The 144179-nt window shown below is 36.5% G+C and overlaps 1 protein-coding gene and 1 non-coding gene across 2 annotated transcripts; both read right to left on the reverse strand.

Moving 5' to 3' along the window:
• Window positions 1–8224: 8224 nt before the first annotated feature.
• LOC144369823 (putative Polycomb group protein ASXL3) lies at window positions 8225–61223 on the reverse strand. The gene is made up of 3 exons (XM_078030206.1): window positions 60991–61223; window positions 28294–28376; window positions 8225–11242 (listed from the first exon to the last, which is right to left on the reverse strand). Exons 1-3 carry the CDS (start codon window positions 61042–61044, stop codon window positions 11122–11124), a joined length of 258 nt encoding a protein of 85 aa, XP_077886332.1. The 5' UTR covers window positions 61045–61223; the 3' UTR covers window positions 8225–11121.
• A 49838-nt stretch (window positions 61224–111061) lies between these two features.
• On the reverse strand, window positions 111062–111168 carry LOC144370219 (U6 spliceosomal RNA). Its single transcript, XR_013430117.1, has one exon. It is a non-coding gene; the product is annotated as a U6 spliceosomal RNA (small nuclear RNA).
• Window positions 111169–144179: the final 33011 nt, after the last annotated feature.

Consider the following 144179-nt stretch of genomic DNA (forward strand, 5'->3'; position numbering starts at 1 on the left):
ACTTTCCACTGTCCTATATTCTGTCTCCACAAAACTGCCTGCTCCACTTCATCCATCTTGACTACAAAAGGAAGAATATTTAGCACTTGAAGGAAACACACCAAGAAAAGCCAGATGTTGCTGAATAGTAAGGTGGTTGGCTCCATCTTAAGTCAACACTGCATATGGCTTTGAATTCCACAGCACAGATTTTAAATATTATAAATATAGACCTAGGCTATAGAAGATTTTGTCAGTTTTCTTACTTGGGTAACGCTATCCCTGGAAACTAAGGAAGAACAAACTTTGAGAAAATATGAGAGAGAATTCAGACCTATAATTGAGATGCCTTTGTAGAATTGGATCATTAAAGAAAAACAATCCATTCATTGAACAAACATTTATTCAAACACTATATATGTCAAGATAATCTTGAAATAAATTTGCACTCTGACAGTGCTTCGCACATAATAGAAGTGTAGGCTGAACTGAACTGAATTTTCTGAATACATATGAAAGGACTGGGATTCGGGAAAAAGGCTGCCATGGGGCACATTACAAATGTGAGGTGAACCATTTAGAATTGAAATGTTGCCCTTAGTTTATTCCAAGGAGGTGACTGGAGGTGTGATCATGTGTAGATTTCTCATGTCATCAATTTCAAATGCAACGGTCAATCCATGTCCACTGATGACTCTCTGGGACTATATACTTTTTCCCCAGTCATGCAAGCCCAAAGAGAATACTGCCAGATCAAAATGAAAATTTGTACATTCTACTAGGACCTACGCATCCTTTTCCATCTTGTCAGCAACAGTTAACACCACAACTCCCTTCCCAAAATCTGTTCTCTGGGATATTAGTTCCAAGTGATGCTCCAAAAAAAAAAAAAAAAACCCTGACAAATGTGTTTGGAAAACACAGCATGCTGTAGTTGACTCTGGCAAATTTACCAAATATATTAGCAATGTATATTAAAAATCTCTGAAAAATTCTGGTTAACTCCTTGTTTCTTAACCGCATATAATAAAAGAATTCTCCACAGCATAATATTTAGCAATGTCTCCAATTATATGCCAAAAAAATATACATGGTAAAAAAAATGCTATACTATGTTTATATGGTTAGGATCATTTGGAGGAGAGTACTAGTAGTCATCATTCCCAATGTGTTTAATTCTATTAGCGAGAACTTAAAAAGATTATTTTAAAAGGATACAATATATCTATTTTTTATGAAAACATAATGCAAGGTGAGTTTTTTTTCCTTGTACATTTATAAAATTGAAAAATAGTGACAAGAATTTTGAGTAGTATTGAGATATTATAAGCAGTAACCATATATAATTGAGAATACTGTGAATTTTCAAAACTATCTTACCCAGCTCATCCTGCCCAATTTCCAGTTGCTTAGTGAGGGGCACCATCCTCCTCTTCATCATCATCATCACTTGGGACAAACATTTCTCAGACTATTCCAACTATTTTGCCTCCACAAAGCCTCCTCAAAGTTCACCTTAACTTTACTATATTATTATTATTATTATTATTATTATTATTATTATTTTACTTTCTCACATCCTAATTCAGTCCTTGCCTCACTCACAAGAGGATAATTCTATGGCCCCTAAATGTTTTCTCTGCCTTCAATATCTCCCTGCTGTATAATAATTCATCCAACACACTGGTGCCAAATAGTTTTCCTACTTTAAAACAAAAAACACTGTTCAGACTGCTTCTTAGGCTATACCATTCACTGGCTTTGTTTTTTCATTTGTAGGGGTTTTTTGCCCACCAAAGGAAGTACAATCTCACCCCGCCGGCAGTGTAGTCCTATACAACATGCTCGGCTCTCATCTCATTTCTTCGGCTCCAACCCTCAGACATTCTCCCAGTCCAGTCCAACTCAGTAAATCACAATACGCCTCTGCCGTTTTCCACCTCTCTGCTTTAGAGCTCAGGTTAGGACCTGTGCCTGGAACCATCGCCCCGCTCCTACTGGGTTTCATTTTGCCACTCTAATACAATTTTTAAAGGAGATGTTAACCACCACCTATACAGTGAAGCCCTTTGAACTCAAGTATATCCCCCTTCCTCTGGAAAATCTTAACACTGAGGTTCTCTTGCACAGTTTCTTGTCTTCAAAAACTGTTTATACCTCTAACTTTGCTATTCTTCCTACTTCCAAAATGTTTGGAAACTCCCCTGGAGATAGACATATATTTATCTCTGTATCAGCTGACAAAACATTCCAATATACTCAAAAGGTATTCACTGCAGTAAGTTTGATTACTGCTATAAAACTGTTGCAACCATGGATGCATAGACATAAAACGCCTGTGGTGAATATCATAATGGCTCCCTTCATGTCTGAAAACACTCCACACACCCGTCTGCAGAGGTCATCTTACAACTGGCATGCCCTGCAGTCTTTCTTGCAGAAACTCTCCTTCCTTATTAATGTGATTCCAGTGCAGAAATCAATGAAATGGTCCAATTTTCCCACCAAGAACACTGGCCAGATTAGGCTGGGGATACAGCTCAGTTGGTAGAGTGCTTGCCTCACATGCTCAAGGCCCTGGGTTCAATCCTCAGCACCAAACAAAAACAAAAAAAGAACCCAAGAAGACTGGCCAGATTAAACTATGTTCCTGATCATAGTGATTAGTCCTCGATGGGAAATGAGTATTTTGGCGGGTGGGGGGTGAGTGGGTAGAATTTTTAAATAAATAAAGAGAAGGAATATAAGTAATTTTCAATAGGAACATCAGCTGTAAAAACATAAAAAATATTACCTGGTGCATATCTCTGCCTCTACAAGGATAGAGCCTACTGAGAATAAGGCTACCAAGAGGAAAGCAGAGCAAAACACAGAAAGAAGAGGGAGAAAAATTACCCCACCCGATCTACTGCATTATGTAGTCATGTTGAAGATCAACCCATTCATTAGATGTTGAAGTCAAATAAGCCAATAAATCTGGCTAATTTTATTTTCGATACCTGGCTAATAGAAAGCCTAAATGACTTATATAAGCTGACCTTATTTTTATGTGCTTCAATTTCCTCATCTGTAAAATGATGAGTTTAAAACAGGTATGTTTTAAGGCTCTATTAATCTCTTTCTGGCTAAAGTTTTAAGGGCAGCTAGTGGTTGACTATTAGCTTTCTAAAGCTCATTCCACTTGGGCTGCCTGGCTACATGCTTCCCTCATCCTCAATGCCCTTTGCTCCTATAAACTGCTAATTACCTCTCCAGCCTCTAAGGATCCTCTCTGCACCTCCGCAGGCAGTGCAGTCTGTGCTGCTATCCTAGCACTTAGCTCTGGCCAGTCTAACACTGCAATGCTTGTGGCAATAGCTGCCGGAGGACTCCGGCTTTATTAATGATTCTTCCTGTTCCCCTCATTGGACCCCACTGGCCTTGAACACTCAGAAAAATTCAGGGCTTGTTAAGAAGCTAACATTTCACAATTTACAGAGAGGAACAAAATTTAAACCTTGAGGATTCCAAGTATTGGCTGAGGATGTCCAGACATGGGAATTATGAAATACTCTAGTGAGAACATAAACTGATATAACCAATTTGGGAAGACATTTGGCAATATCTAGTGAAAATAAGCATACATGCTCTACAGACCAGTAATTCCACTTTTTGGTATAACTCTAGAGAAACTCACACTTTTACAAAGAGATGTTACTCACTATGGGGGTGGGGGGAACTATAAATACTCTGAACGTTCAGTAGGGTACAACTATAGGCAAACTTTTCACCCAGATAATCAAAGCAAAATGTAAAGTTCCAAACTTCAGTAATACATAACAAATCTATAACAGTGGCTGCCTCTGAGCAGAAAGAGAAGGAAATTGAAGGAATTTCAGCTTTTTCTGATACTTTATTAAAAAACAAAAAAACAAAAACAAAACCTGAAAAACTATGGCAATATGTCCAGAACTGTTAATTCCAACTGGTTTCTGCTGGTATATGGGCACTCTGTGGTATTTTCAAAACAGAATTATATATATGATTGATCATTGTTATTGTTCTTTTACCCACGATTCAGCTTCTCTCTAATACTATCGGATTTCCTGCTTGATTCAATTTTTGTTAATGACTAATTTTTATGCAAGCAAATTAATATTTATGTACATAGAAAGTGTAAAAATAAACATTATACTTGGTTAAAAGTAAAAGTGCCTCTCAACTCTCCTCAATCCTACCCAACATTTTCAGAAGCAATAACTACTGAAAAATGTACAATGTTTTCTTTTAGCTCTTTTTGTATTTACATCTACTTATGCACATATTCAAATGGTTTAAAGGCTTTATTTTCAAAACAAACAAGAGCATCATAGTAGGTACGCCTTTGTACTTAACATGATTGGGAGATTTCCCCACAGAATAATTTTTGTTCTTTTTGTTTGTTTGGTTTTGGTGATGCTGGGGATTGAAGCCAGGGTCTTATGCATGCTAGACAAGCAGTCTACCAACTGAGCTATATCCCCAGCCCCATGTTTTATTCTTAATAGTCTACAGAATCTGAATGATTTTAATATTCATTTAAAGCTTTTAAGAGTCTATAGAATCCATATACTGTATCATGACTTAAGTATTTCCCTATTATAAAAGTAATCAATTTGCATATAATTTTGTCCTTTTGAATAGGGCAGCAATAAAGAGACTTGTTTATACTTTCTAGAATATATACATATATATATGTATATATTCTAGATTTTATATAAATCTTTTTTAATATTTATTTTTTAGCTTTTTTTTTTTTTAGGTGGATACAATATCTTCTATTTTTATATGGTGCCGAGAATCGAACCCAGTGCCTCAGGCATGCTAGGTAAGCGCGCTACCACTTGAGCCACATCCCCAGCCCTAGATTTTATATATCTTGAACCAATTCCAAAAGTTGAGTTTTTAATTTGAAGAGTGCTTTAAAAATGTTGACACGTACCTTCCAATGAGAGTGCCTAGTTAATGAAGGATCTTAAATCTTTGAATTTTTGATAAGCCGATCAAAGGTGGGTGTGACAAGATCATTCCAAGCAGAGGGAGCAGCACAAATGAGGCATAAATGGAAAGGACAGAATGCCCAGTGCAACAACATAATTAGCTGGCATTTCCAGGGCCGACAGTAGGAGAGAGTCTAGGGTAGGGATCAGATTCCTGAGGGAAGGCATGCACTCCATCATAGTGCATGACGTTTACTAACACAGCAAGCAGCTTACACTTCATGCAGGAGGTGATGGTGAGGCCCAGAGGATTAACAGGGAAAGTGCTCTTGTCCCTCAGCCAGCAGCAGAACAGATTTAAACTGAGACACTCCTAGATACAGATCAATTAGGAACCTGTAAGACTGGCCTGCAGGGAAGATGGGAAGAGCTCCACCAGACAATGATGTTAGTATAAAAATGTGTTAGGACAAAAGATGTGGATAAAAGTCAAGAAACACATGGGGAGAAGTAGGGCAGACAATGACAGGATTGCTTCAGGAACTAAATGTGAATAATGCTTTGATTAATTAAGATGGACAATAAGGCTTGGCACCTTGGTGGATCAGGAAGCTGAGGTAGGAGGATAGTGAGTTCAAAGCCAGCCTCAGCAAAAGCAAGACACTTGGCAACTCAGTGAGACACTGTCTCTAAATAAAATACAAAATAGGGCTGGGATGTGGCTCAGTGTTCAAGCATCCCAGAGTACAATTCCTACTACCAAAAAAAAAAAAGATGGGCAATAAGAAGAGTGGTCAGAAGACAATATGGTGAAATTAGTTCTGGACTTTCTAATTTAAGGTGTGCATCCAAATTCAGATAGACACAGACATCAGAGAGTCAATACTGGGGTTAGAGATAAATACTGGGAACCATCATTTCCTAGATACCATTTAGAATACTGACAAACGATAGGCACACTTGTAGAGAAACAAAAGAAAACTTATTCATTTGAGTTTATTATACTCCAACTTCTGAAAACTATACGAGAAAATGTTCCTGAGACCAAAGAATGGAAAAATTCTATGAAGACTTTGTTTTAATATTGTAAGATCTATTCTAACATCAGCATTTGATTATTTTATAAGCCAGAATAAAAAAAATCTGATTTCACAAGGAGAAACAACTTAAAAATAGGATTTATCTAGAGAATCTTGCCAGCAGAAACCCTTCCTTTAACAGTCTTCTTTTTCAAATTAACAAGAATATTACAAAACATCTGCCAATTGAAAAAAAAAAAAAGATGAGAAAAATTGCTCAACTTCATAACCCCTTAAAATACTTTCAGCATTTTGTGAATTTTCTTTTAGATTATTTTTATTATTCCCCTATTTTAAAGTTATAATTTACCTAAATATTACAACTCATGATAACACTTTTCCATACTACCACAAAACCACCATTAACATCATATCACATATGGTTGAACACATTGTTCCAAGTCAGTGGTCTTCAACCTGGCTGCATTTTAGAATCTTAAGTGAACTCTTCAAAACTGTGAATTTCAGGACCCATTCCCTATCTATTAAATAAAAATCTTTGGGTGTGCCCAAACATTAGCATTTTCTTAAATCTTTCCAAATGATTCCAATGTACAACCAAATTTGAGAAACACTGATATCACCAGTGAACATTTACATTATGTTCTTTATTGACAATTGAAATAGCATCGATATGAATCTCTCAGTGCATATAATATCTTTTCCTGGGAATCAAGAATACTTTCTTAAGATGGTTTGCAGAAGTGGCATTATTAATTCATGAGATGGAGGTTATTTAATGACCTTTGGTGAGTAATATCAACTGACTTTTCATATAAGCAAGAAGCACCATTTGGAGTCAGGACAAAAGCATGGACTTATTAATGTATTCGGTACGCCCAAAAACAATCTCAAAGGGTTGCTTTAACTTGCACTTTGATGATTATTAGTAAGAACAGATATTTATCCACCTATTTGTTTATTATTCATTAATCTTATCCACTGGAGGTCCTCTGTTCACATCCTTCCACCATGATGCTTGACAGTTATTATCTTTTCTTATTGTTATAATAATTTCTTTATATAACCCTTCTAACATGTGCACTAAAATATTTTCCTCAATGGTTTATTGTCATTTTTACATGCAGGCATATTACAAGCCAATTACATCCACCTTTTCCCTCATGCTTTGTTTTATAGCTTCTGTAAAAAGCTATTTCTCTATCAGAGATGAATTTAAATGTTAGATTTGATTTTTTTCTAATTTTTTCCCAATGGTATGAATGTTTCATATTTGAATTTTCTATCAGGCTTGTATCTTCTTCAACATAAAACACAACTACCACATTACAGGTTCAATAAAAATTTATCATTTGTAATGGCTTTCTATGGCTCAGAAAGAAAAGGTATATAGTTCCCTTGTCCATTACTTCAGTTCAAATGCATCCTCCCACTCCTTCTCTGCAAAAGACTCTGGCACTACTACTCTGAAATTCCTTGATCAGCAGAATGTCAAAAGAATTCAGCTCAGAATTTTGCTGGCTATGGGAAAAATTTTACCTTTAAATGTTTGATAAAGGAAATGCCTAAAAATAACTACACGGACCACTACTGCTAAGATTGGCATTCACACCACAAGACAAATGCCAATTTGATTTAGTTTTCTTCTCTCCTCTCTCCCTTCTCTTTCTTTGTCCACACATATTCTTACTTTGTTCATAATGCCTTCTACTTGATTAGAAGTGTTAACATAAAAATAACCTTTTAGGAAAAAGGTAACTTTCTGCTATAAAATGTGTTTTGTAAAAATTCAAACACTATAGTTATTTATAATGATAAATTTTTGATAGAATTATAATGTAAAAACAAACTTTATTTTACCAAAGGCCTAATTTCAAGATAATACTTCTTATGGAAATAATGTGCTTTGGAAAGAAGTATAAATACAAAAACCAATGATTTGAAGAAGCATCCTTCCTTTTCCCAAACTTAGCATGCAACACTTAAAAATATATCTTAAGAATCAGCAGGAGGTCTAAAAGAAAGGCAATACACCTAGTTCTTGCTTTAATTTCACCCTAAGGGAAATATGATTCATGAGAGATATAAATAGGAAGCAGGGGATTGCCGAAATGCTTATGTTTACTGTAACCCACAGTAATACTCTTTCATACAGTAAAAGAAAAAAAAATAACATAAAGTTCAAGATGGATACAATCAATGTAAATGTTTAAAGCAAACAAATATTAATGTTTCAGGCTACCAGTTTTGAAAATTATAAAATCACATATACATACACATTAATAAACTACAAAAGTAATGCTACTAATAGGTTATGTATATATTACTTCTGTTTTACAGTAATAAATATCTTCCTCCGGAAAATTGTGCATTTTGATTACCCATGAGGAGAAATACATGTTTAGATAAAACAAGATTTCTTGTACATTATTTGACAGCAATATCAATGTTCCAAACAGGCATACACAGATTCCCCAGAGAACAACCACAATAAGAAAGAGGGAGAACAATAGATAAACAAAATTGGGGTGGCAAGAAAAAGAACTGGTGAGCTAAGGTAACATTCAAGAAAAACTACTTCAAACTCGTGGTCTTACTCAACCAACTAACCGGTTGTTAAAATTACAGAAAACCATCTATGTTTACCTAACTACAGGAGAAACATTTTTTTCTGTCTTCATGTCTTAATTGTTTTAAAAACACAACATGAGCTATCATGGTTTCTAGCAATTTGTCAAACATCTTATTTAAATAAGCATAACTCCAATCCATTCAGTTAACTGAAATCAATATTCCTGAATTTTTATACTGCCACTTGCATAAAGCTTTCAGGAAATATTTCCTTGATGCACCTGCCACCCAATTCCATGAAATCAATATTTCATTGGAGCCAAGCTGGGAAATCCCAAGGCACTGAACTCAAATATGAACACTGCTTTATGAATTGCTAAGATAGCAATGAAATTGAACACCACTACCATCAAAGAGTTTTACCTCTCTTTATTGCAAGGGGTTTGTTTTCTAAGGTACCAATGAAGTAATTAATAACAACATTGTGCTAGGATAACAGTAACAACTTTAATATATTATATAGCACCTTCCTATTTCCAGATGCCAGTCTGTAAGCCCAGAAACAACACTCTTTGGGGCTATTCCTAAAATAAATGTATTGTGGTGGTAAGAGATAGCTACCCATCAATATAAAAAGGAAGACTAACAATACGAATCCCAACTTTGAATCCAATTCAAAGATAAAGACAACCATTTACTAAAATACATACAAATTACTCTTTAGGCAGAACCCCCAAAATTCAGCACACTATCGGCCACATCTATCATGTTCACATGTGAGAACACGTAAGCAGAGGTTCCACACAGAAAAATTCTGCACATTTTTTAAAAGCTTTTATTCACAGTAAACACCTGGTATTTGCCTTCAAACGTTGTTTTTTCTCAAATAATTACTACCTAAGTACTTCATGCATTGATCTTTAAAAGTAGTTTCCTAGGATCCAATACAGGGTATCATTACTTCATTTTCAGCACCAATAGCGAACAAATGTCAGAACAAAGATATAAAAAAATCCAAACTCTAAACCTATTCATCTCTTAAATGGTAAACATTTGCTGACCCTAAAATTATTCCTTTTGTCACTTGGCTTGTCAAACTGGGTTGTAAGAAAAACTCTGAAAGTTTTCAAAATAAACATTCAGCTAGTACATTCCTATGTCTCCCATTTCCTCCTTGGTTTTTTTCATGGCTCCTAAAAGGCCATGTTTTTCTTTTTTTTCTTTTTCGTTTTTTTGTTCTTTTCTCTGGAGACCCCACTTAAAGTTTAACATTTGCTTATAGCCCACTGTGACGAAAAGATTGAATTTAGAACCAGCCAACCTAGGCTCAAATACCAGATCTTCCACTTCTAACTGTGAAGTTAGGCAATATCCCCAACTTCTCTCAGCATCAATTTCCTCATGTGTAAAATGAAGAAACAGCACCCACTTCTCAATGTTACTGTGAGGATTAAATTAGCTAAAAAATAGAAAATGCTTGGCTCAGTGCCTGACACTGATCACTTACTGCATAAATGTTAGTTTCCTGCCCTTTTGCCAAAATGACATTCAACAGACAATTCTAATGATATTTACAGACACATACATCTGTGTTTCTTCTTTTCAGTTCTTTACCTGTATTCTACCCACAGGCCTAATAAGATTCCTCTATGTGCAGTGCTCAAAATGATTTTCATTCTTCCGAAGGAAAATAACTGAAACTGCATTGCATAAATAAATAACAACCAAAAGAGGCACCAAATTTCTAAGAAAACATGTCCAAAATTGAAGAAAATCTACCATATTGCTTGTAAAAAACTTAAAATGCCTGAGCAGCTTAAGGAAAATTATGGTGCAGAATTCCTTAAAAGTACAGCCCAATTTGATTCTCAGTAAAACAGAGTCAGAATAATGAAGTGCTTTCAATGAAGAAAAAAAACAAAATCACTGGGAAAAAATCAGCCATCAGCCTCCAGCATATCAATTAATGTCATTAGGCTACTTTGCTTCAAAGAGCCCCAAGCAAAAATGTGAACAAGTAGACTACAACTTCAGCAAGAAAGAGTATGGAGATGCAGTCAGTGTTCACAGGGAAGAAGGTTCTGGATACACGCCAGAAAGAAAAATAAAACATTACTCAAATTGCAATAGGGTTTTTATGATGAGATAAATTTGTGCTTAAAAATATGGCCACAGTGTACAGGAACTGTAATTCTAACAGAGAAATTAGAAAGCACACCAGAGCGCCCCACATATTTTCACTTTCCTACATGTTACCCTTTCTCAATTTCCATTCCAGACGGCACTGCCACACTGACAGACGGAAAGTATGTGAGCGACATCATTCTGGGAATCACTCTCATAACCTTCTACCCAGTCATTCAGATCGCACTGCCTGGTCTTTAAGTTGTCCTCTCATGTCCACTAAACATGAACTGGAAATGAGTGACCACTACGGGGTTCCATATGGGAAGACCCTCAATGTCCATTTCACCCACATCACTAGCTGGTACCTACCCGGAAGGAATGAACGGAACCACTCCAATGCAATCCCAGCCACTCCTGCTAGTTCAAGCATTCGGTTCAGCATCACCTCATGACCAACACGAAAGCAGCTGAGGCTCTAATATAATCATCATGGAAAGTTGTCCCAAATCCTTCATTCGAGGAAGATCCTTCATACACACCAACGCTGTCTCCAAGCCATGCCGGGGTCTGAAACCAGACTGGAAAATATTATATATGTGTATATATAGTAAAACTCCCACAAACCACTCTTCTACTTTGTCATATTTATTTACAACTGCTAATCCCATCCTCTATGCATCGCCTTTGCAAGGTGAAAATATGACCATTCAAGGAAAGATCCTTTCCATAGTAGAAGGTAAACTTAAAGCATATGAAGACCTGGTGCTGCCTGGTAAGGTGGTTGAGGCGATCCCAAATGGAACATACTTTGTCCTGAAGGGAAGAGAGAAAACACAATATTGGTTTCCAAGGCTAATTTTCTAAACTTGGTGGACAGGATCAAACTATTCTGATTGTTTTAAAAGCCTTGGCATTCTCAGGGGATAGAATAATAGTGCCAGATTAATTCTTAAAGCTCAATTTGTTATTACCAATTGTGCCTCAACTCCTGAATCCCACTGGGTAGATACTGCTTTCATAATCCTAACTACCACCACCTTAATCACATTATCAGACTCTGTGCTCATCAAAGAGCTCTACTGCGCTTACTCATCGCGGAGACAGGGAGGGCTAGGAACCTTAGAGTGAACCACAACTTCAACTGGGAGGAAAAACAGAAAAGTGATCAATCGAGCCCCAAGATCTATTATACCTTAAAAAAAATAAAATAAAATAAAATTCAAGACAACTTTAAAAAAAATTTCCTTCTCTCTCCTTAATGAATAGACTTTTTAGAAAGAAGGTGATAGAGTATACAAAGTTTAACCAAAGAGTCACCATTTTTATTATCTTGAGCCCTTTATTAAAAGATTGAAGACTATTCCTTTCAGCTTGCCCATTTTACCTAAAAGAAAATACAGACAACTACAACTTTCAATCCCACCACAAAATTTTACCAAGTTTCTATTTCCAGAATATGTTTTAAATGAGTTATATCACTGCAACATTATTTTCTATGTACTTACCCTAAATTATTTTGTATCAAGCAAACAGCTACCTATGAAAGTGCTTGTCACATGTAATTCCATTTAAAAGTTAGTAGAATTCTGTCTTATCTCCATTTCACTTGCTCTCCTGGCCAGACTCACTCCATCCATCTCTGTTACATTCAGTTTATATTAAAAGAGCTTGGAAATGTCCATCTGCTAGCCTGCCTACATACATTCACTCCCAACTCCGTTAAGTTCTGTGGACATTAAATATCCAGAAATCTTTCAGACAGATTTGGACCTGTAATACTTATTATTATGTTTTTCTGCACAGTCCCCACTACCCCACTACATCTCCTAAAACTGACATGTCCCTCATTAAGGATCATTCACGTAGGTAAGACTCAGAAAACATTATTTAAAAATTTATAGGGATATAAAAATTGAAGGGAAAGTATACTTGGTTGTTTAGTTCAAGCTCACAGATTGCTTGGTGCTTGCAAAATAGTGGCTTTCCTCTTAAATGTTAAGTTCTCAAATTGAACCCTGCAGCATTATCTGGTTTCTGACCATAGTACAATACGTTTATCAGTTTTCAAACCATCCCTTATGCAGATAAGGCTAAAGGTTATCTGTAAGTAATAAAGGTTTGGTCAATAAACATTTGCTCTGATGCTTACTATGAACTAGGAAATGTACAGGATGTGCAAATATAAGGTATGTCACTCACCATTGAGGAATTCATAATTCAGTTGAAAGAGAGAGGTATAAACAAAACAATTATAATAATGATACAGTAAAAAAAAATTCCCATGGAATACAAAAGAAAATTTATTCTGCTTGGATGCTATGGGGAAAGTTTCATCAGGAAAGTGACAATCTGTATCTTAAATGATAACAGGCATTCGAATGACAGTGACAGTAATAACCCACAGAAGCTAAGCCATTAGATCTATGCAATTTACAAGAATCTTGGAAATCAGTTCAATACTTGCAACTAAAATATACACTATGCTATATTTAGTTTCACAGGCAGCAAACTATTTCATTATAACAGAAAACTCCTCACATATTATAAACATTCAAATATATAAAAGCTGTGAGAATCTCAGTGACTGAAGTACACAAATAATGACACAGATTTTCCAAGAAATTAATTATTTACAACATATATAAATTTAGAGCTCCTAAGAAAAAGCAAAGTGGGATTGTTCATTAAAGTCTATTCTCCAAAATTTTATTTTGTGTATTTAAAATTTCATAATTGAATTTCAAACAAAATTTAGGTGATATGTAAATACGCAGGACATTATGACGCATCTTCCTTCCTCCAAAAATAAAAAATAAAACCATGCCAATTAGATAATTAGGAGTACTTTCAGGATACTATATGTTAACGCATATGAATTTAGAAGGTGAGGGAGCAGAAGAAATTCTACATCAAGATTGTAGATTCAGAAGGCTCGGGTGGCTGAACAATGGGAGTTACCTAAAGAAATACACTCTATAGATTGCAAAAAAGACCTAGGAAAGCATATTATTTCACAAAAAAATAATTTAATTCCTGGTATTCTATATCTCAGGAAAATCCCTAATCCCACACTCCCAACGTTCATCCCTGGCATATTTCATTACTAATAACAACTGGCTTTGCTCCACCAACTCACAGTAATTTAAAATCTTGTCATGGAGTCTGAATTAAGAAACTAACTAGAATCCCTTTTCTAATCTTGGATGAAATTTTAGATAGAACTTAACTGGTCAATGATATTATACATTTCTTATTGAAATGTGAAACATTTGGCACCAGTGTGCCAAAATACTACTGTAAATAGCTTAGGAATAATATAAATTGGACTTCATCCCATCTTGATTAACTGCTTCCAAATTGCTAACAAAATGGCCAACATGAAATCTCATAAACCAAGTATCTTACAATTGGCAGCACATTTTCAAATTTTTCCACATTATTTTTATCTTTATTACAGCCTTATAATTCAAATAAAGTTAAGTTTCTTCTATTTTACTGGAAAGATGAGAAAGAAATGACAGACAGACTGACGACTGACTGACTTATCCAGGGTAACACATTATGTTAGAAGCAGAAATAAATCTGGAATTCAAATTTCCATTCACTCAATCAGAAAACATCATGAGCCTATTATCTGAAGGGCACCATAGGGAAGAAAGGGATCAATGAGACATGAACTTTACCATTAAGGAAATTGTAGTCCTATTACAACAAGAGAAAATTTGAGAGAGTTTATTAGATACTACAGCAAAGGAACACACACATTATGTTATAATGGAAAAGCAAGGATAAGATGATGAACTGAAGCTGAAGGAATTAAAAGAATTCTACACTGAGAAAGTGGACTTCACATCTGAGCCTTGAAGATGGGGATGGAAAGCAAGAAACAGTGAGGGTCCTTACAGGCTGGCAGTGACAGACCTAAAAAATACATGAAATGTTTACATAAAGTATACAATTTTTTTCAATATAAAAATACATATTTAACACGAATCAAGCCCAAGCATGAGATTAAATGAAAAAAATAGGAATGGGAGAGGTTGTTATTTCATCCTCAATAAGGACTTCCCTGCACTTAAGTCCTGCCCACTGTTTAACTGGGAACATGCCTCTTTTGCAATAACCATAGTACACCCACCCCCTGCCCACCCCCAACCACCACCACCCCCAACCACCACCACCCCCCTCCTCAGCTTCTCTTTGAGCTTAGTACAAGTATAGGTAAGGCCAATAGGACATAAGGAAAGAACTGATGCCCTTAACATCCAGAACAAATCTACAAAGGGATTACATGTGCTCCTTCTTCCAACTGCAAGCTCTCTCAGATCAATGAGATAAGAAGAAAATCACAGAGATGGGAACGCAACAAGCTGCAAGGATTGGGTTCCCAGGACATCTTGGTAGAGCAAAGCTAATCCCATCACTCCTGGGACTACCCTTCAAACACCTATTTGATTAAGCCACTTATGTGGGAAATCCATCATACCTAAGCAAACTTATACATAAGCTTGTATAATAGGTTACTGTATAAAGTAAATAGCAATCAAAAGTAATTCTCAAAAATCTAAGAAAAACAATCTGAAAATATGTAAATTATTTGCAAGGGCTAAAATAAAATGAGCAACATGCAGTTGTAAGAATTTTTAAGTGTATTTTTTAATTTTAATCTATAGAACAGCCATAAACATTAGAAAGTTCAGGGGTCAATATTATTTTATATGTGAGGAATAATAAAACATTAATTATAATTACAAAAGATATTTGATAGCCACAAATTGTAATGAATTTAACCTCATTTAACCCATTAAAAAATCATTACACATATTCCATGCTACGTTGATACCTAAAGACCCATTCATTAGGTCAAATAAATTATTAATATCAGAAAATAGGAATCAATGATTGAAAACTTGATTTTTGCTGTAGGTTCACATTGGTCTATGTTTTCATTTACCCAATGGACTTTTCAGACACCTCAATTTCATTGATTATATTTATATATTTAATTATTTTTATATTTGTGCATTTAACTGCTATCTACCTGTGTTTATATAGACAACAGAAGGAAAAATATAATAAGTAAGCATAAAATAGAATAACATTTAAGAATATTAATACATAAAAGCACAATGGGCTGCAAGTCCACTTGGAAAAACTGAAATCAAGAGAAAAAATGGATGCTGGATGAACCTTTTTATTCAAACTATCTGCAGGCAAATCTATTGGCCCTTGTTTTACTCGTCTTATTCTCATGTACATTAGAAAGAACAACTAGACTAGGAATAGTCAATAAAATTATCTGTTCCATTTTCATTGGTTCACTGAGCCTGGCTCTCGCTGGATCTCTTCAATCAGCCCCCAGCAAGGGAAGTCTATCATCCTTTAGATCACTATTGTAATCTACAGTACAATCTTTCTTTTACCCTTATGCCAAGAGTGCTACTGGAGGCAAATGGGTCATCAGGTAATAAAGATGATAATAAAATCAGGTAAGAGAAGATGACTGGATCACAGTCATCTTTAACTCAACACTTTAGTAAAAACAACTGAAAGGCATGATCCTTCTAATAGTACCTTAGAACACACCTGTTTTCTTTATAAAGTCTAGTCTTCACTCACTAGTAAGCTTTTGTATATTCTACTCAAACTCCAAAACAATCACCCTCTTCTAAGTTGAAAGATGACTCAAATATTCACTAACTCTACTATTGTGGACAAGTGACTTACATTTTCAAAGTCTTAGTGTACTATCTGTAAAATAAGAATCTAAAACTATATGATTTGTGAAGACCTCCCCAGAAACACAATGGTATAATTCCAAATTAAACTTCATCACATCTTAGCTTGCATCGTAAGTCGGAGCTGTCTGAAGGATCTGCTTCTAGAAGGGAGTTTGTGCTTCACAACAATTCTCACAAGTATAGTTTAAGGTTGACAAATGACAACAGTAAAACTGGTCTTGACCTTCTCTTTACCAAAGCACTTAACCCCTCCTGATACTGAGGGCTCTCACTACCCTTCCACTTTGTTTTCACAGAGCCACACTGTTTAAATAAAGACTAGAAGTTTTGGGAAACTAGGTAGTTGAAGTTGAGTAAAAGGAAGACGGGATTTTAAATTTTAGATAATTATCCTAATTTCCCAAAATGCCTTTGAGTTTATTTCATAAGTACCCATCCCTTTCTTCGAAGAAGACTGTAGGTTCACATTAGTCTACCACTGTGCCTGATTATACAAAGTAATTTATGAAAGTATAAAAACTAAAATTTGTAACTTTTCTTTTTTGGTAACATGACAGACGAATGATTTGTAAAAATAAGCATTAAGTGATCATCTTAAAATTCCCAATATTGAAATTGGAATTTTTAAGAGGGTGAGGGGCTGGAGATATGGCTCAGTGTTCTAACATTTGCCTAGCATGCATGAGGCCCTTGGTTTTGATCCCCAGGAGAGAGAGAGAGAGAGAGAGAGAGAGAGAGAGAGAGAGAGAGAGAGAGAGAAAGAAAGGAAGAAAGGAAGAAAAGGAAGGAAGGAAGGAAGGAAGGAAGGAAGGAAGGAAGGAAGGAAGGAAGGAAGGAAGGAAGGAAGGAAGGGAGATAGATTAAAATTTTTAATTTTAGAAACTGGTTTGGTAATGACTAATAGAATCTCTGTTCCTAGATGTGCACTTCCCTTCTTGGAGTGAACATGTGGGGGATTCCTAAGTGAACTTTGCCAGCAACCCCAACACTTAGCAACTTAAGATTGGAGGCATTCTTTCAACTATCCCACTAACAAAGGCCTATTCCTAGATCTGCAGCAATGCCATTTTCTAGCAATGAGCAGGTCTTCTTCAAAGAACACAAAATAAACAACAAGTTGAATAATTTGTTATATAAATCATTGTACTTCATGAAGACATGTTAGGAAAGAATTAAGTCATGGATTGAGGAGAACCATGGCCTGGCAATTTTGCATGTCTATTGTAAAAGTAAAAATTAAAAGGAAAGAGAAATGATCTTGTGACTCCCAGCAGGAGTACAGGAAGGCTGATGGATAAGTGGACATGATACAAATTACAAATAACAGTAAATTGTCTCTGGTCATTTTCTGCTTAACAAAATTTCCTAAAGGAAGCACTGATGGTGCTTCTGAAACTATATTCACTTATGCCTCTCAGCCTTCTAGTGTCTTTTCCTACTTGCCTCTCTTAAAAGAAAAATGGGATTAATAACCCAGTGTTCCAGTACCTCCACCCAACCACGGTTTAAACAATACCATCTATTTTCATTCAGTTGTTTCCACAAATGGACAGACTGCTAATCTCTAAAATTGTCTTTTGGATTATCTACATTTTGTTAGTAATCATGCTTTGATTAATCAAGTTAGCCAGAAAGAAGAATTTTAATTTCTAAGATCAACAATAAAACAGTAATATTCCTATAAAGTCTTTGGTTCTCCCTTTATTCACAGTACAAGTCACATTCTCACAGTGTTATCTTGTTAAAAAAAAAAAAAAAAGTAAAAAAGTTGCATTTGAACGATGTCTCGCTGCTGCCCGTAACCTTGATTCTTTACTCAAAATCACCTCCTCATATTAGACAAGCATAGTCATCAATGTCTGTCAAAAGCGTGGCATCCCACAAATCTCAGGGTTTATGAGAAGGCTTTTTTTGTTTTTTATCCATCCATCCTAATTACAAATAGACTATAAACTGAAAGCACTTCAACACATTTACCTACAAGTTAGATTTTAATCTTGGTGAGTAATATATATAAGATATCAACAATGAACCAGAAAAACCACTAAAGAAGATGGGGGGAGTATTTATTAATAGAATCTTATAGCTTTTAACTTTGTAAAGTTGAAATCCTGTTTTATCACTAGCCACTGGAAGAATTATCTCAAGGTACTTAACCTCACCTGCCTCCATTTCTTCTCTGATATAGCAGAATATCTACTCACCGCAGTGCTTATTTTACAAAGATAATTCACACAAAGTCCTTAGCCTAATATAAAGGATCAATAAACATCAGTATTCTTTTTATCATCAAGTCCCTACTCATTAATTTGCCTGACATGCTACATAAAACACAATGTCTTGGCACTCTGCTAAGAAAATTAATGGATAAAGGTATCAGTTTCTTATTTTAATGATTTTAGATTTGTGCTAGAAAGACAATCTTTACTGTCATGTTGGAATACCAGATATTTGTTTGTTTGTTTGTTTGTTTTTATTGGTTGTTCAAAACATCACAGAGCTCAAGACATATCATCTTTCATACATTCGACTCAATTGGGTTTTGAACTCCCCAAATACATAATACAGACTCACTTCTGTTACATACTCACATTTTTACATAATGGCATATTAGTGACTGTTGTATTCTGCTACCTTTCCTATCCCCTACTATCCCCCCTCCCCTCCCCTCCCCTCCCAACATCCCTCTCTACCTCCTCTGCTGTTGTTCAATTCTCTCCCCTTTTTTCCCCCCACCCCCTTGCCCCTCATAACCTCTTATTATTTTGTAATACCAGATATTTGTAAAAAAAAAAAAAAAAAAAAAAAAAATCAAGAGTTTAGACATTCCCAAGTATAAAAGTTAAACATTATGCACTAGGTTTAAGACATGCTTCACAGAGATTAGAAGATTGAATTAAATAACACAAAGACTGATCTGGAACCACACTGTTAAACCCCAAAGCAGAGACCACATTTTGTTTTTCTATTAACCTCATCATGGGCTTAGAAATGCTAACAGAATAAATATTTGCCTCATAACTTCCACAAAGCCCCTAGGATCTTGTAAGTGAACACTGAGTAGGCCCTTAACTGGCCAACTTTGTGCAACGATAATCTCTCTCTACAACTTATATTCCTTGATGCCCTTTAATTTCTCTTATGTCCCTCTAATGTGACTCCTATGCATCCTGGGCCTACACACTTGCATACTGAAAAAAGCCCAAAAGATGATAACCAACAGACTGAAGAGATCAAATACAAAAAAAAAAATCTTTACATTACACCTAGCACAGGTCTTGACTTAAAAAAAAAAAAAAAAAAAAAAAAAAAAAGGTTAACAAAATAATCACCTGAATTTCAGGCAGAGCTCCAGCCAACAATTAGCAATTTAATTTTGCTTGGGTATGTGAGGAGGCATTAGCTAAATAGTCTTTTTCCCCCCTAAGAGAAGTACAACTTGTTCTTAGGAATTATGCACTATAGCTTTTAGAAAACCTGGCTCAACAAAATACCATAATTTTTATTCCTTCTGAAAACAAATCAACTATAAAAAGAAGTCCCCATGTCAGCATATCAACTATTTTGCATTTGAATTATGTTGTCAAGTTCAAAACAATGAAGCAAAACTAAAATCATTTAGGCGTGTGGCAATTAAGAGCACAAGGAATGAAAGAAAAGATGAAGAGAAAAGCACCACTTAGGAAAGAATGAAACAAAATCACGCCGCTTACAAGCCTGCTCCTCCCCAAAGATTTTCACCTGCACAGGATACTTAGAAAGACTCATGCACAGTGTAATTTTATATCCATTTCTGGTTCTATTTCTGCACTGAAATATTTATAGAGTGCTCAGTGTTTCTGGAGTAAATTATACCTAGATCTTGGTAAAGCTAAAATCACTTAAATTACCTTTTTTGCTCAATTATTTGGAAGAATGGAGAAAGAAAGCTTGACAGAATAAAAAGATGTATTAAGCAATGGCCATTTCATAGCTATAATTGCATAGCTTAGTGGATATTGATGCCTTGAGGGCTATATGCAGTCACCACAGCTATTTTTACCAAAGGCTTCAAATAAAATCCAAATCAATTTATGTTATGTGAGCATACACATTATACTTGAACATGAAAGTTCTTAAGCCAAGTATTCCATCGGTTTGTATGTTAGGAATAACATAGAAAAACACATATTAGCAGTACACAAAATGGACGTATGGTACTATGTTAAGCACACAAGTATAAATACCTTCCAAAATAACCACTCAATTCTAGAAATATTCTTATGATACGCCATGAAATTCAGAAAATGTTCCAAATTTGGAAATCACTGTTATGGACTGAATGCCATTCACCTTCCCCAAGATTCACATGTTGAACCCTGAGCCCTCAATGTGATTATATTTAGTCCTGTAAGGAAATAACTAACCTTAAATGAGAAAGGGGTCCTGATCTGATAGGATTAGTGTTCTTATAAGAAGTGACAGACAGCTCTCTCTTTCTCTGCAAACTGTACTGAGGAAAGGCCCTATGAGGACATAAGCAAGAAGGTCAGCTACAAGTAAGGAAGAGACCTCTAATCAAAAATTGACCCTGCCAGACTGATCTGGGACTTCTGGTCTCCAGAATTGTGAGCAAATAGATTTCTATTACTTCAGCCACCCAGTCTATGACATTTTGATATGGTGGCATATACAAACTAAGACAATCACTATTAATATGACTTTGATGTGGAGAATCCTGTTTTAAACTTACTATATCACTGTGAAGCACTGCATGTGAAAAGTACATTAGACCCACTCACTCAGCAATCCAATCTTATATCAAAAATGTGATAACTATCAAAAGTATATGGGAGTGTACACACACACACACACACACACACACACACACACACACACACAACTCAATTCATAAATGCCTTGTGGGCTCTACTTCTATTTTTCAAACCATTAAAGAAATAATGGGGGAAATTTCACAATGAAAGACAAGTCATCAACTGTGGCTGCAATGTTCAGACATTTGACTTTGAAGGCTCTACAGCTGCCCAAGTCCAAGTTGATTAGGGTTGTACTAAAGATCTGGAACCTGATCTTGTAGGATAATGTTTCACATAATTACTTTTAACTTAGGAACTGCTTCCACAGTAAAATATAACGGTACTCCCCTCAAGAATTATTTCAATTATTTTTGTCACTATATAAAAAAGTAATTTTAAGTTTAACAAAAACTTAATTTATGAGATTACAAAATTATTTTTAAACAATTAGTAATATTCATATATGACTATGTATTTAATCAACACTATACCATTTAAGTTGAAAATTATTTACAGAAAACATACAATGCCAACAAATATTTTTAAAGATTTATTTTGGGAAAATTCAAATGTATATTAAAATGACCAGATTAGAAATTCAAAATTTCACCTACATGTAAAGTATAACAACATGCATTCATCATTCATATCATATATTGTCAGAAATATCATAATTTATACAGAGACCAAAAAATAGGAAAAATACCGTGCCTAATTTCATCTGATTAACCACAAACATACAATGTATAGTAGTTTTTGATTCATAATTCACCAAGTATGATACTGGTTCTAGAATATTATGGATCATTAGTAAGAAATGCTACAATAAATGTTGTTGTTTGTTTGAGAGTGAGAAAATAGATTTGAAAAGGGAAACCTAGGAGTATGGTCAACAGATAAGAAGACAGTGCAATAATACAGGTAATAAATAATAAGTGCTTGAAGAATGGCAAAAAGCAGGATACAGAGAAAGAAATGTGTACCTGAGTAGTAGAACTGACACTATCCATGAACCAACTGGCCGTAAGGGCTGGGAGAAGACTGTTAAGAATGACTCTAATGGAGATTTCTAATCTCACAGTGATGACAAGTAAAATTTTGCTATCAACCTCTAGAGGCTTGCTTAGACACATGGACACACACATAAATATATGCAAATTACCCTATGTTTCTGCTTAATAACGCCATTGTCTCATGCATCCCTCTCTCAGTAGCTGACTGTGCACACCATTTACACAATGAGAGAATTAGATGTTAACAAATGGTAGGGATGACACTGTGTGCTAACACTATAATTCTAAAATGCCCCAACACAAACAAACTAGACCACCATTTCAGTATGAAAGGAGGACTGCCAACATGGAGACTGGAGATAAGAATTGATTTTGCAATAGAAATTATTTGTGTCTCTCTCTTATCTCTAGACAAAACATTTCAGCAGCAAAAAAAGGAATCATCTCCTATAGCACTAATTAGCAACATAAATCTCACCAGGAGCAATGCCAAAAGATTGCATTGTTTTTCACTATACATAGAAATAGAATTTCTGATGTTTTATTCGCCTAAAAAAATGCAACATCTTTAATAAACCATAGTACAAAATGGAGATCCCAATTACAGCACATCATCACAGAAAGAGCAAAACAGAAAACATAAAAATCCTTAAATTGGCAGGTAAAAACAAATTTATTATAAGAATTATCAGCAGGAATTTAAAAAAAAACCCTTCATACTAGAATAATTACAAAATCTTGAGTTGTCAAGTGGATATTCTCCACATTGCAAAATCTAAAATAGTGTTACCTAGAATATAGACATATGTCCAATAAAGTTTGTGTATATATAAGTCTTTCAATGTCCCTATTGTGATATGTGATTACAGGTTACTGCTCTGTAACCAGATGATGAACTCTAATAGATGTTTATGTAGGTAGAGCATCTGTAATATTGCAAAAATGTACCTCATAAATATTGCCTATCTTGAACCTTACAGATTTTTTTTATTGCTTTCTATAGTTTGTGTATTTTCCTCCTTTGTTTTATAATCCTCTTCTCATTAGAAACTATGTATCTATTATCACTTAACATCACAGTTCACGCCACATTAGTAACAGGTATTTAAGTATGCCCAGTACATAAAATCTAGCTCATACTGATTTTTTGCTCACACTAGGTAAATGAGGCAAGCCTTACTCCACAACCTGCAACCCCTAGATATGTGACAATAACCAAACACACATTTCTTTGGAAGCATCTCTGTTCTTGTCAGGTCTTTTGGTCACAGCACTGAAAAAAAAACTGACTAAAACAGGGGAGGAAAAGTTTACTTGGGGGCTCACAATTTCAGAGGTCTCAGTCCAAAGACAGCTGGTTCCATTCCTTGAGGATCTAAGTGGAGATCATGCTTCAAGAGTGTGGTGGAGGAAAGCAGCTGGCTGGCAACATGGCCCAGGGAAACAGAGAAAGAGTCTGCCCCACCAGGACAAAATAAACCCCAAAGGCAGGCCTTCAGGTATCCACCTCCTCCAGCCACACCCTACCTGCCTACAGTTACCACCCAGTTAATCCCTATCAGGAGATTATTCACTGATTGGGTTAAGATTCTTATATCCCAATAATTTCTCTTCTAAACTTCCTTGCATTGTCTCACACATGAATTTTTGGGGGACTCCTCACATCCAAACCATAACAATCTCTTTAAATATTACATGAGACAGAGCAGAGAAAAACATCCCCAGGCATCAAAAATGCCTCAGTTCCTCTTCATAAATAAATGACAACTTCTGAATAAGTAAATCAAATACAGAAAAGCAGCACTGAGATAACCCTCCGTCCCCATCCCCCAAAGCATGCTAACTGAAGTTACTCTTCTTTTTCCACATAAATATTGTTCCTGACTGCAGACAAGAATATATTCTGCAACAGCAGCCTAACTCCCTGAGGAAGTAGGAATGTTTAGCTAAGGGGTCCACAAGAATATCAAATATCCATCGGCAAAAGCAGCAGACTGCAATGTGCACATAATCTCTCTCCAAGCAGCACAGCTACTTGATGGATTATAAGATTCTGATCATCTGAAAAGCATTCCAAACGACTGTGACTGATCAATTGCTGACAACAGATACACATAAAGGAACAGAAGCCTGAAAACCTCATAACCAGTAAAGCAAAAGCAAAGGTGGATCAGATGTTTTATAATATAAAACTATACTGATAAATTCCTCTATCCCTTTATGTAAAGGTGAAGTAAACTTTACCAAATATATTTTCACTAAAAAGAGAACTGGGTCTAGAAAAATCATGCTATGACCATGCCATTAAAACCGCATCTAACAATTTATTATATTCAGGTGTCTTTTCAAACCCACATGAAAAATATTTATTCCATTCTGGCTTTTCCGAGTAGAATTTAATCATACATTACACATTTCATCAATAACATGAAAATGATACACAGAATATGATATAAAAGACTGTCCTCTTTTTATCATATCTAAATTTTTTAAATGTGATTTAAAGTGTCACTTGAAAAGTTTGCATAAAATGTCAAGAATTTCATCTCAAAGTAACAAGATCATATATACTGAACATATTCATCATCTATATGCACTAGCTTTGCCAAAATTACTAGCGTAGTTTTCTTTTTTTAAAAAAATTCTAAGTTACAAATTTAAACCAGTGGCTCTTACAGTGTTTGAAAATAAGCAACAGAATAAGGACTTTACTTGTTCACAGATAATCTACTAGAGACTATCAGCATGCATACATTAAAAGGGATTCCCCAAAAGTTCAGTTTCCTTTTGATTTGAAGCTTTTAACTCTGAAAGCAGGCCAAAGTCATCACTAAATGCCAGCAAATTAACATCATGAGAAAGATAACTTGCTCATCAGCTATTTATTGAGTATCTGCAGAGTGCTAAGAGTGCTAGGGTAGCCTGCTCTAAAGGACATCAAGAAAGACACACAAGGACAAAATTACAGCCTAGAAGGTCAAAGCAAGAGAGACCTGTCTATCGCAGAGAATGAAGACCCTCTGTAGCATCTGACACCAGCGGCCTTACAGGTTGGAATGATGATAGATAAACACCCAGTCTTCTCTTTCCTAGAAATACCCAATACAGTGGTGGACGATTTGGGTGAAGACTATCACCATTATCTGTCATCCCCAGAGACCAGAAGGGCTATGGTCACATCAGTAACTTCACAATCAATTCTCCATATTTAATCGGGCATATAACCAATCTGCATTTCTTGAAAAAGTACATCATTAAATAAATACCTAGCATTAATCAGCCATGTTTGACCTTCTGATGATGGAATTTCTAAACTTTATTTAAGAAAAATACATAGAGTTACACTTCATTTACTCAGCTACCTTAAATATTTGGAAAACATTTAAGAACGTAAAAAGTAGCAAAACAGTACATTAAGTAGGCAAAATAAATGTCAGCATCTGCTTCCTACAACTACATAGGGACAGTCCCAAATGCACTCAAAATATGTTTATTTTAGAGGTAAGCTTAATAAGCAAATTGTAACTAGAAAGCCAGGGAAAAGTGAGCAGAGACACATGAGCCACTTATAACAGGTCACAAATGACAGGAGGGAGGAGTTAAGGAAAGTGACAAGAAATGAGAACACAAAATGCATAGTCTGAGGCTACTTGATGCAAACTGATTTTAAGGTGAGAACTTAAAAGAAAAGTGGTCTCTTACTTTGTTTTTTGGTTTTTTTTTTCTTTTCCTATTGAACTTGGGAACTGCTTGTAGGTACTACTTTAAATAACACAATACTGGTCCATCAATATTAGAAATAAGGGACATTTTCCCCCTTATAGGACACAATAATAATACACAGAGTGGGTGGGAAGTACATTTAGAGGAGCATGAGTTTATGTTTCCCACTTTAATGTTCTTTAATCTTTAAAGAAATTGTTTTGCCAGGTGTGGTCGTGCACGCCTATAATCCCAGCAATGTGGCTGAGGCAGGAGCACCTTAAGTTTGAGTCAGCCTGGGCAACCTAGTGAGACTTTGTCTTGAAATAAAAAATAAATAGAGCTGGGAATGTAGTTCAGTAGTCGAGAACCCCTGGGTTTGACCCATACACAGTACCACAAAAAATTAAAAAGAAAGAAAGTAAAAAGAAAAATAGAAGAAAAAAAAGGAGTTGTTTTGTTTGGTGTTTGCTTGTTTCTACTAACTATGTATACTTAAAACCCTTTCAAATGCCATTCAGGGAGGAACAGCATTTTGAAAAACATGAAATAGTGCTGTTATGATAATAAGTGTAATTAAAATGCTGCCGAGAGCCAGTACAGGAATTTTAGATCTCACAGTCCGCAACAATAAATAGCAGCAGAGTCACTCCTGTGGAGAAGACTATCTTAATGAACAAATTTCAAACATCTGCTTGTAAGAGATGCAGCCCGTGTCTGTGCTGGCAAATTCCTCTGGCACAGAGCTCACATTCGACAGGAATGCATCTCCTTAGACATTCACTCCCTCTTTTCTTTTGGCTGTGGCACATACATTTTCAGTGCTAAATGTCATAAATATTTTCAGGGTATTGACAGGTGGCCAGGAGAAAATTAACTTCCAGTTTTCCACATTTTGTTCCTTACCTCTTCACACCGACCCCAGGTTGAGAACAACACCTACTTCGACAGAGCTATTGGGCTCCTATAGCAACTAACTGTATCACTGCCACCACTGCCTGGGGGAGCTACTACTGCAAGCATGGGTGTGGTTACATCATCTCAGCCTGTTTCTTCAGAACAGGCATAAAAGTCTCCAAAACAGAGATGAAAATTTGTACATCAGTGTCCTATACCTGATTGGTCTAACTTGCAAAAGATATGTTTTAAACAGCTAGAGATTGATGCTACCCACACTTTAAAGTTACAAGAGTTATAGGTGCTCAGGAAGATATTCATTTCTCTTAGCAGTTCTATTTCCATATTGATCAAAACATTTCACCAAATTACAACCACTGCCACTATGATGTTGCTAGTCAGCAACAGACAACTCATGCAAAATAACGTACTTGATAAATGTGGTCAATGGCCTACACTTGATATTATTATAGTCATTCCCTTCTATAATGAATCTCCTTTTGTGTGTTTGTAAGCAATATATACACAGCCCTACCCTGCTGGTTAAGACCCAAACTGTGAAATTAACACACAAATAAAAACAAAGGACCATTAGAAGTAAACAAATTGTGGTATATCCATACAATGTAATATTATTTGGTAACAAAAAAGAATGATGTTATGATTTTGCTAAAACATAGATCAATGCTGAAAACACGTTAAGCGTCAAATTTTGAAAAGCTACATTTATATGAATTCTATTTAGATAAAATGTCCAGAATAGCAAATCCATACAGACACTAAAGATTAGAGGTTACCAGAAGCAAGGGAAATGGGGAATGGGAAGTAGCTTCTAACAGGTATAGAGTTTCATTTTAGGGTGATGTTCTAAAGTTAGACAGCAGTAATATTGCAAAACTCTGTGAATATAATATGAACCACTGAAATGTACATTTTATAAGGGCATATTTTGTAGTCTGTGAATTCAATCTCAATAAAGCTGTTATTTTTTTAAAGGCTCAACAGATGATAAAAGACACTACAAGTAGAGTTCTTCAATATAGGAAGACTAAATTCCCATCCACACTTATTGGCACTTGAATTTTATCAGTGTCAGCTCATCTTTATATCCTGGATCTATCTACTAAGCCTGTAAAAGTTTCACTTTCACTGCTTAATTTTAGAAACACAATCTCCACTTAACAAAAAAGAGAAACAGGACTAACTGCAATCAGGGGCTAAATCCCACAGTGCTTCTCTTTGTTAACAAAGTACATTCTATATGAACCCATCTAATGTAATTTATTAACAGGCAGTTCCAAGGAAATCTTAGGTCATCCAAATATTCTGCAATCACAGAAAAAAAAATTGCAGGTAGTACTTAATGCACCATCAGCTACAATGTCAAAATCTAGGTATGCCTATTTTGCACAACTAGTGACAATTATTAGTCAATGAAAAAGGAAAATGTTTTAAATGTGAATACTCACCTTGTTTCTTTTAACCCTTCCTTCTGAATGACTTCCAATATCTGCTTTGCTGTCATTGGTGAGTTGGGATGTTTTTCTAGTGCCTAAAAAATAAAAATAAACATAAAATTTCTAGATTATTATATGGAAATATAAAAACTGAAAATATATGTAAATCATGCAGTTTTTATTTAAAGTTTTAAGGGGGAAGGGGCTTTTATGTGAACGTTATGTTCCCATCACACAACTCAGGTGTCCAAATTTTTTTTTTATGAACTTTTAAAATAGCAATTTCTGCAACATATAGGGGGGCTGTTCTTGAAAAAATGTCACAAAGGCATACACACCAAAAAAGAAAAAAAAAATGAAACCTAACGAAACAAGTCAATAAATGTATGTAATTTCCTTTATGTGAAAAATTGCTAATATTTCATGGTTAAAGTCATGTCTCCAGGCTGTTAAAATGTTTCCTAAGCTCCCAGGACCTTGGAAACATGGAGCCTGAATGCTACCAGTAGCAGAGAACAGAATGCTGGTCACAAACATCATCATGGGATTCATATTTTGATCAATCTCATTTATATTTTTTTAAAAATGAGAAAGAAGACAAAACCTTCATGGCTAAAATGTTGAAATAAGCATATAGGAGCCAAAGTCACTCAGTGCTATGTGTTTTCCAGTTCAGCTCAGTTTCCTTTCTTTTGCCTTTTCCAATTAATTTCAAGTAAATCCTTTCCTCTTTCCATTCAGCCCATCTCAGTTTCATGACCTCAGTCCCATTTTCTTTCCTCTTCTGCCCTACTTATTCTTTGGGGCAGGGGTTTACCTCAAACAAAGAGCACAGAAATACATGAAACATAGCTCATTATTTTCCAAGGCATTAGACCATCAGCCCTAATCAGGTTCCCTTACTGATCCAGGGACTCAACTCCATGCAGTGGAAGTGGTAAGTAGCAGAGCCCATGTTGCTCACCCATGTGGACCCCAGGGACCATACCTGGGCACAAGAACCAACTCTACACAAATCTTCACAATGACCTCCTTCAAGGGTAGATGACACCGAACTATGTTACACTGGAGCATCATGCACAAATCGTGGCCCCATGCAACTTAAAGATACTAGCGTTCTCATTTATCATTATTTACTAGAAGGATCACAGTTATTAAGAATTAACAGGGTCACCCTAAAAGGCTTCCCAGTCCATTCAAAACAGCTCTGTGATCTCGTTGACTGTCATTGGCCAAATTTCAACTAGTTTACTAGCAAAGGCTCTGTCCAGCGAGGTCCCCAAACTCCAAAGAGTCACACACAGCCTGCCCCGCTTCGTGTTCAGGTTGCTTCCCTTGTCCTCCCTTGTTCCCAGGCAACCCCCCCCCTTGCCCAATCTCACTCATTCCTTGACTCATTGCTGGTAAGTGCTTTACAGGATACAGACATATGAGCCACACTAGAAGGAGAGCGTGGCAACTGGTATGTCCACAGGAAAGAAGGAAAATAGTCCTCCCCGAGGGGGACACCGAGAGGAGGTGCACTGAAAACTGGGAAAGGAGATAAAAGAAACAGGCATCAGGAAGAGGACTGAAGGATAAAAATCTTGGAAAAAAGGCAATAAGGAAACTGCATAATAAGGCTGAAAGGGGGGAAAGATTTTATCACATAGAAAGGGAGAAATAAATAGACATGGAAACAAAAAAAAAAGCTGACAGAATTTTCAAAAAAAAGAGGAATTGTAAGAACGGTGTATAATTATGATTCACTGAAAGGAGATGCTGTGGTCACAGGTACTACATATAGGGTGGGCATCACCCCAGTGAGAGGCAATGCTGGCAACACGGATGGTCTCTCATAAAAGATATGGGTAGAAGGTCAGTAGACACAGACACAGACACACACCAAGCAAGGATGAGGGGGACCGAGGGGAGAGGAACAGGATGGTGGAAAGAAGGGGAAGAAGGGAGAAGGGTAAGGAGGAGGAAAATTGAGCTGAACTGGGAATGTCTAAAGGCAAAATGATTCCGTCTAGAAAGGGCCAAAGAAGAAACTCCAGTGTACTGGACAATATTTTAACAGAAATTTGGGTGCACTTGAAAGTGGGGTTACTCACTGTGGAGGATTCCCTGTTTCTCTTCCTGAGTACAGGCCCCTCAGCACACCTGGGCAGCTCCTCCCAGCAATTGAGAGAATTTGGATAGCCCTGTCCCCTTCTCTATGACATCACATCCTACTCTATAAAGGAAGTAAAAGTGCCAAGAATTACATCATGAAGTGGAAGAGAGGCAGGAAGGAAATGATGAAGCCACACAGACACCAGAAGCCACCCTCAGTTCCTGCAAGACAGAGAAAGAAGACAGAGGAGGGCGTGTTCCTGGGTGTGAGCAAGCTGTACTGAGCTCTAGTTGTGTACACATGAGGGGAACAAAAGAAATTACCTTCACAGAACAAAACATTGATACCATCAAAATAATGTGACACACAGCAAAGACATGAACAGACTCACAAGCAGTCATACTCTAAAACACTCAAGTGAGGAAAAGCCCCAGTCAAGTCTAAGAGCATCCTAAGCTCTCAGGTGCAAATACTAGATTGAGTACCACCCACTGTACCAGTAAACCTGTAGCTATGGGGTACACCTTGGCCTTCTTTTTCACCTGTTTTAGATATTTTATCTATATGTGCAAAGTTTTCTATATTTATGTAAGCAAGTCCATTGGTCTTTTCCGCTGGCTTCTACTGTTTAAATGCATAGAAATTTCTTTTACCCAGTGAGCATGCAAATATCTGCAAATGTTTCTCTCAAACATTTTTTTAAATATTTATTTTTTAGGTGGAGATGGACACAACACAATGCCTTTATTTTTATGTGGTGCTGAGGATCGAACCTGAGTCCCACCCATGCTAGGCGAGCGCTCTACCACTGAGCCACAATCCCAGCCCCATCAAACATTTTTACATACTTTTTAATTCTTCTGAAATTTACATTTTATGCAAAGGTGAATACGAAGATAAACCCCCATTTCCTATTAAAAGCCACATTTCCCCAATGGTATGTGTTCCACTGGCAAGTGAAGCATCCTCTGCCCTATATAAATACCAGGATGATGAAAAGCTTTCAAAATATGAAATCTATATATAATGTGGGGACCCAATACGTAGAACATACAAACAGAGCTGTTCTTGCTGAACTGGATATGAAGAAGGTACAAGTCCCCATACTTATGGCCAAAGGTGCATCTAAGAATCCTGAGGGTCTCAAAACTGCAAACCACTGTCCTTGTGGCTTATGCAAGGATCCCTCTGGGTCTCTCTGATCTTTCAGATAATCACTGTCAGGACTCTTGACTAAACTGTTGTAACTGATATCACACTAGAGTGCGCTGCGCTCTGAACAGGATGATGCTCTTATTATTCCTTCTTTTTTTTTTTTTTAATGTATACTGTTTTAGTTGTAGATGGACATGATACCTTTATTTTATTATTTTTTTCTTTAAAAAAATTATTTTTAATCCATTGGGATTTTTTTTCTTAGTTGTAGTTGGACATAGTACCTTTATATCACTTATTTATTTTTTTAATTTAATTTTTTTATTTATATATGACAGCAAATGCATTACAATTCTTATTACACATACAGAACACAATTTTTCATATCTCTGGTTGTATACACAGTATATTCATACCAATTCGTGTCTTCATACATGTACTTTGGATAATAATGATCATCACATTCCACTATCATTGCTAATCCCATGCCCCCTCCCTTCCCCTCCCACCCCTCTGCCCTATCTAGAGTTTGTCTTTGCCTCTCATGCTCCCACTCCCTATCCCACTATAAATCAGCCTCCTTATATCAAAGAAAACATTCAGTATTTGTTTGGGGGGGGATTAGCTAAACGTCACTTAGCATTATCTTCTCTAACTCCATCCATTTACCTGCAAATGCCATGATTTTATTCTCTTTTATTGCTGAGTAATATTTATTAGAAACTTCCAACACAGTATTTCATTTAAATTTAATTTTAAAATCCATAATAACCACCTTATTGTTTTGTATTTTCAGTTGCAACCATGAATAAACTTTTTAATATAATATTTTCACATTTTACTGCAAATGCATACAAAAGCCATAGAACTGATAATTATTATCTATATGAAACAGTTAATTGAATTCTTAATAGTTCTAATTGTACCAAAGAATTGGAATTTTTTAACAAATGATATAAATTGTATCTTCTTTCTACTATCTGTTTTGTTTCTCTTTCCTACATACTTTGGCTGAAAATTTATCTTTTGTAACTCATTTCAAAAAACTTGCTAAAAATTTGAGCTAACTTAACATTTGCTTCCTCAAAAACAGGCCCCTAAAACTGCAGCATTTTGCTAAGGATAAGCTGTAGCCAGAATTATTAGAATAAGCACTGCCAAGAGAAGAGTGTAATTAGAAAACACTGGTCAGACATATCACTGTCTCTTCACAAATTAGTCTGTACCAGTGATCAATCTTTACATGAAATGCCCTTTCTTTCTTTGTACAGTGACTGCTCTCCTGTGGGAGAGCCATATCTGTGATTCTTGTTCATTCTCACTCTCCAGGAGTTACCTTGCAACTCTCAAATCCTTTCAGTTCTTACCTACTTTCTTTCTACAGCATTGCTCCTGTAGGAAAAGTTTCAAATTCAACACTGGTCTCCAAAAATGGGAACTCCCCTGTGGCCAGGGACACAAAGGATACATATCATCAGCTACCTTCCTAGAGACAGGTCTTTTATTTTTTTCCCAGGAAGTGAACAAATAAATGTGCAGATACACCACTGGATTTCAGGTTTCTGACTTACTGTATCAGAGCCCATGTCAAAAACATCTAAATTCATGCAACTGAAGCAAGACAGACTCGTCCCAGATATTTCCTTCCCCCATTATCCACAATCTTAGCTACAGGAAGGGCAGGGCTGGTATGCCAAATCATTTAGGGCACAGGCCATGTGAAGAATGTGTCTTTCTATGCATTAGGTTCATTCTCTTAAGTACTTTTCTGATTCAGGAACATTGGCTCAGACATTTTAAGGCTTACTCAAAAATTCCTTAGTGCCTTTCAAACAGAAAACTCACTTTAAGTGTCTATAAGATAAACACACTAGAACAGTGTTCACATAAAGGTTAAAATTTTGGCCTTCTGGGTCCTAAATTAAAGTTTCAGAGAGTTTACTTATGTGATTGCAAAAAAAGAAAAAAACTCTGTTCAATTTAAAAATTATTTCAGTGTTTACAACTGTAAAATGCTAAATGGATATCAATGACCAGGCTGTCATCCTTTTTCTAACTTACTGTGTTCTTCCCCTAATCCATAGTGGCAGTTCATTAAAGTGTTTAGATGTTTAAGGCCTGTGTCCTGGGTAAATGATTATGGGGTTATAACAACAATAAGCCATTATATAGCTCTCCACAATTGCAGAGTGCTTTCAAACAACATATAGTATTTCATTTGCTTTCCCAAAACATATTATTTTATTTGATCCTCACAATGCCATGAGATGCATAAAAAACAGTATCATTAACACTCTGTGTGATGAACAGAGTTGAACAAGGCCATAAAGCTAGTAAGTGGGTGAAGAGGACCTATCCACATGATGTTATTGATGATGGGAATGTTTAAATGTAATAAGAGCAGCTAATATTTTATTAGACAACTTTTATGTGAGAGGTCCTCATTAGGAGCTTCTCATTATTATAATAGACTCCAGAATTCCCACAGGTAACATTTCCTATTTCTATTACTCTTGAAAAATCTCAAAGGTCCATGTCATTTTGATGAAACATGAATTTGGATCACTGGTAGTCTTCAGATAAAAAAATAAATCACATAAAAAGTTACAGCACCTTGCCAGCTGCCTGGTATTTACAGTTCATTTAGGTTTTCCTCCACTGACAGTGTATGTGGTTACTAATTAAGGAGTTAAAGATGATACTTCCAATTTTCCATTTGAGTTTAATGCATTTTATGAAAAAAATGTACGCTATAAAAGTATTCATGTTTATGTGACTTGGCAGGGAAAACAGCATTATAATAGCCCAGAGAATCAGCCCTACTACACCCAAAAATTGAACCCTCTGAGAAGGTAATACGCCGAAAGATGGTACAGCTAGTAAGTGAGAGAACTAGCCCGTTCTGCTCTTTTTAACAAGTTAAACTGCTCCTCATCATGAGCACAGGGCTTTTACAGAAATGGAGATCCTCTAATCAAGATATTTTACAGAGGATCTATTTCAAAACCCCACTACAACAATCTCACTCTTAAGAACAATCAGACATTTTCTTGAATTCTCAGATAATGGTTTAAACTATATATTCCCTCGATAGCACCTGTCAAAACTGTCATTAATTAGTATAACCTGTTTAATGATGTTCTTCCTGCTACACTGCAAACCTCATGAGACCAAGGGTCTTAGTTCTCATTCACATCTATATCCCCAGATTATAGCACTGCTAAATAGGCTCTAAGATCAAGGTAATTTGGTGGGATATACTGATTCATCCAATATTTGGAATGTTATAGAATACTGAAGGCACAATCAGGTGAACCAGGAGCCCCTACTCATTAACTGACTGATGTTAGATGTTTAACCTCCTTGGGTCTCAGTTTTTTCATTCTGTCATTCACAAAAAACATTGTGAAGGACTAAATGAGATAATGAATGTCAAGTACTTATTATTCCAATGAGTCAAATGACTACCTACACTAGTTAGAGTTAATAAACATTAGCTAGCACTATCGTAAAAAATAAATGAAGACCCTTTACTTAGTCTAGAAACAGATCTTGTCAAAACCCATAATAGAGCTATAAGAAAATGAAGGACATTAGAAGTGGTCTCTGAGGTCTTCTGAGTAAACTACACCAGTTTGTACAAATCAGGTCACACATTCCCATTCCTCATCTCCTGGCCAAGGCCAAACATATTCCACCATAGATTCACAGGAAAATCTGCACCACACTGTGCCCAATTTCATGGCACAGTTGACACAGAAAAATGGAAAGCAAGAGACACCCAGAGCTCACCCAATGTTCTAAAAAAGTAAAATAACAATTGTTACAATTATTAAGTCTTTTACATGCATCAAATAAAAATTCTACTTCCCTTTTATTTCTACCGAGTAATCCTAATTTTTGCCTTTGGATATAACAACGATTATTTAATATTAAATTATTAGCACTGTCCTTACATATAAGTTTAAAAGGCAACTGTTAAAAAAAAAGTTTGTTACTGATGACATATTGCCACATGTTTTTAACACTAGTAGGAGCCAAGTCTCCCTATTTTTCCAGGTGAATGGAGCTTCAGTTTCTTTCATCAATCCTCAAGCAAAAGGGTTTGCAACAATGCTATCAATATCACCCTCCTTTGAATATTCTTCAGTTTCCCAATTCACTTTTAAAACACAGCTTTGTCTTTGAGAATTATACTCATTACAATAAATTAGCCAAATACCAATGATAAATACTTTACAGTTTAATCAAAATACAATATTGTGTAACCCTTAAATCCCTTTTTCTATCTCCTATAAGTACATTAATGTAACCTAATGTAACGCTTTCTCTTTTTAGCAACCATCTCACACTGTCAGTCAATGAAAACTTTTGAATCTTTCAACATTTGCTTCTGAAATCACATCCACAATTCTGTGGTGCATTTTCCGAGCTTGCCAAACAGATTTTTGTTTGCACTTGTGTTTGTTTCAATCCATTTGTGCAGCCTCTAAAATCTTATTAGTCACAAGTATTTGATTATCCAAGGTCAATTCATCCAAGAAATCTCCCCCAGATTTCTACATGCCCAGAAAAAAGGCCTATTAAAAAAAAAAAAAAGGACACTGTTAACTTGAGTAAATTTTATCTTTAAGCTGCAGGCTATTTGTTTAAGCTTATAAAATACTCTGTTGGCCAGTTGCTCACGTTCTGTTTTAATCAACTGGTTTTTTGTGGGTTTTTTTTTTTTTTTCCTGCTAGGACTAGAGGATCTGACTAGAACAATTTTAGGAGGAAAATTCTATTTGGAGGCTCACAGTTTCAGAGGTCTCAATCCTCAAGGCTCAAGGTAAGGCAGAGCCTGTGGTAGAGGGAAGCAGCTCACAAGCTCACATGATGATCAGAAAATAGAGAGAGACTTCCTGCTCCAGATACAAACTATATACCCCATAGCCATGTCCCCAATGAACCACTGCCTCCAGCCACACCCCATCTGCATCAGTTATCACTCAGTTAATCCCATCAGCACTTAATTCAAGATTAGGGGGGCTGGGGTTGAGGTTCAGTGGTAAACCACTTGCCTAGCATGTGTGAGGCACTGGGTTCAATTCTCAGCACCACATATAAATAAAGGCCCATGGATGACTAATAAAATATTTTTTTTTAAAAAAAGAATAGATTAAGGCTATAACCCAATCATTTCTCCTCCAAACCTTCTTGCATTGTCTCATACGTGAGTTTTAGGGGGACACCTCACATCCAAACCCTAACAAGTTCCTTTTTTATTCTGTAATACCCACACCCTTGACTGGCAGGATTTTGATGTATGACTTCAAGTGATCCATGGCAGAGTCACACAAGGCAGTGGAAAACAAACTTGTGGCTACTAGAATCTTCCTGTAGACTGATACTGATTACTCAATCAATATTTTTTGCCTATAGGTGTTCAATCTGCTACAAATCCATTTACTAATGCTATCATTCATATCATTATTGTCCATCACTTCTAAAAGAGTTTCAAGTAGACTAATGTCAAATAACTAGCTGAAGCATAGCTCTAATAGGCACATTTTACTGATGTATAAGTCTGATAATTCTATTAAACATAGATTAATTTAGTTTGGCATAAATTAACTGAGAGAATCCATAATGCCTTTCATGGATCTTTAATTTCTAAATGTTCATAGTCATATGTTAAATAATATACTCCAGAATTTTTACTGAGAGTTGAGATAAAGCTATGGTTTTGAAAACTTTGTCCTTCCTTTTTAAAAACATTTTTAATTTATATATGACAGCAGAATGCATTAAAATTCTTATTACATATATAGAGCACAATTTTTCATATCTCTGGTAATATTTACATAACAGTTATTCTGAAGCAGGCCTTATTCTGTGATGCATATAATCTCATTCAATGCTAATAACAACTCTATGATGTTGGGCCTGTTATCAGCCTCATTTAAAAAACCACAGAGGAACAACTAAGGCACAGCAGTGTTAACTTAATTTTCTCAGAGTTCTATAGCTAGAAAGAGACAGCACAAGATTTGAATCTAGTTCATCTGGACAACTGTTCTCCTGTTCTCTTGGTCCTTCCCATGGTTATCAGCAGCGCTCTCAGGTCCCATCTGTACTATTTCCGTGTCCTGTCATTAGGCAGATATTTGATCATTACTTATCCCAGCTGTAATCAATATAACTTTCTTATGACACCTTCTTAAAAGAAACATGATAATTTAAAAAGAGACAAATATAATGAAATGTTTCAAAACTAAATGGTGATAAAGTTGCTGTGTCTGATCATGGCAGTTCAAAAGTAGAATTTGTTAATTCACATTAGTTGAGTGAAAGAAACAAAAGTTTGTCAAAGCAGATAAATGCTTTTTCTATTTCTAAACTAAAGGAATTGTCTGTTATTAAATTCATAGTCCTTGATAGTAAAGGACAATCACCTCACTGAGGTTTTTGCAAAAGCAAACAGAGAAGATATATATTGTGCTGTAGAAACTCCCATTTATATATATCATTTATATATATATACATATCATTAAAAAATAATTGAGAATATTAGGTGAAATAATCCAGGTAAATCATTTTCCCACAGGCTAATATGATTAAATCAAGATCATATGTTCTACCAACTTAGAATTTGGGTGTTTGTTTGTTTGTTTGTTACCCGGGATTAAACTCAGAGGAACTCATCCACTGAACCACATCCCAAGCCCTAGTTTGTATTTTATTTAGAGTCAAGGTCATTGCTTAGCCCCTCACCATTGCTGAGGCTGGCTTTGAACTGATGATCCTCTTGTCTCAGCCTCCAGAGCCGCTGAGATTACAGGCGTGCACCAACATGCCTGGCAAAACTAGAATTTATTTATATTTTGTTAGTAACTATGGATAAATAGGTAACTCTGAAAAACAGATTTGCCAATGGTGGGACTAATGCACTATCATCAAATTATGGTGCTTCGTGTGTATTTGTGCTCACATATGGAGAGAAAACCGATGTCCATGTGAAAATAGACAACAGAATATTGATGGTCAAAACCAACATCATTCTGCAGGATGATTTTTTTTTTTTTTTGTACTAGAAATTAAGTTGAGCCCAGGGATACTTTACCATCCCAGGCCCTTTTTTTTTTTTTTTTTTTTTTGAGACAAGGTCTCATTAAGTTGCTTAGGACATTGCTAATTTGCTGAGCCTGGCCTTGAACTTATGATTTTCCTGCCTCAGCCTCCCAAATCACTGGAATTACAGGCGTGCACCACCATGCCTGCTTGCAGGGTGACAATCTGAAGCAGCAATCACTAGAAACCTTGGGAAGCCTTACAAGGTTCTGGTGTTAATAATAGCAACTAATAGTTACATAATGCTAGAAAGCACTTTGTAATAGAAGCACTTTGTGATAGAAATAGGCCAGGCACTTTTCTAAGAATTGACTTATGTTAACACATTTAATTCCATAATCACCCATTAAGTTAGGTATTACTGCTTTCTGTACATCATAGAACCAAGATACCAATCTATTCCCAAGTCAGAAGCAGAGCTGGGATTCAAACCCATGCTTCCCACACCAAGTGTTTCGCCATCACAATATACTCTCTTGGATCAAATGGTGCAAATTTACTTGGAGGGTAATTTAGCAGTACTATTAAAATATAAAAGATAGGCAGTACCATTTATGGAACCTAGTGCACTTTTAGGTATTTTTCTTACAGGAATCTACAACCCATGCCACATCTTTAATAAAGCACTATATGAAATTATAACAAAAGATCCAATTCTAAAAGAAATAGTTAAATGAAGATACACAAATGTCATAAAATAATATATAGCCATTAGAAAAAATAGGGTAAGAAATATGTACTGACATGGAAGGATGTAAGTAAAAAAAAAATGAGTAAAAATATTTGCCAACACATACATTCTCCAAAATATGTATGAGAAAAGTATACAGTTGAGTGTATGTGGTATTCACATACACACACCCACAAATCCCCATCCATATAAATGCAAATCATATAAAAACATTCAGTCAACAACTGTTACCCTTTAGAAGAAAAAAGTCAAAGAAGGTAATTTCATACTCTGTTATGCTTTTGTATGTAAAATCACTAATGACTTTCATAATCTTTAAATTGTACACTTATGCAATCTCTATATTATATAAATTATACTAATTATGCATGTTATGAAAATGGTTATTAACTAATTGAAAAATCTGCTCCAAAAAGAACCAAAAATGAACACTCACACAACAAAACAGTTTATATGACTTATACTGTAAAGCACAGTGGAGAAAATATAATATAGGTAGACCAATTTTTTTTCTAAAGCAAATATTAATCATCGTTCAATCTGAGTCAGGAAAAATCTTCAGTCTTATTCCCACAAACTGGACTGAAATGACACAGCATCCAGATGTATCTGCCAGAAGGAATTAGTTGCTAAATATATTTTTAGATAACTGTATAAAATTACATTGCTATATGGAATTATTCCATTCTGCCCACTTAAATGTTGAAGAATGACAAAGATAATGATGCTCATTTTGTCACAGTTAATAGTAAACCTTTTATCCTGACTATAGTTGGGCAACAGCATCACCTCCTCAATAATTCATTGATTTAACAAATATTTGCCAAGCACACACATTCTCCAAAATGAAATACAATAAAACGAGCCATCACTATTCTCCAGAGACACGTATTCTCTGGCTTACTCTAGTGGGGGAGGGGAGGGAAGCAAGAATCTAATTTACTTAGAAACAGATTTAAAATGAAAGGACACTAAACCATGTCTTCTTTCATCTTCATTCAAAATGCTAATCTAGTCTACATAGAAATAACCTCTGCCTTTCCTGTTTCTAGCAGTAATATTATAATTCTGACTGCGTGCAAGTGTGATTATCATGGTATCTGTGTTTGTGTGTTTGCACAGCATATGGTAGGTACTTAATAAAAACTTGCCTGATGAATAAAAACATGATGAACAAATGACAAAGAGTTACTGAAGCACTCAATTTACTAGATTTTATGCACAACTCCCTACTCTCTTCTTTGCCATTTTTTAGTTTCAATGGGAGGTGTCATATTGCCATAGATGCTAAAAACCTGACAACCAACAATGGGATAGGAGGATGTTTGGGGTTGGTACACAAGAGAGGCAGTCACTGATCATCTGGCAAAAACAAATCTCACCAGCTTTCTGGTAATGACACCATGGGATGTGGCCCTGATTTGCTAGAAACCACGTTCCTAGCTGTGTAGAAGAAGCCAAACTCAGAAAATAAATCACTGTGCAGAAAGTAATAGAGTTGAGAGCTTTCTTGACATGTTCTTTTCATTAAATTGGTTAGATAAGAAATGCTACCACATGTCTGTTACACTAATTATTAAGCTCATAGTTGGTTCCTTTCACAGGATATCAAATAAAGGCCTGGAGTTTGATCTCAAGCACCACAAACAATAATAATAATAAAATTTAAAAGTACAAAACATAATAAATGCTTGTAAGTCAGATTCTAATTTTTCTGATGGCTTGAAGAGAAACCACTATTAAAACCTCATCATCGCTGGCAACTCAAACTCATAATAAACTAAAATGTTGGAAAGGCAGAGTGTATCCCTTTGTTAAATATGCACTTTGATTCATCCAAAGATGATATCTTAAAAATTAAACAATTTTATACTATTAGGACCTTACCGGGCAAAGCTATAAATAATTCCAATAGTAAAAGTTCTTCATCTCAAACTTAAATTTGATGAGTAACAGTGAAAGAATTCCTGATCACAGACAGGCTTCAGACAGAGTACTAGCATTTTTAAAATATGAGCAGGTAGCCTAAGATTTTAGAAATTGCATAAGCCTACTTGTCTCTCTCCAGACAAGTAGGCTTATGCAATATTGCATCCCTATTTCTAATAAGAGTCATGCAAAAAAAAAAACTACCATCCTAGTTTATATAAAAATGAACTCAAAGATCTCTCACCCTGGTTTACTATACTCAAGTAATTATGATACACTGAAATATCTACATTAAGATATACGCAGAATAAATTCTTGGATTAACTATTTTCATATGCTAGTTGATATACTATACCATCTTAATAACCAAGTTTTCCAACCCTATTCCCCTCCTACCTCTCTCTCTGGTCCTGCCTTTTAAGCCATGTATTATAAGATTGAAGGCCACATTCATTAGGATGCACAGCAAGCAGAACTGGTTTCAATCAGTCAGTATTTGTTGATTTGAAATACAGGCTAGGTCTTAAAGAGTTAAGGAGGCAATGAAATATTAAAACTTACTTTTGCCAACCAAAGATTCTTTATGAAATCAGAGAGTCCCTATTGCTTCCTCGCCTTCCACAGTTCTGATTTTAGAAGTTGAGTTCTACTTTCCACCAGGCTAAGAGCTCACTACTCTATGATACCACATTTTGATATCAGAATAAAGAAAAATGATCAACTCTGATGTGATCAAAATTTCTATCTTTTGCAAAGAACACCAAGAAAGAGTTACCTATTACCCAACCCTAAATTAGCACTCACATAAACTCTTACTTTGATTGTTCCCGGAGGTTACCATTCAGCATTATTAAATTATGCCTGAAGATAAATTAGACCAGATGTTGTTCTCTTACATTCACTCAACCACAGAGAGTAGGCCTTAAGCTCACAAGGACTCAGTCCTCCCAATGCAAGCAAGCTACAGGAAATCTGGAGAGTACTGCTAACCACCGTAGCATTCAGGTTTTAGGTATGAAAACACCTGCCATCAGGTTCGGAGAACACATTAGATGATGAACATGTGGATAATCTGTATATATTCTAGTACAGGAAGTAAAGATAAAATATATCAGCACTGTATGGGGGGATATTAAAGTGAGAAGATGAAATTCTGTTTTATGACCCAACCAATTTATAGGTGGCCTTACCTATAATAATTAAACGGCTATATCCCCAAGTAAAGGTCAAAATTTTCATAGATAAGGAATTCACTGTGAAAATCCATGCCTTCTGCAGATAAATCATGCCAGAGTTTAAAAAAAAAAAAAGAACTACAATTTAACAAGTCAGGTATGGTGATTGTTTACAGCAGCTCAATTCATAATAGCTAAACTATAGAACCAACCTAGATGCCCTTCAACAGATGAAAGGATAAAGAAAATGTGATTCAGATACACAAGGGAATATTATTCAGCCTTAAAGAAGAATGAAATTATGGCATATGAATAGAACTAGAGAATATCATGCTAAGTGAAATAAGCCAATTCCAAAAAACCAAAAGCTGGGAATGTTTTCTCAGATAAGTGGATGCTGATCCATAGAGAGGCAGGGGGATGAGGAGAATGAAGGAAATTTCATTTGTATAAAGGGGAGAGAGGGGATGGGTGGGGGCTGTTGGGATGGGAAGGACACTAGAATCAGACAGATATTATTACCATATATACGTGTATAATTACAGTACTGGTGTGACTCTGCACCATGTACAGCCAGAATGAGAAGTTGTGCTCCATTTGTCAGTATGTCAAAATGCATTCCACTGTCAGGTATAACTAATTAGAATAAATTTTTAAAATGGTTAAAAAAATAGAGTAATGCTAACAAAGAAAAGAAAAAGTCAGAGATTGTGTATTTACAACTCCATCATCATTTGAGGACAGGATTGGCAGAAAATTCCAGGAAAAAAAAGGAAAGTGAACATGATCAATGAAGATGTATACATGCATAGTAATGTCACAGTGATATATGTTAATTTGTATTACTAATAGATGTTAATACAAAAGAAAAAGGAGAGGGCTGGGGTTGTGGCTCAGCAGTGGAGTGCTCACCTAGCACGTGCAAGGCCCTGGGTTCGATCCTCAGCACCACATAAAAATAAATAAATAAAGGTACTGTGCCCAACGACAACTAAAAAAATAAATATTAAAAAGAAAAAGGAGAAAATTTCAGGAAACTTTCTGGTTTTGAGTTTGGGGTTTGCTACACAGAACAGAAATGGCTGGCTATTGGGACTGAAGAGCTGGACAAACATGGTTCATCTGGTTTAGGATGCATGTGATCAACACATTCCTCATGGAATGAAAGTCTGCAGGCTTTCAAGCCTGGATTTCTTCATTTTTTTTTTTTCCTGTTCCTACATGAAGGGGTAAGGCTCAATGGGGAGTCTGTGGGCTGTCAGGAGTTGCTGTATACTATATCTAGGGAAGAGTGGGGATTGGTGGGAAACAGCCCCAGGGTAGCTGAGCCCTCTGTGAGTTGGAAACATAGCCAGGGCTTTCTGAGACAGAATGGCAGGGAAATGGAATCTGTTCTTTGGGGTGCTTCTGGATTAGTACTCCCCTCTGCCAAAGAGAGAGCCGGTGGGAGTGTGAGAAAGGAAAGAAAGGAAGAAAGCAGTACTGAGACAGGGTCTGCTGTCCTGTTCCCACCCCTTTTCAGTGAAACACAATTTGTCTGGACTTGGAAACCTGAACACATTTAAAATATTCAGGTGCCCTTTTTCTATCTCTTCAACTATCGTAGAATTTAATACCTGTTAACAGTAATTGTTCCATTCCTTCTGGTCAGAAAATGTTCCTCCCTCCAGAGGCAGATGGGAGGTAAAGCAATTATTTCATAAGGCAAAAATATAAATAAGTATCTAAAATAAAATATAAAAAGAACTTTCTTGCTAATAAAAATTCTTTATTGTTTACTGGTGTAACAACATACCAGAGCACAAATAGTGGAGAGGAAAATTTTATAAATCAATTTAATGTAATACAGATGGGGAAAAAGGGGAGCTTAACCTTATTTGTCTAATCTACCTCTGAGCATGTAATTATACATTTAGCATCTCATAAAGGAAAAAAAAAAAAGTTGCCTGGAATAAAATACCAGGTTTGCTGTAAGTACTGTATCTGTTGGGAAAGGCAGAGAGATGCAAGATCAAACCCAAATCACAGTGCAGTACAACAGATACTTCTCACTCACAGCTGTATGTCTAACCACGAAACAGATTAACCTGGTCCCAAGTTTCCACTGGCTTCTGTGATCAATGAAGCTAAGAAAGAAATAAGGAAATTCAAACATTGTCCTGAAAAGCTTCAAGACAAAGGTAACAAAATGATCCATATGCTCCTGGCCTAACTTCAAGGCAGCAAAGGAGTACAATCCTACTACATGTCCCTGGGGAGAAAATGTGAAAGAATTGTGCACAACCTACTGACTGTAAGAAAATATCTCATTGCCTATGTATGAAAGAAAGAGATTTTTAAGAACTTAATAGAAGACAATCTTTCTTCTTCATAGATGTTCTTCATCAGCATAAAGATATATGCACAAGCACACATGGAAAGCATTAAAACAAAACAGTCACTTTTATTAAGTACTACTGTTTGTTTCTCCATCATTCATATTTTTTAGATCATATCTTTCATGTGCTTACAAGTTGCTTTTTGCACTAAAACTGCCTCCCACTAGCACATAACACTGAGAGAACAGAGATAAAAATTTCATAAAAAGATGAAGTAGGTGGAGTCAGCTAAGAAAAAGCTTCAATCTCCAAGAAGCTTTTAACAAATAAAAAATGTGTTTAACTTTCAGGAATGCATTTTGTGCTATGAAGTCGAGCTCAGTGAATAATGAATTCTGAAAAAAAAAAAGTGGAGTCATTAGAAGATTAAAAGGAAATGCAATATCGGTATTTACCATTGATTTTTCTTTTTCTTTCTGACAATCCAACTCTCCCTGTTTAGTTCCTGTAATTTAGTGAAGAAGGCTACATTAGTAAAAGTGACGAGACACACACACAAAAATTGGAAAAGGACTGAGAATAAGGAGATAACATTTTTGTTTATGTTGAATAGTGTCTTGTGTTCATTTTTCTCCTGAAAGATTCTGGACTAATTGTGTTTTACTTTTTTTTTTTTTTTTTTTGGTGGTAGGAGCAGGGGTTCAGGCAGTGAACCCAGGAGTGCTTAACCACTTAGTCACATCCCCAGCCCTTTTTTTTTTTTTTTTTTTTGTATTTTATTTACAGGATCTCACCGAGTTGCTTAGAGCCTGGCTAAGTGATTGAGGCTGGCTTTGAACTCGAAATCCTCCTGCCTCAGCCTCCAAAGCCTCTGGGATTACAGGCACATTTGACTCTCTGTGCATAGTGGGCACCTCTACCTGGAGCTGAGTATGAATAAATATAAACCCTCAGCATATCCACCTCCTTCCAAGCTGAAAAATATGAGAAAATTTTCACAAAGCTGAGCAGGGCGGGAATTAAGAAGAGAGAAGAGGAGTTTTCTGATGCGCTGTGTCTGCTTCTCCTGGGATCTAGAAGAAGAGTGCCATTAAATATCAGGATGTGGCAGTAATGACACCATGGAGTCCACAGCCTTCTATGTGAAACAAGGAGTCATCATCCAATTTAGCCAACCTCAGCACTCAGACAAGGAGGAGTGGGGATTCACTCCAGACAGAAGGAAAGCGTGTTCTCTTTGACAAAGTTAACATCCTCTAAGGGTAATGATCTACTCAGAAACTTGGCATTTTAGTCAGTGAATAAAAATATTTACTTACATCCAGAAACTATCTGGAAGCTTCATGCAGACATATGCATTTCGGTGTGCTAAGACCTAAACAGACCAGATTCTGAATTGTATTAAACCAAGTCATAAGTATTACCTAAGGCTATTGATATATATCTCTAAGAAAGTAGTGTGTATGGGGAAACTAGAACTAGAAACTAGAAACTAGTTACCATCATCCATGGTAACTTCTAGCCTCTAAATTAGGAAAGTCTGTTTAAGTGGAAACAGACCAAAGAAATATTTAGGATTGTTCTAATGACTGCCTTGGCTTCAACATGTTTTTTAGTGTAAAATAATTATCATTAAAAATAACACCAGAAGAGCTGGAATTGTGACTCAGTGGCAGAGCACTTGCATAGCATGTGTGAGGCACTGGGTTCAATCCTCAGCACTGCACATAAATAAATAAAGGCCTGTTGACAACTTTAAAAATACTAAAAAAATTAAAATAAATAAAACACCAGAAATAATGAGAAAGCACCTATATGAGAATATAGGTCCAGAGCGCTGAAGTCATTCAGATGTAGGTTTTTGTCATTCCTCTCCCACTTACCAGCTGAGCAAGTTAACTCACCCTTTCTGTAGCAAAGGCAATGGCATTTCTAATTTATTTTTCAAGCATATTTCCATCTGCCTTTTACTAGTGCTTCTGTGTAATTTCCCTCTGTTCCACATGATCCTTGTATGTCAATCAGTCGTAATACCTGATCCTGCACTATTGCTGGTGCAAGAATAGGCATGTTAGCCAAGCAAGGAAAAGGTAAAAATCTTCCCTGGGATTGGTACTTTGAAAGTGACAGGGGACAAGGATGGAGGCTGAGGTGGAGTCTCTTTAAACTGGCATGGCTAAGCTTAGAGGAGGCAAGTCTGTAGTGTCCTTGACCATCTTCTCCAAGACTTGGATAGAACCCTGTCTGCAGCGTGACACCATGAGAAAAAAAAATAAAGAAAAAAAAAGTCTGAGAAAGCAAATACCTGGATGATATTCTCTGATCTCTATATCTACTTACAACTGAAGTCCGTTTCTCAGTTAGGTAAGCCTTTTTCCCTTAAACTAGTTAGAGCTACACTTATTTTGCTTGCAACTGAGAAAAAGTCAATTAACAAAATGTCTACATCTCAATTTCTTCATTAGAAAAACATGGACAATAGTGCAAAATAATTCCTACATTTATTCACAGGATTAGACAATTTAAGACATATACAAAGTTTTCTTCAGTGTTAGGCATATAAGTACCCCAAAATTACTAGTTTTTATTAGTTAGTGGTAAAGTCATTATTCAGCTTTCTATTATACAGCTCTCCATAATAAATACCTGAAATAATCCACTTATGAAGATAAAAGGTTTATTTTGGCTAACAGTTTTGTAGGTTTCAACCCGTGACTAGCTGACCCCCATTGCTTTGGGGTCTGGGTCAAGGCAGCATACCATGGTGGGTAGTGTACGAAGGGAAAAACCTTTAGCCTCACAGCCAGAAAAGCAAAGAGGAGACCACATATATATACCTAATTAAAATAAATTAATTATTATTTTTTTAAAAAGTGAAGAGGAGACCAGAATTCCAGAATCCTCATAGAGGGCACAGCCCCAGTAAATAAGTCCTCCTGATAGTCCTCACTCCTTAAAAACATTCTACTACCTCCCAAGAGTGCCACAGGTTGGGGACCAAGCCTTTAACACATGAACCTTGGAGGACATTCCAGATCTAAACTACAGAGCTATATTTAGTGACACTAATATTTTATATAATTCATACACTAAAGCTAGATCATGTCAAATTCCTATGTTCTCAAAAGGATGAAACAACATAAGTTTATGAATATTTTATTTACTTATACAAAAATGATTAACTTTGCAAACATATCTAAAATGTGTTGTAATCAGTGTACCAGATAATTCTTCTTTTGATTTGGAAATCAAAACAAGCCTTTATAGATCATCACTGTAGCTTATTAAAAATCAAACACATAAGATTACTTTTAGGTCACTGAATTTCTACATTGCATAACTTTAAATTTACAGAGATAAATCTTATTTGAGCCCTAAGGATTTTTCATTTTTTTTCTTTTAAGTTAATTACCCAAAGGTCAAGGTCCATATCTTATTTCATTCACATCATGCCTAACATATTAATGGCAGAAACTGAATATTTTTCCAGTGCTATTAATTATAATGACTATTAAATTATAATCCCAATGAAATAAAAGGTGCCACTGGTGGGTTGAAAGTAGATATAGACTTTCAAAATTCATATGTTATCTGACTGAATCTTGGAAAATTTGATCCCTTTACACTGTCCAGTATCAATGACACAGAAATCCATCAATCAACCGTAAGTTTTGTGGAAAAATCCTCCTCCATTTTTACAGATCTTTTGAAAACTTCTGAAGACCTGGATCTATCAGTCTCCTGTGGTTTATTCACTGAATTCAACTATAATCTAAACCAACTTAAGTAGTGCAAAAAGTATAAACAAGAAAGTAAGCAGAAAATTATACCATCACAACTACAAAGTGCTTTGGGAGCACATAAATGCATCTCAATGGGAGTTGAAATCTGAAGGAAGCCTAAAATTTTACCAGATTAAAAAGAAGGGAAAGACATGTGCGGTGGCACATGCCTGTAATCCCAGTGGCTTGGGAGGCTGAGGCAGGAAGAAGGCAAGTTCAAAGCCAGCCTCAGCAAAAGCAAGGTGCTGAGCAACTCAGTGAGACCCTGTCTCTAAATAAAATACAAAATAGGGCTGGGGATGTGGCTCAGTGGTTCAGTGCCCAAGTTCAACCCCAATACCAAAAAAAAAAAAAAAAAAAACAAGACATACAAAGTTCAGGCAAATTACAAACAGCAGGACCAGTACAAAGACCTGAGAGCACTTTACTATGGAGTATGGAACGCCAGTAGCAGGAAAATCCAGCAATGAGACCAGAGGAATATGGAAAAGACCATTGGGTTTTGCAGGTTTTCATCTGGGAATGAGATTCCTGGAATAATAGAAAGCTATTAGAAAACACTGCAATAGGTATGTTGAACAGTCTCACCTCCAGATCCACCATCTACCCATGTTCACCTAGTCCTATGTCTCAGTAAGACAATGTCTATGAATTTCCTCAATGCAATCACCTGTCCTTTGGCTTCTGGATGATTTGGCTGATAGGAGGAGGCATCAATTATAGAGATCAGAGAATAGGAGAAAGATTTCAGAATATGAACTGGGCATTCCTTCATGCAGGGATTAAGGCTCTGCCCCACCTGGAAATGCCACAGCTTCTGTCAGAAAGCTTTCTGTGACCGTCTCTGCCCACCTCATGTCAAACAGCCACTCACTCTTAGTCCTCCAACTCTAAGGACTGTAACCACTTCCTAATGTTACAAGCCCTGGTTTGCCTCACAGGTTTGCCTGGTTTCCCTTGTGATTTTCTTTTACTATGCCCTAACTTTCTTAATCACCCCGTTAAGATAATGCCATCTGTTTCCATGAGGGACTAAGTCAGACTCAAGGGAAGTAACCACAGCTAGTTTTACAGAGGTTACAGATTCAAGGAGGAGGATCCCAGAGGAGACAAGTGGAGTCAGTGAAACAAGTTACATACTGGCTGTAGCAACTTAACTAGAAGATGAAGGTGACCACATAGGAATATTAACTGGCATCTTGTAACTTCAGACCCTCTACTATATATGTTTAAATAAGAATAATATCTTATTTGAATACTCAAGCTACTCTTCAAAGTAGATATTAGCGTTATTCCTTCTTTAACAGACAATGCAACTAAAATGAAGAGCTGTTAAATACCTTGCCCAAGGGGCTGAATTTTTATTCAAAGACCAATAGGTCTTCCTTTTAAATCTATCATGAATTCATTCTGTCTTCATAACCCTCATAGTGACTGAATTAAAGGTAAATTACAACCAAATTTAAAGATAGGATTGAAAAGAGTTGAAGAGAAAGAGACAAAAATAGTAGAAATCAGTAATTTCTGGATAAAAGGAAAAAAACAGAAGAAGGTATTAGTGATAACAACAGGGTTTGCAGCTGGAACAACTGTGAAGCTGGGGGTGGCTTTCACTGAAAAATGAAAGAAAGGGAGAAGAGTTGCTGAGAAGAGGAGATGGGGAAGAGAAAAGACATGCAGCTTTAATCTCGTAGACCTTATGTGCAATGAAAATGCAAATGGATATGTTTCTACTTCAGGATTTACAGGAGCCACATATACCTTCTCACCCTTCGCTGGCAGCTAAGGAACCTAGAAGGAACCTAGATTCTGCCAATTTGATGCTTCTGCCTGTGAACACGAATCTTGAACATGGGATGCAAACACAGCAGACTATGACACATGCATGATACACTGGCAGCACTGCAGTGACCCACTAAGTCACAGCAGTGACCATCACTGGTCTGAGTGGTGCCTGTAGCAGCATCCCAAATGGCCTAATCTTGTGGCATGACCTGAACTGTGTGTTTTTCCTGCCTAGCCCCAACTGACTCCTGACAATAATTCAAGCTTGATTCTCGAGATTCCTCCTGATGGTTTATATAAACTACTTCACAGCACAAACAAACAAAAAGCCTTCTATTTCTTCCCCAAATTATCAGTTATTCGGTGTTGGTTGAAGCCCATAATCCCGACAAAGTCAACACAGCCATCATTGTCTTCTGTTCAGTAATACTGAATGAGGAAGGAGTCCTTTCCCCATGGCTCTCATACAATTTCTAACCCATAAGCTAGAGATGCTATATTTACTAGATGTTAAGAGGACTCTTTTTAAGAGTTCAAATAATTCAGTCTGGAAGGGATACAACGCAATAAGCAAGTTATATACAATATGATTCACATTTTAAAGTATCCAAATGGTGACAATTGGGATGGGGGGGGGGTCATAGGCTGGTAATCCCCCAGCAGCTTGGGAGTCTGAGGCAGGAAGATTGATTGTAAGTTCAAAGCCAGTCTCAGCCAAAACAAAGTACTCAGCAACTCAGTCTCTAAATAAAATACAAAATAGGGCAGGGGATCTGGCTCAGTGGTGCAATGTCCCTGAGTGCAATCCCTGGTAGGTAGGTAGGAAGGAAGGAAGGAAGGAAGGAAGGAAGGAAGGAAGGAAGGAAGGAAGGAAGGAAGGAAAAAGAAAGAAAGAAAGAAAGAAAGAAAGAAAGAAAGAAAGAAAGAAAGAAAGAAAGAAAGAAAGAAAGAAAGAAAGAAAGGGTGACAATAAAATATACTCTAAGTACCAAGTAAAATAAAGACAAACCCATCCATCAACATTAAGACAGAGTATTTAAAAAACTGGGATTGGGGATTTAGCTCAGTGGCAGAGCACTTGCCTAGCACATGCAAGGCCCTGAGCTCGGTTCTCAGCCTTGGTGTGGGGGTAGAGGGGAACCTGCAAAAAACTTCAGAGAATGTGTAACAAATATAAGATACAAAAAGCTTATTTCCTCCTCAAGAATAACAATTGAGGCAGGGTGCCCACGCCTGTAATCCCAGCGGCTCAGGAGGCTGAGACAGGAGAATCACAAGTTCAAAGCCAGCCTCAGCAATTCAGCAAGGTACTAAGTGACTCAGTGAGACGCTGCCTCTAAATAAAATACAAAAAAAAAGAATAACATTAGACCAAGTCTCACATTCAAGGATGAATGAACACAATGAAGAAACATTTCTAAAATACTATGGATAGTTAACTGAGGCTTTTGTAACTAGCTAAATTATCATTATGAATTAAGGGCAATATGGGGTCTCTTAGTTTTTTTCCTGCTAAGTTTCTCCATTTTTAAAATAAAAGATGTGCTACTGGTACTTTTCTAATTCCTATAACATCATGTGAGTCTATGTTTCAAAACAGTTTAAAAAGTGAAAGCACATTTTAGATGTGCAAACAATAAGTGTTTAGACCCAGAGGCCTTCACATAATTAAAGATGTTAAAGGTTATGACTGTAATGCATTCCACTATTGTCATGTATGTAAGAAATTTTTTAAAAAAAGATGTTAAAGGAGACAATTTAGAAAGAAGGGAAAGTACAACACAAGGACTCCAGTTGAGCACCAAAGCTGATAAAATATGCTGATAAGCTTAATCAATTAATTCATGTTAAAATAACCAGTCTCTTGTGTTTTAAAAGAACACAAAATAAATTTAAGCCTGCAGAAAGTACCACAAAATGAGAGGGTTGTTATAACAAATGGACATAACACCCTCAATTTCACAGATTATTAGGGAAAATACTTATCAATTTTTTTTTTTTTAAAGTGTTGCCAATACTGAAAAAGGATTCTCATGGCCTGCTGGTCTATAAAAGTGTTTTGGCAGAAGAATGACTCAGTGAGATCAGTTCTGTCCTAGACATATCCGTACTATTTCAATAAGAACTAGAAAAGAGATTAGAGACAAAAAGGATTTGGAAAGTCAGAACTCAGTAAAATGAAGTGAATGAAAAGAAGAGGCTCTAAATGGGAGCCACATTCAGAAGACAGAATTCACCACTCCCCAGGGACTCAAGTATTTAGGTACACAGAGATAAGTCCCTTCAGAGAAGAATGCTGTCTCATTCTCTTTGGGCACCCAACGCGCATGACACATTTATGGGAAGTGTTCAATAAACGTTTACATGAACTTGATAAATTTCATTTGAAACATCTACAAGTACCTAGAGATAAACCATTGGAACCGTTAATATAAGTCTGAAATTCAGGGACATCTGGCTGTACTCCTTGTCATGGGAGATTCACCAAGAGTATAGGTGAGACTGCCCTGGGGGAGGAGGGCAGTGAGAAAAAAAAAAAGTGGGGAACAGGCAGAACCCTGAAACGTGTTTGCACTTAAGGGGCAAAGGAGAGAACAGGAAACTCAAGTGGGCAGGAAAGAATAAGATGACAGAAGGGAAGAAAACAAGGAAAGCATCAAAGATAATAACAAGTATATAATCAAATATCTAAACTTGACTTTAAAAAGATGAAATTAAATAGACAGTCTTTAGGAAAGACATTAAGATAAATCCTGCCTAGTAGATTTTAAAGTGAACACTTTTTAAAGAACAGAAATTTTCTTAGGATTTTTTTTTTTAAATGAGAATTTATCTGTTGTGGGGTTGGTGAGGGGGTATGGAGGGTCATAAACAGTCCTAATGGTCCAGAGAATACCTTATTTCAGTGGCCATGCCAAAAATATTTGATATACAAATTACATATGTAACCATTTTTATTTTTTGGGGGGGGGTGGGAAGGGTAACTGGAGATTGAACTCAGGGGCACTTGACCACTGAGCTGCATTCCCAGCCATCTTTTTTTTTTTTTTTTTTTTTTTTTAAGAGACAGGGTCCTCACTGAGTTGCTTAGTGCCTCGCTTTTACTGATGCTGGCTTTGAACTCGCAGTCCTCCTGTCTCAGCCTCTCAAACCGCTGGGATTACAAGCATATGCCATGGTGCCCGGCCCACTTATTTTCAATATTTAAAAAAAAAAAAAAAGACCTTAGAATAAACCACAGATTCACTATATCATGACTCCCAATGACTGAACATGAAAACAAACACAAGTATACAATCTCAAATTCTAATTCATTGAAATTTTACTAAAATAGGTTTAATATATTTTAGTTAATAAAATTTTAGAAATACCATCTGTCAGCTGGGCATGGTGGTACATTCCTGTAATTCCAGCAACCTGGAAGGCTGAGGCAGGAAGATCACAAGTTTAAGGGCACTGTGGGTAACTTAGTGAGATCCTGTCTCAAACTAAAATTAAGACAAAATAAAATTAAAAAGTCTGGGGTGCAGCTCAGGCCTCAGGTTCACTTTTCAGCACAAAAAGAAAGACCATCTATCTTGTGACTAAAGTGAACAGGGTCCAACCTTCTTTAGGTCATAGATAACTGATTTGTTATTGATTTTCTAATTTATTCAAAAACCAACTGTTGCATAATAGTTACATAAAGAAACACTTGCCAAAAAATATCAACTCTAGAATTATTTTTAAAATCATAATCTACTTTTTTCTTGAACTAATCCATGCTAGAGTTATGCAAAGTAAACCAGTGACAAATAATTATACCATAAATTAAATTTATACATGCACATCTTTAGAAAAATCTTACAAGTTTTAAGCTTGTCCATGAATTATAAATTGCGCCGCCTTGGAGAATTTCTCGGGTTCTAAAAGTTCCTCCAAAGCGAAGGTCTTGGATGTCATTTAAGTTATATATTTCAGCTATTAAAGTCAATGTTCTGACAAGCCCTTTGGCTCTAACCCCAGGGCATGAATTTGCCTTAAACCGACATAAGAATGTGTCAGAGGGCTATATGTCAATCAACTAGGAGAAGTGCCCATTCCCAATTTAGCAGTTGTCAGTTGCTGACATTAAAACCAGCAACAGTTAATTGTAACCACTTCAAGTGGAAATACTGAGGGAAGAGGAGAGGAAGGTGTCTTAAGTTCAGGCCCATAAAGCTGTTAATTGCCACCCTTTTATGTAGATTTGTTTAATAATGAAAACAATGTGGCTAATCATATAATGTTTCTATTTGTTCCCCAAGGGCTCTTCAAGGAAAGTTTCAGTCCGGGCTAGATTTCGGCAGCTACCAACTGTGCAGGGACAAAAGCAGAACAATCAAGGCACTCAGTGCTGGCAAAGAGCTGAAAGTGGTTCCACAAGGACACCCCTCCTCCCAGCCCCATCAGGAAGGAGCCAGGAGCTGCTACTTCCAAGCCTTAGGGGGAAAGTTGAGGATGTACAATAACAATAGTAACAACTTATGCACAATTTTATGGCAGAGAGAGAAGAAAGGAGAGAGAAAGGGGGTGGGTGGGGAATAAAGCCAAGGAATAAATCTAATGTAGACTTGGATCCTCCCTATACCTACAAGCAACAAAATCAGTTAAAATCCCAACAGTCAAAATGCCCATACTGTTTTTAAAAACTGGAGGCAGCACAGCTGGGGAAAAAAGTCCTGCTCAGCCCTATTCCTTATGGACACAGTGAGGATATTGGACACTCATAGACAGTCACTGAGATGATCCCACCTATCTACTGATCTCAAGAGGGTATTTTAAGGAACAACTAGAGCACTCTGTATAAAGTCTTCTACAAATGTGATGTATATTATTTACAGATTTCTATTTTGCCTCACTTAGTAAAGAACATAGGACAGAATAGAGTCGTATTGTTTAACTGTTTTCAGACTGTTTAGTGCCAATTGATGGGAGCACTCAATAATATACCCCCTCTCACACTGTACAAAATACATATAAGGGATAGTCTGTTTTGTGCTTCTTCATGAGTGTTGACAAGCGGAGTGTTTTTAAATTCTCCTACTATTATTACCTCCCCCATGAGTCCCATGCTTACAACTCACTGCCTTAAAATGATTTTCAAAACTCTTTCCAATCTGATCACAATTTAACTTTCAATTATATCGAAGAGCCTACTCCTTCAGTCTTCCCATTTTTCTAGACTCATCTGCTTGCTGGCACCAGAATCCACCCTTTCACCCAACAGTACACCTTTGCCCATGCGGTTCTCTCTTAGAATGTTCCCCTCACATCTACTGTTTAAACTTACTCCTATTTCAAGACCAAACCCAGCTTCACCTAATCCACCAAGCATTCCACAATTGCCACATACCACACAGCTTCTCCCTTCTGCAACTCTGTAAACCTGCACCTGCTTGATCATTCATGTGTCACCTACAGATGGTGTCTGCTCAGTCATCCTCCACTTCTTGCTCCCTCTCCTTCTGAACTTTATACTCCTCTAGGATATATCTTTGCATCCTCCCCAGCATTTGAACCATATTTCACATTTCCAAGCATTTCAGTAAAGTTTTACAATTATTTCATTATTAAATATTGAGTTTAATTCCTTTACTGGTTAACTTTTCTGTAATGAAATTCCTTTACAGGTATGACTCTATGGGTCTACCAAAATGTAGTTCATGTCTGACAGCCAAAGAATCATGTGCTAGGAAAGCATTTGTCAAAGGAGAGAAAGACTTTAAAAACACTAAATTCTTAAAATTCACTGTCATGTCAGCTGGGGTAAAAATTTGCTAGCTAAACAGTAGGCCTAACTTAACATTACTCATAATTTCAAATACATTTTTTTTCAAACTTAAAACTCATTTTCTTTCTAAATAGGCATACAGTTCACTAAACTCTTCCCTATCTTTCAAATTGCAAAATGGAAATTTAAGTTCCACAGTTGAAAGAGGAGATGATGAGATAGAGACATAAAGAAATGATGCTATGTGTGGATCACAGAAAACAGCTGAATCAAACTGAGTGAAATGTGAGTGATTGAAAATAAACTCCATTTGCAGAAATAGATTTGTCAGGCTCAGGATTCAATAAGAATTTCCACAATTATGCTCAGGTGCACCTTTTGGGGTGACCCCAAATCACAAGTCAAAATTGTCTTTACTGTTAAAGAGGAATGATCATAACCTAGAATTTAAACACAATGAAAAGATTCCAAAAACAGTTCCAATATCCTTCTCAATCTCCTTGCTTATCATCCTGAGAAATTATATTTATTTATAAAATACAAAGACAAAAGGCAAAGCAAGCAGTCAATTAACAATTATGAAGTATTTTGTATTTTAACAGCTACCAACAGCATTCGACTTTATTTTATAGAAACACTAACAGTTCATTTGGGATGTAATGCATTATTCAAAAGAATATTTACTGCGCAAAAGATGCACACAGATTTCCTTTAATTAATAAACCCACCTACTTAATTTTTAATAGAACATGGCTTAGCAAACTTCAATTTACTTAAAACCTTCAGTAATCCTGCTTTGGCATACAGGGATATATGTCTGTTTTCTTCCAACAATGAGATAAATTTGCTATATTAAAAAAAAATTCCCCCCAAAGGTCACCTTGAACTACCCCCCCAAAAAAAACCCTACCAACAAACTGATATTTATTATCTGTATGAATATATCTAAGCTATGAGTAAATAAATCAGCCATGTTACAAAGCACAAAGCTATTGAAATTGCTAAGATTTATTTCCAGGTTTTCAGGTGCCACTGAGACTAAACAAAGATTGTAAAAAATAAAAAAAAATTAAAAAAAAAAACCGAATGAAATCAGGGAGCAAATTAATACATTGAATCATTATCTTAAAAGCTGCATTCCCTATAGAACAAAGTGATGAAACTATCAAAAAGCACTGCTCAAAGCAACAACATTTTTGCATGTCAAAAAAAGAATTAACCTAGAATAAATATATAAATAACAGTATGTTCTGTGTTAAGCCAGTAACAAAGAAACCCCTTAGTGCAGTAAAACAAAGTCCTGTCAAATCCCCATTTTTTACAAAGAAGCATGAAGATCCTTTCACAATGGTTTAAACTGTATTTATAGTAACAGAGTGAAGACTTGAGATAAAAGTCAAAAGGATTAAAGTCAAAGCCCCAGCTCGACATGAGTTATGGTTTTGATTTTTATTCTTATTGTGGTCTACAAATATTAAGACAGAAGATACTTCCATTTGATTGTGGGGTCCTCTGAGACTCTACAACCTTAGAAGAGCAGATAAAACAGATGAAAATGCATCTGGTTTGGGAGCAGCCTCCATATTAAATGGCAATGCGCAAAGTAACGACTACAACTGCAGAAGGCCGTGGGGGAGGGGAGGAGGCTAAAGGCTGAAATTCTGCAACTGATGCAGGGCAGAAAGGAAAAAAAGGGGGGAAATGTGGCATTACTGTTTTAAGATGGCAGCCTATTAATAATCACTGCATTCCTGAAAATACAGGCAAATTATTCCACCACTCCTTCTTTCAAAAGCTGAGAAAGCCCACCACATACAAGTATTGCATACTCTCTGAAGGACAGGGTAGGGCTTGGTAGCTGTACCTACAGCTAAAACAAAAATCCCAGGAGTTGTCACTCAGGAGTTTACAGATTTGCACACTATATACTTTTCTTACAAAGAAAGAAAACAAAAATTTGTTGTCGAATGGAACAAAATTCTTACTTACTCTAGGAAGAATTACTCTTCTTCTAGTTATGTTTTTCTTAAAATGAAGACAAAGCTACATTTAACCATAAGCTCTTGGTCACAGTTCAAAATATCTATCTTGCATTTCCTCTCCCCTTGTATCCATCCTCCTTTTTAAGAAAATCTCTCTCACACACACACACAACACACACACACTCTCCAGTAAGAGTTTATACACACACAGAGTATGAATTGGAAGACTGTTGTTTTACTGTTAATTTGAGTACTCCTTCTTTAGTTCACATATTAGCAGAGCCACATATTGAGTTGCACATTTACCCTCCATTCTTAATCATTTTTACTATTAAAATCTGATACCTGGTTTAATATTTTGTGAAGAAAAGGCTAAAAGTCCTGAACATTAGCAAAATCAGCAGTATATTAAAATATCTATATCACAGAAAGACTAAAAAATCCCTTTTTCATTGAGTATACATTAATACTAACAATTTAAAAAGCAAAAATATCCTATCTTACAAGTTTGAAACAGAGTTCAAGTCCATATGCAGTCATGTAATCATAAAGAGAGCATAAGAAATGTTACCATTACCCAAATGGACCAATTTCTCCTTTTCTCATAAGTTAAGAATTATCATAATTCACTTTAAAAATCACAAATCTCTGAAAATGATATTTCCAGCACAATCACTTGCGATTTCATTCAGTATTTTATTTCAACTGTCACATTTTGAACACATACACATTTGTACAACTACCAGGGGAAAAATAACTTGAACCAAATTGAAAAATTACCATAACTACTAGTTCAATATGTCTGGTTAAAATAGAGACATCTGGTCTATCATTAATTCTTTTGTGTTGATGACTCCTAGTGTGTCTTTTCCTATTAATGAACTTTGCAAGAAGAAAATTTAACTTTCAACAAAAAACTGACTTAGAAATCTATTGCAGGATCTATCAATACATATATATCATGATTCAATCAAATAAAGCTCATTTTTTTGAGAATAGTAACACACACTGATTGAATACAAATGGCTAAGCTTTAAATTCCATTAGAATAATGTTATCTATTAAATAATTCTCTGCAGGCAGATATGGCTAATTCATGAATCATTATTTTTAAATATTTATAAATCAACTCATTGTTCACTTGTTTAAAATATATACACTGAAGCTCTGTAATAGTACTTGATTGCCACTCCAAGGAACCTGAATAATGCATTTTCAGAAGCCTTGTACACCCCCACACAATTCTGAATTAATGGCCGAGCAAACAATAAGTAATGTACTGTGCTCTGGCAAAACTCAGTGATAACATCAATCTGGCATCCACTTAACACTTACTGCTTACTTCTCACATATTCCCCACAACTAAGTTTCCTCTTCCAGAAGCAGTTCATTAGAGAATGGCTATCACCTGCCCATTCATCCGCAGAGAGAGTGATTTAGTGATTAACAGTCACAGATAAGGGGAGAAATAATAACATACACCACTACCAAATTAAGAGATGAATAAGTAAAAGAGCCTGGCCACTCCCGCTACCAATAACTAGATTGCAATTAAAAAGGACTTTTGTCACTTCTTCACAGGGCAATAGGGCCAATTATCTAAAACCCTCTGCTAGAATCCAGAGACACAGGAGCAAGGCCCTTCAAGGAAACTCAGATAATTACTTTTGACAAATGTTCTCCTTGAGCATAATGTAGTTACTCAATAGCTTTTAAAAATGACTCCAGTTATAGTAAAACAATCTTTACAAAGTCAACCCAATAACATGTCCTGGGTCCCCCACCCCCACCCTGCTGCATGCAGCCAGCTATCTTTTGGCCGATTTATAAAGATAGTAAGTTGGTGAATAAATATTTAATTTCTGTAGCCAAAACCCTGAAAGGTTCAGCTTCAAATGTAATGCCTCGCATTCCCGTGAGATGCACTGTTCAGAAATATCCTTTTTGAAAACCCCGTTTACAGTTGTCCTTTAAAAGAAGATAGGGAGGGGGAAAGAAAAAAAAAAGAAGAAAAACCAACATATATACATGCATCAAACCAAAGACGCCGACGCCCCTCTGCCAACCAGCATTTCTATAGAGACATTCTTTCGATGATTAAAACGTAAGCTCCGAAAGGTTAAAGAAAAGGAAAAGCAGCCAAGTAACACCGCCCAGAAAGCCAGCAGTAAAAACACACCTAGCTGTACACTCTTAACCTCCCACGACAAATGACACTGACCCAACTTCACCAAACACACACACACCGACACACACACTCACGAATTGCACACACGTGCACATAATGTACACACAAACATCGAGCGGAACACAATACCTACAAACACAGCGAACTGGATCCACACAAAACATGCACGTATCAGTGTGCATACATAATGCACACGACACGGCACACAGACACGCAACAACCTAGCCCACAAGCACACGCCCCACAAGTCCGTGTCGGACACACAGCGTGCATGCACGTGTAAAATGTTTGAACTCACAAACGCCGAACATACACACAGACCGTGCACAGAGTTATTGATGAAATTCCGGGGGGTGGAGGGGCCAGGAGGGAGTGGTAATTGCCACACAAAGGTCTCCGGAGCGGCAGAGAGGGAAGTCGAGCGGAGCCGAGCGCTCGGAAATTCACCGGTGGAAGAAGCACAGCAGAGCCCCGTGCGCGAAGTACCGGGAGAAGTGTGCCGGGCAGTCCCGGGCGCGGCGGGCGCGGGGCTCCCGGAGATAATCGCAGCTCCCCTCCGCGCGCACACGCACACACACAGGGGACCCTGGGCGAGCCCACTCCCGCAGAATAACAAAGAGCAGGAGCCCGGCGAGCGGGCGGCGGCTCGGGCTGGAAGTGGCCGTCTCCGCCGCCGCGGGCCGGCGCGGGGCGAGCGGCGGGGCCGGCAAGACGCGCGGGCGGCGGGCGGGGGGCGGTACGTACCAGGCGGGCAGCCTCGGCCCAGGTGCGGTCCTTCTTCTTCCTCTTGTCTTTCATGTTTGCATCTCATTGATGGTTCTGATGATGACGTGGGGGATTCCACGGGGTGCTCGGGGTTCGGGCGCCGAGACAATGACCCAGTGACCCGGTGACCCGCACTCGCTCCGCGGGGGGAGGTGCGCGGGCGGCGGCGGCGGCGGCGGCGGCGGGTGGGAGGGATGGAGCGAGGGGGTGGGGTAGGTGGGTGGGGGCGCGCGGCGGCGGCGGCGGCGGCGCGCGGCGGGCGGGCCGGGGGCGGGGGCGGCGGCGGCGGCAGCCGCGGCGGCGGGGCCCGGGCCAGCGGCGGGGGCGGTGCCGGCCGGGCTCGCTCGTGCGGGGCTCGCGCTGCGCCGCCGCCGCGGCCGCCGCGGTGACAGCTCCGGGGATGCTCTGCTCGGCCCCGCTCACAACAATACACTCTGACGTCACGGGGAATGGCGACGCGGCCGCACACTCGCCTCGCTCACACTCGCCGCGCTCACACTCGCCCTCCGCGCGCGCACACCCGCGCACACTCGCCGCGCGCCCCCTACTCCAGCCACGCCCTGAAACCCTCGCGAGACCCCTCTCCTTCCAACCCAGCCCACTCTGGGCAGGCCGTTCCACCTCGGTCCCGCTGTCCCGCTAGGGCCCAAAACCGCGGACGCGGTGGCCTTTGGAACTTATGTGGGAGTCAGCTCCACAACTCGGCGCTGTGTCCTGTGCGCTCGCTCGCGCTCTCTCTCTCCTCTCTCTGACACACACACACACACACACACACACACACACACACACACACACGCCGTACTACTCCCCTCTACTGGACTTTCTTAACCCTGTTAATGCATGACTGGGTGGATTCCCAGAGCCTTGTAGAACTGAGCCAGCCTCTTCTGAAAGAGAACACGGAACGTGCAACTTGGCACAACATTGAGCCACCTACATCATCTTAAACAATGCAAGACCAAAGAGCCATTTCCGGGATCTATGCAATGCCATCCCGTAGCGCTAATTATTTTTAAATGGTATATACAGGCGTCATTCGTAGTGTAAAACATGGCTTGTGCAAAAGACTGAACAGTTAACACTTGAGAATCCTTCTAAATTATTTATAATCTTCAGGCTTGGGAGGCAAAGAGATTGGTTATTTGTGAACTACAATAAAAATGTGTCAAGATTTATAAAAAGTTGATTGTAACCTTTCCAACTTCTTAACATTTCTGGTAAATTGTTTAGGTCAATAAAGTTTTGTTAAACAAAGGAACAAATGACGCTTTGACCCATACTTTAATTATGTGTATGTATGTCTTAAGTACCTAAAAACAAAAGAGAAAAAGATCACTCCTAAGAGATTATTTACCTAAAGTTATTTCCTGAATATTATAATGATATGTAAATAATACTTTGTGTTTTTTTCTGCTACATTATCTCATCTGATTCTCTAAACAGGCAGTTAAACATATTTTTCCCTTTTGTGCCAAAGGAGGACAGTCGAAGCATTACAATGTATCCAAGTTCTGCTAAATCATTTTTAAGACCTGAACTCAAGTCTTTTGACCCTAATTCCGCATTGTGTGTACTCTCCCGTACTACTGTGCTTAAAGCTAAATGCCCAAGTCTAAGAAGTGAACACTTAAATCTAGGTAAGACATGTGCCTACGAATTAAGTTGATTGTGATAAGGCGATTCCTTTGAGAACCTTGACAAGTGACTGAAATAATAAAAATGTTTGATTGCCAAAAATTAAGCATAGACAATTAATAATCATAAAGAGCTGAGTACTAATTATTTTTAAATATTTGTTTTTATTCATTAAAATAAGAAGAAGCTATGCATCTGTTTAAGGAAATAAAGATCATCTCCACTTTTTGTTCTTTAAAAAAAAGGATTTAGAGAATACACTGAAGTTGTCCCTAGGGAAGAATTTTATCCATGCAATTTGCATAACTCTATCCGGGTGTATTATATTTTTACTTTACATTTCAAATATATTGAATTTGAGTCATGCTCACATCTGCTTTTATTCTCAAGAATACTCTTTATGACTAACGTAATTGACATATTTTCAAAGTATTTTCATTCTAATGTTTTTTCTTCTACTTAGAAATACCTATTTTAAGCAATCAGACCGTAACATATAATTTGTTATTTTTCTGTGAAATAGTGCTTAATAAGAAGTTTTGGAGCCAGTAAAAGAAAAACATACATAATCAGTTATTCACAGAAAGGCCAATTCTGGTTATTAAAGAAGAGAAAACATATCATCCCATTTAAGCAGATGTAATTTGATTAAAAAAAAAAAAAAGCTATTGCTCATGTACCCATTCTCTGAGATTGAGCTGAGCTTAAATAACCAATATTATAACTGACTCTTGGTTTCTTCCTCTGCTTTTAGGTACTTGAATATAAATAGTCCATGGCACGTAAGTCTGGTTAAAGAATTGGTGAATATTCAGTGCCATAATGACATATTTTAGAGATAGAGCAGAATAGAAATAGGATACCATTCCAGAGGGGCCACTGTTATATTCCTTTCTTCTATTTTTACCTAAGGACATTCAGCTATTACTTTCCTTTAGAACTCACTCATTCTCTCAGTAGATGTTTATGGCAGGAAGGAGAAAAGATCTGTTCAATTATAGAACTTTTTAGTTTGGTAAATCCTAGGAATGTTTTAAACAGAATGTGATAAATTTCACAAAAAAGTGTCCAAGTAAAATCATGTGAATTTGGGAAGAGAAATAGCTCTCTGCTGGGGAAATTAAAGAAGCTGTTGGTAAAAGAGAGGCCCTTTGGAATGGGATTTGAAGATTGGGTAGGATTTGAACATTTATGTTTGTAAGAATGGTGAAAAATCCTTCCAAACACAAATGCATTTAAGTCAGTTAAGAAAACTAAAAACTAGACAAATATTCTAAGAAATAGGTAACATCTACCAAGTGCTGTTAACATTAAGTTTATAGCAAATCTCATGAAACTTTCCTTTAAACAAGGAGAGAGGAATAATAATAATTCAAAGCACAAGTTTCAGTTAGAACTGCCTATAAATTCTTCTCTGAATCCCTTTCCCAATTATAGGGCAATTGTGATTGCTCCGGAGTTCAATTGGCATGTCACAATGCAACAACTTTTATGAATTCCCCTGCTTTCTTCAGTTCCTTTTCTGCTTTTAGTTCTGAATTCAACAATTCAAATTTCTTTTGTGCATGTCTTCCCTCATCAATCACAACAGATTTTACATCTCTTGCAATGCTGTTTTTTTTTTTTAGTTTTGCAACATGTTTTAAGAATTGATGGATGCTAAACCCTAGCAGTAATAAATGTCAATTTACAAAAGACAAAATGGAGGTGATGGTATGCTGGAAAAGGGTTAAAGTTCATTTGAGACTCCAAAACCAAGAGAACAAAGACTCAAAGATGTTGGGACAGCTAGGCACAGTGGTGCATGCCCGTGATCCCAGCACCTTGGGAGGTTGAAGCAGGAGGATCGCAAGTTCAAAGCCAACCTCACAACCTAGTGAGGCCCCAAGCAACTTAGAGAGACCCTGCCTCAAAATGAATGAATGAATGAATGAATGAATGAATAAGAGCTGGGGTTGTAGCTCAGTAGTTAAGCACCCCTGCGTTCAATCCTTGGTACAAAAAAAAAAAAAAAAGAATTTGGGAACAGAAGTTAGTGTCTTCATGTCTGTGGTCCCTCAGGCCTCAGGAGAGACAAGGTTTCACCATGGATCCTAACCAAAGAGTTCAGGAAATATGGAAGTTTAGGTGTTTCAGAAGAGAACCAGGCTGCAATTGTTCTGGCATTCAAACCCCTTGTGTACATATCTGCTAGCCCTGTATGTGCCCATTACCCAACCTAGAATGAATGGAAATCTCTCCCATTCCTTCCACACACATGCCCCCCTAGCAGGCAGCATACCAAGGGGAAAGGGAAGGTCCTGCAGGGAGGGAATATTAAAAGAAGAGGGGAGAAGATGGAGGCAAGAGTTCCAAGGAGGTGTGAAGAGGTCTTAGATGGTCTTGACCATTCAACATGGGTTTTGTTTCTGAAATATGTTAATTGGGCACAAGTTGGGGATCTCTGAATGTTATAAGAACATTCAGTAATCTTGTTATCCCTAAAAATCTTTGGATAATAATCACTTAGGATCTCAAAAGTCTGGAAAATCCATGAAGGAGGTCAACTTGTCTCCTTGGTCTACTGCTACGTTCACTAAATCTCTAGCTCTAACCAAACTACTTGTCATAACCTAGGATTCAGTATTTACTGGCCAAAAAAAAAAAAATCATTGGAAATATAGTAGACTTAACCCTTTATTGTGGTACAGTAAAATTCAGTGAATCAAAATGTATTTTCATATTTTTCCCCTTGATACCATTTTTTCTTTCCATATTTTTACAGAATAATTCAGGCATACTATTGAAATGAAATGGAATAAAGCCAAATATCAGTGTTATTATGTATACTCAGACACTAGTGGGTAATGCTCTTTGAAGGCCTTTGACTTGTCCTGTTATCATTGTACATATTCTATGGAACGTACTTTAAAGTTTTTCAAAATATCCACTTAAAGTCAGTTTATACTATTATAAACATTTGTTGCACTCTGGGAACACACAGAGGTAATAGATTATTATCTGATACTAACTTCATCTAAATTTGGGACACTTCTTCCACTAGGAAACAAGTGACTTAACTGTGATCATTCTATTTTTTTTCTCCAAAATTTTAACAGTCTAATTTTAATGCACTTTAATTATATACATGTGTAGCTAAGAAAATAACACATTTTCATTTCCTTCAAAACTTTTCTGTAGATTATTTTATTTATATCGTCAATGCACATCATTTTTCTTTTTTACCTAATTAGAAATATTTTAAGATTTCCTTATATTTCTCTGGTTAATTTTTATTTTTATTACATATCATTGCACTAATGAAATTCTGATGATATATCCAGACTCATAGCAGCTAAAGGAGAAACAGAGGAGAAACAGAATAAATTAGCTAAAAATATTTTCATAGTTTACTTCTTATTCACTTGCTTAAATTGCTCTTTTTTTTTTTTCCTGCTTTATCTCTCTACTTCCTCACTGCAATAACCAACTGAGCTTCTGAGTAGAACCCTTCATTCAAGAATTTACCTTTTCCCCCTTTAAACCCTTAATTAGGCATAGAGAACACAGTGTGATTTATGGCCTAGTGTTTAACAGGACTCACACTTAATCCATTACACAAAGAAGGATACACATATTCCCTAACAGCACCAACTCATTAGTTTATACAAAATGATAAAGAAAAAAAACACTTAGGAAATGTAAATAAAGCTTTGCTTGATACTATCTTCTTATGCATATGTAATGTGATCAGAATTTCAACATTGCAGTGGAACAGCTTTTTGCTTATTTTCAAAACTACAAATTAGATTTCTCTAGGTAAACTCTAATTCAATCCTACATTTAGTGGATAAGAAGGAAAATTACATGCTGCTAAATTCATCTTTATGTGAAAAGAATGTTCTTAGTTCGTGAAAAAAGACTAGAATTCTGATTACCACCACTGTCTCAAACACTATAATCCAGTGGAATCTTAGGCATGTTACGGATATTCTGCTTCCACCATGCTTACCAAAAGGGTACGTTTTGTGATTAAGGCAGCCCCAAAAGAATTTTCAGAGGAATTACAAACAAGTAATTTATTCCAGAAATTTTTCAAGTTGCTACAATTTTTAAGTTGTACAGTAACTTTTTCGTTCTACACATAGCCTTTAAAGCTCAAAAGAAGATACAATGCTATTCTGTAACATTTACAAGGATAGATTGAAATGATGGGGAGATAGGGCTTCTTTTGTAACTGAAGAATTCTTATTGCTTTCCTGTTAAGTTTTATTGCAGAGGACACGGCTGATCATCTTAGGCAACACACTTCCAGTAACCATGGGGTGATGTGATTGATTAACTAAATAGCAGGAATAACTGGAAGATCTCTTAGGAGCCCATTGTGGCCAAGGAAATGCCTTCCAATTGTCCACTGGCTTATGTGACAAGAGAAAAGCAAGGAGAGAGGGGATGCAGGAATTTCTATCCCCCACCCCTCCAGTAATTTCCACTTATCAGGGAGGAAAGGCAGCAGGACTATATTTTGGGGAAAAAAAAGCAACAATGACCCTGCAGAGTCTGAAATCTGTCCAGGATTAGCCCCAGTGAAGCTACGGGTGGGGGATGGAGTACTCCATATTTATTTTTGTGTGTGATGATAGAAAGATCCAGAAAAAAGAGATTTTTGTTCACCCACTCCCCCTGACTTTCTACCACTCTATCACGTTTAGGCAAGGTATCCCCAAGGAAAAGAATCAAAGATAGTTATGACATTTCAATGTCAAAATAATGAATCATGCCTTTTAACAATACCTGGATTGAGTTGCTGATAAGAATTTTGATAAATGCGCATTTTTTAGTAGAAAATTCTTTTCTCTGGGGATGCTCCCCTTTTTCAGACCAAGAGGTGATTAACACTGGAGAAAGATCCAAAATATCTTGATCACAAATTTTCTGCCTAACCCATAATCATCCAGTTAATTTTCATTTAATAAGACTATCTGCCCACTTTCCCTCCACCCTTTGCTATTCATGGGCTTATTGCTGAGTTCTCTATTCAGGCAAGGAGTTTTTCATGTTGGTAAGATTTCTAAAACAAAGTTTAATTTTTTTTTTAACTTGGGGTATAATTAAAATTAAATGCATAGGTCTAAAGTGTTCAGTTTGGTGACTTTGGATAATTTTATGTACCCTAATAACTATCATTCAAAACAAGGTGCAGAACATTTCCAGAACCTCTGAGTCTTTCCTTAGGCCATTTCCAGTCATTGCTCACCCCCTATAGAAACAAGCATTTCTAGACTTCCATCACCATAAATGAGCTTGACTGTTAGTAGATGATTAATTTTTTCCCATCAGTACTTTGCCTATTCATTTTTGTAATGATGTCTGGTACATTTAATGAAGTCCATTTCATATATATGTTTTTATTTATGATTAAGGCTTTCAGGTAGTCTAATAAATCCTTAACTACCTAATATCAAGAAGACTTCTATCTTTTTTTAGAAGCTTTATGTTTTGGGTTTTATATTTTTGTCTATGATTTAACTACAAGTAATTTTATATATAGAATAAGATAATGATCCAAATTTTTATGTAATTTATTATTATCATTTACTATCTGAAATGAATTGGAAATGTGCTCAAATATCAACTGACCACACATGTGTGACTCTGTTTCTCATCTTTTGATTTTATTCTACTTACCTCTTTGGCTAAATGTACAACAATAACAAACAGTCTTGATTACTGTAGATTTATAGCAATCCTGAAATCAGGTATGTTAATCCTGAAACTTTCTTGTTAGTTCTCAAGTCCATTATTGATTTGCTAGATACTTGCATTTCCATACAAAGAATCAGACATTTTTATAAGGATGACACTGAATAGGTAGACTAATTTAAATGAAGGGTATATTGGCAGTATTGAAAGTGTTATATCCATAAAGTTGAATTTGTTTGAAGGTGACTTCTTTGACTTTTCTTAGTGTGTGTTTAAATTTTAATATAGAACTTTTAGACATATTTGCTATCTTTACTCCCATCTTGATATTTTATTTGCTGTTTGGAATATTATCTTGATTTGATTTTTGGATTTTGTCTAATAATGTATAGAAAAAATTGATTTTAAATATCAATCTTGTATACAGTAACTGACAAATTTACTTATTAGTATTACTAAAAAATTTCTGTATTTATAATTTTATTGCTTATAAACAATGTTATATTTCCTGAGTTAATGCATTTTATTCCTTTTTCTTGCTTTGTTACATTGGCTGGAACATCTGAAATAATTCTGAATACAAGTAATAGAGGGAACACACTTAGCCAGTTTCCAAATCTTAAAGCAATACATGTTTCTCTTATGTATCATGTTAGCTGTATGACTTTTGCAGATGCCATTTATCTGATTGAGGAATGTTCTCTTCTTTTCCTAGAAAGCTAACAGTTCTTCTCCCTCACCTCCCATAAGTAGGCTTTACATTTTATTAAAAGGTTTTCTGCATCTTTGAGAATATCATAAGATTTTTCTCCATTTTCCACTAACATAATGTTTCACATTGAATTTAAAACTATTTCTATAATAAATCCCATGTGGTTGTTTTAAGTATGTTGTTATATGTTGCTGGATTTGTTTTTCTAGTATTCTGTTAATGAATGTTCTCTATATGCTCAGGATGAATATTGATATTTTTGCTGGAGTTGAACTAAGTGGTAGAGCACTTGCCTAGCACATGTGAGGCTATGGGTTTGATCCTTAGCACCATATAAAATAAATTTAAAAAAAAAAAAAGGTATTGGGTTGGGGATATATCTCAGTTGGTAGAGTACTTGCTTTGCATGCACAAGGCCCGGGGTTCAATCACCAGCACCAATAAATAAATAAATAAATAAAGTTATTGATTGTATCCATCTACAACTAAAAGAAAGTTTTTTAAAAATATTGATTTTGGAGAGGCTGGGGTTGTGGCTCAGTGGTAGAGCGCTTGCCTAGTGTGTGCAAAGCCCTGGGTTCCATCCTCAGCACCACATAAAAAATAAATAAATAAAGACAAAAGTATCGTGTACAACTAAAATAAATAAATATTTTTAAAAATATTTACTTTTAATTTTCTTTCAGTATCTTTGAGATATATATGTCATGCATCAGTAAATTCATAAAATGAGTTGGAAAGTTTGTTCCTCCTTTGTATTCCAAATGCGGAAAGAATTTTTGTTGAATTAGTATTATTTATTTTTTTGTTTCTCCCCCTTTGGTACTGGGAGTTGAACCCAGGGTTGCTTTACCATTATGCTACATCCCCTGTTATTTTATTTTTCATTTTCAGACAGGGTCTTGCTAAGTTGCTGAGGCTGGTCTCAAACTTTTGATCCTCCTGCCTCAGCATTCTGAGTTAGTAGGATTACAGGAATGTGCCACCACACCCTGCAATTAGTTTTATTTCTTTAGAGTTCACTGTTGAAACTATATAGAAGTGTAATTGTAATTGTGTGTCTGTGTGTATGTGTGAAGGTTTTTTATAGCAAATTCAGTTTGTATTATATATGAAAGATTATTTATTCTGTCTCATTTCTCTGAATTCCACAATTTTCATCAGTGTTACTGGAATTTTTAAATTTGTGCTATTTGTATGCCACTAATTGAGAAACTGTATCTACATACTTTAATGTTTTTATTTTTGTGAATTTGTACATTTGTACAAAAATAATCTGATTTTACAAGCATTTCATCATTCCCCAATAGAATCCCCAGTCTGTTTGAAGCTTTGTCTGTGACCAAAAACACTGACAAGAACAACTTAGAGGAGAAAAAGTTTGTTTGGGCTCACAGTTTCAGAAGTTCAGTCCATGGTGTGCTGACACCATAGCTCTGGGGCCAAGCTGAGCCAGTACATCATGGCAGAAGTTCTTGGCAGGGGAAAGCAGCTCAGGACCTGGCAATCAGGAAGCACAGAGAAGGCTCCATTCACCAAGGACAAAACATAAATTCCAAAGGCACACCCTAGTGACTTCTATTTCTTCCACCCACACCTTACCCTACCTGCCTATAGTTAGTGCTCAGTTAATTCACTGATTAGGTTAAGGTTCTCATAATCGGATCATTTCACCTCTGAACATTCTTGCACCGTCTTACACATGAGTTTTTGGGGATACCTCATATCTAAATTATAACAGACCTCCTACCTCCAAGGGCGTGGAATCACACAGTGTATAAGATTTATGTCAGGCTTCTTTTTTACATGTGTCTGTTTTATTGCATGCATCAGTAATTTGTTTCTTTTTATTTCTAAGTAGTAACCAGTCTTATGAATATACAACATGTTGTTTATTCATCAATGTGGAAGAACATTTAGAGTATTTCCAGTTTGGGGCTATTATAAACAATGCTAAGAACACAGGTGTAAATCCTTGTTGTGGACATGTTGGAAGTACCCAGGTGCCATAAGGAACCAAACATGTGCTCAGAATTCGGTCAGCAAGGCAAACTTTACTTCTGCAGAAGGGTGTGCCACCCAAAGAATCCAGCCAGCAAGCACACCTGGGCTGGTAGTCCACCTGCTTTTATTGCTAAGGTAGTACTGTCCTTTGCTCAGATAGGAGCAGTTTGGGTGTTACAATCTACATGATTAGCTGCTTTAAAATTGAGGAGGGCTGGGCTGGGGATGTGGCTCAAGAGGTAGCGCGCTCGCCTGGCATGCGTGCGGCCCGGGTTCGATCCTCAGCACCACATACCAACAAAGATGTTGTGTCCGCCGAGAACTAAAAAATAAATATTAAAAATTTTCTCTCTCTCTCTCTCTCTCTCTCTCTCTCTCTCTCTCTCTCTCTCTCTCCCCTCACTCTCTTTAAAAAAAATTGAGGAGGGCAGTCAGGCATGGTGACACATGCCTGTAATCCCAGCAGCTTGGGAAGCTGAGGCAGGAAGATGGCAAGTTCAAAGCCAACCTCAGCAAAAATGAGGTGCTAAGTAACTCTGTTTCTAAATAAAACACAAAATAGAATTGGGGATGTGGCTCAGTGTCCCTGTGTTCAATTCCCATAGTACCAAAAAAAAAAAAAAAAAAAAAAGGTGGGGGAGAGCTCAGGAAAGACCTGCTGTTATGATTGGATACCTATGATGGAGTTTAAAAATGGCCACATTTTGACCACATGGTTTTCTAACTTAAAAAGTCTCTATTATACATCATGAAATTTAAGTTAAATTAAACATGTCTGTGTGTTACATTTCAGGTTTGACTTTCTTTTTTTTTAATATTTATTTTTTAGTTTTTGGCGGACACAACATCTTTGTTTGCATGTGGGGCTGAGGATCGAACCCGGGCCGCACGCATGCCAGGCGAGCACGCTACCACTTGAGCCACATCCCCAGCCCCTCAGGTTTGACTTTCATAAAAAATAAAACATTAATTTCACCAGCACATTTTCATTTTTCTTGGTACATAGTCTCAAGAAAAATTATCATATCTTATGTTAAATTTATATGTAGGTTTTCAAATTGATTCATTTTATTTTAGGCGTCTGTTCCCAAATTCGCACCATATTTTTTGGTGAAATTTATATTGAAAACATTTACCTATTTTTTTGTGTGTCATTTTTCTTCCTAATATTGATTTTTAAGAATTATTGGTATATTTTAAACATAAGATTTTTATTAGATATAAAATTTATAGATAGTCCCCTCAGCCTATGGCTTTTTTAATTTTCTTAATGGTATCTTTTGGAGACCAATATTGCAATTTTGATAAAACCTAATTATCAATTTTTCTTCTGTGACATACACTGATAGTATCATATCTAAGAAAACTTTGCCTAAATTAAGGCTATATATTTACCTTATGCTTTCTTCTAGAAACATTCTAATTTCAGCTATTAAATTTATGTATATGATTAATTTTGAGTTATGGCGTGGATTTTGTAGACCATATGAGGTAAAAATATCAGTTTTATCTTTTCTGATATATGAATATGCAGTTGTTTTCCAAAACCTTTGTTGTAGAGGTTATCCTTTCCCCTATTGAAACATCTTGGCACATATATGATTATATGACCTTTTCTGTACTATTAATTGATACATGTTGTTTGTCCTTATACCAATATTGTCCTGTTCTGACTACTGTAGCAAATTCCAAATTTTGAAAACATCTAGAGTAAAATCTCCAACTTTCTTCTTCCTTTTCTTTTCTCCTCCTCCTCCTCCTCCTCCTTCTTTTTGTAATTGCTACAGCTATTCAGTTTTAATTGAATTTCATATAAAGGTTGAAATTAGCTTTGCCGCAGTCTGTCTGGGCACAAATCACCAAGCTGCCACAAAGCACTTGTATGTTCAAACAGGAAACTTTATTGCCTGAACTCCAACAGCACTCCACGCACACTCCTCGGGAACTCTCCCGAACGCCACCCACGAAGCCCCTCTATGGCACCACACCAACCGAACTCCCTTCTCCAACTTCACCAACCAACATGAACTCCCCAGGAAATTCCGCTAAAACTCCAAAGTAGCGGGCACCTGAGGCGGGCAGCAGGGGTCTATATACAATTGAATCAATCCAGCATCATCTTAATGGCTTGCCTCTCAACCATTACTTCTGGCAAAATGCCAGGGTCCATTCTCACTCGGCCGTGGCTCTCAGCAAGCTTATCAATTTCTATCCCAAACAGGGGAGGATGAAGTTTCTAATAAGCCATCCTTACCCAATCCCCATGCTTTCACTGTCTTCTCACTTGAAAATGCTTTATTCATTATTTATTTTTAAAAAATTTAAATCTGTTCTAATTAGTTATGCATGATAGCAGAATGTATTTTGGTGTATAATACATATATGGTGTATAACTTCTCATTCTTCCAGTTGTACATGATATAGAGTTACACTGGTCGTGTAATCATATATGCACATAGGAGAGTAATATTCTACTATCTTTTAGTCCCATTCCCTCTCCCTTTCCTTCATTCCCCTTTGTCTGATCCAAGTACTTCTATTCTTCCCTAATTCCCCCTTTCTTATTGTGAATTAGCTCCACATAGCTGAGAAAACATTTGGCCTTTGGGTTTTGAGGATTTGCTTATTTCACTTAGCATGATATTCTCCAGTTCCACCCATTTTCTGGCAAATGCCATAATTTCATTCTTCTCTATGGCTGAGTAATGTACCATTGTGTGTATATACCACATTTTCTTTGTCCATTCATTCATTATTTCTTCAAATGTCCTTTTTGTTTAATAATCATCCCTCAGTATGCTTCCTACTGACTGGTTACTTTCTAAGGAAAGGAACTATGTCTTTTTTGGCAGCACTGCATTACTGCAATTAACCCCAAAGCCATAAACCCATTCTAGTCATGAGAAAACCATGAGACAGATACCAAGAGAGGGACATCCTACAAAATACTTGAAAATGCGTCTGACCAGTACTCTTCAAAACTGAAAGTCACCCAAAACAAAGAAAATCTGAGAAACTGTCACAACCCAGGGACAGACATGAAAGAGCCACAGTAACGCTATGTCATAGAGGATTCTTTATGGAATCCAGGGACCAAAAATATGGACATTGACTATAAAACAAGGGTAATATGGACAAAGTAAGCACTTTAGTTAATAGCAATGTGTCCGTATTAACTAATCAATGTGACAAACACACCACAACAAGGTAAGATTAATTATGTGAGACTCTGGATTAGGGTAACTGAGAACACTGTATATCTTTGTATATTTTCTATAAATTGAAAACTATTCTAGAATGCAAATTTTATTAAATAATAATTATCTCAAAGTTTCTAAGGAAATCAAGGACATGCTGGATTTGTTTTTCTAAGTAAACACAATTATTCACACACAAGAAGAAAACAAAGAGTATCCTTTTACAAATATTAGTGGTAAAAAATGTTAATAATATAACTCAAGCTTTTTATGTAGCATCAATATTTAGAAAGAATAGTACACATAAAAATAAAAAGCTTTATTTTCACTCTTTAGCAAAAGTGAACTAATTTATAATAGAAGAAATGCATACTATTGTGGCATGGTGCGCTTTCTTTCAGTAGGTGAAAGTCAGCGACTTTGACTCATATCGCCTAAGGTTTCATCTCAGCATTGTCATTTGCAAGTTATGTGACATTCTGTAACTTACTTCATCCTCAGCCTAGGTTCTTCATTGGTACAAAAGAAGTAATAATGGTCCATAACTCATAAATGTTTTAGTTAATTCTTCTTTTCCACATTTTCATAGGTGCATTGTGGTTGGACATATTAACGGGATTTGTTATTATGTATTCATATACGAACACAATAGAACAATATAATTGGATTAATATCTCTCCCCAGCTCTTCCCCTTCACTTTATGCTTCCCACCCTTTGTTTCCTTTCTACTACTGATCTCTCTTTGATTTTTAGGAGGTTCACCCAACTTTTGGGGAGGAAGACCAGTTGCCATTTTTTATTATGTCGTATTTGTCAGATTTCCCCTTGGTAAAGTTCTTTTCCTTCCATCTCTTTCCACACTGAACTTTCTGGAAGAGAGTCACTACTTATAGCAACACTTGAGAAGTGCAGGACGTACATAATTTTTTTGTATTCTTCTGCCTGAGAAATGTGTTTATTCTCCTGTTGTCTTTGTTTAGTAAATTATTAATATCACTATGGAGTCATGGATATTTCTCTTATACTTTGTACAATCCAAGAAAATATTATTGATTTTGGTAGTTCAGTTTTCCAGTTTGGGTGATTAAGGACTCCTTTGAATGACTATTGTGTCTCTGTCGTTGTATTTTGTTTTTGTTATTTATTTTTTGAGCACTTCTGTATAAGATGCTCCAGGGCCAGGCCTATTCTGTATATGTGCTGCCTCAGTCCTAAAATCAGCTTTTCTCTAAGGAGTCCTGTTTCTTTAACTGGTGGAAGGTATTAGAAACTATGATCTGGGGGCTGGGGATGTGGCTCAAGTGGTAGTTCGATTCTCTGCACCACATACAAACAAAGATGTTGTGTCTGCCAAAAACTAAAAAATAAATATTAAAATTCTCAAAAAAAAAAAAAAAGAAACTATGATCTGAATGCTAGGTGAACTGGTTCCTTATTTTTAGCTCCTCTAAGCTGAAAAAGTAGAGAAATATATGCTTGAATACAAACTAAAGCCTATACATTCAGATACTTATTCATATTTTGGAAAGTACAATCTGTATTTTTACTAAGTAAAAAAATGAGTTCTCAGTGATGTCTCTAATTCTGATTCATTATCAATAGATCCTTCTAGTCTCCTCTCCTTGCTTCTTTGTAAACTTTTCTTAAAACAATAAAATGAATGGCTCCCATTCTCTTCTATCTAATTACCTAATTGTTCAAGTCCATTATTCCCCCATAGTTATGCCAGAATTGTTAAATAATATCCATAAGGGGGAGGGGGGAAAACAAGTGAAATAGTAGACCACAGTCCTTATGTATAGATTTTTTTTCTTTTTAGTCCTATAAATTCCACTCATTTTCAAAGTTAATTAGATTTTTTAAAAAAAGTCAACTAGGTCAACAATGTTTCCCTCTATCCCTTCAAGGATGTGGTCAATCCCTTTGTCACACTTTGCATTCTTCATCGATGTTCTATACTGTTATATATCCGCCAATGTAATATCATACCTAATAGTTTCACTGCCCTAAAAATCCACTATGCCTCATATAATTCAAACCAGTCCCTCCCCAGATTCCTGACAACAAGTTAGTTATTTGTTTACAGTCTTTATACTTTTCCCTTTTTCAGAATGTCCTATAATTGGAATCATATGGTATTTAAACTTATTCACACTGGCTTCATTCACTGAGCAATAAGCATTTACATTTCATCCATATCTTCTCTTGGTTTGAAACTTTCCTTTTTATTGCTGAATAATATTCCATTGTAAGAATGTAACATTGTTTCTTTATTCATCTGTTGAATGGCATTTCGATTACTTAATTTGGGGCAATTGTGAATAAATAACACTGCTATAAACATTTTATTATTGTCTGAACATAAATTTTCAACTCATTTGGGTAAATACTTAGAAATGCTATTGTCGGACCATATGGCAAAAGTACTTTTTCTCTTTGTAAGACACTGCCCAACTGTCTTCCAAGAATTCTGTATAATTTTACATTTGCTCCAGTCATGAATGAAAATCCCTATGTATTTTGCATCTTTTCCAGCATTGGTACTGTCAGTTTTTCTGGGTTTTAGGCATCAAAATAGATGTGTCCTGGTATCTCATTGTTTAAATTTGCATTTTCATAATGATAAGTGATGCTGAACACTTTTATATGCTTATTTGCCATCTGTATGTGATCTTTGACTAACTGTTAAGTTGATGCAAATCTTTTGTCCAATTTTCTTTTTTTTTCTTGTTGAGTTTTAAGATTTTTTTTTCTACATACTTTGAGTGTAAGTCCTTATTACATGTGTGTTTTGCAAATAGTGTTTCCTACTCTGTGACTTGACTTTTGTCTTCTTAATAGAATCATTCTCAGAGCAGAAATTTTACATTAAAAATCTAACTCCCTGTTTCTTTTCTTTTTTTTTTTTTGTACTGGGGATTGAAAACAGGGGTGCTTAGCCACTGAGCCACATCCTCAGACCTTTTTTATTTCTTATTTTGAGATAAGATCTTGCTAAGTTCCTTAGGGCCTTGCTGAATTGTTCAGGCTGGTTTTGAACTTGAGATTCTCCTGCTTTATCCAACAGAGTTGCTGGGATTACAGGTGTGTACCACCAAGCCTGGCACTGCTTTTTTTTTTTTTTTAATTCTTCTTCTTTTTGGGTTCTGTTCTTTGTGTTGTAGCTAAAACTTCATCATCAAATTCACATACATATCCTCCGTGTTTTTTTCTGATGTTTTATAATTTTGTATTTTACATTTTGTTCCATGACCTATTTTGAATTAAGTTTTGTGAAAAGCATAAGGTTTAGGTGTATTTATTTATTTGTATGTTCATATCTAATTGTTCTAGCACTGTTTGTTGAAACAGTTTTTTCTCCATCAAAACGCCTTCAAAGATCACTGGAGATATTATTATTTAATATATGTGTGTAGTTAATTCTGGTGCTCAGATCATTGTGCTGATGAAGTCAACTTTGAAGTCAAACCTTAGAAAACAATTTGGATTCATATGAACATAATGTTTTGGACACATGTGCCTCTGTGTGATGGGAGTTCTCCAGACTTATGCCTCTGCCTGTTTGTTTTCAGATGCACATCCTGTTTACAAAGATAAATATTCTAACTAACTTAGGCAAGACCCAGCACCACAAAGGAAACCCTGTGAAAATTACTGGTCTTTATTGCCCTGTTTATACACATACACACACAAAAGAAGAAGGAGAAGAAGAAGAAGAAGAGGAGGAGGAGGAGGAACAGCAACCAGGGCATAGATGAAACTGTGCTGAATTAGTATCCAGAATAGTTTTGAATATACCTGAGATAAGTTGTCCTTTCCTGGTATACAGCAGACGGTAGGCAACTTTTGGTACTCAGCTCATCATCCCCATTCCTGGAGCTCTGGCAAAGGGCAAAGAGTGACATGAAGAACAAAAGGGAAAGAAAGAAAGAAAAGAAAAGAAAAGAAAAAAAAAAAAACCTTCTGTGGCAGTACTTTTTCCAGCCCTTTGTAGCTCCCATTACTTAGGAGTCAGATTCTTGAAATTTGTGCTACTGCACCCTGGGTGAATAAAAGTGTTTCTGATCACAATCAGGTATTTTTATTTTCCGTTCCTGATAAAAATACCATACCCTGCATTTCCTGCTTCAATCAAGAATTTCAAGTAAAGGTGGTTGTGGTGGCGCTTACCTGTGATCCCCCAAACTCTGGAGGCTGAAGCAGAAAATCGCATGTTCAAAGCCAACCTCAGCAATTTAGAAAGGCCCTCAGCAACTTAGTGAGAACTTGTCTCATATAAAAAATAAAAAGGGTGGGGGTGTGTGGCTCAGTGGTTAAGTGCCCCAGCATTTTATCCCTGCTTCCAAAAAAAGAAAAGAAGGAAAAGAATAATAATAATAATTATTATTATTATTATTTCAGGTCAAAAATATCTACTAGTAAAACAAAAATCCATCTACATTTGTCCACATTTGTTTTTACAAAATAAGTCACTTCTATTTAAAGGTAAGTAAAAACAGCAGTACCAACCCATGCTCTGCCCTGTATTACAGCTCTGATAAGCATTGACTAATGAAAGAGGCTACATTGATGTCTGTCAATGAAAGCCTTGCATCTCTTAATTAAATACTCAACTAACAAAAAGCCGACATAGGCATATCCATAACTATGATTTCATAAAACTCAATTTGGAGTAGAAATCGTTGCTACAAAATTTCTTTCCTATAAAATATGCTCCTTTATTATTTGTTAGCATGTCAGCTGTTTCATTAATATTTTATAATAAGAAGTAAGTGTCTGGAGATTCTAAAATCATCATACACTGCCCCAGCTCCACTCTACTGGTTACTATAATGTCATCAAAATCCTTTGATATATGTATAGAAGCATCCTTACTGGGAATAGTTTCTATTCTCAGTTTATGCATATGTACAAAGAGGGAAAACCTGTGAAATTCACCTTTAATGGCACTGAAGATTTGAAAGGGTGTTTTGAAAATCTGTGTACATTTTTGTGTTCTGGATGGTTCCCATGGTGAACCAGTATTCAGCATCTTTTTTATTTTTTCATTCAACATCAACCCTTTTGAGTTTTTCATTTAAAAAAAAAATCTGGGCTCCTGTATACAAATTGATAAAGAAAATATTAAAATAAAATGAATACGAATAGAAACTAGAGAATATATCTACCATGAATAAATTCCATGTTAGAATAGCTAATGTATTAAAACTAAGTCATAGTAAAAGAGATAAACTTATAGTAAAACAGAAATTTTAAAACATTTCTTACTTAGTGAATACTCTGCTGGTGCTGTAGTTGTAATTAGTGTAGTGTAATTACACTACAGTGTAATTAGTGTGTGTGTGTGTGTGTGTGTGTGTGTAATGTTGGTCTATTTTATGCTTCAAATATAGCCTTTGCAGCTCTGCCCCTGACAGTTATTTTAAAATGGACATATTTCTTTTTCTTCCTCTCTCCCTGCTCCTCCCTAATCTTCCCCCCCTCCCTAATCTCTGGGGAAATAGGATTACCTTTCTTCCCCATCCTAGGCAGATTTGTCTTGAGCACACACCTACCACTGGATAAAAGTACTTGGGAGATGGTACCAGAAGATCTCAGAAATGACTTTCTCTCAAATTAACAAGTGAATTACAACTCAGATGGAGAACACTTTTAAAAGCCTCGGGTTCCTGCTGATGGGGTGAATCACAGCCTCAGGGACAGGAGATCCCTTGTTTCTCCTTGGCTTGCAAATCAACAAACCTTCCTTTTCCTTTTTCTCAAAGCTGGACTGGCAGCAGGGACCACAACAGAGCTTTCAGTAACACCTAGATTCAACATTATTGTCAATAGAACTTCTTTTGCACTTGTTCAATGTGAGAATATTTGTGTGTTTGTGTTAATGGCCTAGCTTTAAGTTTTGAGTTTGTGGTGAGGAATCCTTGTTTGCCCCCTCTTCACATTGGTGTGGAGTTCCAGCATACGATTAGTCTCAGAGAGAATGTAGAAGGCAGCGACAGTGTCAAAGGTATTGGTCTTACAACATATTTTCCTAAGCACACGTTCCAAAGAGTTAAAATGATGAGTTAAAACTCCTTATACAATCTGCATGCACAGTAGCAAGTTTATAACTTATCAAACATTAAAAAATTTAGAAAATTTAGAAAGAATTATTATTTTTCATTTTGCTCAATTTACGAACAATACCAAATATTTTCTTCTCATTAAAATACCAGTTAATATCAGATTTCTGTGAGAGCCCTGTAAATAAAATATTTTTGTGAAGGCTAGAGTAATTCTAAATTAATTAAATAAGAACTAAAGCTATTTTGTTCTAAATTGAACTTCAAATTTTGCTTCTAATGGATAGTAGAGCTAGAAAAGGTATTTCACAAAGTTGCATAAACAAAATTGCCATTTCACAATTTCAGAAAACTTTCATTGGGGCCCTTACTAAATCATGATGTGTGTTTTTCAAACTATGCTCATCAACAATGCAAGGGTTTTTGTTGAAGCTTAGATAAAACATTTGTCTTCTCCAATGTCAATCAATTGTTTTAACAAATTAATTGAAAGATGTTGGATTTAAATAACTTTAGCAAATTGGTTAAAAATAAATTTCTGAAATTCTTCATTTGCAAAATAACATGTTATAGTTTCCAATTTTTTAAATTTGGCTAAAGATGAAAATATTTTCTTTAAAATTGAAATAATTATTATGGCAACAAAAATTTAATGATGGTAGTAACATTTCAAATATACATTTTTTATGTCTTCTTTTACTCTACAAGACTCTTGGAAAAAGCAACTTTTTTCTCAATTGCTTTTAAAATGATATATCTACATAAAGTATATATAATATAATATATATACATATATATATAATACACACACATATATGTATATGCGCCTGTCGATAACATACTGCTGAGAGCCATGCATTACTATAAACAAGATTGCAAAGTTAGAACAAATTAATTTTTGTTAAAAGCATTATGCAAAAAATCTTTAAGCCGACTTTGTTGTTGTTCTTTTTTATTTTCTTTTTTTGTACTAGGGATTGAACCCAGGGGCCCTTAACCACTAAGCCACATCCCCATCATTTTTATTGAATATTTGAGACAGAGTCTCGATAAGTTCCTTAGGGCCTCACCAAGTTGCTGAGGCTGCTTTGAATTTGAAATCCTCCCATCTCAGCCTTCTGAGCATCTGGGATTACGGGCATGCGCCACCACGCCTGGCAATGACCAATTTTTAACTCTTTTTAAAGTAATTTTATGTTATATAATCTTCAGTTTTTAATTCTATCTATCTATCTATTTATTTATTTTTGATACTGGGGATTGAACTCAGAGGCATTCAACCACTGGGCCACATCCTCAGCCCTATTTTGTATTTTATTTAGACACTGGGTCTTACTGAGTCTGAGTCGATTAGTGCCTCGCAATTGCTGAGGCTCCCTTTGTACTCCTGATCCTTCTGCCTCAGCCTCTGGAGCCGCTTGGCTTACAGGCCTGTGCCACCATGCCTGGCTATGTCATATAATATCCAAACACCTATACAGTTTCATTAGCAGTCCTGACTTTCCTACAAATTTTTATATTCTACTGTAATGCCAGATTCATGGGACCCCAATAGACCTCCAGGAGCCAAATCCAGTGCAATCACACAGGAGTCTTTATTGCAAGCTTGAGCCTGGACTCACAACCATTTCCGACGCAGCAGTCCCAGGGAGTGAGTCCTGACCCTTAGGATTTATAGGTTTTTTTGGATACTCGATGCATACAACATCACACAGCAAATCATTTCATACCATGGGAAAATCAAACAACAATTCTTAATATTGATTAGCAGATTCACTGGCAGGAACAAGTTGGGTAAGGGTGATCAGTTAGTTCAAGTGGTAGATACATTTGAACTGATTGGTTTAGACCACGAGGAGCAAGAGTGTATATGCTAAACTGCAGGGTTACCTAATCGTATTATCAATCACTACTACATTTCAGATATTTTCCCTGTCTCATGCTGATTGGAGTTTGCTAGGGGGTTGCTATGGGTCCTCACCTAGCGTAACTGAGTCAGGGACACCTGGCACCACAGATCCCTCCAGTTAAACAACTCAGCAGGTTGGGTATGTGCCTAGGAGTACTCTGTGGGTTTTTCCAAGGACAAGGGTCACGCCCCCTCCCTCAGGACAGGCCTTGAGGTAGAAGCTGGTTTCTCAGAAATGGAGTTACATCAGTTTCTCACTACCACTTAAAATCACATATTTCATCAATCACTTACTTCTTAGTCTACCTAAAGACTTTGTTTCGGAAAGCTCAGTCCTTGTTCCTGATTCCAAGCCAATAACAAAAACATGGTTTTGAGAAAAAAAAAAAAAGAAGAAGAAGAAGAGGATTAATTGCTTTGCTAAGCAAAAGAGAAACACAGGGACTCCTGTCCCAAAGGCCGATTCTGCCCATCAGTAGGAATAGGGGATTTTGAAAGTGATGACTCAGAGGCTACCTTCCACAGGTTCTCTGTATGGAGTTGTAATTCACCTGTTCATTTGGGAAATAGTCATTTCTGAGGTCTTTTGGTGCCATCCTCAAGGTCTGAATGACTTCATTTCTGTGGTGGGTGTGTGCTCAAAAACACAAAACCCTGCCTAGGATGGGGAGGAAAGGGAATCCTGTTTCCCCAGAAACTAGGGAGGGGGAAGATTAGGGAGGAGCAGGGAAAGAGGAAGAGAAAGAAATATCTATTTAACAAATAAACGACAGTGACTGAGCAGCAAGGTTATATTCAAAGCATAAAGTGGACCTCGGTTACAACTTGACACTGATTCCGTTGAGTTAGAAGGCCAGTGCTAGACAACTTCTCTTCTCCTTCAGGACACTTTATATTGTCTTCGACATGTACCTGTGTCATTTGATGTATTAAATTATGGGAAAGAATAAAATTTTGTTTTTCTTCTTTCAAAAACACTTATAAATATCGACAAGTTAATATTTATTTCCAGCTCCTCCATACAAAAATCTAACATGTAATCTGGGATATCTGCATCCTTCTTTTGGAGAGCCTGGGTGTGATTAGGACATACTTGAGGAGCAGGCTTTGAACAATGTCTGTGTCAGAAATGTTCACGGTGCCTCAAGGCACAAGAAAGCGTCTTTCTAGGACATCTGCCCACAAGGAGTAGAAACAAAGCAGACCCAGCTCTAAGGGAAGGGAGTCTGGCAAGAAAGATTGGGGATTGTCATTCACAGGAATTATCATTCATGCCACCTTAGGATATTGTGCCACAAGGCTCAAGAATTTGGAATCTGAAACCTGGAAGCCTGGTATGCAAGTGGGGCTTGCCTGGCAATATTTAATGAGCCTTTAGCTCACAATGGAGAAATCTGATTGGAGAACAGCAGGAGAGCATGAAGGAGCCCCGTATCCGTGATGGGCCCTTAGATCCTATAACATGTCCACTTTATGCCTTGAATATAGCCCTTGCTTCTCTGCCAGTGCGACTTATTTTTAAAATGGATGTGTTTATTTCTCTTCCTCTCTTCCTCCCCTTCATCAATCTCTTCACTCCCCAATCTTTCTTTCCCTAATCTCAGAGGAAACAGGATTCCCTTTCCTCCCTATCCTAGATAGTTACCTGTCCTTAAGCATATACACCCATCCTAGGAATGGAGAAATGCAGATTTGGAGGTTGACTCCAGAAGACCCAAGATATCTCCCAAATTAACACATGAATTACCACCCAACAGGCACACCTGGAATGTAGCCTTTGAATCTCTCTTTAAAAATCCCTCTTTTCCTGCTAATAGGCAGAATCACAGCCTTTGGGATAGGAGTTTCCTGTTTTTCTCCTTTGCTATCAAAGCAATAAAACTTAGTTTACTTTTTTTTCCTGAAAATTATGTCCTTGATGTTGAATTGGCATTGGGGATAAGAACCTAAATGTCAGGAACAATTGCAAGCATGAGTTGGACTATTCTAGTCCCCACTGGACATTGTAACAGAGGAGGTGCTTTATACCCCTTTCCTTAGTCAGGATTGGCTGTGAATATGAACAGGCCCATAGTATGTGAGGGAAAGCGCCAAGAAAGAGATTAATCACAACATGACTGTAATTGCACTAACACTTTGTAAGATTGTCAAGTATTATGGTGAAAGCTACTAACTCAGTCAAGCTTTATATTTCAATGGAACTGTCAAGCCAGTTTATATGCGTATCTGTATCCACTAGACTATGATTTCCTAAAGGCAATTACAGAGATACTAAATAAAAATGACTTTAGATTCTGACCCCCAAATGCCACCATTCGCTCTCTATGGAAGATAAGACTAAGGAAGGGGAAAAGCTGTTGTGAGCCTCAGTTTCCTTAAATGTAAAGTAAGGATAATAATCGCTGCCCTACAGATTCCCTATCCAGATTAAAAATATTATTTCTAAAGTTCTTAACACAGTGTTTGACAAACACAAAATACTTAATAACGGGTCACTATTATTCTATTCTTAAGAGCTCAGTATTCACCAGGCATGGTGGTGCCCTCATGTAATCCCAGTGGCTCAGGAGCCTGTGGCAGGAGGATCATGAGTTCAAAGCCAGTCTCAGTAATTTAGTGAAACCCTAAGCAACTCAGTGAGAACCTGTCTTTAAATAAAATACAAAAAGGACTGTGGATGTGGCTTAGTTTTTAAACACCCCTGGATTCATTCCCCAGAACCAAAGGGAAAAAAAGTGCTCGATATTCGATGAATAAAGAGAACTTCAAATATTTATATATTTGGCTTTTTGGGGGCAGGTAATGAAAGGGTAAAGTTTCTAAACTGGAAAGCTTGAATGTAAAAGATTAGGTATTATTAAATTCCTCTGTTACTCCCAGATTCCTGAGATAGTTAAAACAATGCCCTACTGGCCATTTAGCCTAAGGCCCTATGCAGTTCGTCACAGGGCCCGAACCAATCAGTTTGAATATGTAACCCGCTTAGGAATAACCAATTACCCCCGCCAATCACGTCTTAAAGTTATTGTTCAATTTTCCCGGGCCTCATGATGATTTGTTCTGATGTATGCAAAGCACTCCCCCCCCAAAAAAAGTGTACTTAAGCTCTGCTTGACCTCTGCTCGGGGCTCTGGGCTGCTCTATCTTCCTGAGTGAGCCTGGAACCTCAGCATGCTGAATCAATAAATCCCCTTTTGCCAATTGCATGGAGCCAGTCTTGTGTGGTCTCTTCCTCCGATGCTAGCAGAACCTTTACACTATCACCCCTCGCCCGACCTGTCCCTGCCAATGAATGTGCTAATCATGTTTGAGAGTTGTTGTTCGATTTTCCCGTGCCTCATGATGATTTGGTCTGATGTATGCAAAGCCCCCAGCCTCCCCAAAAAGTGTACTTAAGCACTGCTTAACCCCTCCTCGGGGCTCTGGGCTGCTTTCCCTCCTTGAGTGAGCACAGAGCCCCAGCGCGCTGGATCTTCAATAAACCCCCTTTTGCTGTTGCATGAGTCGGTCTCTTGGTGGTCTCTTCCTCTGTCATTCGCTGATCCCTTACAGTAGGTTTATGATGAACCTATTTATTACAATAGAGAACTGGCATGGGGGCTGTATTGCCAGGAAAGATAGCATAAATTAGATAAATTTCTCGGGCTGGAGCTGTAGCTCAGTGGTAGAGCTCTTGCTTTGCACGTGTGAGGCACTGGGTTCGATCCTCAGCACCACATAAAAGTAAATAAAGATATTGTGTCCATCTACAACTAAGAATTATTATTTTTTTCTTGAGAGGGAGAGAGAATTTTTTAATATTTATTTTTCAGTTTTTGGTGGACACAACATCTTTGTTTGTATTGAAAAGGTTGGGCGAACGTCGTCGGAGGAAAAGACCACCAAGAGACTGTCTCATGCAACAGCAAAGGGTTTATTGGGGGTCCAGCATGCTGGGGCTCAGAGCTCACTTCAGAGGAGCAAAGAACAAAGAGCCCCAAGAACAACTTAAGCAGAGTTTATATACATTCTTTGGAGAGGGCAGGGACTTTACATACATCATAGCATCCCTTAGCAAATCATCACATACCGAGGAAAAATCAAATAACAACTCTAAAACATGATTAGCACATTCACTGGCGGGAACAGGTCGGGTGAGAGTGATTGGTCAGTACTAAAAAGGGGTATACATTCAAACTGATTGCTTTAAACCCTGAGGTGTATACATGCTGGACTGCATGGTGTCTGGGTTGTTAAGCAACTAGGTAGTCAGGGGAGATTTCGACACACATCTAATGGGCAGTTCCGGGAATTGTCTTAACTGCCACAGGAATTTCAGGTTCTGAGTTCAGCTTAGAAACTTTACAAAACCTGGTCCTTTATATTTCAATTTCAATTCCTTTATCCTTTCAGTATGTGGTGCTGAGGATCGAACGGGCTGCACACATGCCAGGTGAGCATGCTACCACTTGAGCCACATCCCCAGCCCAAGAATTATTATTTTTTTTTAAATTAGATAAGTTTCTCACTTCTTCCTGATAAGTAAGGCTTACCCTCCTGGGCATAGTATACAAAGAGACATAAGAAGACTTTGGAAGGTGGAGACAGAGGTGGATTGGATAGGAATTTTGAGACACAAGGACCAATATAGTAATGAACTCCCTGGATTTTGTTCTTTGCTTCATACATCCCAGACAGTATTGGAGTCCCAGGCTCTCCAAAAGAAGGATGCATTATGTCCCAAATTACACGTGAGATTTTGTATGGAGGAGCTGGAAATAAATATTAACTTGCCAATATTTATAAAGCCTCACAATGGCCTGCTCTCTTTTTTTTTTAAAGAGAGAGTGAGAGAGGAGAGAGAGAGAGAGAGAGAGAGAGAGAGAGAGAGAGAGAGAGAGAATTTTTTTAATATTTATTTTTTAATTCTCGGTGGACACACATCTTCGTTGGTATGTGGTGCTGAGGATCGAACCCGGGCCACACGCATGCCAGGTGAGCACGCTACCGCTTGAGCCACATCCCCAGCTCTGGCCTGCTCTCTTGAGCCAAATGACCAGAAAAGTGCCAGCCAAGCAAGACACAAATACTTTTAGACAATAACTGTGATGCACTTACCACATACTCTGGAAAAAGAAAAAAAAACAGTGTCTCTGCCCTTCACTGATGACCTCTAGCAATGGCCTAACCACAAAAATTCCCCTGCCTTACTCACAGACATCTACCCCTGGTTGTAAGGGAACGATGGGTTTCCCTCTCTACTGGCCCCCTCCATGGGTTTGTCTTGAGTAAACCCGTGTCGCTGTTGAGCTGCCTCTCTACTCTTTGTTTCCTTCTTTTGTTACTTTCTTTACACCCTCAAGCTTAAAGGGTTCACTTGATGATTTGACTGTTTTTTTTTTCTTTTTCCCAATCTTCTTTTCCCTAACCTTCTCCCTGATCTTCTTTTCCATGAACTTCTTCCTGATCTACCCTCCTTAATTTCATTTTCTCTGAATCACCTCTTTTAAAACCACCCCTGTTCTGGTGATGGGTAGAAAGAATATCAGCCTTTGGGACAGGAGTCCATGTTTCTCCTTTGCTAGCAAAGCAATAAACCTTTCTTTTCCTTTTCCTCAAGACCTTGTCTTCCTTGGATTGGCGTGTTGGACGAGGACCAAGCTTTGGGTTACAAAGGCAGTGTCATGTCAGAAAAGGCTGAATGGCCACCAGCGCAGTGGTGCATGCCTGTAATCCAGCAGCTCAGGTGGCTAAACCAATAAGATAAAGAGTTCAAAGCCAGCCTCAGCAAAGTCGAGGTGCTAAACAATTTAGTAAGACCCTGTCTCTAAATAAAATACAAAATATGGATGGGGATGTCACTCAGTGGTCAAATGGCCCTGAATTCAATTCATGATATCCCAAACCCCCCACTCTCCTGCCCCCAGGAAAAAAAGAAAAGAAAAGGCTGTGTGGAGATCTGGGACCTAATCCATGCCAGGTATAGCTGAGGTTCCACACCACTGCAGTGTCAATAAAGATCACTTGGGAGCTGGAACCTTCACTGTGATTAGTAATAAAGTCCCCCTTGCCTTTCCTGCTGGTGTGGGGTCAAGTAGAATTCAAGTAAAAAACCATTCAACAGTCTGGGGGCTGTGGGCGCACACCTGTAATCCCAGCAGCTAGGAAGGCTGAGGCAGGTTCAAAGCCAGCCTCAGCAAAGGCCAGGTGCTAAGTAATTCAGTGTATTTTATTAATAAAATACAAAATACAATAAAATACAAAAATTGAGCTGGGGATGTGGCTCAGTGGTTGAGTGCCCCCTGAGTTTAATCCCTGGTACCTGATCCCATCCGCCACCCCCACCAACAACACTCAACAGTGACAAAGAAGGACACATTTTACTTCTGAAGGCTATACTTTATAATATAAATAAAACTTTCAGGAATACTTATAGTTCAAATAACATAAGATCCACCTTTAAGAAAAAGAAAATGGGAGACAAATAAATACTATACTAATAATAGGAGATTTTAAACATATTACTCATGACACAGGAATACAATATATCAAATATATAGAAAAACTATACAACACAATTAATTGGTACATCACACTTATATCATACCATAAAAATGGAGAATAAAATTACTCAAACTAGCTAAAAGTTTTTTTAAAAGTCAATCATATAGTAGGTCAACAAATATATGTCATTCATTTTCATAAGGAAGTGTTAATAACACTCAAGATCACCATGCAATAAAGCTATATATTAGTAATAATCGAAAACACAAAAGAGCTTTTATTTCTGGAAATTTAAAAACTTGTATGAAACAACTTCTAGGTGAGAGGGAAAATAAAACCCAATATTATAGAATTATCTTTTTAAATGATGAAAATGGAAGTACTATATAGCGGACCTTCTGGAAAATAGTGAAAATAAAACCTTAAAATAGTAGGGCCAGGCACAGTGGTGCACGCCTATAATCTCAATGACTTGGGAGGCTGAGGCAGGAGGATCATGAGTTCAAAGCCAGCCTCAGCAACAGCAAGGTGCTAAGCAACTCAGGGAGACCTTGTTTCTAAATAAAATATAAAAAGGGCTGGGGATGTGGCTTAGTGGTTAAGTACCCCTCAGTTAAATCCCTAGTACAAAAAAAAAATCAGGAAAAATTAAAGGTTAAAATTAAGAATAAAGCACACCAAAATAAATAATACAATGTAGAAATAATAAGAATAAAAGCAGAAAGTGATGAGGTAAAGCCCATAAAATTGATAGCTCTAAATAATAAATAAAAGACTAGTTCTTTGAAAAAAAAAACAACTCAAATTCTAACTAAGGTACCACCAATAGAGAACATAGACAAAGTAAGAGATGACATGAGGGTAACATATTGAAACAGAAGGAACATTTTAAAGAATACTGGAAGAACTACTGGAAGGCTACTTTGAAGAACTCTGTAAATAGACTTAACCTAGTTGAAATCAATACATTGATAAGAAGATGACTTTTTATCAAAACTGGTCCAAATAGAGATAGAAAACTTAAACACATTAATGTCTCTAGAAGAAGAAGTTAAAGTTTTTAAAGGGAATTCTGTACAATTAGGCACCAAGTCCAGTTAGTTTCCTAGAGGAAATCTAGTAAATCTCTAAAGAACAGATAATCACAGTGCTATACCGAGTGTTTTGAAATGTCCCAGCATTTTTTTTTTCCAGTACCAGAGATTGAAACCAAGGGCACTTAAGCACTGAACCACATCCCCTTGCTAAATTGCTGAGGCTAGTTTCGAACTTGCAGTTCTCCTGTCTCAGCCTCACAAACCACTGGAATTACAGGTGTGTGCCACCATGCCCAATTATCCCAGCATTTTTTGAAGCAAATTCAACAATGATAATTAAATCTCATGAAGATAGCACAAAAAACAAACCAGTATAAAAATTTTGTGAAGATATTCTATATAATAAATATCAATACAGTGGTATCTATTTCAGGACAGCAAAATAAATAATATTCCATATGTGTGTGTGTGTGTGTGCGTGTGTGTGTGTGTGTGTGTATTTACATGCATATGTATGTATGTTTATGCACTTATATGTATATATGTGTGTGTATGTGTGTATATACATATTTGTGTATATGTATGTGTATATATATGTGTGTGTGTGTATATATACATATATATATATGTATATATACATATATATATCAGAGTAAGGTGAATATTTCCACCACCCTCTCTAGTAATTAACACTGTACTGCAGATTTTGTCCAACTCAGTTAAATAGATCAATTAAAGCATATGAATTAGAAAGAAAGTTAAAAATCTTCTGTTACCAAAAGATATAATAGTACACATAGAATCGATAATACTGTCAAATTTTAAAAATGAGTCATGTAGCAATATATAACGTATAAAAATCAGTACCCTTCATAGATAAAAATAACCAATCAGAAGGAAAAATAGTAGTGAAAACCCTGTTTTCTATTTTAAAGAAAATAAAAGAAGTAAATTTAACAGGAAAAAAAAAAGCTAAAAAGAGAAGTTGAACACATTCTTAAAAGTCACAAATGTGAGTTTATACAAAGGAAATCCATCCACTTGTTCTTTGACAGAATTAGTCAACATCATTAAGATGCCAATTTTCCTGAAAATAATCTATACATTTTTTACAATTCAAGTACCAATAAAGTAGTTTTATGTAGCCGGGAAACTTAATACATTTAATGTGGAAAAATAATCATGTAAGAGTAGCTAGAAAGACAATGAAAAAGGAAAATGATAAGGAACTAGCCTCACAAGATAAGAAAGGTGAAATAACCTCTGTAAAACAGTACAGAATTGAGCCGTAAGCAGACCAGCGGAGAATAGAAATTTCAGAAACAGGCCAAAGTACATATGGAAATTAAGGGATGGAGATAGTCTAACAATTGCTGGGGCAAAGATAGGCTTTTAAATCAATGATGTTGAGACAACTGGCTATCCATTTTGGAAAACATGAAGCTTCATGTATCATATATAAGGGTGAGGGGGGGATCTCCAAATGCATCAGTGACCTAAATATAAAAACTACATACAAATAGTAAAATGAAACAGATGTATGTTTCTCAATAATGTGGGGATAGAAGAGGCTTCTAAGTATGAGTCAAAATCCAGATGTAATATTTAAAAGTCAGCAGTCTACTACATTAAAAAAAAGCAATCCTTTTTCAATGGCAAAAACAGAAAAGGCACATCTAAAAAGGCATAAATGATAAACTGGAGAAAAGTCACTATTTACAACTCATCTAAAGGGTTAGTATCTCTGATATATGAAGAACTGTAGATGGCTTCATTGCAACTGTCTTGAGCTAGAAATATCAGAGGAGTTCACTTCACTTCTGAAAATTCCTTGTCATGATTATGTCTTTTGTGTAGAATAGGCCATATGGTAGTTTCAAACAGAATATACACTTTCATTATTTGAATTACATTTGAATGTAGCTATACATTCAAAATACTGAGCCTCAGGCAAAGCCATCTTTTGGCAAATTGAACTGAGAATCATTTGATTGCAAAAGTCATATCCACAGCCAGATTTTATGCTAATTGGCCAGGTGATTCAGATTTTAAAAACAAATTTATTTGCCTCATCCCCAAATCAATTTAATGCTTTGTCTTTATAGTTCTACTACACATTCTGGGTTAGTCTATGGATAAATTCACCACAGTCTCTTTGAATAAATGGATGTTAATGAATACAATATTGAGCTTTTTCTTGTCTAAATTACCTCTAACAAGACATTTTAGAGTTAATTTAATGAAGTGCACTAGGAAGTTAAGTAAGTGGCTTAGTACATTTAATTGAGGCAACTTTGAAAAAAATAAACACAATAAATACTGGAAAGCATAGGTAATTTTATCATTTGCATTTCACTTTCAAGTGAAAATGTAAACTTCTGTCATTAATGTCTTTCTTCTGTGTCTTATCTCTCTACATATTAGATCAGTAATTTTTTTTAGTGTCTTGTTATTTTGACACAGGATGATTCCATTAATTTCTTTAAAACATATGTAAATTGTATATGATGTTGCTGTGACAATAATAGAAATATTCAAAGAGTATCCAAAGTAGAAAAAAAATTGCATTATTTACCTATAGGATTACAAGTGTTATTTTTAAAAAATGTGAATTATAGATAAGAAGAAACATATGGCTATCTTTCCTACTTCCAAGAAACATCTTGCACACTACATATGGGCATGTTATTTAAGTTTATTTGGCACTTTTGTGTCCATTATCTCTTTTGATGGTTACAATAACATTTCGAGATAAACAAAGCAGGGATTTTCTTCTTTGTTTTAAAGATTGAAAAACAAAGGATCTGAAGAAGTTTTATATCATGTAAAATAAGATCATATTGCTGGTATTGCTATGAAGTTTTTCCCGTAAAAATAAGTTTATTCATTAAGTGATTTCGAGATAAGTTGTTGCTACTTGCATAAAACGAACATCTGTTATTAAGATATTAACATTAAAAAAAAATGAGGATTAAACCTAGTGCCTCGCATGTGCTAGGCAAGTTCTCTATCACTGAGCTACAAACCCAGCCCTGAGATTGACATTTTAAAGCTATATATTCCACCATCACTTTGTGGAATCCCACAGATGCTTTAAGATAGTTTTTTTTTTTTTTCATATATCTTGAAACTCTCTGAATGGGCAGTCTCAGCAGTATATGAGTTGGAATATGTGTATTTTCAACAAATATTACAGCCTCTTTGGAACATGGATTAGAAAGAATGGCCTACTCTAGACAGTCAGCCTAGACACTTGCTGTCTTGCTAGAAACACCTGCTGTCCTACTGTTGAACTGGAGCACTACTGTGCAGACAAATGTTTAACAATCAGCTCTCCAGGAAACAGGAGGTCATGGTTGGATTTTCCTATTCTGTTCCCCAAGAATTATCCCCATGACTAATTTCATCTTCCAATATGAATGCAGAGCTGAGAAATGTCACAGTTTAGATCAGGAATGTCCTCCCAAGGCTCATGTGTTGAAGGCTTTGTCCCCAGATGGTGGCCCTTTGGGGAAGTAGTGGAAGCTAGTAGGTGGGATTAGTTGGAAGAAGGAGGTCACTGGAGGCATGCAGGCCTTGGAAGCGTAGAGTTTTCCCTAGGCCTCTTGCTCACCCTCTCTTCTGTTCCCTCTGTCTCTGTGCTCCCTGGCCACCAGAAGGTGAGCAATTTTGCTGCATCCCATTCTCCCTGCTCTGATGCTCTGCCTCACCACCAGCCCACCATGATGGGGCCAAGTGACTCTGAACTGAAACCTCCGAAATAATGAACAAAATAAATCTTCCCTCCTTTAAATTGTTTTTCTCAAGCATTTTTGTCACAGCAACAGGAAGTGGACATAGCAAGAGATGCTGACAATGGAGTCTCACGGGCCAATGAGTGGCAGGCCCAGTCCATCACTGACTGGAAATCGCCTTTGTGGTACAAAGGTCTGACATGATCAGTTGGAGAAGGGACATGGAGCTGTTATGGTTTGCATGCGAGGTGCCCCCCAAAAGCTCACATGTGAGACGATGTAAGAGGATTCGGAGGGGAAGTGATTGGATGTGAGAGCCTTAACCCAATCAGTGGATTTGTTCCTGATGGGATTAATCGAGTGGTAACTGAAGTGGTAGGATGTGGTTGGAGTAGGTGGGCATGACTTTGGGGTATATGTTTGTATCTGGTGAGTGGATTCTGATTATCCTAGGAGCTGGTTCCCTCTGCCACACTCTTTAGCCTCACCTGGAGCCCCCCAAAATGGAGCCTGCTGTCTACAGATTGAGACCTCTGAAACTGTGAGCCCCTAAATAAAACTTTCCTCCTCTATAATTGTTCTGGTCAGGTCCTTTAGTCTCAGAAGCAAAAACCTGACCAAAACAGGAGTGTTTTGGATTTAGATTATCTTATTTATCTTACTTGGGTCCATTGGTGTTTTCACCCACTCCATAATTATAGTTTAAGACCAGAGAATTATAAAACTAGAGGATGAATATCCTTTCCCTCATTTTACCAGAAAAGTTTCAGTAGTAGAACTCTGAAATAACAAGTCAGCTAAGAATTTGATTGACATTGTGCCACAGGAAATAGGATTACCTGTAGTACTCCAAGGTAACATATACTTTCTGAATTTGAATGAATAAAAGAGGTTTTCCTATTTTCCACAAATAGGATTTTTTTTTCCTCAAAACCAGAAATTAGTAATGGTCATGGTAAAATATTAAAGTCAACTTAGAACTGGTCTTTGTTTTCCAGGGACTGACCATCTAGTTAGAAGGAGAATTTAGACATAGGCACCACTGATGGATGTCTAAGGGCACATATTTGCAGTATACCTTTGATGCGGTAGACATCTAACTGCTTACCCATTTGACCTTCATTTCTGATGTTCCATATTTCTTGTCCTCTGTCTTCACACAGATTAATAAATTATAATTGTTGGAATAGAAAGTGATTTAGTTTTTTCTCTGGAGTTGGTATTTTCAACATGTTTTACTAGAACGAATATGGAAAAATCTGGCACATTATTTCTACAATAATTTAAAATGTGTGAACTGGAAATATTCTTTGTAAACTCAAAACTCATCCTTAGAATCTGACCCTCTTGTACCTGGATAATCATGTGCCATGATATACCATAGCAATTTCTAATTATTTTTGGTAAAGATCTTTCTGTAGGGTCTTGTGAATAATGGAATATACCCTTGACCTCTGGGGGCTGTTTTTGCATTGAAATATTGAGATATATCCTTCAATGAGGAAAAAAAAATATTATTTTTCCTGGTATTTGTAGCCCTTCCTGCCTTGGTGTATCCCTGGTTTCTTGTACCATCATCACTATAATGTATAAGCTAGAAACAGAAATCAAAATCCTGTCAAAATATCTAGGTAAAATTCTTAGAATTTCTATTTATAAAATTGACAGTGGTTAACTGCTGAGGGCCATTACCAAGTAGGAATGACGCATCGAAATTTCCTTGCCAAGCGTACCCCATGCTGCTTAGAGGACATTTGATGGGACATTGCATGCATGCTTTAATGAGGTGACCTTGCTCAAGGACCAAGGCAGATCCGGGTTTAGAGCTGATCAGGTTTGAGGAAGTAACCGGCTCCTTGAGTTTAAGGCGTTGCCAGTTTAAGATAATGGGTTTTAAGGAAGTTGGAAGTTGAAGATTATTGCTGGGATTAGGGTGTTCCTGCTGCTTGTTCCCATTGAGTTCTCGTGAGATAAAAATGGGATTTGGAGAGAGCCTCGTGGAGTAGGTGGTTTGTGCGGGAGACAGGAGAACGCGTTTGCCCCTGGACCTGCGTGGAGGTGGTGTGAGAGCTGGAATAAAGAATTGCTGTTTGAACCTACAAAGCTGTGAGTGCCTCGTGATTCTGGTGCCAAGCCGAGACATTGGCCTTGGCAGTTAACAATGTCTTATAGACTAGTGGTGGTTAAAGAAAGGTACTAAATCTGAAGCACATGCTAATGGATTCTCTGATCCACCTTATATATTTTGAGCTGGAATGTTTTTGGGTGGGACCCACGAGTCTGTGTTTTAAGAAGTTCTTCATGTGATGGTGATGCAGGTTCAAGCTTGGAAATCACTCTCTTAGAACAATGATTATTAAAGTAGGAATTTCGGGGGGAGGATTTGGGGGATGCTCCATTAGTTTGTTGAATCATACTTCAGAAAGAGTTACAGGCAAAATCGTCCTCAATGTTCTTTCCATATTTGGAAAGATTTTCTCCATTTTTTTTCTCTTATATTAATCAAAATGTTCAAATGCCATCTACCTTTTTTCTGTTAATATCTGTTGAGTACTTCTAGAATATATTCATTCCATTGAGCAAGTGTTTCCTGAATTCCCCAAAGTTTTTGAGTCACTTCAACTATAATTAATTCTTACTTTAAACCCAGCACAAGTAAATCTGAATTTCAAGAGTGTTAGACTTTTTTTTTTTTTTTTTTTTGTGGTACTGGGGATTGAACCCAGGGCCTTGTGCCTCCAAGGCAAGCACTCTACCAACTGAGCTGCATCCCCAACCCTTCATGAGTGTTAGAAAGATGTTTATTTTGTAGTTAAGAAAGCATGAAGGGATCCTGGCAGAAATTTCTGCCTGAGTCCCTTGTCTTACATTTTATATGAGGGGTGTATTTAAACTAAATTTTAAGTCTTTTCAAAAACTTGTTCTTTTTAGATATACATGACAAAATTTCAAAGTCTTATTGAAATTACTTCTTTCTTGTTTTAATGTATTTTTTATTTGTTCTTTTTAGATATACATGACAGAGTATATTTTGACATATTATACATACAAAGAGTATAACTTATCCTAATTAGGATCCCATTCTTGTGGTTGTACATGATGTGAAGTTACACTGGTCATGTATTCACATATGAATATAGAAAAGTTATTTCTGACACATTCTACTGTCTTTCCTAATCCTATCCCCCATCCCTTCCATGAAATCCCTTCTTTGTCATCCTTCAGAATGTAGAATAACTTGCTAGCTCCCAGGATCCAGAAATTAATTCGGAAAAAAAATTTCTTTGTTGTAAATGTGATTACCTGAATTGGGCTGCTCCTGAATATTATTAGCTGCATCTATTTAAGAGAAGTCAGTTTCCTTAATTACAAACTCCCACAAAATCAAGTTTAGTTGGCTTTTTCTCCTATCTTTCCCCAGATTCTTTTGCTTCTTTCCTTCCTGTTTGGATTCTTATCCAACCATCTCTCTATTTGACCCAAATTTCATTTTTATTTCCCACCTTCTGTTTTGCTCTAATCTAACCACTTTTCCCTCCCCTGATTTTATCCTGGTTCCTGTTGTCATGCAGTGGCTGGCTTCAATTAAAGAGACCTTATGTCTACTCTTTTAAGACCCGCATTTGAAAACAGGCTCCTTTATAGATCATTGTACTTAGTGTTAATGGACTGATCCTGTTCAGAGAAACACATTAAAACATTAAAAATAATGAGATTATTTGTTTTGGTTTCAGATAAGCAGGAAAATTAAAATCTTGCCCCATTGAGAACTTGATCACTAGGTTTCCCTACCTGCCTTCTCTGCTTGCTTAATGGTTATCATTTTTTGAGGACAAGCTCTCAAAGCCAGAAAGAAAGAAAGAAAGAAAGAAAGAAAGAAAGAAAGAAAGAGAGAGAGAGAGAGAGAGAGAGAGAGAGAGAGAGAGAGAGAGAGAGAGAGAGAGAGAGAGAGAAAGAAAGAAAGAAAGAAAGAAAGAAAGAAAGAAAGAAAGAAAGAAAGAAAGAAAGAAAGAAAGTCTATTCTTTAATGGGCTCCTACCCTCTCCTTATCATTGTTAACAAAGTACAAGGTTTTTTTTTTTTCCTTGATCTTTTAAGAGATGTTATTCAGATATTTTTAGAAGGGTTAAATGTCCAAGAAATGCAGTGCTGTTTCAGTACTCTAATGTCCACAAAGGATCACAATATTTTTTCCTCCATTTTTTTTTCTGAAACAATGGAAATGTCACATTTCTAGAGTTTCTTTTGTATCATGCTTTAAATTTGCCCAATTTAACCTCCTTTATTCCTTTGGCTGAGTAATTATTATCCAGGACTGGGCTGATACAACATCATATCTTACCAGTAATCTCTGTTTACTGTGGTATATATTGCTTTAATTATTTATGTATTTATTTATGGTATTGCGGATTAAACCCAGGGGCACTTAACCACTGAGCCAAATCCCCCAGACCCCCCCCCTTTATATATTTTATTTAGGGACGGGGTCTTGCTAAATTGCTTAGGGCCTCACCAAGTTGCTGAGGCTGGCTTTGAAGTCATGAGTCTCCTGCCTCACCTCCTGAGCAGCTGGAATTACAGACGTATGCCACCCTTCCTGGTTATGACTATATTCTTATGTATTTGTTGAGATTATTATTTTCTTTTTTTTTTTTTTTTTTTTTTTTTTTTTTTTTTTAAAGAGAGAGTGAGAGAGAGAGGGAGACAGAGAGAGAGAATTTTAACATGTATTTATTTTTTCTTAGTTCTCGGCAGACACAACATCTTTGTTTGTATGTGGTGCTGAGGATCGAACCCGGGCCGCACGCACGCTAGGCGAGCGCGCTACCACTTGAGCCACATCCCCAGCCCCGAGATTATTATTTTCTGATTATAAAAACAGTGAACATTTTAAATCCATGTTCCAACTGATAACTAGTTTTGTGCTAATTAAGAAGACTACAGTGAACAATTTTATATACATACATGTCTTTGTGTAACATGTAGGTGGTATTTTAGAGTAGATATTTTGGAAATTGTTGAGCCATCTAGCATGTATATTTTCAATTTTGCTAGATTCCATTAATGTGTTGAATAATGTGGTTATACTACCAGCTATGAACAAATTTCAGTTTCTTTCTTCACTGATTAGTCAATATGTAGTATGTCAAACATTTAGCATTTTTCAACATGATGAATGACAGATTTCATTATATTAGTTGTACTTTTTCTGATACTCAGACTTTCTCTCGTGAATTTCCTATTTGTATTTTTTTTCTGTTTCTTATTTATATGCATGCAGGAATTCTTTATGTATTCTAGATACAACATCTTTGTGTACTATGTTGCAAATATCTTTTAATATGTTGCTTACCTTTTAAATTAATTATGATATTTTTATATATGATTTGTTTTTAATTATTAAGTATGTAGATTGTGATGTTTCTTCTCATTGACTTTGAAAGTATAATATCAATAATTCTTGTTTCAATTCTTCTTGACATAATTCCAACTTGGCATTCAGCTTGAGGAGTAATATTTTAACTTCTAGGAAATATTTGTTTGAAACCATTACCTTATTGAGAATATATTATGATTATTATACCACTTTGATGAATAACATTAGTGATCTCTGAATTCTTTTTTTTTTTTTTTTTTAGTACTGTGGATTGAACCCAGGAGTGCTTAATCACTAAGCCCAGCCCCTTTTATTTTTTATTTTGAGACAGTATCACTATGTTGCTTAGGGTCTTGCTAAGTTGCTGAGGTTGGTTTAAATTTAAGATCCTCCTGTCTCAGCCTCCCAAGTTGCTGAAATTACACTTATGTGCCCCTGTGCCCAGCAAGCTTTGAATTCTTAAAGTTGATTGCTGATTAAAGACTAATTTTGGATAATTGCTCTATTTTAGGACTGAGAGAGCCTTTAGTGATCATCTTTTCCTTATTTTACACAATACAAAACTACAGAGAATGTGTTAACCAAGGTCCCATTATCCATGCAGGGCATACAGCTAGAACTAAAGTCCATTCCTAGTTCAGGGCAGTTTCTATTGAATCTCAAAATAACACCAAGAAACAGTAGATGGATTTCATTATTCAGAATCAAAGTTAATGGTATTACTAACAAACATGTTTCTTTTCCTTTCAGAATTAAGTGACATTGGACAGTCTGAACTCAGACTTCAGATAAGAACCAATAATTAAAATAGGCTCTTTAAACTAGTGAGCTAAGGAGAAGGAAGGAGAAGGGCAAATATGCTCACTAACCACATATTCTCCTTTTCCTGTGGGCCACACTCTGCAGGTGGTAGGGAAACCAAATGAAAGAGAATCTAACTTGCAGAGGTTTACCAGTTTCACCTCCCAGGAAACTGTTCTCAATCTCAAAGAAATTTTCTAGCCAAGCCTGACCAGTTTTCCACATGCAAAAGTTCAGTTTTAGATATTGTTCATATTATGAAGAACATTAACCTCAGAGTAATTACACTGTAATTACCCTGTTAGAGTCTCCTATGCTTATAACAAATTCCTGTAACTGGAAAAGTACTAAACACTGTAAACGCTTAATTACTTAGTTTTACCTTTAGCATATCTGCATTATACGCACACATCCATTAGTTACAGCAATCGTTTTATTCATTCAGCTTTGTTGTTACTTTTCCAGCTGAAAGAATTTATGGTTGGTACAAGGATTAAATAAATATGATTAAAAATACAGCTTGGGTCAGTGTGTAACCATTTTGAAGGGCAGCTAAAATGCTCTCAAACACAATCATGCTTTTTATTCCTCAAGCTGTTTGTAAGTAGGAGTCCTTTCATCTTTTCATGGTAGTTCAACATTTATTTACATCTTTTAATAGTACCTTTTCTAGTTCTGACATCAAGGACTAGTTTGTTCAGTTTCAAATGGGAGTAAAGCTAGAGGGTATTAGCGGGAGAAAAAGAAATAACTGTTTCAACACTGTAGCACTCACATAGGAAGGAAATCTACATTACAAGCAAGTATACATATGCAGTTCCTATAGCGTAAAGCACCCTGAGTCTTAGGGGTCAGTTCATGTCCCACATGGTATTTTCTAGTTGCCATGGCAATTACTTGTTTTCATTGGGCAACTAAGCGAATGGCCACATCTGTTCTTGCTGAGCACTTTCCCCCCCACCTAACACAGAGCATAGGGAATAGATTCACTTCTCAGTGCAAAAAGATTTACGTGCATAACTGTCTCCACATCAAGGGGAGGTTGTAAATCTCAGGTCAGAGAGTCACACTTGCCCTTGAGTACCCTTCTTTTTTTCTGCCCAAATGTTCTCTGTTCTTCTATAAACATAGCTAAATATGCATGTATTCAGTGGAGAAAGATATATAACATCCCCCTTAGGCAATAAAGAAATATTCATACATATATATACACAAACCCACATGGATATAGATGTATATATGGTTATAAATCGGATATTGAAGAATGGTAACATGCTCTGGCACACTTATATTCTGGAATTTAAACTAAAAGATTCCTTTGGATGAATTTTTTTTTTTTCTTTTAAGTCTGTCTTACTGATGAAATCTTTCAGGTAAGTATTCAGATACCTTAGTTCTGGTGCCCCATGGAATTGAAAGACCTTTTGGCACTTGGATAAATTTGTACTAGCCTCACGGAAATAAATAACTAGTGTACTGACTCAATTCTTTTCTATTTTCTGCAATCCTAGAGAGAGACCAGTGATAACAAAGATGTGTAACAGCATTCATGTTAACACTTGACTCGATGTTACAAAGTCATGAGGGAGATAACTTCTAGTATATATATATATATATATATTTTTTTTTTGGTGGTACCCAGAATCTCATGTAAAGGCAAACTAGGCAAACTCCCTGCTAGGATATATATTTTTTTTAATATTTATTTTTTAGTTCTCGGCAGACACAACATCTTTGTTGGTATGTGGTGCTGAGGATCGAACCCGGGCCGCACACATGCCAGGCGAGCGCGCTACTGCCTGAGCCACATTCCCAGCCCGATGCTAGGACATTTTTAAATCTAAGAATCAAAATCTTAAACTGAGGAAAGAGAAAGCATTGGACTTCCATTATTTTCTCTATTTGTCAATCACTTTTTTGTTTGTTTGTTTGTTTTTTTGTTTTGTGATGCTGGGGATTCAACCCAGGGCCTTGGGCATACAAGACAAGCACTCTACCAACTGAGTTATATCCTCAGCCCCTGTCAATCACTTTTTTAGAGCAGAACCTTATATTCATATTTTTGTAAAATGGTAAATGTTACTCCATATCTTTTACTTGCTTTTTTGGGGGGATTCCAGGGATTGAACTCAAGGGCACTCTAGTACTGAGCTACACTTAACCCTATTTTGTATTTTATTTAGAGTCTCAACTGAGTTGCTTAGCAACTTACTTTTTGCTGAGGCTGGCTTTGAACTCATGATCCTCCTGTCTCAGCCTCCCGAGTTGGCTGGGGTTACAGGCATGTGCCACTGCATCCAGCTACTCAGTATCTTTTATTAGGTTTTTATTGGGAAGATTGGCTAACTATACTCTGACTTGGTAACCCACCTGATTTAGAGTCAATTGGTTTTTCATAGTATGTTAAGGCATAGAATTTGAATAGCAGAAAATAAAATATTCTGACAGAGAAAAGCCAGATATCTATCATTCAAGCTGACATAACGGTTGAAGCCAAACCTAAAGGAGATAAAAGGAAAAAGATGGAAAAGTGAGGATTTAGGTCCAAAGGCAGAAATAAGCTTAATCCATGGTGAGAAAGAACAGTGGAATCTAAGCTAATTTCAGGATTCAAGATGTTTATCTACATAAGCAGCATGAGAATTTAATTCCTCTTCCTGAGGAACTAGAATAGGCCTAAGAAGAAGAGTATCAGTCCCCATTGGCTGAACTATGGATCCAGGAATAGATAGAAATTGGGTTACATGCTATGCTTATCCAAAGAACAGAAAGAACTGAAGAGTGGCTTAAACCCTGACTCAGAGATTTCTGAGGTCCAACAATAATAACTAAATTTTATCCAGGGAAATTTTTATGCAAAGTATCAGAGAAAGGAGACCAAACCAAAGGTCAAAAATCAAGATTATATTGAATTGGTACAGGGAAATGGAAGCTGTTGGAAAGAACATACCTATGAGCTTATTTTGAACATGGCTAGCATGCTTTTGAATGGTCAGCCTGATTCAATGCAGAGTGTTCAGCAGAACATACAGAAGATTTGAGGGGTTCAGGGTAAAAATTCAAGAGAGTACTAGTGTCAGTCATGGGCCTTATGAAATGATCACATTATAGATATTCATGGTTCATTGCTTAAAAATTTTAGCACTGACTAATATATGGATGGGGCATGATAAGAAATCTATATTTGATTTTTGACTTCAGTTCTTAATACAGAATTCCTAAAACCCTTGCGTTTTCCTAAGTGGTAGTGATGACAGACGTGTTTTGTTTGTTTGTTTGTTTGTGTCTCATACAAAGCTCCAAAGTCTACAGAAATCTCTTGGGTGATAGGATCCTTTTTTGTTCTAATGAAGCAACTGTTGGTGGGACCTTACATAGCTTAAGGATGGGGCCTGATCCAAGAAAGACCAAGCTTGATCAGAAGCCAAGAACATTCAGTCCTACTCCACCCAACCTCCCGGGAAGGGAGAACAGCTAGAGATTGAGTTAATTAATGATTCATCATGCCTACATATTGAAACCTTCATAAAATGTCTAAATTATGAGGTTTGGAGATCTTTTGGTTTGGGTAATATATCTTTGCTCAGGGAGGGTGGCACACCCTGATTCTGTGGGATGAAAGCTCGTCGGCTCAGGATGCTTCTGTACCTTACCCAGTAAGTCGTGTTCATGTTTCACAATAAACTGGTAAATGTAAGCATTTTCCTAAATTTTGTTAGGCTGTTCTAGAAAACAATTGGAACTAAAGACGGAATTGTGGGAACCCTTTGGATTTATAGTCAGAAGGTCAGAATTCCTGGTGGCCCAGAACTTGCAACTGATGTCTGTAAGTGGAGGTAGTTTTGTGGGACTGAATTCTTAAGTGGTGGGATCTAATGCTAATTTCAGGTAATTAGTGGTAGAATTAGAAGTAAATTGTAGAACACCCAGTTAGCGTCTAAAGAGTTGAAGCAATGGTCTTTGGTGTGAGAAAAAAACCCGTACTCATTCAATGTCAGAAGTTTTCTGTGGATAGAAATAGATAATTATAACAAACTTTTTTTTTTTTTTTTTACTACAGAGAACCAGCCCAAAAGTTCAAAGCCACAAACAGATCTCTCAAGTCACCATTACTGTGGGAGCCAGAGGGCATGAGATTATAATGTCACTTAAGAACTTACATATCTGGGGCTGGGGATGTGGCTCAAGCGGTAGTGTGCTCGCCTGGCATGCGTGCCGCCCGGGTTCGATCCTCAGCAGCACCACATACCAACAAAGATGTTGTGTCCTCCGAGAACTAAGAAAAAATAAATAAATGTTAAAATTCTCTCTCTCTCTCTCTGTCCCCCTCTCTCTCTCACTCTCTCTTAAAAAAAAAAAAAGAACTTACATATCACTAATATATGACATTAAAATCAGACATTATGACTAGCTCTTCTCCTTGCTACTTTCATTCAACAAACAGTAGAATATGCATACAATGTACAACACAAACTGCTAGGTATTTTAGTGATGGTGCAGAAATGAATAATAAAAAGTTGCAGGGGGTTTCCTCTCTCAAAGAGCTAGAGATTTGCAGACAGATGACACAGTTTATTTTGCTAGTCAAGACTCTCCTTAATCCACCTCTTTATGTACCTACTTTATTTTTCAACCCTGAACAATCCTTTGTAAAGTTTACTGCAGATTATTATCTCTTTTTGTTCCTCTTTTTGTTAGTACTGAATCCAAGTCTTTGTTGTATAGCATTGGGAAAATGGAATTGAGAGGAGACCCGAATGGAGATTATAGGAAAGTTAAGATTCAAAGGCTAACCAATAGCATGGGTACTTTTCCAAGACCTTATTAGCAAAATTTGGACCAACTGCATTGACCCAAGAGTTATATAAACCCCTAGAATAAGACACTCAAGCAGCAACCCCTACTGGGTCCCCTGTGTATCTATTCTACAGTTGCTAATGGAGAGGGTCCTGGCTCAGCTCCATTGGACTATGAAAAAGGATCACATCTCAATTTCATAGACCTTGAGGTCTGTGAGGCCTGACTTTGCTTGTTGGAGCTCCACAATAATTAACAGATCTTCTTGACGTCCAGTTCCCTTATTTGTAAAATCAGGAAATGAAAATTATCTGTCAAGGATGTAACTATGAAGGTTAAAAATGAAATGTCTAGGATCACTTTATGTAGATGCTCAATTTACTTCTCTTCTTTATGCCCTCACTATGTCTTCTACTTCACACCGCTGGTTTCCACACTCATTACTGAGAATATTTATTTCCAATTCAGTTAATTTTTATAATTGTCAACAGAAAAATAACACTTTTAAATAAATGATATAAAAATGACACATTTGAATTTTTAGAAGAATTCTGGTGAATGTATTTGGAGCAAAATGGGTAATTTTAAAGACTAGAATCAGAACAAATAGCACAAGATAAACAATAAGAGCAAGTAGCTGTAATAATGAATGGGAGGCCTCAAATTGTCTTTTCAAAGTACATTTGAGTCCTATTAGTCATGCATTTTTATACATATACAACAAAAATCAAAATGAAAGTTTTGAATGATTTTGTTAGCATTAATCTGTCTTTATAATTGATGGCCCTCCTCCCCCCTTTTCAGACTCACCAGCTAAAAATTACAAAAGAAATAAAACATTATTCTTTGCTTCCAAGTTTGATAGATTTTCTGAGGGAAATATCTATGGTTTATTTAAAACAACTCTTTGGGTGAAATTAAATGTTAATTACCAAATTATTATTTCATATTTCAGCCACGAATGAATGCATTTTTGCATGCAGATATATTAACTTTTGAAAGAGCAATAGCTCAATTGTTATATAGCATGGTAGTTTTCTTTCAGATGTATGAACCAATAAAAATGAATAAGCTTTATTCAATAGTACATTTTTACATTTATCTTAATTGACTAAAGTATCCCCTTGATTCTTTTGCATATTCATCAAAATATTGTGACAGTTACATAGGGAAAGAAATGATCCCATTTCAAATACTGGTAAAAACAAATTTCCATGAACCAAGCTTTAGTAGACATGTCAAATAATTATCTCTTTTGAAAAATTATGTTTTCCTTTTAAATGCAAAGAAGATGCAATTAATAGACTACTGTGTTCTGCCTAAATGAACTAATAATAACAACTATAATAAGTATTTCAAGATAAAGTTGTAATGGAGGTTGCTTGACAATACGAGTATGTGTTTATTATGTTTAGGAGTAAAAACTTCAAGGGAAAGGTAAGTGAAATCAAGGGACATGAGACTAAGACCTTGCAACCCAAAGAGAAACATACGGAGTAAAATGCTTTTGTCTTGGCATTTCATATCAATGGTTTTTTTCAGGGCCGGACAGACAGCCATCCGTGGGCCCAGCCTGCCTGGTAGCCATCACCACAGTTAACTCTTGTCCAGAGTATAACTAGGATGTGAAGAACTTAGGTCAGCTATTACTTTACCTCTCTCTCTCTTTCAGTTCAAATCAAGCCAGTTGTGAGTGAAAAGCTGTTTCTTGCAATTTCTTAAATTTAACTGGTTGTGTGCTTTCAAAAATGACAAAGCTTATTCTTCTTTTAGCTAAAATTGTTCGATAAGAAAATACTCTCTCTCCTGCTGTGAAACTGATTGATGTTTTTAAAACCCCCAAGGAACTTCTGCTGGCTGCTAAGGTTACGGTTGCAAAGAAGAAAAAGATATGGTATGTGTTTTTATGGACCAAACTTTCATGATTTTTGCTTGATTGAACAGATGATTACACAAATGGTACTGGAAAAATAATTGCTGTAATTAATCAGCATTTTAAAATTGGTTCTACTAATGCTTAAATATTTTAAAATTTCAATTAAATTATTTAAAAATATTGAGACATCTTTTGGCCACTGTATCATTCCAGTAAGAGGGGCTCCTGTGATGAATTTTCAAAATGCTATATTCATTTTTAGATGGTTGTTTAGAGCTGGAAAAATCATTAAAAACCTACTTAATGAGGATTAAATACACTGGAACATTTATGTGCATGCATTTTGAATGCTTGTGCAATATTAAGACAAAGGAGAAAAAAGAAAGCAGTAAGAAGATTCCTTCTTACTTCTCATTTTAAGGAGATGTCACTGTCAACCCAGCGAATCCAAGCCAGTTTGGCATCTATAATTATGACATTTTTCAACAATCTGAGGGACTTGAGCACTTTAAAGACTCCACCCCCCAAAATCTTTCTGCTAGATTTTATGATATAATAAAAGCAATTTTCAGGAAATTCTGCCACAATTAAATATTTATTAGCAGGCAAGCATACAAACAGTAAACAACCTATTTTTTTCTTTTTTTAACTTGGTAAAGTCTCCCTCCTTGGTCCATAAGGAATTATGATGGAAGTCTTTGTATGAAACTTTTATTGGAAGCAGATGCTACAATATTCTAACAACATGATTAGGTAAACGACGAGTCAGCTGGGGAACAGAATCCTCAAGCCTAAATAAACTATCAACTACATTAAGTATTTCAAGATAACATTATAATGGAGATATCTTTATGGCATTATCTCTATGCTTTTTAAGTCTCTGCGTAAAAATGATTTAGTGCAAGTGAAAAGTAAATAAAATACATTTGCAAGCTATGGAAAAAACAGAGCAGAGCCGAGTCCTAGAAGATGGATCTCCTTTCCGAAGACTCTGTAAAGCCCATTCAGGCAACAGTGCAGATACTTGTGTAATATTATTAGTATTTTAGTTTAGGGTTACAGAATTAGCATATCAGGGATAACAAAAGTTTTAAGGGTATCAGTTTCCTGATGACACACTTCCACATTTGCCCTTTGCCCAAATCACATTGATTGGTCTTTCTCATCACCCATTTTCACAGCCGCCCTGCACCTCCCAAAGTCTACAATGGTACATTGCCTTCAAGATATCACATCTCCTAGGTACTTAAAAAAGAGATGATCTAAAACATTGTTTATGGTAAGTGTCCTTTAACTATTAATCAAGGCAATTGGTCTGTTCTTTTCTTTATATTCTGTAGTACATATTTACCGGTTTGGGTATCAGGTTAATGCTTTCTCGTTAAATAACTCGGCACAAGAACATGGATAGAGGTGTTCTTCCTCTATTTTCTGCAAGATTTTATGTAGGATTGATATTGTTTCTTATGAAATGTTATTTAGAATTTACCATCTGGGATGGAGTCATATTATGATAGCTGATTTACTTATGAATTCAATTCTTTAAACAGATGTAGGGCTGATCAGATTTTCTAGTTTATCATTGGAAATTTGTTTTTAAGATTCTTAAGATGCATTTCTACTAGTGAAACATACCAATAGTGAAGTTATATAATTTATAGTAATCGAGTTCTTGATGTTTGTATCTAATTTTAAGATTCCAGTTTATTATATCATTCTGTTTTCTTTGTCTGCTTTAAATCTTATTTGACTTCTTTTTAAATGTCATCCAAATCTCATCTTTAACAAAATATCTTATTCATTTTACTTTCTCATTTTTTTTGCCACACCCTCCCTCCTTTTTCATTTGTTGTTATCTAGATTTTAATGGGGATATATAGTCTTTTCTCAAGTCGTCACTATGTTGTTTTTTTAAAGAGAGAGAGAGAGAGAGAGAGAGAGAGAGAGAGAGAGACAGAGAGACAGAGAGACAGAGAGACAGAGAGACAGAGAGAGAGAGAACTTTTTAATATTTAATTTTTTTTAGTTTTTGGCAGATACAACATCTTTGTTTGTATGGTGGTGCTGAGGATCAAACCCTGGCGGGATGCATGCCAGGTCAGCCTGCATGCCAGGTCAGCCTGCTACCGCTTGAGCCACATCCCCAGACCTATTTTTTTTTTTTAAATAGCAAACTTCAATGATGTATTTAATTTGTTCTTATATGTCTTTTGTAGCATCTCAGATTTATTATTATTATTTTTTGCATCTCAGAGTTATTAACTGTTATACTTTAAAGTGCTATTTAAAATAGTTTCCAAAACTATTTTTAATGTGAGTCTTTTCTTTAAAAAGGCAAGGTTTTGAATTTCTGGGGACTTTAAAAAAATCATCTTCTAGTATTTGAATGAGTTTGGGTGAATCTCCATCCATGTTCAAATTTTTTCTTTTAATATTTTCAAGGTATTTTATCTTCATCTTGCTTCTAGAAATATTGTTGAAATGTGTAGCTCTGAATGTTTTTCCTGATTGGCTCCTTCCTTTGAAGCTTTTAGAAATTTCTGTTATCTCTGATGGATTCTTTAATTACCGGTGTGTTCTTCCACTAACATTACATAGCAAGTGCTTGGTGCCTAAATCACATAGAAACCCAGGCTACGGCATCTAAGGCATCAGTTTTTGCAAAATACCGGCACTTTATTATAGGTTGACTGGCAAGGAGAGAGGAGGCGTGGTCAAAATTGTCTTCAGGGTCTCCTAATTGGGAAGGAAGGTAATTGTCCTGGGGTAAGGGGAATGGAGAGCTGATTGCTTGTAATCAGGAGTTGGGATAAAATAGTCAGCACCTAGTAAAGCCAGTGCAGGGAATCTTGGATAATTGTGATTCTTCCTGCACTGTTGACAGAATTCCAAGCTTCTGTTTAGCTCCACCAAACCCTGTTCTAGTTCCTCCCGGTCCACTCATCAGAGACTTTTGGTTTCATCAGGTTTCAAAGTCATTTTGGATCAGGTTTTTTTTTTTTTTTTTTTTTTTTTTTTTTTTTTGAGTGTGGTACTGGGGATTGAACTCAAGGGCACTTGATCACTGAGCCATATCCCCAGCCCTATTTTTTGTATTTTATTTAGACACGGGTCTCACTGAGTTACTGAACGCCTCACTTTTTGCTGAGGCTGGCTTTGAACTTTCTCAGTCCTCCTGTCTCAGCCTCCCGAGTTGCTGGGATTACAGGCATGCGCCACCACACCTGGCCAATCTTAGGGTTTTACACCTGATTTTGAAAAACAACTTGAACAGATTTTAGAAACAAGGAAATTCGAGTTTTATGACTCTTTCACGAATACTTCCTCTTTTAACAATCTCTGAGTTCTTATAGAAAGAATGTTTTGCTGCGGTCTGAATGTTTGTGTCTTCTCAAAATTCTTATGTTGAAAACCAGTCCTCAGTGCGACAGTATTTAGAGATGCTGAGGCTGCAAGGACAGAGGTCTCTTGAGTGAGACTAGTGCTCTTATGAGAGAGGCTCAAGGGAGATGTGTGCCCCTTTTCTACTATGTGAGATTGCTTGGAGAAGGGACCATGCATGAGGCTCAAGCCTCACCAGACACCAAATCTACTGACATCCTGATCTTGGAATTCCAGCTTCCAGAACCATGAGAAATAACTCATGGTTTATAAGCCAGTTTATAAGCCACCCAGTATGTTTGGTATAATGGTCTAAAAGGATAAAGATGTGTTTCATTTATTATTGGAAAGGATTCCTCATCATTCTTTAAATATTTTTCCTCTTGTTTTCTATTATACTGTCCTTCCTAGGGTTCTATTATCTGTACACATTTTTATTTTGCTTTTGATGTCTTAAATTTAATAATTACTTTGTCTTTTACTTCTCCCTTTTGGGTAGTTACTCACGTGTTTCTTCCATTTTCTAATTCATCCCTCAGTTATATATTTCAATTCAACTCTTACCTAACTACCATGACCCTTCTAGCAATTGTCTTATTTTTCAATTGTTTTTTTCTTTTAATGTGTTCCTACTCTAATTTGCATTAAAAAGATCTTGTGTATTATTTGAGATGGCTTAGTTTGTTCTACTAGATTTATTTCAATTTTTGACTTGTTTGTTCTAATCCTTCTGTTTCAGAAAGACCATTTTATTATAGGTATATTCTTGTCTCCGCAAGTGGTTTTTCTCTTCAAATTTATTACTTCATTTTATTGGGACATTTCCTCCTAGACATATCAGATACCCTTTTAGAAGTGAGTCTAGGGAGATGGGATCTCCAATCACAGAGCCCTGTGGGTTTCAAGAGAAAGATCTGACATGGTGTATGTTTGGAAAGGTCCAGGAGACAGGAAATTACAGAATTACTTGTCATTTAGAAAAACTCTTCTTCCAGGTATGGTGGCCCACAACTGTGATCCCAGCAATTTAGGCAGCTGAAGCAGGAGAATTCAAGTTCAAAGCCAGGCTCAGCAAAAGCAAGGGCTAAGCAACTCAGTGAAACCCTGTCTCTAAATAAAATCCAAAATAGGGCTGGGGGTGTGGCTCAGTGGTTGAATGCCCCTGAGTTCAATCCCCAGTACCAAATAAGTAAGTAAGTAAATAAAATAAATAATGAAATACAGTAAATAAAAAGAACTAGGGAAGTAGCTCAGTGGTTAAGCACTCCTGGGTTCAGTCATTAGTACCCCCACTTCCCCCAAAATTAGAAAAATTCTTCTCATTTAGATTTCAAATTTTATCTTTTATTTTAAAAATCTTCTTTAAATATGGAATGCTTCATGAATTTGCGTGTCATCCTTGCAGAGAGGCCATGATAATCTTCTCTGTATCATTCCAATTTTAGTTCATGTGCTGCTGAAGTGAGCACAAATTTTATCTTTTGATAGATGCCAAATTGAGAAGGAAGTCTCATTCTGTTATTCTATTAGCTATTAAAGGAGGTGCATTAAAATCTCATGGCATAATTGTAGATTCGTTAATGTAACCATTTAGTTATGTCAGTTTTGTTGAATGTATTTTCAAATGTGTAATTGTGTGCACATAGATTTAGGATTTTTATGTCCATCTGATGGATTATGTCTTTCATTATCAAACATATCCCAGTGACTGTGGTGATGCTCTCATCTCTTTACTTTCAAATATTATGCATCACAGTATTGATGATGTATGTATTCTAATTACCATATCATTTAAAAATTGAGCCTGATATCTTATTCTTTTCTTGAAATATCCATTTGACTTAAATTTAATTATTTATATATTTGGGATAATAGCAACAATCTTTCAATTTACTTTACATATGACTGATGTCTTTACATTCATTATTCTATTCATTCTTGTCTTTTTTTGAATTGATAAGATATTTGAAATTATTTTATATTTCTATATTTAATTGGAAAATGTATACTTTTTTCTAGTTTTTTTTTAGTGGTTAATTTAAAGATCATTACTTTAGAAAACAGATGTGTGATTTAAAGCATTTAAAAGAATTAAGAGTTTTGTCAATTCCTCTATAATGCCAGATTCTAGAACACTTGAACCCCTAATCCGCCTCTCATCATTTAACAACTATTGTCACGCACGTTGGTTCTGCATATATTTTAAATCTCACAACACATTAGTTTTATTATTTTGTATAGTTAACATAAATATCCTTCTATTTAAATCTCATTCACCTTCACTGTTATCTTCATTTTGCCACAAGAACCTTAGGAATTTCACTTGTGGCTTCACCCCTGAATTTTCTTATATGTTCTAGCTGAAGGTGTATACCTTTTTTTTTTTTTTTAATCTTTTTAAAGAACCAATTTTGGTTTCATTGATTTGTCTATTGATTTCCTGAGTTGTCACTGATTTCTGCTGTAGTTGTTATTTTATCAGGCTGACTTTTGTTTTAAAGTGCTTGTCTCAGCTTCAATTGCTTTCCTTTTTCTAATTTCTTAAGGTAAAAGCTTACTTATTTTAGATATTTTCCATTTCTAGTTTATGCATTAAATAACATAAATTCCTACATATTCATTGATTTTTCTGTATTCCACCAAATTTGATGTTATATTTAAAAATTTCTCAAGACCTCTTTGACACATGTATAATTTAGAAATGTTATTTAATCTCCAATTTGTTTTCTAGCTATTTCTCTGTTGTTAATTTGTAGTTTAGTTCCCTTATAGTCTAAAAACATACTTGTAGCCTGGTGTGGTAGTGTACGCCTATAATACCAGTGGGTTCAGAGGCTGAGTCAGGAGGATCACAGGGTCAAAGCCAGCTTCAGCAATTTATTGAGGTTCTGAGAAATTTACCAAGACTCTGTCTCAAAATAAAAATTAAAAGGGTTTGGGATGTGGCTCAGTGATTAAGTGCCCCTGGATTCAAACCCTGGCACCAAAAACTAATAAACAAACAAACAAGCAAACAAATAAAAACATACTTTCTATGATATCTATTCTATTAAATTTGTGAAGATGTGTTTTATGGCACAGAATGTTGTCTTTGTTAATATTCCATATTAACTTGAGAAGAATATAGATTCTTTTGTTGTTGGATGGAGTTTTCTATAAATGTCAATTAGATCAAGTTGATGTTATTCAGTTCAATTCCCTCTTAACTTATTTTTTCATTGTTGGAATTGCTGATAGAGGAATGTTGAAGTTTTCACTTTAAAAGTGGCTTTGTAAATTTCTCTTTGTCATTCTGTCTGCTTTTGCATTAGGTATTTTGTCACTGTCTAGGTGCTTGCACATTGTGAGAAACTAGAAACTGATGTGACTCCATTTTTTGAGAAACCAGCTTGTACCTCAAGAGGCAGGCGCATGACCTGTCCAGAGGGAGGGCGTGTGACCCTTGTCCATGGAAAAACCCACAGAGCATTCCTAGGCACATATCCACTCTGCTGAGTTGTTTAACAGCAGAGATCTGTGGTGCCAGGTGTCCCTGACTCAGTTATGCTAGGTGAGGACCCATAGCAACCCCCTAGCAATTACCAATCAGTGTGAGACAGGAAAAATATCTGAAATGCCAGGTGACCCTCCCAATAGGTTCAATGATTGATAACATGATTAGGCAACCCTGCAGTTTAGTGTATATAGTCTTGCAACCCCTTGCGGCCTAAACCAATCAGTTCAAATGTGTCCACCACTTGAACTAACCAATCACCCTTACCCAATTTGTTCCCACCAGTGAATGTGCTAATCAATGTTAAGAGTTGTTTGATTTTCCCGCAGTATGAAATGATTTGCTGTGTGATGTTGTAGTGCATAGAATATCCCGCCAACACCTATAAATCCTCACTGAACTAAGGGTCAGGACTCACTCCTCAGAACCACTGCATCGGAAACGGTTGTGAGTCCAGGCTCGAGCTTGCAATAAAGACTCTTGTGTGATTGCATTGGATTCGGATCCCGGAGGTTTATTGGGGTCCCACGAATCTGGCATTACAATTCAACATTTATTTAAGTGAGAAGAAAAGAGATAACTCCTTCAATATATGAGGGGAGCTAATAGCAGGTTTTCCCTGTTACATGTACTATTCTATGGGCTTATAGCTTCTAGATAGGGGCACTGATCAAAATGAATGCCCAATAGGTATTGGGAAAATGTTGTGGTCATAAATTAAAATATATATTAAATAGTATTTTAAAAGTACTATAGATAGGGGCTGGGGTTGTGGCTCAGTGGTAGAGCATTTGCCTAGCATGTGTGAGGCACTGGGTTTGGTTCTCAGAATCACATATAAATGAATGAATAAAATAAAGGTCTATTTGTTATGCTCGAGTTTGGGACCCCCAAAAGACCACCAGAGACCAAGATCGATGTAAGCAGTAAAGAGGCATTTATTGCGAGCTAGCTCGGTCCTCTGCAGGCACACAGCAACTGGTGATGCTGAGAGGCCCTGAACCCAGGGTTTGCAGCAGTTTTATACTCTTTGGGGAAGGCAGGGATTTCACATACATCTTAGCATTTCTTAGCAAATCATCACACACCGCGGGAAAATCATAAAACAACTCTAAAACATGATTAGCACATTCACTGGCAGGAACAAGTTGGGTAGGGGTGATTGATTAGTACAAGAGGAGGATTCATTTGAACTGATTGGTTTAAGCCACGAGGGGAGTACATGCTGCACTACATGGTTTCCCAACATGTTATCAACCACCATAAACTACTGGGGGGTCATCTGGCATCTCAGGTATTTTCCCTGTCTCATGCTGATTGGTGGCTGCTAAGGGTTGCTATGGATCCTCACCTAGCCTGGCTGAGGCAGGGACACCTGGCTCCACAGATCTCTCCTGTTATTTGTAGATAAACAACTCAGCAGGGTAGGTATGTGCCTAGGAGTGCTCTGTGGGTTTTTCCAATGACAAAGGTCACGCCCCCTTCCTTGGACAGGCTTTGCTCTGAGGTAGAGGCTGGTTTCTCACTAGTGCTCTTGTTGTTTACTTCCTTTTTGTGCCCCAATATCAATTCAATAAAGAAGACAATGTTTTGAGAAAAAGAAAAAAGAAGTTCTATTTTTGCTTTGCTAGCAAAAGAGAAACAAGGGGACTCCTAACCCAGAGGCTGTGATTTCTACCCATCAAGGTGAAAAGAGGGTTTTTAAAGAAGTACATTCCAGGTGTGTCCTGACCCGGGTGGGGGGGTGGTGATGTAATTCACTAGTTAATTTGGGAGAGGGTTGTGTCTTAGATCTTCAGGTCCATCCTAAATCTGAATTACTTTATTCCTCTGGTGGGTGTGTGCTCAAGAACAGATAACCTGGCCTAGGATAGGGAAGAAGGGTAGGTAATCCTGCTTCCCCCAAGGTTAGGGAGGGGATAGGAAGAAGAGGGAAAAAAATATCCATTTAATAATAAGACTCAGTGGTTAGGAGGAATTATTCTTATCTCCCAGAGTTTTAGGATCTGGTCACAAAAATCTTCTTCCCATCAACATTATCTTGGGCCTGCTTTTCTGCAGCAGTTAACAGGTAGTTTGCTGTGGAATGTGACATATCCTGTCCACTTAGGCCAGGCAGAGCTGCAGGTGAACTGCTTTTTGGAAAAGTGGGCTCTTGAGCACAGTGGGCCTATTTTATAGAATTATTCTTTTAACCTCATCTTTCCATCATTCTCATCTCTTAGACATTCTTATAGTTTCTGTTTATCTCAAAACCTCTTCATTTTGCCTCCACAGTGATATGCTGATGAGTGCTTTTATTAGATAAGGAATTCCAAGTTGACAACTTTTCTTTTTAGTTCTTTAACTCTGTCAATCTATTGTGTTCCCTTTTGAGTCTCATCTTTCCTCCATTGAAGGTAATTTGTTCTCCTAATTCCCTTATTGCTTTTGGAATTTTTTTCTTGGTTTTTAACTGTCCAACAGTTTTACTGTGATATACTTAGGATAGACTATCTTTTTAGTTATCCTTCTATGGATTTGTAGAGATTTTTAAAAATACTCAATGACGGCTTTTTAAAATATTGTTTTTGATACATTCTCCTTTCTATCTTGAGTTCCTATTGCATGTTTCATAGGCGTCTCTTTGTGTGTTAGTTTGGGTTTCCATTGCTCTGGGCCACAGTTTAGTAATCCTATCTTCCATGATTGGTAATCTGCTTTTAAACCTATTAGTTACATTTCTAGTTTCAGTTATTATATTGTAAGTTCTGTAATTTCAGTTGTGTATTTTCTTTTCCTTGTATATTCCAACTTTCTACTGAAACCTTTAATATTTTAATGTACTTTTTACAGTTTTTACCCTATTTTCTTGGATAAATTAATTATAATTATTTAAAAGTCATTGCCTATTTACTTCAATATCTGGATTTTTTGGGGGGGGGTTGGGGGTACTGTGGTACTGGAGATTGAACTCGGGCACTCAACCACTGAGCCACATCCCAGCCCTATTTTGTATTTTATTTAGAGACAGGGTCTCAGTGAGCTGCTTAGTGCCTTGCCTTTGCTGAAGCTGGCTTTGAACTCCCCATCCTCCCGCCTCAGCCTCCCAAGCTGTTGGAATTACAGGTGTGAGCCACTGTGCCTGGCTATACTAGCTTATTTTGTAGTCATGTAATTAGTTTCTAGATGTACTCACATTATTATCTAAATATTTAAATCTCACTACCTAGCAATGAAATCACTTTGAAAATACAGTATATATACAGTTAAAAATCAAATAAATGCTAATTACAATAGATAATATAACAATTCTTATTTTTAGTCCAGGTTTACTTCTTAAGCCATGTTCTGGAAGTTGTATCTACCCAATCCCTATAAATAGTGAACTCATATGTGTTTTACAAAACTCTTCTCCCAAGATTTTGATTTATATTACATTTTGAGAATCACTATTCTGAGTCTCATATTTCTTTTCAAAAATGTTCACTCAAATGTAAATGCAAAAAGCTGTTATTAACATCATTGTCATAATTAATTTAAAATGATTAATGAACTTGATTTCAGTTTTCCTGGTTTAATTATTTGCTAACGACGTCAGTTTAATTAATTATTCATGTCAACAAATATATGATTCCTCTTTTCATAATCCCATCAGAAAAGCAGATCTTTTATCAATGTATAGCACAGATCACCTGTCACCATTTTTATTACAGTGATTTGCTAATTTGATACTCTTTAAATAGTGCTCTGTTCAGTCCTGCTTTCATTCAGCCTTTCATTTGGAAGTTTTTCTAGTCTAAATATTTTCAAAGGACTTATTTCTAATAAATTTCACCTAATGCATACACAAACATCATTTCCACTGGTGAAAAGGGATAACTTCACTAATGCAGATTTATACGTGTTTGTCATAGGATAGGGAAAGGAGAATGTGGAGTTAAGACATATTTTTTGCATTCTCCCTGGGGAATATATTCCTTAGAAATTAGACCTTTTTTTAAAAAAAATTTATTTTATTTTATTTTTTAAATTTCTAGAACAAAAAAAAAGTTTAAGTTTCCCAAGACAACTGAAGTGAATAGTTCATTACTTCCAGGTCCTTAAACTTATTCTTTAGGGAGTAGAGGGGCTTTCTTTGGTGATTCTATTGAGGTTTTTGGCAAAGTAATCCAAATATTTCCCATCCCTGGGGCATCCGAGAAAATGCATTATGTGCTTGTTTATTTAAAGTCTTTATAACATGTCTGTTTTGTTCACCTTTGTACAAGTAGCAATAGTACAGACTGTACCATAGTACATACCTGGTAAACATCTCTTGAATCTCTGAATTTGGGGGTAAGAATTTTATAGGTAATTTCATTGTCGTCATCTCTATTTACAGCATAAAAGCAAGTTGTATTCTCTTGTTGAATTTCATGCATATAGCAAATATTATCTTTTTTAACTTTAAATTTTTATTTTATTTTATTTTAGTTGTTGATAGTCCTTTATTTATTTCACGTGGTGCTGAGAATCGAACCCAGTGCCTCACACATGCCAGGCAAGTGTGCTACCACTGAGCCCCAGCCCCAGCCCGAAAATATTATCTTAACCTGAACATTTGTATGCAAAATAAACTACTGATTTTTTTCCTGTCTTCTTTATAACTGCCATAATTTTCAAAGTGCCTGCTCAACCAAGTTAGTGGGACATTTTTCTCTTCTCACAGCACCATTTTTACTAGGTCAGAAACCAAAGCATGAACTCGCCAAAGCACTGGAAACTGAAATGCAGAGTTGGAGAAGAGAAGTTTTAAAGGCATAAATGATTGCCAACATATGAATAAAACTCATCTCTCTGAAAAGTTCATTGATGTATAACCTCATATATATGGGGGAGACATCTGGCTTCAAGATGGCAGGCTAAGCACATGAAGAAACTGAGAACAGATGAAATGTATACGTTAAAAAAAAATTCAATTCCTGCATTTGTAATAAAGTTTAAAGCAAATAACTACATTAGAAAGAAACTGTAAAACTTCCATATACACAGAAAAGTAAAGAGAGCAAAGAACATGTAATCAGGCAAATAATAGACACAATTATTTTTTTAAAAAGAAAAAGACGGTATCATAAATATGAAACATCAAATAAGATGGCAGCAATAAGTTCAAATAAATTAACAATAACAATAAATTGGGTTTAAGTATCTTAGCTCTTTATATTTAATAAGCTATCTACATTTGATTCTCTAGACACATGCCTAAAGCAAAGTGAAATAGGATTATGTAAAATGAAGAAGTAGGAAAAAGTCTAGCGAATGCTAACAAAAAGAAAATGGTTAGACTCTATTCATAGTCAGAATTTGAGGCACAAAGCATTAAAAGGATCGAAGAGTGTTATTTCCTTTTGACAAAAGGAATACTTCCCAAAACAATGTAATAGTCAGGAGCTTACAAAATACCTAAACTGGTTGAGCTTGATAAGAATCGAACCCAGTCCCTATCATGCACCTCCAAGCTGTTCCAGCCTGCACAACATAATAAGAGCTACAAATAAACCTTTGTGGTGGTAAGCCAACCATGCCCCTCAAAAAATGCAACAAACAGAAAACCCCAAATTACCCCCCTCCAAAAAAAAAAACCCTCTAAAATAACAAATCTAGTTTTACTGAGAAATTTTAAAATATCTCAGATTGGTTGGGGTTGTGGCTCAGTGGTAAGAGCACTTGTGTAGCAAATGTGAGACACTAAGTTCAATCCTCAGCACCATAAATAAATAAATAAAATAAAGATACTGTGTCCATCTACAACTAAAAAATTTTAAAATGATCTCTGATTAATTGACACGAGGAAAGTAAAACTAGAAGTCTTAGATCCAAATAAGCCTGATGAAACTTGCACGTACTGTAGAATTATTTGCACACATACTATTTTTAAACACTCAAGAATTTAAAAAAGAATTTTAAGTGTGTACTAGCATCAGCAAGCTTCCAAAACATGAGAGAATATACAATATGCATTGTTTGTCCTGAAAAAATGCAATAAATATAAAAGTAGGTTTAAAAAATGTGCCAAACTGGGTCAATTGGCGCAGGCCTGTAATTCCAGCAGTTCAGGAGGCTGAGACAGAAGGATCAAGCCAGCCTCAGAAATGACAAGGTGCTAAGCAACTCAGTGATACTCTGTCTCTAAATATCATACAAAATAGGGCTGAGGATGTGGCTCAGTGCTTGAGTGCTCCTGAGTTCAATCCCTGGGACCCCCTGCCCCCCTGCAAAGAGAAAAATGAATGTTAAACATCTTGCCAAATAACAGTGCTGTCCAATGAATTTGGAAATAATAAGTTATGAATCAAAGATGACATCTAAGTGGGAACTGTTCATGTTTAGAAGTTAATGACAGCTAAGCACTGATACATCAACATGTGGAATATTGCAGCTCAAACAAGAATGCAGAACTGAAATATATTGATTATAAAACAAAAAGATAAACTATATAAACTCTTTTTTTTCCATCTGATTAGTAGGAGAATGATTGTGATATAGTTTTGCTCCCAAGCTAACACTGACACCAAGAGATATTTATAGATGAAAACAAGCCCTTTTGATAAGTATAGAGCTTAGGCAGGTTCTAAGGGAGTGAGCACCATTTCAGGCCATAGAGAGAGAGACTGAAGGAATGAGAGGTTAAATGGATTGGGAGAATATATTAAGCTCTGGAAGAGTTCTAAACTCCAAAATGAATGCATCAATCCAACAATTAATTCATACAACATGTCCCCTTCTTTAAATTTTGCACAGAAAGCACGAATAAAAACAGGCGTTGAAAGGAGAGCAAAATTACTTAGTCCTGTGCATTGATGTGGTGATTGCCTTCTAAAGCCCTGACTGAGCTGAATTCAAAGGTGAACTAGATGACCCGAAAACCCAGCTACCCTGTCCCAGTTCTAAGAGTGACTACCCGGAAAGGCAGGCATGGAGAGTTTGGGTATTGAAAACAGAACTGGAGAAATCAATCTAATTAAAAACTAAGGAATAACACCAACTCGACTTGACTCTAAGATTAATCTGAATAATTAGCCCTTCATCTTTACTCTCATAGGACTTGTATTATCTGAGGGAAAACACACAAAAAACCTTCCACTTTAATTATCCTTTGTTCTTGTATACATAATATCCAAAGTAAAACAAAAATTTATGAGACATGAAAAGGTACAAATTTTCCTTTAGTTCTTCAGATATGGTGTCCCATTGTTCTTTGTGCATATTTAAAACAACCCTTTTAAATCTTCATCTAGTGAATCTAATGTCAGGGCATCCGCAGATAGATTCTATCAATTGCATATTTTCCCCCTTAGTATGGACAATATATCTTCTTGTTTTTCTGTGTTACTCATAAATCTTTTGAAAACCAGACATTTGAAATAAGTTTGTTATTGTTTTTGCTGTTGGCTTGTTAAATTCTTTTAAATCTGGATTCTCCTTAATGTGTGGCCATCGAAGTCTGCTCAGTTAGGTTAATGGTTAGAGAAGGATTAACAGAGAGATACCTTTAAAAGTCAGAGGAAGTGATTTTTTTTTTTTTTTCAAATTCTGCCCAAAGTGCCTATGTGATTTTGGGGAGTTTATTTATTTATTTATTTATTTTTATTTATATGCAGTGCTGAGAATCGAACCCAGTGCCTCACACTTGCTAGGCAAGTAAGTGCTCTACCACTGAGCTCCAGCTCCAGCCCCAGTACATGATTTTAATGGTCAGGTAGATGCTGTACAAGTCCACCTAACTTTCACTTCCTATTTATGCAAACCTTCAATTTCCAACAGAGGCAAGAACTTTTGGCCAATTCTGGTCTTTCATGGTCATGCTAACAGACCCACAGGGCACAGAACCTTCTGTATTTTAGGAATATGTCAGAGCTTTTTAGTCAATTGTGTACATCTTATTCCCGAGCTTTGTCTTCTAAAGATTTGGATTGGTTTGTTGTTTATACTAATTGTTACTGTCACCGGAGGCAACTGGAATACCAAGAAATTGTGGCTGAATGATTATGACAAACATCTTTAGGAAAAAGACTGTTCACAGCTCTGTGTCAGGTCAAATAATGATAAATCATGTTGGTGGGATTGCTAAGGAAACTGTCAGATTGGTCAAATAAAGACAGTTATCTGGGAATTAGGCATCTGAAAAGATCTAGTGCTTTTCTTTCCCCTTGGTGGAGTGTAAGGCTGTTTCATAATCACCATGGAAGGCTGTCACCATGATTTTGGAGCAGTTGTTTTTCAACAGCATATGACTGATGCAAGGGTTATGGGACTAGGAAAGTCAAATAATACAATGCTCACTGTTCTTATCAAATTTCAGCTACTTTTCTTGAATAAACCATCTCTCCATTGTTGAATGTCTTTGGTTAATTTCAAGAGGTGTAGAGTTGACTTTGACAATTTTTGCCAGTGTTATCAATGCTTTTATGGAAGAGAGGATTGTTGGAGATCCATGCTAAGTCATTCCTGCTGCCATATGGCAAAATAGTCTTAGATTTGACACCAAGAAGCATGAATCATAGAATGAAAAACTGGTAAGTTGGACCTCATCTAAATTAAATCCTCTCTTAGTGAAAGACTGTTAAGGAAACAATAAAACAAGTGTATGGGAAATATTACAGGACTTACATATAGAATACATAAAGATTTCTCAAACTTCAACATTAAAAAATGAATATCCAAATTAAAAAAATGGGAAAAAAATTGAACTGGTATTTCACCAAAGAAGTTATATAGGTTAAAAATAAACACATAGACAAACTCTAGATAGGGCAGAGGGGTGGGAGGGAAAGGGAGGGGGCAGGAGGTTAGCAAGAACGGTGGAATGTGATAGACATCATTATCCAAAATACATGTATGAAGACATGAATTGGTGTCAACATACTTTATATACAACTAGAGATGTGAAAAAATATGCTGAATATGTGTAATAAGAATTGTAATGCATTCCACTGTCATTCATGTTTTTTGAAAATAAATTAAAAACATGAAAATATCTTCAACCTCTTTAGCAACTAGATAAGTAAAAATCAAAATCATAATAGGAAAGCACTCCACAAATATTCAAAGTAAAAAATGGTAGTAATAAGAAATATTGGTGAAGACATGGGAAACCTGATTTCTTGTCTATCACTGGCGGGAATATAAAATATTACAGGTGCTTTGGAAAACAGTCTGGCAGTTTATCATTTTTTGGGGGGATGTACCATGGATTGAATTCAGGGGCACTCAACCACAGAACCTTAGCCCCAGCCCTTTTTTGTATTTTATTTAGAGACAGATTCTCACTGAGTTGCTTAGTGTCTCACTTTTGCTGAAGCTGGCTTTGAACTTGCCTCAGCCTCCCCAGCCACTGGGATTACAGGCATTTACCACTGTGCCCGGCTACCAGTTTATCTTAAAACTAAAAATAGACTTACCATGTGACCTAGCCATTGCATATTTGTACAAATATGCCAAAGAAATAAACCTATACAGAAACTTGTACATGGGCATTCAGAGTAGTTTTATTGTGGTAGTCAAAAGCTAGAAAATATCCAAATGTCCTTCAGTGGGTGAATGCTTAATGAAGCACAGTATGCCCACAGCAAGAAATACTCCTTAGGAATAACAAAGAGCAAACTATTGAAACATGCCATAAGTTACACGAACCTGAAGAAAATGATGCTGAATGAAAAAGCCAATTTGAGGTTCCATCCATGTAACACTCAAAAAATAATAATCACAGTGAGGGAGAAAAAAATTATTGGTGATTACTAGGGATTAGGCTAGGAAAGCACAAATCAGTGCACGTAAAAAAGAAGTAGAAAGAAGGCATCTGCTGATGGGCCAATTATGCATCTTGATTGGGGTGACGGTTACCTGAAGCTACCTTTGTGATTGAACTGCATAAGCTATGCTCCTCCCCTCCCCCACATGAACAAGTATTTATATAACTGGTAAAACCTGAATAAACTGTGGATTGTACCCACAATGATTAAAAATTGTAATTTGTTATTTGAATAGAGCAATGCTTTAAAAGAAAAGTGCATTCTGACTGTGGTGAGGATGATCAATTGCCTACTAAAACTTGTTTCTCTTCTCTAGTGTCAAAACCTGGATTTTAATCCAGTTGCTAACATGAGCAGCTTAAATATTTATCCCTCTCCATCTTTTTTGAGGTTGAGTAACTAAGGAAATGCAAGAAGAAATTATGGGTTTGGACTTGGTTTGGACTTCTGGAAAATCATTGTCTACTTCCCTTTTTTTAAAAAAAAATATTTCAAATGCTTTTTGTAGTTGTAGATGAACAGAATGTCTTTATTTTATTTGTTTATTTTTATGTGGTACTGAGGATTGAACTCAGTGCCTCACACATGCAAGTCAAGCACTCTGACACTGCTCTATAACCCCAGCCCATCTACTTCCCTTTTATTCATTTCTCCTGCCTCTCACCAGGATGTGGTTGGCTCTCTAATGGTAACCTTGGGACTGTGAGGAAAATTCAAGAAAAACAAAACAAAACAACGGAGACTTTCTCTTATCCTCAAATTGCTGAACCAATCCCAGAAACTGGTTTACCTAGACTTCTGATTGCTTCAGAAATATAAGCTGTTGTGTATTTAATGCACTGTAGCTGAGTCTTTCTTATTAGTAGCTGAATGCAATTCCAAACGGAGACATTGACAAAGAAGTCTTATCCATATAGTATAAATATGGATCAGTAAGAAGTTCTTTTAAAATAATAATCCTTGTTAATACACTGAAGGAGAAATTGTATGATTATTTTAATAGATGTGGACAAATAATTTTACGAAGTCTAACATACATTAATATAACAACTTCTAAACAATGAGAAATACAATTTTTTTCTAAATCCATTAAAATCATCTATGTGAGCATCATATTTAATAGTGAAATATTAGAAACATGCCAACCAATGCCATAAATGCAGAATAATTATTGTCATTGCTATTAATAAATAAGCTGGTGATTCAGGTAAAGATGGGAAAAGAAACAAACAGTCCAAATTTTGGAAAGAGATTATCTGCTGGTTAGCCTACAACATTTAAGAGAAGCAACTAATAAGCAATGGAACCAATAAAAGACCTTGGCATGCTGGTTACATAAAATGCCCTGTATAAAGTCAACTTTCCCATCCTTTGACACAAAATTAGGAATTAAAATAGAAAATGAGAGCCTATTTACAATAGTAACAGAAATATATAATGTCTGACTAAAACAGCCATCAATTTGAAAAATGGTAGATATTTATGGAAAAGTAATAAAACTTTATTCAATGATATAAATAGATCTAAATAGAGCACTGTGCTGCATTCATAAATGGCAATATTCACTCTTATGAAAAATGTTCAGCCCTCTCCAAATTAGTCTAATCAAGGAAATATATATAAAACAAAAATGGGATTACTTTTTCTACTCTGAAAAAGAAAAAAAAATCTGGCAATAAAAAGTGTCAATAAAAATGTGGAAAAGAGGTCCTCTTCCAAGCTATTTTTAGGTTATGAATACATTGATTTACTCACTTTAGGCAGAAATTTGTAAGTATAATTAAAAATAAATATTCTTAGTCTGTGACCTTGGAGTTCTACTTGTGGATATCTGTGCCTGAGGGCAAAAGAATGTTCACTCTAGCATTATTTGCACTACTAAAACATTGAAAACAAACTTAAGGTCTTCCAAAAATAAGTTTAAACCCTACATGGAATGTACAGCTTATGGAATACTGTCGGTGAATGAAAATACACAACCCACAAGGCATCAACCCAGATAACTCTAAAAATCACAGACAGCACAGAACATAGAATCTGACACCACCCGAGTAAAAACAAACACACAGAATAATTTAAAACAGCACACATACACATTAACTAAAAGTAAAGAATTCTTTTACAACTATGCACAAAAGACGAAATAGTGATTTCCTCAGGGGAATGGGAAAGGATATTAGGATTGAGGAGGGTGATGAAAAGGGGTTTTAGATTGAGTTCTAACATTTTTGAAAAATGTATAAGGAAATTGGAATTATGTATTAGCTGTGCCGTTAAAAATGAATTTAAAGGGTCTGTGAGTGAGTATTCATGTTAACAGATTTTGATGGTGCTCATCTAAAGGTAAAACAGAGCTTGGATGAATTCAGATGTACTTTTGGATATTCTGTACTTGACACAGGGGGAGTGGGCACCTTGAGGCACAAGTCACCTAATAATTTAGCAAGCTCTATGAAGGAATTGGGAATAAAGAAGTAGAAGCTGCTGATATGCTCTTAGGAAATAGGAGGAGGTGAAATTGAGTTTTGAATTTGAAGGTAAGATAGGAATTTGTAAATGAAGGGGGCCAGAGTGATGTAATGATTGCAGAAAAGGGGAGCAGTGTTAACAAAGATGGGGTCCTGATGGGATATGACATAGCTGAAGGATTGTGTGATTGAAGGCACACAGGGATGGGCCGCAGAGTTGCAAAGTGGACCTAGGCTGGAGATGAAGACCTGAGCTGATTGAGGGGCCTACATTTATGGAGTAGAAATGCATAGTTATTCCCCTGATCTCTAAGCCTTTTCTCAAAATTTCTGCTTGTTCTGTCTATTCTTGAATTTTAAACTCAAATCCCATGATGCCTCCTCAACTACCCTGATTTCTTTTTCAGAATTTTTAACATTTATGGTCTGAATCCATCATTTTGATACTTAAGCACCTTTATCCTGGCAGGTTCTTATATTTTTTCAAGTACCAGGAAGGAGGGAGGGAGGAAGGGGAGGAAGGAAGGAAGGAAGGAAGGAAGGAAGGAAGGAAGATGGGTATAAATGACAACTGTTATACATTGCATTTGCATTCTAAAATGAATAAAGAGGGTGTTAGGAACATAATGCATATTTTCTAAGTTAAACAAAGAGGAGACACAGTAGTACTTTCTAGACATTCTAATAAAAATTAATCATTAGTGCATGTAACACTTTTATGTAGAGTAAGGGTACAAGGAGTAATTTATTTTGGTTCCCATTTTCTTTATTACTCAGATCTGATTCTTGAAAAGGTTATTTGGCTTCTATGTGACTTTCATCATCATAAAGCAAGAGTGACAAATACACATTTACCATTTGTTGGGTGTTTGCTGTATGTTAGGAACAGGGCTAAGTTTTTCTTTTGAAACACGTGTAACAAGTACAAATTTGCATCATGACACTCATGTAAAAGAACTGTTAGGTTTTTTTGGTTTTTGAAATCAGATCAAGTCAGTCTTCATCCCCATCTGCCTGGGTTCATGAAGAAGACAGTGTCAACAATGAAAGCAGTTTTAAGAGGGAAATTCATCGCCTGGAGGTCATACCTCAAAAAAAGGAAAAACCAACAAATAAATGAGCTCACACTTCATCTCAAAGCCCTAGAAAAGGAAGAGCAAAACAATAGCAAATGCAGCAGAAAGCAAGAAATAATTAAAATCAGAGCGGAAATCAATGAAATTGAAACAAAAGAAACTATCGAAAAAATTAACAAAACTAAAAGTTGGTTCTTTGAAAAAATAAACAAGATTGACAAACCTTTAGCCATGCTAACGAAGAGAAGAAGAGAGAGAACTCAAATTACTAACATAAGGGATGAAAAAGGCAATATCACAACAGACGCCACAGAAATACAGAAGACAATTAGAAACTATTTTGAAAACCTATATTCCAATAAAATAGAAGATAGTGAAGACATCAATAAATTTCTTAAGACATATGATTTGCCCAGACTGAGTCAGGAGGACACACATGATTTGAACAGACCAATATCAATGGATGAAATTGAAGAAGTAATCAAAAGACTACCAACCAAGAAAAGCCCAGGACCGGATGGGTATACAGCGGAGTTTTACAAAACCTTTAAAGAAGAATTAATACCAATACTTTTCAAGTTATTCCAGGAAATAGAAAAAGAGGGAGTCCTTCCAAATTCATTCTATGAGGCCAACATCACATTGATTCCGAAACCAGACAAAGACACATCAAAGAAAGAAAACTACAGACCAATATCTCTGATGAACCTAGATGCAAAAATCCTCAATAAAATTCTGGCAAATCGGATACAAAGACACATCAAAAAAATTGTGCACCATGATCAAGTAGGATTCATCCCTGGGATGCAGGGATGGTTCAATATACGGAAATCAATAAATGTAATTCACCATATCAATAGACTTAAAGATAAGAACCATATGATCATCTCGATAGACGCAGAAAAAGCATTCGACAAAGTACAGCATCCCTTTATGTTCAAAACATTAGAAAAACTAGGGATAACAGGAACTTACCTTGATATTGTAAAAGCTATTTACGCTAAGCCCCAGGCTAGCATTATTCTGAATGGAGAAAAATTGAAGGCATTCCCCTTAAAATCAGGAACAAGACAGGGATGCCCTCTATCACCACTTTTATTCAATATAGTTCTCGAAACACTGGCCAGAGCAATTAGACAAACGAAAGAAATTAAAGGCATAAAAATTGGAAAGGAAGAACTTAAATTATCACTATTTGCAGATGACATGATTCTATACCTAGAAGACCCAAAATGGTCTACAAAAAAACTACTAGAACTAATAAATGAATTCAGCAAAGTGGCAGGATATAAAATCAACACGCACAAATCAAAAGCATTTCTGTATATCAGCAACAAAACCTCTGAAATGGAATTAAGGAAAACCACTCCATTCACAATATCCTCAAAAAAAATAAAATACTTGGGAATCAACCTAACAAAAGAGGTGAAAGATTTATACAATGAAAACTACAGATCCCTAAAAAGAGAAGTAGAAGAAGATCTTAGAAGATGGAAAGATATACCCTGTTCATGGATAGGCAGAACTAACATCATCAAAATGGCGTTATTACCAAAAGTCCTCTATAAGTTTAATGCAATGCCAATCAAAATTCCAATGGCATTGCTTGTAGAAATAGATAAAGCAATCATGAAATTCATATGGAAAAATAAAAGACCCAGAATAGCAAAAGCAATTCTAAGCAGGAAGTGTGAATCAGGTGGTATAGCAATACCAGATTTCAAACTATACTACAGAGCAATAGTAACAAAAACAGCATGGTACTGGTACCAAAACAGGCGGGTAGACCAATGGTACAGAATAGAGGATACAGAGACTAATCCACAAAGTTACAACTATCTTATATTCGATAAAGGGGCTAAAAGCATGCAATGGAGGAAGGATAGCATTTTCAACAAATGGTGTTGGGAAAACTGGAAATCCATATGCAACAAAATGAAACTGAATCCCCTCCTCTCACCATGCACAAAAATTAGCTCAAAATGGATCAAGGACCTTGATATCAAATCAGAGACTCTGCGTATGATAGAAGAAAAAGTTGGCTACGATCTACATATTGTGGGATCAGGCTCCAAATTCCTTAACAGGACACCCATAGCACAAGAGTTAATAACAAGAATCAACAAATGGGACTTACTTAAACTAAAAAGTTTTTTCACAGCAAGAGAAACAATAAGAGAAGTAAATCGGGAGCCTACATCATGGGAACAAATTTTTACCCCCCACACTTCAGATAGAGCCTTAATATCCAGAGTTTACAAAGAACTCAAAAAATTAGACAATAAGACAACAAATAACCCAATCAACAAATGGGCCAAGGACCTGAACAGACACTTCTCAGAAGAGGACATACAATCAATCAACAGATACATGAAAAAATGCTCACCATCTCTAGCAGTCAGAGAAATGCAAATCAAAACTACCCTAAGATACCATCTCACTCCAGTAAGATTGGCAGCCATTATGAAGTCAAATAATAACAAGTGCTGGCGAGGATGTGGGGAAAAGGGTACTCTTATACATTGCTGGTGGGACTGCAAATTGGTTCGACCAATTTGGAAAGCAGTATGGAGATTCCTGGGAAAGCTAGGAATGGAACCACCATTTGACCCAGTTATTGCCCTTCTTGGTCTATTCCCTGAAGACCTTAAAAGAGCGTACTACAGGGATACTGCCACATCGATGTTCATAGCAGCACAATTCACAATAGCTAGACTGTGGAACCAACCCAGATGCCCTTCAATGGATGAATGGATTAAAAAAATGTGGCATTTATACACTATGGAGTATTACGCAGCACTAAAAAATGACAAAATCATGGAATTTGCAGGGAAATGGATGGCATTAGAGCAGATTATGCTCAGTGAAGCTAGCCAATCCCTAAAAAACAAATACCAAATGTCTTCTTTGATTTAATGAGAGCAACTAAGAATAGAGTAGGGAGGAAGAGCAGGAAGAAAAGATTGACATTAAACAGAGGCACGAGATGGGAGGGAAAGAGAGAGAAAAATGGAATTGCATGGAAATGGAAAGAGACTCTCATTGTTATAAAAAACTACATAAAAGAGGTTGTGAGGGGAATTGGAAGAAAAATAAGGAGAGAAATGAACTACAGTAGATGGGATAGAAAGAGAAGATGGGGGGGAGGGGGATAGTAGAGGATAGGAAAGGTAGCAGAATACATCAGTCACGAGTATGGCATTATGTAAAAATGTGAATGTGTAACCGATGTGATTCTGCAATCTGTATTTGGGGTAAAAATGGGAGTTCATAACTCACTTGAAACTATTGTTCGAAGTATGATATGTCAAGAGCTTTGTAATGTTGTGAACAACCAATAAAAAAAAAAAAAAAAAAAAAAAAAAAAAAAAAAAAAAAAAAAAGAAGACAGTGTCAAGCCCTGTAATCTCAGTGATTTGGGAAACTGAGGCAGGAGGATCGTGAGGTCAGAGCCAGCCTCAGCAACAGTGAGGTGCTAAGCAACTCAGTGAGACCCTGTCTCTAAATAAAATGCAAAATCGGGCTGGGGAGGTGGCTCAGTGGTTGAGTGCCCCTGAGTTTAATCCCTGATACCCCACTCCACCCCCCTAAAAAAGAAAAAAAGAAGACAATGTCAGTTGTCTCCCATTCTACAACCCCCTGGGGATTGACACACATTCACACAATTGAGATTTACAACCTCAAGAAGCTGGCCTTCACACCTAATCTCTATGAAGATCATTTATGTACTCATTGTTCAAATCAGAGGCCCAGTCAAAGACAGGTGTCTTTTGTAGCTCCTAATATTGATTTTCCCCTGCCAAACTCAATATCTGTCCCTTTGCTTTAAGCCATTAGTTCTCAATGAGGGTATGATATATTTGGTCCCCCAAGAGATATTTAGCAATAGTGGAGACATTGTTGGTTGTCACAGTTTGGAGGAGAAGTGCTAATAGCATAGTGGGTAAAGGTCAAGAATTCTGTATACACCCTACAATTCACAGGACGGCTCCAACAGCAAAGAATCATCCAGCCCATCAGTCGGGTTGAGGTTGAGAACTATTTCCAGCTGTCATGAATCCTGCAGGCATTCCCATGGATATTTTGGTTTTCCTGGAGGACTATGGAGTGTGGCCAGAACTGGGCTGATTACAGAATCTGCTTCTCCACACACCAGAGACACAGAATTCCAACTCTCTTCCTTTTCCTTTCATATGTACCTACTGTTTGCCATCCACCCAATCATGCTGAAACTGCAGCTTTCTTTCAAAGACCAGTTTGGTTCTTTCCAACAATGACTAGTTTGAGGTTTTCTTAGGATGAATCTTGAAATCCAGAGAAGATAGTTAATTACTTCTGAAAAAAAAAAGAAGCCCTGAAAACATTAGATGAGATGTTCATTCTAATGCAGGAAAAACAAGATAGGAATTAATATCTCATCAAATGAGCCTGCAACCGTTTCCAAAACAGAAAACTGAGACTTGGGAGTTAATAACACTTAATCATTAAAGAGATAAAACCGAGATTGAAACCTAAGCTTAGTGGTCCAGTGCTATCTTTTCTTTGATAAGGAAAGATCATATTTGACGACAATGTTGACTTGACTTATTTAAAAATATTTAAGTGAACTATATATACACTAAAAAAGTACAAATGTCCTACTTGCACAATTTCATGAAATGTTATAAATTGTGTCTGCCTATGTAACTAGAAAGCAGATCTAGAAACTATTACCAAAGCCCCTTTGAATTCCCATCAGCCATTCACACTTTCCTTCTGCAAAAGGAACAGTTTTTTATATTTAGATCCTATGCAGGTGCCTCCGAGGAGTTCATTTTAACACCAATTAATAACAAATTCTATATTCTCTATTTTCACCTCTTTTCCTTCTTCCCTCCCTCCTCTCATACTTTCTCCCTTTTGCCCTCATACCTTCCGTTTTTCTCCATTTTTGTCTCTCTCTCCTTTCCTTCCTCTATTTTTCTTGACTAACATATGGTTATTACATATGTTCGCTATTACCTTTAGTAAACTAGGGCAAATATACAGGAGAATGGGCACTGAAATGGAAGGACCATTGTAGTAAAGGGAGAACCCTGAAAAACTATGCCAGAATCACAGGAAAGCCAGTTGTTCATCTAAATCCTTTACTACTAAGCACCTGGGCCCTGTGAACATCGGCATCACGAATATAACTTTTAGAACATAATGTCATATGACTGAAAGAAAACCATGTAGACTTGTCAGAAATAGCGAACAAATAGCCAGATTAAACAACAACAACAGCTACAACAACAACAACACAGACCAAAAGGCTTGCCCCTCCTAGATTTCCCTTCTAAGCAACTTCTGAGTGTGTTTAACATTGAAAAATAACTAATTTATCACTTTCAAATATTCCACAGACCAATTTTTCCCTCTTATAGTAAAGTTGGTAAATTTGAATAAATTAACCTAAAATTTGAATTATAGATTATATGGGCTTTTTTTTTTTAAACAATGAAACTGAGGAATAGAAAAAGTAGGAGTTAACACCTGTTTTATAAATTAACAATATTGCCACAGAGCTTTGTGCTAGGCATCTGCTGTGTTTCAAAGGGCAAATTTGATGAGTGGGATACCAAAATCTGGGGAACAATGAGCCAGATGAAATTAGAGTTGGTTTTTTTTTTTTAAGTAATTTGATTTCTAAGTGCATTCAGTTCTTCAAACTAAGTGAAAAGTCTTGCCAAGCAGAGGCCAGGACTTGCTGACTCTGCTCTAAGAAATAGAATAAGGGCACATCTATAATTTGCACATTAATTGCTTTCCTATCCTTGGTTACTACTATAATATTTGAAAACAATTGCAAATGGATTGAACATTCCTAGGATTTTTCCCTGTCAATTTTCTCAGCATATCCTTTCCTCATAAGTAGTGTAAAATCCGATTTATAGTAAAATTTTCATTTATTTGGATTAGCAAAGTTCCATTAAATGAAATAGTCCTATAATAATAATCTGGGAAAATTAGTACGTTTACTAAGGCTATGGCAAGTTATATTAACCAATCAGCTGTTTTTCAGTTGATTTAGTTTTTAAGTACATCTTAACAAAGCCCAATGTACTGAATGAACTGTGCTGTGACTGGATGGATCATTAAGATGACCTAAAACCACCCAAATTTGGATCTTGGGTCCCCCCCCCCCCCCCGCCAGCATTGCAATGTGAAGAAAATGTTCGCTGTTTATTTTTTTCTGCAAAACTTAAAAAAATATGTTCTAGAAGAGCATAATAATTCTGTCAAATATGTTTATGAGAAAGGAATTATTTAACTTTATAATTAATAGATCTTAATGGAACATTATTTGTATTGAATATTGTTATGGTTGGGATTTTGATAAGCCACTCGATTTCTGGCTTAACATAAGTTAAATACAACAATTTTCTTATTATTCTAAGAAATAAAACTAAATTTCAGCCAGGTGTGATGGTATACACCTTGAATCCCAGTGGCTTGGGAGGCTGAGGTGGGAGGTTTATGAATTCAAAGCCTGTCTCAGCAAAAGCAAGGCACTGAGCAGCTTAGCAAGACCCCGTCTCTAAATAAAATACAAAATAGCGCTGGGGATGTGGCTCAGTGGCTAAGTGCCCATGAGTTTAATCTCTGGACCCCCAAAAGCTGCGGGGGGGGGGAGCAACCACCCAAATTTCATACTTTATAAGTACATTATCACATAACCACCAATTTTTATATAGTAATAATTTTATGGCCAAGTGCAGTGGCACACGCCTATAATCCCAGCAGCTCAGGAAGCTGAGTCAGAAGGATGGCAAGTTCAAAGCCAGTTTCAGCAACTTAATGAGGCCCTATGCAATTTAGTGAGACCCTGTCTCAAAATATAAAAAGGACTGAGGATGCAGTTTAGTGGTTAAGCATCCCCAGGGTTCAATCCCTAGTACAAAACAAAAACAAACCAAAACTACTTTAAAAAAATACAAATAAAAAAATGTTGATTTATTAAAAAAAATATTATACCAAATACAAACATTTCTTGAAACACTTCTGTTTCTCATTTTATATAATACGAGTATTTCCAAGACAAGTATCAATACATTATATCTAATATAATTTGAGCTCCGGTTTTCAAAGAGATATACTGTAATCTCTAAGAAGGTTTTTTTTCTGAGGCAAAAATGGAGGCTATGTTTACAAAAGTGTTTTGAGAGCGCTTTAAACTAATGCTAATGCTCCATATTTGTCCCATGACTTTGGCTGTCCTCCCAGTTCAGACTACAATTTAACAAGCATGGTATTATCTGTCTTCACCGCCTCACAGCTGGAATTAATCTTGCTAGTTAACTAGCCAGTGACATAGGAAGACCCAGAGAAAATGGGCCAAATATTCAAATGTTGGGCTTAGTAAGGATGCATAGGAAATTTCCTGAGGCCCTGGCCCAGACTGAGACGGGGAGGCAGTGAAGAGACACCTGGATGTGGGTCTCTGGGTAGTAAGAGGCAATATTAGTAACCCTCCAGTTTAATATATTTCAGAGTTTCCACTAAAGAAGATTCAGAAGAGGTGGTTTTCCCATGGAGCATTATATGAATTCACTGAATGGCAGCGCACAAAATATCTTGTCTAGTAATTATTCATAGAATGGGTTTTTTTGATAAACCCTTGATGGAGGAATGATGAAAACAAGTGTGTATGACTCATAGAATCTGGATTTCCATTAATAAAATATTTTGAAAAAATGTCATGTTTTGTCTCCTCCCTTTCATTTTGGTTCTTGCAAATGTTTGATTTGCATGACTGATGTGTTATCCAAACCACACACTTTAAATTAGAGCAAATTGGTTTAATATATGTTATAATTATTCATTCTTGTCCATTTGCCAAATACAGAAACATTGTTAACTGAAATTTCTAGCTCTTGAGTTGCATGAGTTTTAACTATCCAATTCCTATTTTTATCCTATTAATGAATATTACATTACTTGCTTTAAATGGGAATAGCTAATATTTTATAGCAAGTATACTATTGCTTATATTGAGAGGGAAAATGTTTCTTTTCTCCTTTTTTTTTTTAAAAAAAAATTTGCTTGTGTACAAAAATAGAAGCTCTTACTGTTTTACTTGAATAATAACCTTCTCATTTTGTGCTTCATGAATATTTTTCTCATAATCTTTATTAAAAAAATTTCCATGTTAAAATTCAGTTTAGTCATTTTGCTTACATCTCATGGTTTTTTAAGAACTTCTTTCTTGAAAATGCATTTAGCTCAGCAAAGTTAATGAAAAACTGCATCACAGGCATTTGCAAAAGCATCTGTAAATCATGCGATATGATGAAAATATGTTTCACCAATGCATATTCATGACTAATTTAATGACATGACAAGATCTCAAATCACATACCTATGTAGTCTGAATAATTAACACTGTTCCTCTATTAAAAACACAAACTTAACAAAAAATAATTTCTAGCTGGGATTTACAGGGAGTAAATTCACATATTATTGCCTATTTTTGTTGATCTTTGAAGCTTTTTTCCACCTGGTTGTATAGGAAGGAATGAACCCTTTGCATGGAAATTATCCCCAGAGTATGAATCTACCTACTGCTTTTATGTCTTAAAATAGGCTGTGCTCAAACAGCTCAGCACCACTCAGCTGAGCAATTGTAGCAGGCTTTTCCCCATAGCAGCCGAAGGATGTTAGTGCTGAAATCAAACAGAGGGTGGCAGTCTCCCCCACTGAACTCTCCCGTGTGATCCATCAGGCTCACACTAGGGAGGTTTGTGAGCAGGATAGGAACAGGATTATCATCAGAAAGGGCTGTTCTTTTTCAGGGTTTCACTTGAGCTACAAGAAAACGGGGATTTGTTATTTCCCCTTCTATTGTGAATCTTTTCAGTGGGGTCCCTACAAAATTCTCCTGAGTAATGCACATCCTTCTTGATTGTGGTGCTTCTCAAAGTGGATAGTCTTTGTGATATATTCTCCCCTACTTTCAAATGACAGCAAATCACTTCTCTTTTTTCCTTGAAATAATTTGGTAATGATAACAGACTGCTTTGTTTGGTGCTTCATTAAATATCTGTGTTGGATTAGCTTTTATTCATATGATGCAAAACCTTTATTGTTTTCTTCTCTCTCCCTTCCTTCCTTCCTTCCTTCCTTCCTTCCTTCCTTCCTTCCTTCCTTCCTTCCTTCCTTCCTTCCTTCCTTCCTTCCTTTTTGTCTTAAATGAAGCACTTGTGGGGAAGGCTGAATAATGACCATATAAATATTTCTGTTTCTCACTCCCCATAACTGTGAATGCTACCTTATGTATAAAACATGATAAACAGGACTTTATAGGGCAAGGCCAAGCTGGATTCAAACTGGGCCCTACCTGATGCCAGAACTTGCTTCTCCTTCTGCTTCCTGTTGAACAAAACTTGCTATGAATTTGAGTATTGTCCCAGTTCATTTTATTTTTCTAATTTGTGTACCGTGCTACAGATGCCACTGCTGTGGGCCAGATGTGGTGGTGTATGCCTGTATCATAGCAATTACGGAAGTTGAGGCAGAAGAATCACAGATTCTGGGTCAGCCTCACCAACTTGGTGAGACTCTGAGGATGTAGCTGGATGGTAAAGTGCCCCTGGGTTCAATCCCCAGTACCAAAAAAAAAAAAAAAAAAAAAAAGCTTATGGCTACTTCCAAGATTTTTTTTCTTTACATTTAGTTATTAGAAATTTATATTGCATTTTCATGTAGATTTCTTTTGACTTATCCTATATAAATAGGATATAAATTTAAATAGGATATAAATATAAATTTGTTCAGATCTTTGAATCTTTAGGTTTATATCTGCTCACAAATTTGGGATGTTTGGGCCATTTTTCTTTTTTTTTAAATTTTTTTTGTAGTCGTAGATGGACAGAATGCCTTTATTTGTTAATTTTTATGTGGCACTGAGGATTGAACCCAGTGCCTCATGCATGCTAGGCAATCGCTTTGCCACTGAGCTACAGCCCCAGCCCTGGGCCATTTTTCTTTACATACTTCTTTTGGCTTCTTTCATTTTGCCTTCTCTTCCTGGGACTCCAGTGATACAAATGTTAGAGACTTGGTTATTGTCCCTCTGGCTCCTGAAGCTCTGTTGATTTCCTCTCTGCTGTTCAGACATGGTAGGTTCTATTAAGCCATCCTTAAAGGCACCAATTCTGTTCTATGTCATCTTTGCTATTAAGCCTATGCAGCCAGTTTTTTCTTTAATATATGTAATTTTTAGTTGTGGTGGAAACTTTATTTTTATTTATTTTTATGTGGTGTTGAGAATCAAACCCAGTGCCTCACACATGCCAGGCAAGCACTCTACCACTGAGCCACAATCCCAGCCCCCTAGCTAGTTTTTTTTTTTAATTGCCATTATTCTAGTTTCCACTTCTATAGCACCCATATTGTTGAAGGTTTTATATTTTTTAATTTGTTTCAATATAATTTGTAATTATTTATTGAAGCCTTTTAACGATGGCCATTCTAAGACTCTTGTCAGATAATCTTAGCATCTGATTCGTCTGAGTATTGGAATCAATGAATTACATTTTCTCATTCAAGGTGTGATTTTTCTAATTCTTGGTATGATGGGTGATTTTTATTATTTTCCTGAACATTTGGCAATTATGTTATTATGAGGCCCATTTGAATATTTTCTTTTGAAAGATGATAGTCACTCTATTTGGATTTGCCATGCAGGCTCTGGCCTAATTTCTTGTGCTCTAGTCCCAAAAGAACATTAATTTCAAAGCCCTTGCAAGGCTACTCTGACCCTTTGGGTTCTACTTGTTTTTGCTGTTGCAGCCTGGCGGGGGGGGGGGGGGGGCGGTGGTGGAAGGAGTTTGTACAAACTGGGCCTCCTGGTGCTTTACTGGCTGGCCTCATTTCCTGGTGTGGGTGCTTTTCACAGAGAGTCTTCTTGCCTTCCATAACTCTTCCTAAACCTGTTGTACTGGAGTCTCTTGTTGGGGAGAAGATTCTCAGTTCAGTCAACAAGAATTGACCTTTATGGATCTTTCTGGGCCTGGCGTTTGTTGTGGTGTGGGAAGGTGATCTTAGGGCCAGAGAGCACTTCCTGTGTGCTTACTGTTCTCCAGGCTCCCTATCCACCATTCTTGCCACAGTTGTCAGGCTTGCCTCTAGTTATGGGGGGCTGAAAGTCTGAGCTGTGGGTCCCAGCATGGTTGGTTTCTGGTGAGGGCCCTTTTCCTGTATCTCAGACAGTCGTCTTCTCACTGAATCCTTATATGCTGGAGAGAGACACACATCTATATCTCATTACTCCCTCTGTAAGGACCCACCCTCATAGCCTGATACTACTTCAGCCACCTCCCAAAGGCTCTACCTTCAAATACCATTTTGAGAAGTATTGTTTCTACATATAGATGTCTTCCTTGGTGGTGGTGGTCGGGGTGGGGGTGGGGGACACAGATATTCAGTTCAAAACGGATAGAGTCACCAGAGACAGTGGCATAGGCCTATAATCCCAGTGGTTTAGGAGGCTTACACAGGAGGATCATGAGTTCAAAGCCAGCCTCAGTAAAGGCGAGGCACTAAGCAACTCAGTGAGACTCTGTCTCTAAATAAAATACAAAATAGGGCTGGGGATGTGGCTCAGTGGTCAAGTGTCCTTGAGTTCAATCTCTGGTATGCACCCCAAAACATCAAATCAGTTAGAGTCATGGTGCCTGCAACTATGTTGCTTGTCAGGTCCTTGGATTCCTAACTAGTTTGCCTTCCTCTTTATAGCTTGCAAGGTTCTCCTTTGGTTGCTGTTTGTATCATTTTTAGAGTTACAGCTGTACTAGATAGAAGGGAATAGAGAAAAACAAGTCTGCATAGATAGCCAGTTCCCTCTTTCTGGCAAACTATTACAGCCCACTTAGGGATCTGTCTTAAGTTGGGTACTTTACACGATGCTGCCAGATGTGAATGGGAAAGCAGAGGAGAGACTTCATTCTTCCTTACCTAGTGTGAACTCAGGGGCGGTGGTCAAGGAAGAGCTATCAGGGAAAGTACATTCCTTTCCTAAAAACTCAACTTTCTTTTTAAAAAATTTATTTATTTATTTATATTTTTTATTCTAATTTGTTATATATGATAGCAGAATGCATTGCAATTCATATTGCACATATAGAGCACAATTTTTCATATCCCACAAACTCAACTTTCTACCCTCTATCTGGAGGCTTTCTCCAGCTACAGAGTATGGTCAATTCATTGCAGGGCAAACATAGTATGGAAAGCATATTTTACCATATGTAAGTAAATCATACTTCAAAATAGCTGATTTTAAATATAGATCCAGGGACAAAATCTGATTGGAACAATTACTTTTAAATGATAATAATTATTATTTTAACTGTATATATTTATGAGGTAGAGCGAGACCATTCAATACATGTATGCAATGTGCAATGATTTAATCAGGGTGGTTAACATTTCTATCCACTTAAACTTTAAATATTTAATTTTTAATATTTGTTTTTCAGTTGTAGTTGGACACAATACCTTTATTTTATTTATTTACTTATTTTTTTTAATGTGGTGCTGAGTATTGAACCCAGAGCCTCACAAGTGCTAGGCGAGTGCTCTACTGCTGAGCCACAACTCCAGCCCTCCACTTAAACATTAAAAAAAAATCTTAAAAATCATTTAAAATCTATCTTTGAGAGATATGTCTCCAAAGCTTATCTTGAGAGTAAAAGTGCATATAGTTTCTGTTAATTGAGGAGAATTTAATCAGAAAATAATCTAATAAAGAGAAAAGTCTGAAAAACTTTGTAGGAGATTGTACTATCAGGAAAGCTATCAACCAGGAATAAAATAGACTCAAATTCAGAAAGATTCCTGACCCCCGTATTTTACAGTCAGGAAACAGGCTATGAAAGCTACTCACCAAAAGTTGTTCATAGGAAGCAAGGACATCTCAGAGGGTTAAATTAAGACACAAATAGAACAAAAAATAATAGAAGAATTCCTGGGCAGTAGAACCAGGTCTTTATCTAAGCACATTCTATTTTAAAAAGTAAGGGAAACTTGCAGTTTTTTCCCAGGTAGATTTCAGAATTGTTATGGGCCAGGAACTCCCATTTCTCCTTTTCTTTCTTCTTCTTCTTCTTCTTCTTCTTCTTCTTCTTCTTCTTCTTCTTTTTTTTTTTGGTTTGTTTGCTTGTTGTTTTGTAAGAATCTCTACTGTGGTTATCCTGCCCATATTTTACTATTGCATTTTGGATATGAAAGGTCAGGTAGCTTCTTTTTACTTCACAGGTCTCCCCAAGAGCAGCATACAGGGAACTATATCCAGATCTGCTACAGATTGTGAGGTTTTGAGCTTCTTGGTTGATGTCATAACTGGATGAGGCATTGAGGCTTCTAGATCAAGGTAAACACGTTTTGCAAATAGGAGATATGTGAAATTTATGGTTAGAAGAAAAATTATGGTAGACTTTAAAAAATAACTATGTTTTGACCTATGAGACATTAGCAGGCAAAGCAAATGGAGGCTTGAAAGACCTTGGTTTCTTGGGGTTAGTGTCTTCCATCCACCAGTTTCAAGTTGCATGATCTTTTCTTCCCTTTGAACTCTCATTAGCTGGATGCATTCTTTTTTCCCTGACAATTGACCCAAGGCAATTTAGGCCTTTGTCCATCATGACTATCAAAATCTATTCAGTCTTCATCACAGCTTGGTTCCAAAACATTCTCATGTTTTTATGCATTTGTGTTAGCAGGTACCAAATCTTCTTTGTCATCTATGTTCATTAGCAATCTATCTCAAAATTTAGCAGTTATAGAAATGGCTAGATGAATCTTCTGCTTCATGGTCTCTGGTAATGTTGGTCCAGGTGCACAGTCTCATATGAAGGTAGACCTGGGAAGAATTCAATTCCAAGTCCATATGGTTATTGGCAGTATTAATGTGTTTGTGGGCTGCTGTCCTGAAGGTTTTGGATTTCCTTTGATATTGCTCTAGAGGTCTTTTTCAATTCCTTGCCTTATAGGTTTTTTGTTTGTTTGTTGTTGTTGTTGTTCTTGGTACTGGGAACTGAACTCAGGTTTCTTTAGCACTGAGCTACATCCCTGCCTCGACTTGCATGGCCATTAATTCAGAAACCAGCAAGGGGCAATGGGGAATTGAAAAAAGTCAAACAGACATATAGAGAAAAAGTTGGGGATAGATGGGATGTTATCCTGAGATGGAAGTATAATGACCCAGAGCTAGCTCAGTATGTTTATTATATAGGTTTTATTATCAAAAGGCTTTTCTGTAAGAAAGTTTCTTCAAAGCCGGCAGGTGGAAGGATGAAGCCCAATTATAATTATCTTTTTGCAATCATAATTGTCTCCCCTTGGCAGCTGGTGTCTGAACTCAGGGTCAAAACTGATTGTCTCCCATGCCATGGGAACCTTCTTTAAGCAGGGTGTCACCATAGCAGTCTTGACCTGCACCTTTGCGTAGGAAGTTCCCAGCCCAAGCATGATCCTGCTGTAGGACAATCAGAGATTGTGATTCTAATCACTACTCCTGACACATCTCCACCTCTTTCTGTTTTTTATTTTGAGACAGGGTCTTTCTAAGTTGCTCAGAACTTCACTAAATTGCTGAGGCTAGCCTCGAACTTGTACTCCTCCTGCCTCAGCCTCCTCAATCTCTGGGATTACAGATGTGTGTCACCACACCTAACAAACCATGTAGTTATTTACAACATGGCAGCTTGCATCATTAAAGGGTACTAAAAGCAATAAAGAGAGTTGACTAGCAAGAAACACAAGTGATAATCTTTTATAACCTAATCATTATTATTATTATTTATTTATTTTTGGCAATGGGGATTGAATCCAAGGCCTTGTGCATGTGAGGCAAGCATTCTACCAACTGAGGTATATCCCCAGCCCCATTAAATTGTTTTTTAAATCTTTTCTTGGCTAGAAGCAAGTTACTAGATTTATCTCCTTGAGGAGATTACACAAGGATATGAAATCCAGAATATGGAAGTCATAGAGGGCTGTTTTGAAAGTATGCCTATCACAAGGAGTAAGGAAGAAAGGGTAGAGCTTTTTTGTTTGTTTCTTTGCTTTGAGACATAGTTCTAGCAGTGGCTGTATCTCTACTGATGGGCTGTCACTACTCTATAGCTTCAGGTCTTACTGGGCTCCAGCAGTGTCATTTCCTTCACTTGGATGGATAGGAATGTTTTCCTGTCACTCAGTGATAGTTTCTGGTTCCTTCAGCACCTCCTTATTCTTTCTCTTTACCCTCTCCTTCTACCCATGGTTAAAGACTTTTTCTTCTAAACCTATCTAAGTTGAATTTTGTTTTCTGCTGGGATCCTGACTCACGAAAGTGACTTTTTCAGTGAAAAAAAAATCTTTAATTTTATGGCATTGGATTTTCTAATTTTCATCTTATTGCTTCTTCTTTTTTGTTTTTTAAAGAGAGAGTGGGAGAGGAGAAAGAGAGAGAATTTTTAATATTTATTTTTTAGTTCTCGGCGGACACAACATCTTTGTTTGTATGTGGTGCTGAGGATCGAACCTGGGCCACACGCATGCCAGGCCAGCGCGCTACCGCTTGAGCCACATCCCTAGCCCCTATTGCTTCTTTTTTTATTGTCATCCTTTGAAAGGCTTTCCGTTCTTTCAGATACAGAAAATGTAGCAAAAATTTCCTTTGCTCTATGTTTCTAGACTGTTTCTAGTTTTATTTATTACACATTTAAATCTTTGCTTTACTAGGAAAATCTAATCAGTGAAGTGATATTTTTATGATAACTATGCATTTATTACAACATTACTTACCAAACAACATTTATTTTCTGCAGTGAGAAATGTTACCCATATCCCACAATAAATTTTCATGTATTTATTTCAATGTAAAATAGCTTCTATGTTATTTATATAGGTCAGACCATATATAAAATGAAAATATTTTCAGTTTATCTGATGAAACAATATAGTTCTAGTTCTCCATATGAAAATAAAACAAGACACTTCTAAATAAAAATACAAAAATTTTATATAAATGTTTGCAAATTAAAAGTAGAACAATACATTTAAAAACAATGAGGCTTAAGTAGGGTTCATCTTGGAATGCAAAGGTGATTCAATATTAAGAAATGAAGGGAGAAGCATGCACACCTGTAGTCCTGGTCACTTGGGAGACTGAGTCAGAAGGATCCTCTTGTCAGGAATTCCAGGAGAACCTGAGCAACATAAAAAAATTCCCATTTAAAAAACAAAAAGGAAATGTTTCATCAAAATTGATGATTCCAATGCTGCAATGTCTTTTGATACTGAAAAGACTTTTGATATAGCAATTACTTTTTTAAAAATTTTTATTTGTTTTAATTAGTTATACATGATAGTACAATGACCTTGACATATCATACATTTGAATCAGATGGGATATAATTTCTCATTTTTTTGAGTGTACAGGTTGCAGAATCATATTGGTCATGCAGTCACATATATACACACAGTAATAATAATGTCTTCAGCAATTACTTTTAACAAAATTTTAAAATCAGAATATTCAAGAGAACTCCTTATCACTATCATGACTCCATATTATTCTTGTGGTCTAAGCTACTGCAATGAGAGAAGAAAATTCAAAGGAGACCGTGCCAAACTGTCTTCAGTTGCTGATGGTCTGATTACAAACCTTAAAAAAACAACAGTTGATCTGTGCACAGTGGTGCTCGCCTATAATCCCATCTGCTCAGGAGGCTGAAGCAGGAGAATTGTAAATTCAAAGCCAGCCACAGCAATATATCAAGGCCCTAAGCAATTCAGGGAGACCCCGTCTCTAAATAAAATATAAACAGGGGCTGGGGATGTGGCTTAGTGGTTAAGTGCTCCTGGGTTCAATCCCTGGTACAAAACAAAGACAAAACAAACAAACAAAAACAGAACAAAAAACCCCAAATAAAACAAAAACAAAACAGTTTTTCCCTCAAGGAAATTTGCCCAGTTCATCCAAGTTGTCAAATTTACAGCATAAAGCTGCTTACAAATTCCATTATTATTCTATTAACATTCATAAGCTCTCTAGTGATATAATCTTTTCAGTTCTGATTCTGATACATTATTGTATTTTTTTTTCTCTCTTTTTGTTGATCAGCATGCTTTAATAAGATGTCGATGATACAAATTTTGGCTTTACTAATTTTGTTATTTTATTTATGCTCTTGGTTACTTAATCCTCTTTATAGGTGAATAAATTGAGGATTAGATTTTTATTTAAATGTCAACTAGTAAATTGGAGTTAAAGGAATTTAGACAATTCTAATTCTGTGGTTCAATCTCTTATATTTGACTGTAAGATCAGTTTCTCAAAGGGATTTAAGTTGGAAAAACTGAAAATCTCTACTTTCTATTTACAATATAAGGATAGTCAGATATTCTTGGTTTTGAAATAGGTTTTGGGGGTAACTTCACCTTAGTTTACAGAATTTATGGTAAGCTCATGCTTCAAAGTAAAAAACAAATATTCATAAGAAAAATTATATGTCTATGCACTAACACCATCAATTTCCTGAGAGAAAATAACTAAATAAAATAATAAAAATAAATAAAGCAATAATGATACATTGATTATCCTGTCTGCTTATGCAAGTCAGTATTGAATTTTTATCCTCACATAGGTAAGGAAAAATAATT

The sequence above is a fragment of the Ictidomys tridecemlineatus genome, chromosome 13 (assembly GCF_052094955.1).
Source record: "Ictidomys tridecemlineatus isolate mIctTri1 chromosome 13, mIctTri1.hap1, whole genome shotgun sequence".
NCBI classification, from domain to species: Eukaryota; Metazoa; Chordata; class Mammalia; order Rodentia; family Sciuridae; genus Ictidomys; species Ictidomys tridecemlineatus.

Coding starts and splice junctions, on each gene's coding strand:
- LOC144369823 (XM_078030206.1), bottom strand. CDS start 61,044: ATGAAAGACAAGAGGAAGAAGAAGGACCGCACCTGGGCCGAGGCTGCC. Junction 28,377..60,990: donor GGGCCGAGGCTGCCCGCCTG/GTACGTACCGCC, acceptor TTTATTTTTTAG/GCACTAGAAAAACATCCCAA. Junction 11,243..28,293: donor GAAGGGTTAAAAGAAACAAG/GTGAGTATTCAC, acceptor GTCTGGTTTCAG/ACCCCGGCATGGCTTGGAGA.